The 112,738-nt window shown below is 37.0% G+C and overlaps 6 protein-coding genes across 14 annotated transcripts; 3 read left to right on the plus strand and 3 right to left on the minus strand.

Moving 5' to 3' along the window:
* Positions 1-10,797: 10,797 nt before the first annotated feature.
* si:ch211-106e7.2 (putative leucine-rich repeat-containing protein DDB_G0290503) lies at positions 10,798-26,540 on the plus strand. The gene is made up of 4 exons (XM_067436676.1): positions 10,798-10,919; positions 20,020-25,642; positions 25,755-25,814; positions 26,024-26,540. The coding sequence occupies exons 2-4, from the start codon at positions 20,068-20,070 to the stop codon at positions 26,176-26,178; spliced, it is 5,790 nt and encodes a 1,929-aa protein (XP_067292777.1). The 5' UTR covers positions 10,798-10,919; positions 20,020-20,067; the 3' UTR covers positions 26,179-26,540.
* A 2,854-nt stretch (positions 26,541-29,394) lies between these two features.
* Positions 29,395-34,770, plus strand: amn1 (antagonist of mitotic exit network 1 homolog (S. cerevisiae)). Of its 2 annotated transcripts, none has more exons than XM_067436525.1 (7): positions 29,395-29,610; positions 29,733-29,862; positions 29,955-30,084; positions 32,554-32,771; positions 34,080-34,136; positions 34,233-34,359; positions 34,444-34,770. In XM_067436525.1, exons 1-7 carry the CDS (start codon positions 29,582-29,584, stop codon positions 34,515-34,517), a joined length of 765 nt encoding a protein of 254 aa, XP_067292626.1. In that variant the 5' UTR covers positions 29,395-29,581; the 3' UTR covers positions 34,518-34,770. The 2 variants fall into 2 exon arrangements, with proteins under 2 accessions (XP_067292626.1, XP_067292627.1); XM_067436526.1 differs by having other exon boundaries at positions 29,398-29,610; positions 34,233-34,344.
* Positions 34,771-35,049: 279 nt separating this feature from the next.
* Positions 35,050-36,462, minus strand: etfbkmt (electron transfer flavoprotein subunit beta lysine methyltransferase). 2 transcript variants are annotated; one of them, XM_067436528.1, is made up of 4 exons: positions 36,242-36,462; positions 36,053-36,157; positions 35,774-35,904; positions 35,050-35,463 (listed from the first exon to the last, which is right to left on the minus strand). In XM_067436528.1, the coding sequence occupies exons 1-4, from the start codon at positions 36,427-36,429 to the stop codon at positions 35,114-35,116; spliced, it is 774 nt and encodes a 257-aa protein (XP_067292629.1). In that variant the 5' UTR covers positions 36,430-36,462; the 3' UTR covers positions 35,050-35,113. The 2 variants fall into 2 exon arrangements, with proteins under 2 accessions (XP_067292629.1, XP_067292628.1); XM_067436527.1 differs by having other exon boundaries at positions 36,053-36,462.
* Positions 36,463-39,663: 3,201 nt separating this feature from the next.
* LOC137064910 (paramyosin) lies at positions 39,664-54,694 on the plus strand. Of its 4 annotated transcripts, none has more exons than XM_067436463.1 (23): positions 39,664-40,027; positions 40,119-40,183; positions 41,029-41,308; positions 41,459-41,556; positions 43,036-43,159; positions 43,283-43,408; positions 44,880-45,005; positions 45,098-45,202; positions 45,397-45,585; positions 45,847-46,073; positions 46,188-46,455; positions 46,544-46,642; positions 46,789-46,920; positions 47,006-47,079; positions 48,063-48,147; positions 48,248-48,329; positions 51,125-51,207; positions 51,285-51,386; positions 51,493-51,533; positions 52,155-52,221; positions 52,309-52,500; positions 53,033-53,093; positions 53,260-54,694. In XM_067436463.1, exons 1-23 carry the CDS (start codon positions 39,860-39,862, stop codon positions 53,355-53,357), a joined length of 2,892 nt encoding a protein of 963 aa, XP_067292564.1. In that variant the 5' UTR covers positions 39,664-39,859; the 3' UTR covers positions 53,358-54,694. The 4 variants fall into 4 exon arrangements, with proteins under 4 accessions (XP_067292564.1, XP_067292566.1, XP_067292565.1 ...); XM_067436465.1 differs by having other exon boundaries at positions 52,342-52,500; XM_067436464.1 differs by having other exon boundaries at positions 41,462-41,556.
* A 5,766-nt stretch (positions 54,695-60,460) lies between these two features.
* arid3b (AT-rich interactive domain 3B) lies at positions 60,461-105,886 on the minus strand. Of its 4 annotated transcripts, none has more exons than XM_067436926.1 (9): positions 105,610-105,886; positions 103,787-104,461; positions 92,121-92,195; positions 88,195-88,267; positions 71,363-71,546; positions 70,863-71,113; positions 66,568-66,870; positions 66,403-66,492; positions 60,461-62,411 (listed from the first exon to the last, which is right to left on the minus strand). In XM_067436926.1, exons 1-9 carry the CDS (start codon positions 105,643-105,645, stop codon positions 62,251-62,253), a joined length of 1,848 nt encoding a protein of 615 aa, XP_067293027.1. In that variant the 5' UTR covers positions 105,646-105,886; the 3' UTR covers positions 60,461-62,250. The 4 variants fall into 4 exon arrangements, with proteins under 4 accessions (XP_067293027.1, XP_067293028.1, XP_067293029.1 ...); XM_067436927.1 differs by lacking the exon at positions 105,610-105,886 and adding an exon at positions 105,001-105,059; XM_067436928.1 differs by lacking the exon at positions 105,610-105,886 and adding an exon at positions 104,926-104,965.
* A 2,172-nt stretch (positions 105,887-108,058) lies between these two features.
* cox5aa (cytochrome c oxidase subunit 5Aa) lies at positions 108,059-111,133 on the minus strand. Its single transcript, XM_067436931.1, has 5 exons — positions 110,945-111,133; positions 109,898-110,014; positions 109,264-109,385; positions 108,312-108,440; positions 108,059-108,216 (listed from the first exon to the last, which is right to left on the minus strand). The coding sequence occupies exons 1-4, from the start codon at positions 111,015-111,017 to the stop codon at positions 108,327-108,329; spliced, it is 426 nt and encodes a 141-aa protein (XP_067293032.1). The 5' UTR covers positions 111,018-111,133; the 3' UTR covers positions 108,059-108,216; positions 108,312-108,326.
* Positions 111,134-112,738: the final 1,605 nt, after the last annotated feature.

Here is a 112,738-nt window from a genome sequence, read left to right on the forward strand (position 1 = left end):
GGCCCTGACGTACTACACATCGGTTGTAATAAACAAGATGTGCTAAAAATTCTGGCCGTTTTTTTTTAATGGGATTGTACCACATCCACATAACCTGTTCCTGTTTTAGGTTATAGGTAAGAAGAGAGACATTTAGCTATAGTGAAATCATCTCTTCTGATCTATTGTAAAAGTTTGTAAAGTAGATTTTTCTCTGCCAGTAGATGACAGTTTTACATTTTGTTTCTTTGTACAGTTTTTTAGACGAAGACTACTCTTTGAGCATAGTCAAAAAGGCACAATACAGCATTAAAAAAGGTTTTAAACTATGTTATTTTAGGGGGTCTGTCTGCATAATGCGTCAACATGAAAAGCGAGTCTCGATGTTCTTTAAAACATTAAGTTTACCATCCAGAGAACAGGGGTTAGAAGCTGTGACATGATTAATCTCACTGAGTGTGTTAAAGCGGCTGGAGTTTTATGGCTATTGAAAGCACCACATTCTTGTTAGTCACATCAAAGCTACAGCCCCTACCTACTGAATTTAGTATTTAAAGAAGTTAGGAAACAGTCTGCAACTCTAGCGTTACAATGGCTACTGAAACATCTGTGGTGGGTGTAACACCGACAAGAAGTTCTGTTGAAACGGAAGAAAACCTTCCTTACGCACTACAGAAAAAACAGAGGATCCATTTGACCAAGCGTCTTCATGAAGATGAAGATTTTGTCAAACCGGAATTTCTGCTAGGTGATGTTTATATTGGCAGATTTGTTTTTGACACTCAATGTATTGACAAAAGAATTTATAAACCAAAGACTGGAACAACTTTTAAACATTTGAAGTAACAGATAGCAATATTTTATCTTGTAAAAAAAAGCCAAAATCATGGATTCTTATCTACAAATGCTTAAAGACAGTGTGTCACAAATAAAGACCTAATGTTCCAATCAGTTCATATGTATTGAAAATATATATAAATAAAAGAAGACTGAAACAATCGATAAGCGTTTTTAAGGATTTCTGAAATATATCATCTTGCAGTGCTTGAAATCATTTAAGATGATTATTGTATTATTGTTTGTAGACTATATATGCTATAACATACAAATGTTTTTAGCATTTGATATGAAAATTTAATATTTAACAAAATGGTTTGGGGAAGAAACTTTTGATCATAAGTTGGTGTGTTGCTAAAAGTTTAGAAAACAAACAAAAAACAAAACAAAACCCACTTCAAGTGTTGGGAAATACTTGTTAGGTTTGCAAAATAATAAATTACATTGTAATTAGTTTTTTATGACTTCCTAGCGACAATCCATCACAACAGGGGGGTGAGTGCGTCCCCCAATCTGTCGTCCTGATAAACTCTACACACAGAGCTCAGTTATTGCGTTGCAAACTGGGGTTTCCTAACTCTACTAACATACCAGTACTGGATTTGACATCCGCTTCAACGCAAAGACTGCTGTATAACATCTCATTGATCAAAAAGTTGAAGGACTTTGGAAGGCATTGTACGGTTGTCACGAGGACCGTCAAAGCCAGCTTCAACATTCTTGTTTGTCTGAGCGTGACCTCTCTTCTTCGACGCACACTTTGGGGGATTGACCCAAACTTCAGAGCGTAAAACGCTCAAGGCCTTAAAATTGTGGACAAAAGGAGCTATTATATTCCAGGAGCTATTATATTCTTTCTGAACTGGATGAACGTTTTTACCGAAGAAGACATCTTCAATGCTACAGATTTCTGGAATGACTACGCAAAAGCTGATGGAGAGCGACTGCTCGCTGACTTCTGACGATGCTGTGCACAAGCAGCCTCAGGTTACGTTACGTTTCAAAAGGGACAAATTGTGCCATATATTAGGCGAGATCTGAAGCGGAATAGATAGTAACAGCAACTAGCTGTCAGGAATACACGCCCACACACCCAACCCCATGGGCCATGGGTGAGAGAGGCAGCTTCAGGAAATAGGATGCCTGCATGGTAGGAAACTTTATTTATTTTTAAAAGATGCGGAATGTTAGATGCAGATTCTCTAAATATTATGATATAACTAAATAATATCTTTAAATGATTTTTGTGAACCGTTTCATACATTGTATTGCATTATAAGTAGTGTGTTTTTCTTCAAAACATTTAACTGGGTGCTATTTCTTCCAACTATTTCATAAACATTCAACTTTTGTGGGGTAGATTTTCATTTATATTATTTGAAAAGAACAGAAGGCTTGTGTGAGATACACTTCACAGTTTTTTCACAGTACAGCATGATAATATGGAATGAGCAGGAGGAGGGTCCTGATAACACCCACTTCAAAACTTTCTGTCATAAACATGAAGTATTATTATTCCACCGTCTTCAAAGGATAAAACATTATATATTCTTATTATTAACGACTTCAAAACATCATATACCCACTTCAAAGGATAAAACCATCTGGCATAAATATATCATACCCACTTCAAAGGATAAAACCATCTGTCAAACATTATATTATACCAGTAATCCCCCATGACCCCGGAAGTTCAAAAGGTCACGTCATAAATCATACCGGAAACCCCTCCATGACCGCAACCCTGGAAATTCAAAAGGTCAAAGCCATAAATCTTTTTGACATAATGTGCATCCTATTTACTACTCACGGAGACGAAGGAGAACAGGAAACATGGATTTTAATCATAAACTCAGGGAAACAAAGCTACATGCGACGAGTACCGACAATCACTGAGGGCAAACTGAGGGATTAAATACACTGGATAACTGAGGTCCAGGTGAATGACAAGGCACAGGTGATTGACATGACTAATTAACTAAACAGTGGAGAAACACAAGCTAAACTAACACAGACAGGACTGGCTTACATGTAACACTTATGACTTTTTTATATAGTCATGGCCAGTATTATTGGCACCCATGGTAAATATGATCAAAGATTGCTGTCAAAATAAATCTACATTGTATATCCTTTTGATTTATAATTCAAAAAATTCACAAGAATCTAACCTTTCATTGAAGAAAAAGAATGGAAAGTCAGAGGAAAATCGCATTATGAAATAAATGTTTTTCTCCAAAACATGTTGGCCATAGTTACTGGCACCCCTAGAATATTTTATAAATAACATATCTCTGAAGTTCATTTCCATTCATTTTATTTTTATTTTTCGCACTATGTCGTGGCAAATTCTAAGTTCTAACTTGTCTCTAACTCTTTAAAGAAAAATCTATCAGAGTCAAAGTTCCAGGTCTCAGAAGAATTAACTTTATTGTTGGGATAACAACAAAATGAGATGCAGCTGTTCATCTGACCATCTCTTCCTTCACATTCATTCACACTTTTATACAGTTCTAGCTCAAGGTTTCATGGGAGGAGCATTACTCCCCACACTTTTTGTTACAGTTGCTCTATTCATAAACTTATCTAGTCTTCTTTGTAATGGTGGCCGACTGCCACTAGTTTCTCTTTCTCATCCATTAGGCACCATTCTTTTTACAGTCATCTCATGGTTTTTCCACAATTATATATAAACAATGTATCATATTTGTCTGTGGGCCTTCCCCGCCTTCTCAGTACATGACAGTTTCCCAGCGCTTCTCACCCATTTTCCCTTACAACTAATGTAACATCTCCTGTTTCTCACGCTTTGATGTTTTTTACAAGCGGCAGACCATGGTTTCTTGGTGCCCAGCTGGGGCCAGCTTATACTGCAGCTAAGGCCTAGTGAGGCCTACTAAGGCCTAATGAATTTCCTCTACAACACCAGCTTGACTAAGAACATAAAATTGTCCAGCTATGACGTCTTGTTCCACAGGAGTATAAATATAAGGAATCACAAAGGCTAAATTCCCTTAATCATTCATCTCAATGAGTAAAGCCAAAGATTATAGTTCTGATGTGCAGCAAAAGATTGTTGAGCTTCACAAAATACAAAATGGCTGTAAGAAAACAGCGAAAGCATTGAAAATTCTCATTTCCACCATTAGGGCAATGATTAAGAATCTTCAATCAACTAAAGTTGTTATGAATCTGCCTAGACTAGAAGAGGTTGTCTGTCTTTATTGTCTTAATGCACGGAGGAGAGTTCAAGTGGCCAAAGACTCTCCAAGGATCACAGATGGAGAATCACTGAGATTAGCTGAGTCTTGGGCTCAGAAACCTCAAAAATCAAACAACCCCTATAATCACTACATTTTGTTTGGGAGATGAAAGGTGGATTATAAAATCCACTACCGCTTCATTATACTGTATATATCCTAATTAAATTCATAATCAAAACCTTAATCATTTTATTCTCCTATATTATTATTAATATTATAATGATTTTAATGATTCTTTCCAATTATGATTTTGCCTAATCAAAAGAACCACTGATTGTTTTTTGTTTTCTAAAGTGTGTATTTGGTCTCTGAGTGGTGACTAAAGGGGGTCGCACACCGGACGCGGAGCTCGGCGGCGCTCGGCGGCGCGCCACGTCTTTAAAATTCGAACACATTGTTTTCAATGAGTGTACGCACACCGGTGGCGGCATTCGGCGCCTGTCCGCGGCGACTCAGGAAGTTGTTCTAAATCCTGCCGCGCCACAGAGCGCCATTTCAAGGCTTTATATTAAAAGTATATTATCGTTAAGGTATACTGATTTCAACCTTTGCTACAAGACACATTTGTTTTACATTCTGAGTTCAACAGCTTGAATAAAGTCTAAACATATTTTGGGGAAATGTATAATAAACGTAGCCTTTTAAAATGTGCGCGTCTGGTGTGCGATACCTGAGACGCTGCGTGGCGCGCCGCCGAGCGCCGCCGAGCTCCGCGTCCGGTGTGCGACCCCCTTAAGGGTCTGGCCTAGAGATATGGGATGTCGCTAAACACTTGATAGCAAGAAGTTGTCGAGTGTTTGGATTTAGGAGATATTACACCCCTAACATGCCAGGAGTGCAGAAACATTGTTTGCTCACTTATATGCATTTGTCTTTCATTTTTATTTTATATTTTATTTATTTTATATTTCCTTTTACTGAAACACTAAAGAATCAAGATGATATTGGCTGTAATACTGTCTCTACTTCTCATTGAGAGAAAGCCATGCTATCAGTGCTATCAGTATGTTTTGGGGAACATTCTAGTTAGAGCTGGAGCTTAACCAGCTCCAACCTTGGAGAAACTTTGTATGTGCGCAATATTCTGTGTTACAGATCAGTGCTGAGAATGGGAATCCTAAGAGATGGGGATAAAACAGGAATAAAAAGTACCCCATGCCCACGGTTAAAAATACCACTGGATCTTTAATGTTGTGGGCCAATTCTTTGCTTGATGTCCTGGACATCTTGTTCAGATACATGGAATCATGGATTCTAGCAAAAAACAAAAGAAAAAAAATTAAAACCTGATGGATTCTGCTATAAATCTTATAATGGGCCATGGTTGGATTTTCCATCAGGACAAGGATCCAAAGCAAACATCAAAAGCACATTATGAAGCTTCTGCCATGGTGTCCCAGTTCCCTGACCTGAACCCAAGAAAATTAGTGCTGTGAACTGAAGAGAAGAAGTACCAACATGGATCTGGGAATCTGAAGAATCTGGAGAGATTCTGTATGGAGGAATGGTCTCTGATTTCATGTCAGGTGTTTTACAAACGCATCAGGCATTATAAAAGATACAATCTTGTTTGTAGAGCTGTTATCTTGTAAAAAGAGGGATGCAAAAATTATTTAAAAAGGGTGACAATAATAATGGCCAACATGTTTTGGAGAAAAACATTAATTATTTTACTTTAACCAAAGGTTAGATTTTTGCATTTTTTTGAGCAGGGAAAGCAGAAAAAAAAAAAAACTTAGGGTAAACAGAACATAACCAACATAATAAAATATCAAAATATTTTTGACATTAATGATACAAATATCATTAATGTTCATATTAAATGTACAAAATATTTCAGGAATTTAGTCCAATTCAAGTGGAATTAGAATACCAAATCCTGACTGACGAGATGAGGAGCTGGGGGTGGAGGAGGGTAAATGAGCTGTGGAGAAATGCGATAGCTGCTTATAGTACTGAGGAGCGTTATGTGTATGTGCTGTGATAGACGTTTTATATCGCCTAGGCCGCCGCGCTGTCTGTAAGACAACTCTCCTTCCCTCAATCAGGGGGTTGAGCCTCAGATCAACTGTCTGGGGATGATCAGTCAATTGTCCCAGCCACAAAGGTCATCAGCTTAGCAATCCCATCCTCATCACCATTTGTCGTGGAAATGATTTATTTTCAAAGTAATTAGGATTCAGAGAAGTTTTGAAAGGTTTAACAATTGTTTATTTCTTGCAAGAAAGGCGTTCTTCACTCTGAGCTTTCAGAGAGAGAAGGCAAACTTCTCTCTGTGTCTGAAAGTTTTATACCCCCAACCCACCCCACCCCGGCACACACACAAGCTGCTGCCCTCAACTTTCTCTTTATTCCCTTATGCAGCTTGCAAATGGAGGATTCAGAAAATTCACGTATCATAAACACTTTAACATAGCATGACATATTGCTTAATATTAATACACTCTGTATCTGCCTGTTGTCGGGCAGAAGTTTCCTCTTTTACAGTTTCTCTGAACTAGACTCTATTCTTGTTATCTAGTTTCGGCGAAATCAAGTAGAACTTAATATTTTCTGAAACTCATTTTAATAATGTGTCAAACCAAGCAGAACTTAATGTTCTCTAAAGCTTTACTTAATAAGACATTGGTTAGGCTACTGACAATTAATGTTAAGGCATGCATTAACATTTCCATAACAATAAGCTATATACACACATATGTGTATGTGCTGTGATAGACGTCGTATTCCTATAGGTAGACATGATCAACTGACAGCTGATGCCTGCTTGGCTGACGTGACCAGCCAGAAATGACGCTATATGCTTGATTTATTTTTACAGCTATCTTTGATTTACCAAGGGTGCCAATAATTTTGGCCATGACTGTACTTGTCAAATTTAAATGATAACATTTAACTGAAAAATCAATTATAAACAGTTTCATTCGTCATCATACACAAGAAAATACTGGTGTAACTTAAGTCATCAGCATAGATCACAGAGTGACCTAAGCACAGGTGCCAAACTTTAGCATGGTAAAACTCCTCTAAATGTCCAACTTAACTGAACATTAAACACTAACATTAACTAACAACATATTTCCTTTTACAGAAAAACACATAAAAATAACACTTTAATCTTTGGAGTGACAACCAGATGGCTAGCAGAACGGAAGTGCAGGTAAGTGATCTTGAATATTGCGGGAGGTCGATGAAGATAACTGAGTGAAAGTCTTTTTTTTGCAGGTGAAGCAGGCTGGAGACAGAACGAGACTCTGGAGGGTCACACAAGACAAGGAGACACGATGGAGACCAAGAGGAACACAGGAGAGAGGTAGGTATGGCAAGTCCTTGAGCATAAGGTTAAGACCTATGTGCTAATGAGACCGGACAGTGACTGAATGAGTGAGAGTCCCAATTCGTCCCAATTCGCATACTTTCCATACTAAAAAGTACTCGAAAATAGAATTAGTATGTCCCAAATCATAGTATGTTGAAAAGAGTATTCCAAACATACCCGGATGGTTTACTATTTCCGGTCAGAATTCGAAGTACAGATCGGCGCACACTCTTAAAGCCTGATATTGCCCACAACCCATTGCGAGTTGGACGAGGATTCGATTAGAACTACAAACATAGATTAAACGTGTTAAAAACTACAAACATGGTGGATGTGAGAGTCCGTTGGTTAAGTAGAGAAGTTTAGATAAAGGGGTATGAGTGACCAACTATCAATATTTACCCACATTATATTTCACCTGCAGTAGCATTGTGAACTTTTGTAATGACACGTTTGGCCATTAACTTTTAAATGCATCACTATGTTTAAACTGCAAACACATGAGGAGAGTCTCTGCATTAAAGACACACATGGCAGATCAACGAGCGGCTACATTTCTCTTCCATACGGTAGGAGATTAATCTGAATGTGGAGGATTTGAACTGTGACGAATCTGACAATGATTGACAGGGCAGTTAAACGGTGACGGGATGAATGTAACTAAGCAACTGAGTCCGTTAAAGATGGCGAAGTAGTATGTCCCGAAGCTTGCATACTTTTCTGCTACACACTCTAAAGTATATACTTTTTCTTTACAAAAAGAGTACATACTTTTAGGATGTAGTATAAGTAGGCGAATTTGTGCTCTGGGTGATTGCTGTGCTGTTGAGACGTTCATGATCAGTACTCTGATGAAGGAGCGCGCTGTGATTGGATGACGTGGGAGCCTGGCATGTCTGTGACAGCCTCAGGGTTCATTTTGATCTTTGACATTATATATGAACCCACCAGGGTCGTTTTTGACCTCTCATATCCGGACACATTTGTGGAGCACTTGTTGTCATCGATCTCTTCTCATTCCCCCTCATGGCATTTTATAGTCTCCCTGTTCAAGTCATGCAAGAAAAAGGTTTTGGATGATTGTAATGATGAAAAACGATGTCAAAATAATTAAAGGAATAAACATGTTTATATTAACAGAAGGGACCTTAAGTGACACCGTAACATAAGGGATATTGTGGACCAGAATATGCACACACACACACACACGTTGGGATTCCATGTTTTATGCAGAGCAATGGTGCCACGGCATGGTACAAGGCAACCGTGCCTATGTGAGTACGAAGCTTTCAATATGTTAAACATAAACTAGCACTGAGACCCAGAATGTCGTAGATAATAGAACCTAAAAGAACATTTAATATTGATGGGTTACCTAACAGTGACTGTTTCAGTCCCCCATACAGTCTGTCCTCAGTGTTACCGCATTACAAAGGCACAGTCTGAAGAACATCACACCTCCACGGGGACTCCCTACCGCTTCACAGCCAGAATGTCTGATGTGCCGGTTCACACTTTTACACTTTAGATTGTGTCCGATCTCAGGCAAGTAGACGGGATTCTAGTAGTATAATACTAGAATAGTGCAAAACAATATACCGGTATAAAAATAGTAACCAAACTAGTAATTTACTGAAAATGTACTTCAAAGTGTACTTTAATAAACTAAAAAATATGCTACAAGTATTTAACTAGTAAACTATAAGTATACCTGTAAGTTAATTTGTAGGCCTAGTTGTAGTACAACTGAAAAACAGATGTAAACAGTGTACTCAAAGTTTACTGTTTAAAATAATACTTTTATGCACTAAAATGTGGGCCAATTTGGTCCCAAGTTGTATTGAAAAAGTACACTTAAAAGTGTAAATTGATATTAGTATACTTACTAAATAAAAATATACTAGAATTTTACTTAAATATAAAATGAACTTATTCTCAGAAGAGCATATTTCTGTAGTTTGAAAACTTCCTACCAAATCCAGGTGAATTAGAAAGATGCCATGTTAGTTTTTTTTTTTTTTTTTTTTTTTTTTGTGGTATTTATTTGTAACACTATTTTGTAAAACTGTACAATATTTTCATGACATGGTTGGTTTCATAATGTTTTGGGTGCAACAGAAAGAATCCAGATTTTTCAATCTGGTCTGAACCTGAATATGTATGTTTTCTCTTATTAAGCTTTTTGCTTTATTTTGACCTTTTGATTTTATTGTTTCATATGTCACGAGGAGAGCAAAACAGGAGAGGTCATGAATTATATTTTAAGTTACAAAACATAATTGACAGGAGGCCATTGAAAGAGAATTGAGAAAAACGATAGACTGATTACTGATAAACTGTGCATGCTCATTTGATTGCGTTTTTGATCAAATAAAATATGCATAAATTATAATAAATAGTTGCATTGCTATTTTAGTTGCTGATGTAATTTAATTAATATTATTTTGGAAGCAATATTAAAATTGTATTATATGTATAAACAATACGAGTTTGATCATTTTAATATTCATTATTAATGATAGATATTGAAATTAATGTTAGCATATCAAATTATTTTATTGATTGAATCTTGATAGTGATATGTAGCATGTTTCATTCATTCATGCATGCATGTATTTTTATGTGTTTATTCATTCATTTGGTAATTTATTTATTCATTTGTGTATGTATGTAATTTATTAAATCTTTTATTTATTTATTTATTTATTTATGTATTCCTTCATGTGTGTTAATTCATTCATTCATTCAATCACTCATTCATTCATGTGGCTATGCATGTATTTTTATTAATTAATTAAATTATATTAAATTATATCATAATTAATGTATGTATGTATGAATGTATGTATGCAATTTTTTTTATTCATTCATTCATTCATTCATTCATTCATTCATTCATTCATTCATTCATTCATGTATTTTTATTTATTTATTGGATTAACCGCTTACTCATTAATTCATTCATTCATTCATTCATTCATTCATTCATTCATTCATTCATTCATGTATTTTTATTTATTTATTGGATTAACCGCTTACTCTGAGTAGCCTATACTACCTGGTTTAGTTGCTAAACATTTGCTGAATTCTGAATTAGCATACTATAATAATAATTAATCATAATAATAATAATAATAATAGCTACTCTTTCTATTTTCCCATATCTTTCTATTTCAAAAAATGTATGTATGTTGCCAGATCCTCTATTTCGACCAAATACTGAATACTTTGGATCAGCAGTTGCGAAAACTGCATAGAATATATAAAATCCACAAAATAAATGTGATTTGATTTTACAAAAATGAAAGGAAAGAAAAAAGAACCACAGTCCCTAATCGACAGATCCAAATGGTAGCACCCCACTGCACCCTGGAATGGACTCGGCAACACTTGTGGTCCCGCCCTTCGTGCACATCAGTCCTGAAAAGATTGACTGGAGGAAGTATCACGTTATTCAGAGAAAGCAGCTGAATGAAATACATTCATCGCAGACTGAGGAGCGTGTTTCACAAGAATCTCAAGTGAGTATTTGAATGCTTCATTGCAGTGAACGGTTAGTTTTGCTATTGTTTGCAATTTGGCAAGTCTGAAAAAGAGCTCTTTGAACCCCGTTTTTTTTTGGTTTTGTTTTTTTTGTAAACGGCGGGCCATAAATTCCCAAATCTGTTTTCACTCTGAAACAAGCCTGCATTTAAAAGCTTTTTATTTTTTACGTTTTCGATTAGAAAAGATGTTCTTTCATGAAACGGTTTGAGTGAATTTAAACGCGATTTCCTGTGCGGTTTTCTCGTCTTTCTTGAATTCTGTTTTTCTGCATATAAGGCCAGTACAAGTGATGGTAACAAAAGTCATTTATGACACTCATCTAACTTTCAAGTCAACGTGATGTAGTAGGCCTTAATTTAAATGCATAATGTTATATGTAAGGGTTTGCATGCTGTAGCATAGAAATTGTGTAGAAATGGATTTATATTGTCTGTCTTACGACAACTGAGATAAAACCTTTCAGTAACGTTACTTGAAGGGATATTCATCCAAAAATGAAAATTGTCATCATTTACTCACCCGTATAATGTTCTAAACCTGTATGAATTTCTTTCTTCTGCTGAACACAAAAGGAAGATATTTGGAAGAATATTGTAACCAAACCCAGTCCTTGACTTGTGTTTTTGTTTGTTTTTAAACCCATTACGGTAGTCGACAGCGGCCGATAACTTTCGTTACAATATTCTTCCAAATATCTTTCTTCGTGTTCAGCGGAACAAAGACATTAATACATGGTTGGAACTTCTTGAGGATGAGTAAATGAAGAAGGTAACTTCATTTTTGGGTGAACTATCCTTATAAAGTTAAATTCCCTGAGAAGCGGTTACGGGTAGTTATTTTTAAGCTTGTTTAAAGGTGTTGTGTGTAAGTTTTTCACTTTATTAAAGCATAAACATACTATAATATGTTTACAGATATTTAGGAAACATGTTAAATTTACATACTTGTTTCTCAGGAAAAACAAAAGATTTGTTATTGTACAAAGTTCATCAGGCCACCTGCTTCTTCAAGTCCCCACCACCAGGCTTCGTACCATGGGAGATCTGGCTTTCTGCTCGGCTGCACCGCGGCTTTGGAACCCCAGTGAGCTGAGAGCTGTACAGAGCCTGGACCAGTTTAAAGCAGAACTGAAGACTTTTCTATTTAGAAAGGCTTTTATGTGTTGATTGTTTGTATTATTCAATATTTTAACTTTTTAATCATTGTTTATTTTTCCATTGTTGCACTTCGAGATTCTTCGGTGCGTCATAAATAATATCTATTATTATTTATTATTACTTTGAATTCTGCGTTCTGCTGTCAGCTTTTGTTTTAGTCAATGCGAAACCAGACGTTGCCCGTTTACCCAATATTGCAGCAGCTATGGAAGCCAGCAAACAAAATGGGTCAGATATTATTAATAAAAAGAATAATAGATTTGATTTATAACGCGCACTTCATTCTAAAGAATCTCATAGAAAGTGCTACATGAGAAAATTACTAAAACAAGTAAACTACAGAAAGTGTGTGTGTGTGTATATATATATATATACTTTCTTCAGTTCTGCTTTAAACTGGTCCAGGCTCTGTACAGCTCTCAGCTCACTTTGGTTCCAAAGCCGAGGTGCGGCCAAGCAGAAAGCTCGATCTCCCGTGGTACGAAGCCTGGTGATGGGGACTTGAAGAAGCAGGCGGCCTGATGATTTGAGGGTCCAGGTGGAGGATTTCAGAGTGATGAGTTCCTGAAGATATGGTGGTGCATGTCCGGTGATGTATTTATGTGTGAGCATGAGGATTTTGTAATCGATCTGGGATGAAAAGGGGAGCCAGTACAGTGAGTGACGGATGGGAGTTAAGTGATCATATTTACGGACTCTCATAAGGACTCTGGCAGCGCTGTTCTGGAGCGTTGCAGATTCTACCCAACCTAAAAAGCCTCTGCATCCATTAGGGGAGTAACGATATTCAAACCAAAATCTTTAGTTATAGGCGTGTATGCAGCATGCTCACACCGTATATAAAGTGCAAGAGAAATTACGAATGCGCTACATTATGATGTATTGGTACTTCAGTTTCATTTCATGACTCACAAATTGACAACACATAACTGGTTAGGGATGATGTTCACTCTGATCATCAGGAGCTGTTTTCATCTTTCATTAACAGTTCATGATGTATTGTGTATTCGCCATGGTAACAATTGTTTCCATAATCCCAAAATGCCACTTTTTTATTTTTTATTAGTGTGGTGTACTTTATAGTATTAATAAAAATGGCTATTTAATAGATTTAACTCTCAGGCCTATTTATTCATCAGTATTGGTCATATTCATACAATTTGTGTTTGTCAAGCAGGCTAAAGTGGGACACTTACTTGCTTGTCATCAATCCTTTTTTTTCCTTCTTTTTTTATTACATTATGGTAAAATGAGTTGGATTTCTGACTTGTCTAGTGCAGACATTTCATTTTAATTTACTCAGGTATGCTAACTGCTCTATTGAAAAAGGGAAGCCAGTGTATAAAGTTAAATTCTTACAGTTAAGTTAAGGATGAGTCTAGTGTTCTTATTGCTGGAGCCCTGCAATGAACCATGACTCCACAGCAAACAGAACTGAACTAAACCGTGGCTCCAAAACCATGACATGAACCATCTAAAAATCTGCATAAATGAGAGCATATTAAAATGTGAATAAATCAACTTTAGTGTGGCTTTCATTGACAATTTTGCCTCAATTTGGCAACCCGCGTGATGGCGTCTGAGGAGGAGGGGGTGGTGGTGGTGGATGGAACGACTCCAATATTTTAATGTGGTGTTCCATGTATTTCAAATGTGGACTTTCACAAAATTAAAGCTAAAGTTATTTTGATTAACTATTATGCGGGCATGTGCACTGTACGGATGTTGTCTTTTTTTCTTTTTTTTTGTGGGGGAAAAATCCTGTTCGACACAAATGTTCATTAAATTGGGGGGGGGGGGGGGGGGGGATTGTAGTTCTTTCTTTTGCTAGTTCAAATAAAATGTACTGTTTTATGACTACAAATGAGGCCAACATCATGCATCTTATTTTACAGCCATCTCTTTCTGATTGCAACCCACCACAGACACACAAAACTGATTTTATTCTTCAGGTAATAAGGCAAATCATTACATTTTTTCACCCGCCATCTCGCATAACCGCAAAGGACCGGGTGAAGCGATACCATAAGGTGGATGAATGACCCAATAAAAAGTATGATAGCACTAATAAAGAATTCATAAAAGCGACGTAAACCACAAAATCAATTCGGCACTGACACACAGACTGATGTCAGATACTGAATGTGTTCTATTTTGCCCTTGAACGATCAAATACACACATAATTATGCTTATGTCCATATTTGTTATGTCTTGAGTGAACATGATAGGGAGATGTGTTAAAAGTGAAAGCAATCTAATATAGCCTATACCTGCTTGTGTCTTTCATGTTAACCAAATAACAACGGGAAAAACAGTACTTAAACTTCCGTGTTGTATTTATTTGTCCTATTCTGCCCTACAAATGCGAAAGACCTTTACTCGCTAGTGGAACTGTAAAAAATTACTTTAAAGATTTTTAGTTGTCCAGCCAAATTAATATAGGTAGGACACTGGAAATCTGGCAATTATGTTTTTGTAATGAAAATTATCTACATAAAAAATCTTGAGTTCACACTTGACCTTTTGACCCCTATTTTGAAGATGCTGTACTTTGCCTTTGTATTGTCTGAAAAATGTCACACCAAGGCAAATGGCAGTAACTTCGACATTGATCACATCGATATTTGGTTGCTGATCACCATTTTACAAAATCATTATAGTAACGCCTGTATAAAATCTAGTGACCATGGCATTTATTTTGGATGACATACAATTGCTTTTTCATATGGAGCACTTTGGCAGCCTATTCTTTGGATAGCTGGCTAGACTATTTGTGCTATATATTGCTAGCTAGCAAAACAAAGTAGATTGTGAGCTATCTAATTTCTTAGTCTAAATTCATCTTTTGTGTTTCACAAATTATTTTTTTTACTTTGACCACCTCAACCATCCTTAAACGCTATTATTAAAAACAACCACTGTTCTACCTACACTTTTATTCAGGTGTGTGTGTGTGTGTCAGAAGTGCTTCAGTGACAGCTGTATTACACAGGCTACACTGTAATTTAAACACAGTGAACTTTAATGGACAGTAAAAGAGGCAGAAAACCGTATCTCCAGGCCTTTTGGCTTTGTTAAGCACTATTGTCATTTGTTTATAACTTCATATTTTATTACTTTTATATTAAGTTATATTAAGAACTTCTATTAAGTAATTGCTTCTTGCTGTGGATTTATTGTAAGACTTTGGTCATATTTCCCACTCTAAGCAGGAAAATAATCATGTGTTTTATAACCTTTATTTTTTTGTTTTTATTGCGTGATCTAGGAAAATGGAATTCATAGTTGTCTTAAAATCTTACATTTGACTTGATGAAACCCTGGTTTTGTTACATCTGTCTTTTTTTTAAATATTAGTTTAAAGTTAATAGTGTACATATTTGGTTCAAATCGATTCCTTATTTTAGCTATTGAAACTTGCGTTGGTTGGTCTGATCAATTTGTGTAAAACAAATTTTCGTTATGTAAAGTGGCAGACCTAGTGCACGGATAATTTTATAAACCCTGCAATATTCCTTGAATAAGAATTGTCAGTTTTGATTTCATGGTTGCATTAAACATAATGTTTTTCATGAAAACTTGTTATTCTGGTTGAAATTCTTCCCATCCTGATAGCAAGCAATAATAGAAGTGGTCAAAATATTAAAATATGTACATCTTCTGTGGAAGTCTTAGGACCATAAAGTGTTTGTTTAATTATTGCATTTGATTTAAATACAATATTATAAATAAAATCTGATAATATTTTGTAATATTAGGATCCTACCTGCCTGTCAACGCATGCATTTCCATACCTCCGTGCACCGTTGGTACAAACATCACGTCATCTGTGTGTTCCATGAGACTTTGCAGAGTTGTAGTCGCCACCGAGCACTGCAAACAAACAGTAGACCCCTTTTACAGCTCCCCTGAACCTAACAACGAGCTTATGGTAACACAAGTTACCCAAGACAATGTCTACATTAATTCTGGATACATTTGAAAATTGTTTTCGTTGTGAGCGCTCTCCGTCAACGCTAGCGTTTTCCAAAAGTTTCTCATCCACACTGAAATGTCAGGAAACACAAAACTAACTTAACTGTGCGTGAGTCAAAGCTCACTGAGATGATACAAACAGAACATGCATAAAAGTTCTCATGCTATTCTTCTGGCAGGATCATTTTATTTACAAAAATCTCTCAACATTTACTAATGTTTTGCCGCAGGACAGCAATTCCGAGTACCTTTTGTTATCTTTGCAGGACTGCACGGATTTTTATAAGTGATGACTGCAATTTCACTTTCTCTGAAAGCTTGATTTATCTCTCTGTGTGTGTAAATGGTTGTGGTTTTGAAAATCGTTGGAACTTGTCTTCTAGGATTTGTCATGCTTTGTTTTGCCTTTTGGTGTGAATACACATTGTTGCTTGAGTCACCTTTTGGACTAGATGGTGTCAAGTCAGTGGAGGTATTGAGGGGGGAGGGGTATAGGCCACTTATGAGGGGGGAGGGGTATAGGCCACTTATCGGGGGAATGGTGTGAACCGGCAAGGGCAGAGACAACAGAAATCATTTTAGTCTTACTAAGCCTGACCTGCCAACAGGCTATCTTGAATAGTGAAATAACATTACTTTTTTTGATGTGCATTGTTCACTCTCTTGACACGTGCGACTGCTTAAATTTGCTTGAGGTCTCATGACATTGAGTGAGAAGTCATGTGGGAAAGAATGGGATTCTTTCTGAAGTTGCTTGCAGTTGCCATCTCCACTGATAGTACATTGGCAGTCGGGCCACCATTACAAAGAGAATAAGATGGACTATTAATGAAGTGAGTGACTGTGGTGAAAGTATTTGGGTAGTATTCTCTCAGCAGAGAGAGTTGTTGATTTGTTCCTCCTTTACAGTCATGCAGTGTGAAACCCTCTGTTGCTGATCCATGTGTGAACACGACAAGTTTAAAAATCCTGCAGTCTGAACTCGACCTTTGTCGAATCCGGCTGTCAGATATTCTTTAGTGTGCATTTGTAGCCTAACTGAACATGCTCTGTGCGTGACGATCGGTCCGTGTGAATTGCTGGCGACACACGATCAACAAACTTTAAACCCTTGATCTCTCAATCTATCTGCACTATAAATCATATCGTCTCGTGGAAAGCCGTCCCTTGGTTTATTATCAAAGAAGCATCTATACAACTGTCATTTGCATAAGTGCACTTGATTTATATTGATCTTCATATTAAAACAGCTGATGTTCCACTGAGGTTGGCACAGGGTGTCTGCTGAAGTGAGACATGGTGCACTCTGTGACCTGAGATTTTATCTGAGCACTTTTAGGCGTTATCTGAGTTTTACACTACAGGCTATAAAACATCTCAATGAGAGAACTTTTCAAGAAATACTCTTAAGTACTCTTTAGATATATCAATCTAAAATAAATCTGTTTAATTTAGAGATTTCATTAATTTTCATATTTATGTTAATCTTCAGCCACCCTGCTCTTTAAGATCTTGGCATTAGCCAATCTCAACAAAACATATTGTTTTGTGACTAGTTTAATGACTATTTTGACATCTGATCTGGGAAGATTGCCCACCCTACTTTGAAGTTGAATTTCAGATTTCCTAATATGAAAGGCTTCTAGAGCAGAGGTTTTCAAACCTGTCCTGGAGGCACCCCTAGCCCTGTACATTTTGTCCCGTCTCCTTTATCGGACACACCCAGTTTAGTTCTTGCAGTCTCTACTAACGAGCTGATGAGTTGAATTAAGTTTGATGAATGAGGGAGACACAAAATGTGCAGATCTGGGGTGCCTCCAGGACCGTTTTAAAGACCACTGTAGTAGACCATTAAATCTTAATGTAGGCTAACCCCTTATTGTCAGGATTCATCTTTTTTGTTCTTATTTTGCCCTTTTGTGACGTTCATGTTTACTTGATTGTCATAGTTTCTCAGTTTGCCCTTGTTATTCTCCATGGCCGTTTCTCAATATGCGTTCTTGTCTCTACTTGTGTTCTCATAAACTTGTGAATAGTACTATGGTTATTGTGTCACGAAATGTAGTTTTAAGGACTTTTTCAGGCAAGAATGTACTTGTTTAAAGCTCAAATCTGTGGTTTATTTAGAAAAAGCGCCTATTTGAAATTTATATCTGCCGTTTTCAGAGTTGTGAGATCCAGTCACCGGGCGCTTTTTTTAAATGTATTTTTAATTTATTTTTTGGTCAACAAGCAAAATTCCAGTTGCAATCATTTTACACAAGATAGCATAAGTCATGTACATACATACAATTTGGTATATGCATTGCACACATAACCGTAAAAATATATATTAAAAAAACAAAAAATAAAATAAAATAAAAAACTGCGAGAGCAGCATTTCCTCAGCTAGTCCTTCTCTGATGTTTCTGTAGTACTTAAGCAGGATATAATTTGTCTTGTATATCTAATGGGTGATCTTTGGTCTCATGAATCTTTCATTTGTACCCTGGTTTATTGTTTTGGCTGAGGGCAGAGTGAATTTTAATTTGTTTCTTTGATCGTTTAAAACTGACATTTTACAAAGAGACTGGGTTGTTTTGTCATATTTCATTTTATTAAAGTGAATATAATCATATGCACACTTATTGCGTGAACAACATATTAATGTTTAATATTTATTTTAAATGTTAACTAAAAGAGGGTGATTTTATTTAGTTTTGTTATAAATATATGCAGTAAAGACCTTCAAAGTATGCACTGCCTGAACTACATTTGTGTAGCTATTAATATAAGAATCTTTTTTTATTTAAAATGTAATTTTTGGTGCTTTATATCACATTTGCTTTAACTGTAGCCTTAAATATACATGCAGAGATAACCGGAGTAGACGGAGCGATCTGGGAAACGCATCAGAAGTTTGCGTACTTGGTTTTGAGAAACGGCTCATGGTTTCTGATAGTAAATTGATTTGTTTCAGGCGTCTGTCTGATTTTGTGTTGAATGATAACGGAGTACCGCTGTATTTTTGATCCATGCTGCTTCATGTTCTTTTCTCCTATGACTGAAATGACATTTGCGTCTGACTGAAAAAGAAATTAAGGTTTTTGAGGATTATTTTTTTTTTTTTTCAACAATAAAACTGCTTGCATCTATATTTTGTCATTAGACTAAATAAAATGACTCGCATCTAAATCAGATTTAGATTTTGGTCTAACCGCTTACCCCTAATGACAGATAATGGTAAACAAGTGCAATGTATTTATTTTTTAATTTTTTTAAAAAATTGTTTGCGCCAGGCAAATTTAATTAACCATTGGAATTTGATAAATGAATCAAGCAAAAGTTACTGCATCAATGTTGCAATATTTCTATCTCATCTTAAAGGAACTGTATGTAAGAAATGTATTTTAATTAATCATAAAATGGCCCTGATTTGTCACTAGACATTTAAGAAATCATGTTAATTTCAAATACTATCACTGACAACAGTAGTCCGGCCAGGATATTGTCATTTAAAAGTTGTTGTTGCAGCCCTCAACTGATGTTGATGTTGACATGTTGATCCACCTATCTACCAATCACAGAGTCAGTAGTGTTTTGGCATCCGGATTGCCAGATCTGCTCTAGTTACCACAGCTGCAGCTACAAACGTTCCTGGCAAACTCTAGGAGAGGGAGAGGGGAAAGTGACTGCAGTACCAGTTTTGGCCACAATCTTAAATACACTTCCTTTAAGTTCATCTATAATTTTGAGCTCCTAACATCCATTACTTGTTGGTTCTTTTCTTCTGGTTTTTAGATTTTTGCTGTGGTATTGGTATCAAGATATTTGTCATGCATCAAAATAATATTGGTATCGTGACAACAAGTTGAATGTTGGATATTTAGACTAAGTTCCAGTGAATTCAATTTTGCCAATTTAAAAGTATTTTGTATCCTAATATTTTGCTTTTTTTTTCAGGGATGTGAATATTCCAACTCTTCTGGAGATAAGTGAACTTTCATTAGCATGCAAACTAATTCGCAACAATCAGGACAACTGCAAAATTTGCATGGAAAAGGGACTACATCTGGAGATGGGACATCTAATACTCTGGACCAAAACTTTTATCAGCTATGTTTACCATCTCAAGCCGCAAGTCCCTCGTATTCAGGACAGGGTGCCACTGGAAATTACTTGACACAGATTACCTGCACAATCCAACCGGCAATCACTGACCAGATTTTGACTAGCAGCAATCAAGCTACCAAAAACACAATGCTTGCACAAGAAAATCCTCTTACTTCAAAATATACGTTGCCGACAGGAAAACAGAACTCACAAATGATTATGTGGAACATACCCCCTAATAATCAGATATTCTTACCCATTAACAACATAAATTTACAGGGTGGCCCCAACAATAATGGGCCGAACATGCCACGTGCCTTTAATTCAAATAACAGTTTTTACATGCAGCAGCAAAATACTTCTCTGGCAGCTGGGGCAAATAATTCACGACAGAGTAAAGCAAAAACTATGGACACTAAAAGTCTTAATGAATCTAGAAGAAGTCTGAACACTATCGATTTGCATAGCAGACAGCAACATGCAAATTCTCCAACAATTTTACCAAAAAAATTGCAAAGAACAAGCTTACCATCTGATCTGAATTATTACCCCCCAACAGAAAATGCACCTCATGGTCACAGTTGTTTGTTTGGTGGCTACAATTACCAGTCATTAATTCCTGGAAAATCAATCCATGCGAATGTCCAAACACCTTCTACATGTGTACAGAACATTGCTGCACAGAGAGCTGTTGCCGTTGTCACGCCTTTATCTCCGATAGGCACATCATCTGTTAATGTTTTATTAGATAAATCTGCCCATATGAAAGTGAATGAAAGGACTGTGCAAGAGATTGTATTGCATCAACAAAACATTCCACATGGTCTGGAGGCTGAAGCTAATCTGAAGAACCATAAGGGAGAAACGAATGTCCCAACAAGCATGCATCAACGGCCAAAATCAGTAGAGCCAAGGCTGAATGAAGGACTTTGCAATGTTGGAGCCAAAAGTCCCGTTTGCATTACTGACTCAACTGGCCAAAGTCGCAGCACAAGTTTGCCTAAAAGTGTGGTTGCAGAGCAAAAAAAGTCTGTGCCAACTCAAATGCAAAATAAACCAAGTGAAAAGATAAAAAATAACTGCACAATCACAGACAAGAAAACTGTTGAAACTGAAACCATTCCTGTTATCGAATGGCCATTAGAGCGATTGCACACCTTAATGGCTATGGTTCAGCAAATAGAGAATGTGCATCAGAAGAATGTCCAAAAAACTGATGCTGGGAGGGACATCTTAAAGCTTTATTGGAATGGAGATTTTCAAAAGTTTTATAATGCTGTACAAACTGGTATATATCAAAACATAATGGAAGAAGTCTATGTTTACGGTCCGATGAGAGAGCCTGTGATACTGAGGCAAATTAAAAGTGATGCGCGTAACAAAGTCATCAAGGATTTTCACGTTTTAAAACACAATGAAGAGCCACCGAAAATGACATACAAGTCTTCTTGGTTGAATCTTAATGAAAACGTTGACGACATTGACAAGGAGTGCGGTTATTCTTGGTTCTATTATTCCTTTGAAAATGCCCCGGACCATGAAGCACAAATCTCAAAATGTAAAACGCAAAGCAATTCGCAAGAAGCCACTGAAAAGCCATCAACTAAATGGTTACCGAAGGAGGTTGAGAACAAGGCAGCAGCAGAAGAACCAACATCCGACAATAAGAGTCTTCATAAAAACTTGCCTGTTTTGTTTAAGGGGCAATCTCCACCTGTGACTGACGCTGACTGCTCACCAAAGCGTGATTGTGTGGTTACAGTACAAACTAACAATCAACCAAATATTACAAATTCTTTAGAGGACATGATTACTGTTGTGAAGGATTTGGATAAAAGAGATGTCCAGAGCAGAATGTCCAGTTCCGATGACCAATTTTGTAATAATGTCAGACCCAAACATGTTTTGTCGCCTAAATCAACCAGCCAAAGTGACTGTACAAACTCACCAAAGCCCAATGTGGTAGCTGAGCAATGGGGGAATGCTTTATCTCAAATACAAATTGGATCCAGCGTGAAAATGCCTAACAAGGACTGTGCAAGCCTTGATAAGAGAGGTCTCGCATCTCACATTCCAAAAACGAATCAACAACTTACTTTGTGCATGAATGAAGTGGAGACTGACAAGGTGGATGCTTCAGCCTCTGAGATGAATGTCCTTCCTCATGAAATGGCTGAGACTAGTGAGATGATGGAACATAACGTCATTGCTGCATCGTCAGACAAGCATGAGCCATCTTTGATAAACACAGCCCAAGTACTTGACAAAATATCAATGGAAGAACGAGCAAACCGGGAGAGATTGGAGAAGGACAAAAAGTCAGCGTCTACAATTCTAAGTAAACAATCTTTAGCTGAAAATAATGGTTCAACAGAAATGACTAACAAAGTACAAGCTGTAACTGATAACTGCTCTCTAAAGCTTAATGTGGTTGAAAAACAAAGAAGTTTCCAGCCAAATATTATAAATCCACTAAATGGAATGACGAATCTGGTAAGGACATTGAAAGAACGCGACTATTTATTAAAAAACCATCCAAACTTTGAGAAACGCAATCGTCTGAAAAGAAAGCGTCAACACTCATCCGAAACATTAAGACTGAACAATAGTTATTGTAATGGTGTGGGAGCCAAAAGTCCTGCGTTGACAAATGAATCATCCAGCCAAAGTGACTGCACAAGTCCCTTGATGCTTAGTCCTGTGGTTGGAAAACAACCAGAGTTTGTGTCGGTAACTCAAGTGCAAAATAAATCCATTGACTGTGATAACGGTGCAAGATATGAACTTGATCCAAAACCTAGTCAAGAACTTTCTGTACAAATGAATGAAGAGGAGATTGTCGAATTGGACACTTCAACTTCTATTAGGATTAATGTTCTCCCTCCCGAAGTGGCTAAACAATGCTTTGCTGGTCAGTTGATGGACAATGAAGACATGACTGCAACACGAGAGCTAATATTCAGGGCCTCTTTGTTGCAAACCAGCCAAGAACATGACATGTTATTAACAAAGGTACAGATGGAGAGGTTGGAAGAGGCTGATGGTAACCCCTCGCTAAAGGGCTATTTGGTTGAAGAACAAACCGAATGCCAATCAAATGCAGTTAAGTCACTAAAGGCCATGGCAGATCTGGTGAGGGGAGTAGGAGAAAAACGGCAAATTGGAAAATGTTACACTTTGAAAAACAAGCATCAACCCTCAACTGCAACATCAAGGCTGGATGACCGTTCTTGTAGTGGAGCCACACATTTGTCATTGACTAGATCAGCCAGTCAAATTGACTGTGTAGGTCCACCAATACTTCATCCTGTGATCACTGAACCATATCAAATGCAATTCAATGAAGAAATGCCTGAAATCGACTGTGTACTCCCAGATGCGAGTGTGAGATGTGAGACTGATTCAAAACCTAGTCAAGAACTTCCTGTGCAAATGAATGAAGAGGAGGTTGTCGAGATGGACACTTCTATTAGGATTAATGTTCTCTCGCATGAAGTGGCTAAACAATGCTTTGCTGGTCAGTTGATGGAAGATCAAGACATTGCTGCACAACCAGAGATGGTGCATAAGACCTCTTTGTTATACACACCTCAAGATACTATATCAAAAAAAGAACCGATAGACATGTGGAGGTTGGAAGAAGCCAATAGTAACTGCTCATCAAATGGAAATTTGGTTGCAGAACAAACCAATTGCCAATCAATTCTAGTACAAGAACTGAAATCCATGACGAATCCTCTGAGGCCAGTGGGAGAACAACACCTAACTGAAAAATGTGAGAATCCTGCAAATGCAAATTCAAGGCTGGATGACAGTTTTTGTAATAAAGCCAAATGTTTGGTGTTGAAAACTGAATCAACCTGCCAGATTGACCTTACCAGTCCAAATAAACTTCTTGTAATTGCAGAACCTTCTCAAAAGCAAAATGAATTCAATGAAGATATGCCTGACATTGACTGTATTGTCACAGATGATAGTATGAGATATGAGACTGATCCAAAACTTGGTCAAGAACTTGATTTAAACACAAATGAAGAGGAGACTGACAAGACGGATGCGTTAGACTCTATTAAGATCAATGTTCTCCCTCACGACATGGCTGAGCTATGGTTTTCCGGTGAGATGGAAGTTAAGGACTTGCAGGAAGACATTGATGTTCATATTACCACTGAGGATCAGGTTAAAGTTCAAGTCCTGGAGCTTGTGTCTGAAAAAGAATTACACCTAGAAGATGTAAAGCTAAAAGAGGGGAAATATCAAAGTTCTGGTGATGAAAAGTTGGAGTCTTTCTGTTGTCTTGCTAAATGGTTTCAAACTTTAGACTATGGAAATAGCTCGTCCTGTATGTGCCAGAAAAAAGCAGACCAGATTAAAACTGAGGTCCACGGCACAAGTTTAGAGTTGCAAACTGAAAAAGAGGAACCTAATGAATTGGTGGAACTGGAAAATTCTTCTCTTGAAGGAACGGAGGATTCTGAAATCACGGAGGATTCTGAAACTGAAGACGAAGCCCACTTGCCAAAAGATCCTATTGAGGACAAGACACATATTCTGAAAGACATTTTAAGTTCTGAAGAGGTGTGTGAGATGGAGACTGAAATTTCAGAGCATACAAGAGATGACTCACCAAGTTCTGAAGAGGTTTCTAAGATGGAGACTGAAACTTCAGAGCATACAAGAGCTGACTCACCAAGTTCTGAAGAGGTTTCTAAGATGGAGACTGAAATTTCAGAGAAGACAAGAGATGACTCGCCTTCAAAATGTGCAACAAATGTGACCATGATGAACAAGATTGAGCAAGACACATCTACACCTGATTTGAAGAGGAAGACCAATACGATATGTCTTGCACTGTATGGGTCATCTTCTGGAAGGAAAGAACTGAAGCTAACTAAAAGATCTAAATGGAAAGAATTTTGCGAAGAACCCCCAGAAACTCTTCAATTAACTGTGCTCTCTCATCAGAAGATTAAAGGGAAGAGTATGTCAAAGAATCGCAAAGGAGTGGAATCCCAGGATGATGTTGTGGATAAGAGAGCGAGAATACGAAGAGCACCCTTCAATGATCTGACTCTGCATGGAACCTTGCCCTCACATTCCATTCCTGAACTCAGCAAAAATGCACTTTCATCTACCTCAATCAAAAAACTGCTTAGTACAAGTGCTAATGCGAAGAGCACCTATTTGGGTGAGGGAAACAAGCAAAAGAGACGGCAAAAAAGACAGCACAAATATTCAACGCGACAAATGTCTATGAATAAATATGTCATCAGAGGGAGGACCGCACCATCCAAATTATTACATTCACCTGAGAAAGTAACAAAAAGTAAATATGAGTTGGGGAACCCTGCTTTGATGCCATTAGAAGAGGGTCTTGCATTAGAATTCAAAGTATTGCCAGAGTCTTTTAACTTTGAAGATGGAGCTGAACTCAATTGTGCACAAGCCGACATGTCACAGAGTGCACCAAATGGTAACTGAAAATGTTTTTTGTAACTGCTGAAAATGTATACTTTTTTTTTTCTTTCTTAGCGCAAGTTCACCAAATGTACACATTTTTTCAATACTTGTTCCCTTTCCTTAAGGGACGTCAGGCCCCGAAGACAAACTTAAACAGAGGGAAACTAATCATTCACCAACACAAGGTATTGGACACAGGATTCATGTTGTTAATATAAAATGTAATACATAGCCTCTAACGAAGTTAAAGCTCATTCCCTTTGAATAATGGTAGAAGCCTATACAATAATCACAGGCTAGTGTAAAGTCTAAGTTCTAAAGCCTAATCAGGGTATATTGTGAGAACTGAATCCTGTATCTGCCTATCATGTGACGTTCATTTAAATGGCTGCAGGTGTTTGGAGTTTCAGCCCCTTGAAGAAAAAACACGCTCAGCCCATCCAGGTCACAGATGTCTCCGGTTCATGTAGCCTCTTTCAAGAGTTTAAGAAGAGATATCATAAAAAGAAGGACATCACATCAAAACAGAATTCCAGTCAAAAAGTGTGATTTCATATTAAAATTTAAGTAAATGGCCTTTTTTTGTCATGTGTTTACTTCCTGTTAATATGATTACTCTAACAGGTGCAAATTGCACTGATTCATTTTACTGTGTACTTGAACCCAATGTTTTTGTATTATAATATGAATGCACCACTTGCACACTGGACTTACAGTTCAACGGCTGCTAGTAATCACGTTCTCAAGTATTTGTGTACAAGTCTGAGTTTTATACTTTGACTACATGTTCAGGAAACATGTTTATCATGAAGGGACATTTCATTTTATATATTGTTGTGCTTTTTTTTGTATTCCACTGGTTTGTAAAAATTTATTTTTATAAAATTTTATAAAACTTGTATTGCTTTTTAATAAACCATTTTTTTAAAAACCTTTTGCAGTTGATCCTGGATTTTAAAGTCTTTCAAACCATGATTCACTCGTACATGTAAAAACTTTAATAGTAACTTTATTTCTGAGAATTCAGAAGTAAAACAAGAAATGCCTTCATCAATAGCTACATTTCCAAACACAATATCTCTTAATAATAATCTCTTAAACCATAAAATAAAAAGATTCAAAAACAGCTTTTATTAACAATTATAAAAGTGGTCAATTGAAAATGGTCAAAAAAGTAGTTTTTCTATAAAATTTATTTTCTATTTAAATGCACACTTTTTGAAATTGACAGATTTATATACCTAGGACTAGGAAAAAAAGTTCCCTATGGCCAACCCATGCTCACTCGCCTCACATGGAAGAGCTAAATCTGCTCTCTTCCTATTTCCCTTTCCATAAAATATTTCTGTATTTATTTTCTGATTGTAAATTTTGTTACTTATACATAAACAACTATATTACAACAAACACTTTAAATAACTACAATCATATTGTTGATGCTATCTATAAAAAATGGGATGCTATCTATAAAAAATGCTACAGCGTTGCCATATGGAAAATTTATATTTTCTTAATTTACAGTAAAACTACATTAGACAAAGTTGATTTGTGAATAAAAACATTTCATTTACATATTAAAGATGCTGCATCCCCCTTGAAAAAAGATGTTTAGAAATCAGTGTGAGGGACATTCAAATGTCATTTGACTTAAAAAAAAAAAAAAAAACACGGCACTTCATTGGCTACCTTAAGGCCTGCCCTTTGAATTCCCATAGTGGAATTTAAAGGGATAGTTCACTTTGAAATTAAATTTTGATATGTTTTAGCTTACCTCATGGGCATCTGAGATGTAGGAGTATTTGTTTCCCCAGTAGTTTCAATTTTGATCATTTTAGGTCAAACCGTTCTTGTCTGTGCCTCACATAATGCAGGTCTATGGTCACCACCTCAAAGAGCATACACAGAGAAGTCCAAATTAAACAATCCCCCATCGTAAGTACACACTGATGGCCTAAGACACGAAACCAGCAGTTTGTGTGAGAAAACGAACATTATTTATATCATTTTTACCTCTTGTACACCAGTACGTCCGACTGATCCGAGGGCGCGTGTGCGTGTTTCCTGTTGTGACATTAATTTAATGTATGTTTTCCTAAATCACAAGGAAATGAGTAGAAATTAATTGTTGGCATATGGCAATGCTGTACCATAAAGGGTTAAATGTTCCTAGAATACAAGTTCAGGGGGTTCATAGGCAAAGCAGAATTGAAAATGGGAAATAAATATGTATATCGTATTTTTAATGTGGAATGTATCATCTACGTTAATACAAATAATAATAAAAATGGAATAAAAACGTATAAAATTGTGAGAGGGAAAAAGTGAGTGGATAAAATAAGAAATGCCTTCTGCAATTTTCAGACAGTTTTTAATTTATATAAATATAAATGAAAAACTGTCTGGAAATGTATCTATTGCAGAAGGCATTTCTTCAAGAAATGCCTTTCTGATATATATTATTTAATATTGTCAAGAGACAAACAATAGGGCTTGGGCGTCATGACGTCATTACTTGACGTGGCGGCCATGTTGATGGCATCCTTTACTACTACTCGGACTACCGCGCACTGTTTATAGACGTACTCCCTCTCAGTCGTGTGTCTTAATTTGATTATTTTGGCGTTATTTCAACTATGGTAAACCGTTGCTGCATTTTGGGGTGTAACAGCGCAACACATAATCACCATGGGAAATGGATTAACTTTCCACCGCTTTCATGCTTGGAGGCGCAACCACGGACAAGAAGTAATAACAGTACGTTGTGCAAAAAGCAAGAATTGTCACACAATCAGATGTTTTTTTTTAGTGTTTATTTGCAAGTAGTGCAACCTGAGAACACAGAAATGTGGAATGCTTCAAGGTAAAAGGTTACAAATAAAAAATGAACACAGAAAACGGAGTGCAAGTTGTTGCACCTTATATAACGGAGTGCACTTTATATAACAATAATAAATACACTTTTTTTAAAAATAAATTATTTCAATACTATATAAGCAAATAAATAGGTATCTATAAAATAACAACAAAAGATACAGAAATGGAGGAAGTGCAAATTATAAATATAGTAAACAATAACATTGCAATAACAAATAAAAACGGAGGCAGAGCAATTTCTTATATAATAATAATAATAATAATAATATATACGTTTCGGTTAGACTTTATTTCGATTGTCCACTTTAAACATTCTACGTTTTCAACAGCATGTCAACTAACACTAATTAGAGTATTAACTGTACTGTTAGTAGACAGGTTATGGTTATATGTGTTGGGGTTCGGGTTAGTAGAATAAGTTGAATTGGAGTTGCAAAGTTACTTATAGTCAGTAGAATGTCTGTTGGGGACCAACAAAATAAAGTTTTCGTCGTCGTCGGTGCTCCGCTCTTTCTTTGGAAATGCATGTGGATCCAAAACTTTAATAGTTCCGATTTTGTCTCTATAGCGGTCCCTGCCTTCCCTATTTAACGTATCCCGGTAAATTCCACATCCCTTTCAGGATTTTAACATGTTTTTTCTTTCTCCCAACTCTGCTTCTCCTCATTCGACTTGCTGTATGTTTACATTCGCGAGGCCATCAACATGGCCGCGACGTCCCAGAATGCAACGCGGTGCCCAAGCCCTATAACGGTCGAGGGAAATTAAATTTATTTCTTCCGTTTTTGAATTCTTTCTTTTGTATTAACGGTAATACATTCCATACATTAAAAAACGGAAGAAATATATTTAACTTCCCTCGACCGTGATTGTTTGTCTCTTGTGAATGACGTAATACTAATCGCGTCCCGCCCACGCTGATGCTCGCGAATGAGAGGAAACCAAAACAATGTGGCTACGGTCTATGGGCGACAACCGCGACAACATTCCTTATAGACAGACGATGCATTGACTAATTAAGAAAAAAATGAACGTATTTTCCACGTGATATATAAACACCGCTGAAAGCGACCAAATCATGGCAACCGTAGATTCTCTTATGAGCTTGTGAGTAACGTAAAACACGCAGCTTAGAGATATGTAAAGCTGTAAACCTATTGACTTCTGTTCATGTTATTGCATGAGTTTCAGGCCTGTGCTGTGAGTAATGCATGCTTCCCCGTCCACAGGTGTGCTTTTAGAGTTGCTCAGCGATCTGAGAAGTACGATGAGATCAGGATGTTGCCTGCAGCCATTAAAGACAGATTATTGCGGATAATGATGTCTTCTGGCACGGTCACAGACTCCAACATCAGCCAGGTAAGGTGTCCTCTCTGTCAAGTGCATTGTGATGATAATACGCAGTGTGCAATATGCAGTGTCTTCGCTTGGGTGTGTGGTTTGTGTTTCAGCTCGTGCATGCTGGTACTCACACACTGGATCTGCAGAACAGCAGGGTGACAGACTCTGCCCTTAAACAAATCAACTGTCTGCAGTTGAGGACAATACTGTTAAGAGGCTGTGCAGAAATCACATCTGAGGGTATTCTTTTCACAAAATACTGGGGTTTGTGGGGGTTATCAAAATACTTCAGACCTAAACTTGGAAAACTCAACATGTTGCTGCTTTGGCAAATAAAGGAAATAAGTTTCCGTTTAAAGTACTACAATGACTAAAATGAAAACTGAAAAATAAATTAAAGCTATGTAGAAATATTTTTTTAAAATTCACCTTGAAAAAATACTACAATGAAATCGAACATATAACAATAAAATATTAAAAATACTAATGCTAGAATAGTATATAAATAGTACTAAACTGAAATTAACTTTGATGCATTAATTGCTTATTGATTCATATTTAGAAATGTATTAATTGGTATACAGGGCAAATAATGACAGGATCCCTAACTTCCCATGGTTAAAATTAAAATATTAAAGAATTCATTCTTAATATATTATTAAAATTAGTAGAATTACTTTAAGCAAGTGTGAAATGTATTGTAGTTTTTTTTCCCCCTCAACTTTCTTTAGGAGTTGGAGCTTTATAAAATAATTAAAAAAACATTATTTGCACTTTGAGATTCTTCTGAATGAAAAGTGCGTTATAAATAAAATGTATTATTATTATTATTAATTGTGATTGACTGGGAAAAGTATTGGAATTTTTGGGGGGTCTGATAAGATGCTCATAATTGGATATAGATCTATCTAGAGCGAAATAAATTGATATTCAGTATTTAAAATAAAATAAAAACTAAATAAAAAAAATATATCCACAAGAATATTAATAAAAAACACTGATCTATATAAATGACTCTATATAAATCAGTGATAAAAACACTAACATCTGTTTTTTTGTTGTTGAAAGTTATTAATACCTTTATTCTGAAATGTCAAACATGACCGTAAAGACTTTTGTATTGTTAAAATAAATTTATATTTCAAATAAATGCTGTTCTTTTAAAATTTGTTTATCACAGAATCCTGAAAAAATGATCATGTTTTCCACAAACTGATTATAATCATAAATGTTTCTTGAGCAACAAATCATCATCATCATCATCAGGGGCCCGTACTTCGTACCTCGGTTAAAACATCCGAGATGATTTGACAGATCCCAGATCTTTTAATCCTGATAACTGATTTCTGGCTAATTTGGTTCTTCAAACGAATTTGCGGATTGGATTAAAATATCTGGATTAAGTTATCTGAGATCTGCTCGTGCCTGTGTTCCCTGAAGAGGCCAGATGCATCGATACTCGAAAACACGATCAGCAATGCAGCGATTGGCTGACATCAAGACAACGTAATGACATCATACAATTAAAAAAAGCCACCTGGCAAAAAACTTGTCAAAGAAGAAAAAAAGAATTTCTGGACCATTATAAGGAAACAGACAAACGACCAAACCAAAATAAAAGTTAGATAAATTAAATATGCACTGTTTTGATGAACATGATTCCCAATTATTTATATTCATGATTTTATAATATTTGTACACACTTTACATTTTTATTTTAATGTTGTAATTTCATTTTTTATTCAATTTGAAGCTGATTTGGTATGTGACAATATTAATTAAAGTTTTTTAACAGTCAAGATCAAATGATCTGTATCTCTTGAGCTGCATCAAGCCACTCCCATATTATCCGTCATCGCTCACATTAATGCACGACAAAGATTATCTGCACAATGTGTGTAAACCTCCAATACATCTATAAAGTAATCATTCCATCACAATTCACAAATAAATCTCTCAATCAAGTGACTGTGTCTATAGTAATATACGCAAATTTTACACAACATTAAAATATTATTTTCAAATAAACTTTTATATTTATTATTATTTTAAATTATTATTGCCCCTGGTTCAGTAATGAACTCTTGTAATAAAGTAGCAGTGGATGGGACAGGTTTTAAGTATCACCTCAAGATGCAATCTAATCCTGTTTACATGAAATAAGCTGCTCCAGAGCAGGTTTAAGCTAACAGACCTGTTGCTATGACAGCAAGTCCATGATGAGCTTCGAAGAACCAAACAACCCGAGATCAAGCCCAATCGTCAACAATCAAATCCAGCTAACTGAGTTAGCGACGTACGAAGAACAGGCCCCAGGATCATGTGACACTGAAGACTGGAGAAATTATGCTGAAAATGCAGCTTTGTGTCACAGGAATAAATTACATTTTCAAATATATATTAAGACAGAAAACAGTAACATTTCATGATATTGCATTTTTCTTACTGTATTTTTGGTCAAATAAATGCAGTTTGGTGAGAATAAAAGTTCAAAACATAAATGAACTCAAATGACTTGTATATGTTGAAATGAAAAGGAGACTTATTACAAATAATACAGAAAGCAACTATCAGTGATGTTTTATTATTGATTTTTCATTATCTAGAATGCAGCAGCCAAACTATGAATTTTATAAATATCTGATTGCACTGTCAGTCAAAAGAAATTGTTCAAGACATCAACCGTTGCCATATTTGTCTTTCCCACAGGTCTAGAGGTGTTGGCGTCCCGCTGCCCCTGTCTTCAGGTAGTCGATCTCACAGGCTGTACGGCTGTGACAGATTCAGGGATTCAAGCTCTGGCTCTACACTGCAAATCTTTGGAGGTGATTTCCCTCCGTGGCTGCACTGCTGTCAGTGATAAAGCCCTGCTGGAGCTGGGGACACACTGCAGGAGGCTGCACAGCATTTACTTTTCTGGGACAGAGGTAATTTACACTGTTGTTGGGCATATATATATATATATATATATATATATATATATATATATATATATATATATATATATATACACACACTGATGAGCCAAAACATTTAGACCACCTGCCTATAAAAAAAAAACAGGACCAACCTGCTGAAGAGGAGACTCTACAAGACCCCTGATAGTGTCCTGTGGTATCTGGCACCAAGATCCAGCAGGATGCGAAGTGGAGCCACTGTGGATCGAACTTTTTGGTCCAGCTGGAATGGTCTCAGTTGGATTGGATTGCAATCTGAGCCTCGTGCCGCCACCGGATTATCATTTCACAGTGCATCCTGCCATCACTTCCCCAGGTAAATGGTGCATACATACATGAAGGTCCATGTGATGTAAAAGATAACGGGACTCATCGGACCACGCAACCTTCTTCCACTGCTCCAAAGTCCAGTTCCGATGCTCACATGCCCATTGTAGCCACTTTCGACAGTAGACATGGGTCACTCTGGTTGGTCTGTGGCTACTCAGCCCCATACACAGAAGAGTGTGACGCACTGTGTGTTGCGACACATTCCTTTCACAACCGTCATTCATATTTTGGTATATAAATGATGCTGAGGTTAGAGCTGCCAGGCAGGAGGTCAAGAGGAAGACCAAAGAGGAGGTTTATGGATGTAGTGCAGGAGGACATGAAGGTAGTTGGTCTGAGAGAAGAGGATACAGAGGATAGGACTGGATGGAGGCAGATGATTCGCTGTGGCGACCCCTGAAGGGAAAAGCCGAAAGAAGAAGAAGATTCAAATTTTGTGTTAGTTGTGCCACAGTAGACCTTCTGTTGGCCCGGACCAGACGGGATGGCCTGTTTTCCTCGTGCATCGATGAGCCTAAGGCGCCCAATATCCTGTAGACGGCTTGTCCCTCCTCTGACCACTTGGTAAATTCTCTTGCTGTCAACCCACAAGCCTTCCTGTTTCAGAGATACTCAGACCCAGTCAACTTGCCATAACATTTTTTTCCTTGTCAAAGTCGCTCAGATTTTTATTCCTGCCCATTTCTCCTGCATCCAACACATTGATTAATAGAACTGCTTATTTGCTTAAAATCTAATCTACCCATACCTTAATATGTGGCCTTGTTAGGAGATCGAGATCTTGTCAACGATATTCACTTAACCTTTGACTGATCATAATATTTTGGCACATCTGTGTAAGTATATAGCATATACCAAAATCAAAATGCTACTCTGACATTTTGCTTTTACACACTGATGTTTGTTCTCACCACACACTTACTATTTGAAAATTCAAACTATTTAAAGGTAACTGATCAAGGGGTCATTGGACTTGCGACAGGAGTTTGTTCACGTAACCTAAAGGTATTGCATACTTACTTTTTTTTTTTTTTTTTTAATTAAGACCATTTTAATTTTGTATTATCTTTTTTTTTTAATGAATATTTTTTTTTGTTACAGGAATTACAGATGGTACGATGTCGCAATTTGACTGATCTGGCTGTTACTGCTGTTCTTGCAAACTGTGCCAACATCAGAATTTTCAATTTCCATGGATGTCCCCTGATGACAGGTAGTCAGTCACATGGTACCTGACATAAAACACAACATGTATATTGTTGTCCATATATGAAATTTCAGCGGATTCATACCTGCTGTGTGTCTGTTTTAGATGAGTCAAGGGAGGCGCTACAAAACCTGATTGGCCCTGACAAGATCCAGCAAGTTTCTTGGACGGTGTACTGATGTGATTACTCTACAGCACATAAACTGTGTCATAACATGTAATGCACTTAAGGAACTCAAGGAACTCTATCCTTTTCATATTTACTAAACTGTCAGGTGTTTGAGGTATAAAAAAATAAAAGATAATCAATCTTTTTTTTTTTTTTTTACAGCGTTTGCATTGTAAATGTTCACTTACTGTATTTAACATTAATTATATAATTGTGTAAGAATAGTTTGTTTACCAATTGTAAAATAAATAGTAAACCAACAATTTGACTAATTTACTATCACTAGAAAGAAATTGAATTCATTATGCTGATGTATTTGTGAGGATTATTTAATTATAATGTGCTTGGATAATTGAGAGTAGTTTACTGCTTTTTTCTGCAAAGTGGTTTAGAGAAAAGCGTTTATTTCATAATGTAATTTAACCCCCCCCCCCCCCCCCCCAACTTTTTATTTTTTTAAATAAAAGATAAAAATGATAAACAATGCATTTATTTTAACAGCCATCTTTGATCGTGTGTGTGTGTGATACAACACATATTGCTCACCCTTTGGAATAATGTTTTATTTATAGTTCACATACACATGAATGCATTAGCTGTTATAGATTATGTTTGTAGTTTGTAGCACCACACTGTGCTATATGTTAGTCCATAATTTTCCTCTTTGACTGAGTCTGGTAGCTCAAAGTAAGCCAGCTGATGTAGTAATTTTCTAATGTCATGGCTTTCAAATTGAGCCCGTCCTGGGTCACCAATGAGCACTTGTGTTCCATGTGTGCTTATACACGTCTGGAGCCACTTATGCAGATGATCAGCCAGGCCTTCATCGTAGAACATGTCTCCTAGAAGAATGAGATCCCAGGCCTCAGGCTTTGAACCGATCATGTTGTCTGTCACACAAGGTAACGGGTCCACGTTGTTCAGTTGACAGTTCATTTTTGTGGCAATGGCAGCAACTGCAATAACAAAATAAATGTATTTATATTTAATTTTATAGAACTTGACATGAGACAAAAAATAAAAGGATCCCTTTAGAGCCTCATGAATGTATTGAGGTCATAATTATTATTTTAAATGACCTTATAATATTTGACCTTATTACTTTTTTTTTTAGATATCCATTTGTGCATGTATGTGTGTGTGTGTATATATAAAATACATATATAAACACACAAACACATGCATGCAGTCGAGTTAAAATTTCCACAAAATCACAATGTGAATGTTTCTTCTTTTTTAGGTATGCGGTGCAGAAACAAATCTCACTTGGGTCAATGTCATTGGCCACCACATGGGAAGCTCCGCTGAGTTTAGCGGCAATGGCTGATGCTCCGCAACCACAGCCGAGATCCAGCACCTTTCTGCCTCCTGACACCTCAGGGTTATTTAAGAGATACCTGACAAAACAGTTCATAACAGCATCATTAATAAAAACGACACAGGAATGCATTTAGGGCCGAACATATCTTACAGTAACAACATATCATACTCTAGATTTCATTATTAGGCCTACTAATTAAACTAAACTAATTAACTTAACGTTACCTGGACAACGCCTGTCCACCGGGCCAATATATTGCCCAGTACGGATCAGGGAAAGGCCACAATTCAGGTTTCTCCGTCCAAAACCGGCAGATGGGTGTGAACAGTCTTAAAGAAATCTCTGGGGTTAAATTTTGGCTGCTTACTATTTCTGTGTTGTCTATAATGAAGTTCTTTATATCATCCTCTGACCTTACGTTGCTCACGTATCGACGCATTAAACAACATCCTCTTTGAAATGCATTTGAAGTGCCCTGACCGCGGAACCACGGGATTATTCCTCTGTACATGTCGTTATTGCTGAAGGCTGAAACTCGAAATGCCTTCAGCAATTCATGTTTCAGCAAAACATCCTCGTAATGTTTACATTTCTTCCACATGTCTTTGACGCATGCGCAGACGGACTTGGGAAGTGAGACGCATGGTGGAGACGTCGCTGAGCTGATCCTGATCTGAACCTTTTTTCTTGAAAATAATATATATATATATATATATATATATATATATATATATATATATATATATATATATATATATATATATATAACACTAATGAACATAACAATAATTAACACTAACATTGGAATAAATCCGCGTTATCAACGAATAAGAGAACCGAGAGTATTCAAGAACCGGCCCATTCATAAACAGAGACATTTAATTAATTCCAAACTAATGGAATGGATGAATTACTTACTCATTTAGACCGCCCTCTACTGACAGTTTCAGTTTTTTTATTTAGAGGATCATTTAATTAAATAAAATTATTTCAATGATTCATGTTAATAAAAAATTGTGTAGTTCACCCAAAATGGAAAAGTCCGTCATCAACCTCATGACTGTTGAAGCCTAAAAAATTGTGTAATAAATTCTATATTCTATGGCACGTTGCCATGTAATAAGCGGGATGATGTACATCTTTCTAGCTGGTTGTACCAGCAACAAAAAAGTCACAAGATTTATTTTGCATAAAAATGTACATTATCCCTTATTTTTATTGTATACTTACTGTTCTCTCTGTATCAGCACTCTTGGCAGCCAGAAGGAAAGGGGCTCTTTGGGCACGGCGAGATGGCCATCCGCATCACGTTTGGCTCCAGAAGGAGCTCCACGATCACACTCTTCTGCTGAGGACTTTGAGCTCAGAGCTGCCCTGGAGGAAAGCGGCTTGAGGAGGGCAGAGCTCGTCCAGAGGCTCCGAGAGGCCAAAGGTCACTTGGACACTCAGACAGACCTTTTGAAAACCAAAGGGTCTCAGCTGCAACAAAAGCAGAGCATCTCAAGCATTCTGGAGATGAAGCACAAGGTATGGGTCTTGCTTGCTCACCATCTGAAGCAATCTACTGGACTTTTAGTTTGATATGGGCTTGAGTGGCTGGGGCACTTGAGGTTTCATTTTGATCTCTGCTCTTGTCTTCAAGGAATACTCATCCTTGTTGATTTTCCTCCCTTGTAGCAGCTGTCTGAAGCAGTGAGTGCTCTTGAAAAAGACAAAGAAGCTGCAGAACTCTAACCACAATAACACTAATGAACATAACACTAATTAATTACGTTTTTGCCCAACTTTTTGCTACATGGTTACCACCATTTTTCATAACCCTAAATTATAGATTATTAAATGTTATGAAATAAATACATAGCTTGAATTAAAATGAAATAGATTATAACTTTTTTTTTCTTTTCAGAGAGATAGGTAGGCTATACATAACTCAATCCAAAAAGCTTTATGAATATGTATAGTAGGCCTACCATGTTGGTATATATCAAATTAATACATAAATAGGCCTACATTATGTCGATATATAAATTAGGCAAATCTGACGATTTGAACGCATTAATTTAATTAATTAGTTATGGGTGGGGACAATTATTCATTTTGGTATAAATCCGCATTTTAAACGAATCGGGGGACCAGTGATATAATGGCCCATTCATAAACAGAGATGTTTTATTAAAAGGATAGTTCACCTAAAAATGACAATTCGCCCATGATTTACTCACCCTCAAGTCATCCTAGGTGTATATGACATTCTTTTTTCAGACGAATACAATCAGTTATATTAAAAAAGTCCTGGCAAATCTAAGCTTTATAATGGCAGGGATTGTTGCTCTGTTTTAGTCCATAAAGGTGCATCTGTCTGTCATACAACTGCTCCACACAGCTCTGTGGGGTTAATAAAGGCCTTCTGAAGCAAATTGTTGCATTTGTATAAGAAAAATATCCATATTTAAAACTTTTTATAATTAAAGTTCCAGCCGATCACCATCCGTGGAAAAGTGTTGAAAAGTGCTTTCTCAGAGTTCAAGATGCGTACATGCGACGTCTGACGAGCGTACCTGTTCGCGTAAGCCTAACTCCAGAGACACTCTTAACACATTTTCCATAAACTGAATACGGGAGACAATCGGCCGAAGTGTTACTTTATAACGTTTTAAATATGGATATTTGTCTTACACAAACGCATCAATTCACAGCTAAAAGCCTTTATTAACCACACAGAGCAGTGTGAAGTTATTTGACAGACGGATGCATTTTTGGACTTCAACAGAGCAACAATACCTGCCATTATAAAGCTTGGATTAGCCAGGACTTTTTAAATATAACTCAACTTTTATTTGTCTGAAAAAAGAATGTCATAGGTGAGGGTGAGGAAATCATGGGCTAATTTTCATTTTGGGGTGAACTATCCCTTTAACTCTGAACCAATGGAATGACTTACACATTTAGACATTTACCGCCCCCTACTGACAGTTTTAGTTTCTTATTAAGAGTTTCATTTAATTTTAATAAATTGTTCATGTTAATAAAAAAGAAAATTAAAATCAAAGGTGTAGTTCACCTAAAAAGGAAAATTCTGTTATCAACCTCATAACAGTTGAAGGCTAACAGTTTGTGTAATAAATTCTTTGTTGAATCAAAGAAAACTATTTGTTTCTAAAGCTATTTTTTGTAGTATGTTTGACGTTTGTCATGTAACACAATTATGACTTTAAATGATATTTTAAGGGCAATTTCTCTGCCAAATTTGATGTGTAATTAATTTGTGATTAATTAATCGCCACAGTGTGATTAATCATATTTACTACATTTAAATGTAGTCGCTTGACAGCCCTAATATAAACAGATTATTTTGAATATGTAAATCTTCAAAATAAATATGTAATATGTAAATGTATCTCTTAAATAGATATGCCATTGGTGTTATTGTGATTGGATGCAGTGTTTTGACAGGTACATGCTAAATGTTCATCATTGTAATCATACCTTCCAGAAATAGTCTCATGAGCTCACAAATAGATTATTCACTGAAGAGGTGGGTTGGACACACACTCTCTGTGTCCTGTATATGACAGTCTCCATAGATACCAGCTGACAAGCTTTCTTTCAACAGCACAGCACTGAGTGTATATAGGAAAAACAAGGAGGAAAAACAACCCTAACCAAGGATACAAAAGGTATGTTATGTTGTCTTGGTGATTATTTACTTGCAAAATAATAATTGACATCATTAGTGGCACAGTCATCTGAATTATTAGTAGGCTAATATGAATGTTTACTGTTAATAACATGTAAATGATGAGATTAAACACTACATAACCCATTCTGCAACAGATGCTGCTTGACTGTCAAGTAACCAAGTTTGAATAAAGATTATAGCAACAAATAAACATAAGACATTGTTTCCATGTTGTTATGCCACACTGACTTGCTCCGTTCAAACTCTCTGGTTCGTGTGAAATTGTTTCGTATAAGGGCAGGACAATCTGCAGTTGAGTACACAGTATCTCAGCTCACTTTCTAGAGAACTCATGAACATGGCCAAGTGGAGAGGAGAAAGACCTTCAGATTTCTGGACTGACCGGGAATGGGACGCTGACCTGGGCCGTAGATCTCTCCGGCACACTCTTAGGTCTCTAAGTCCCCTCGCTCTCTCGGATCTTGACTTTTGGGATAGTAGGTCTGTTTTTAAAGCTCGGGTATGTATAAACTGAAGCTGTGGGGATGAAAACAAATATTTTTTCATATTCTTCTTTTACATAATTTTAACAAATATTACCCTTCCTTCAGAATTCTCCAGCATGGAGTTGTATGGGCTTACCTGGATCAGCTCTCCGCTCAAAAATCAGCACCGGGTTAGTGATTCAAAATCACCATGAGATCAAAATGAACAGTTCTTATTTTTTGTTTTATTGCATTTATTATAAATAATTTATCAGCGCACATCATTTTTCATTTATTCATAATCTTTAAACAAAATAACTTCTCTCTCTTGCAGCTTCATCTCTTTTCTGACCGCGCGTTTACTGGCGTGAGGGCAGGAAACCTCTCACTCATATGAGATCAACCAATAGCAAACCACAACCATCTAATCAATTTCCGCCTACATTATTTATTTTTCGAGAAGCTGTTATACATCTTAAGAAAAGTCTATTGCAACTTCCGTTTAATGACGATTTCAGCTCTAATAAATGCTAAATCTTGAGCTGTATGTGTACCTATTACATGGCTTTCTGATATTCTTGATTCTGATTGGTCAGTTGCGACATTCCAAGGTCAGTTATTAGTCTGATTGGTTGAGCTCAGTGAGTGACAGGTTGTCCCGCCCTCACGCCAGTAAACGCATCATTGGAGAAGAAAAGAGATGTCGCTGCAAGAGAGGGGAATTTATTTTGATTACAAATTATGAAGGCATGTGAATATATATATAAAAAAAAGTGAAGCTGCTTGCTAGGAATGCTTTTTCTTTTTGGAAGCTGTGCCTTTAATTTACTACTAATAAAATATTCAAACTCAAATCAATATAATAATATAATATCTAATTATTTACTTATGCGGCAAGTTGCCATGTAATAAGCGGGATGATGTACATCTTTCTAGCTGGTTGTACCAGCAACAAAAAAGTCACAAGATTTATTTTGTGTAAAAATGTACATTATCCCTTTTTTTTATTGTATACTTACTGTTCTCTCTGTATCAGCACTCTTGGCAGCCAGAAGGAAAGGGGCTCTTTGGGCACGGCGAGATGGCCATCCGCATCACGTTTGGCTCCAGAAGGAGCTCCACGATCACACTCTTCTGCTGAGGACTTTGAGCTCAGAGCTGCCCTGGAGGAAAGCGGCTTGAGGAGGGCAGAGCTCGTCCAGAGGCTCCGAGAGGCCAAAGGTCACTTGGACACTCAGACAGACCTTTTGAAAACCAAAGGGTCTCAGCTGCAACAAAAGCAGAGCATCTCAAGCATTCTGGAGATGAAGCACAAGGTATGGGTCTTGCTTGCTCACCATCTGAAGCAATCTACTGGACTTTTAGTTTGATATGGGCTTGAGTGGCTGGGGCACTTTAGGTTTCATTTTGATCTCTGCTCTTGTCTTCAAGGAATACTCATCCTTGTTGATTTTCCTCCCTTTTAGCAGCTGTCTGAAGCAGTGAGTGCTCTTGAAAAAGACAAAGAAGCTGCAGAACTCAGTCGTTTTGAGGAGAGTCGCCGCAGAGGGGAATTACACGACAAGTGAGTTATACAGTGTTGGTTTTATGAATGAAATGTAACAAACACTAAACTAAAATTGAACACGCATTAATACTTAGCACTACCAAGTATTTCATTTCTGCGCAAAAGTATTTAAAAGTTTGGGGTTGGTAAGATTTTTTTTACACCAAAGCTGCATTTATTTGATAAAAATGCAGTAAAATCTGTAATTGTGTTATATTATATAAAATAAAATATTACATTTTACAATAACTGTTTTCTTATATTTTGAAATGTAATTTATTCCTGTGATGCAAAGATGAATTTCTTTCAGTGTCACATGATCCGTCAGAAATCATTTATATTGGCTGGTTTGATGCTCAAGGAACATTTCTTCTTAATATCAATCTTGAAAACAGTTGTGTTGCATAATATTGTAAAAAAACATTTTACTTTTAGGGTACTACTAGGCTAGGGTACTACACGATAACAGCATTTATTTTTAAATAGAAATCTTTTGTAACATTATAAATGTCTTTATTGTCACTTTTTAATATTTCTTGGGTGAATAAAATTTCTTTCAAAAAACAAGGGTCCAAAAGTCTAAAATTGCATTTCGGGATTTTCTCCCCTTAAACCTGGAAATTAACACTTTTTTAAGCTGTGGAAGAAGTTAAAACAAACAATGGAAAATATATATGGAGAATTCTGCCATATTTCCAGGTCACAAATTTGTGACATTAATTGATCATGTGGCTTTGTACAGCCGGTCAGGATAAAACCAATACTAATACATTCAGAAATTCACGCTAATTTGTAATCATTTTTTCACTCATTGCTATAAAGATAGAACAAATTGCAATAGAAATTTGTATTAAAGGTACAATATGTAACATTTGGCGCTCTACCAGTTTAAAAAAACTGCATTCATTTTGCAGAAGAACATTGTTTTGGTTGTGCTTCGGCTCTGTGTGACTGCAGATGAATATGAGTACCCCCCCACAACTCATAAAACATTCACTACTAAGCTTAGAAGATATAACCAGTTTAGATGGAAATGATCTCAAGCTGACTGGCTGAAGACATTACTGCTGCCATCTCTGATATGTTAATGTTGATTCTTGTTTTATTACAGGCTCTTTTGCATTCAGTTTTATTTTTCCTCCTCTGTTTTACTTTTGTTTAAACCATGTGATTCCCATGTGAGAGTTTTGAGATTTAGTGTGCTCCATATCAACCTTTCTCGCTCGTTATGACAACTAGCCTATGTCATTCCCGCAGCAACTTTTCTCTATTTACAGACACGACGAGTGATGTATGTGCACAATTTCCTGCAAAAACATGACAGGTCTAACATGTAAACAATTTTTAAACATTCATCAAGGATTGATGAAGTATTGACACATTTAAATGTTGTTAATTTTGAGCAAAGAAAGTTACACAGTGTATCTTTTAAATTTGACAAATGTAGAGCACGCTGCATATTTCATTGATATGTTGATTTACTCTCTGTAAACTTAGAGTTCTGCAGCTTGAGTTGGACATTTTGAAGATGAGATCAAACCTGGAGAGAAGGACTCCACCCACATCACCAGATGCACTCAACAGAACTCTGCCTGCTACAAAAGACGAAACCCTCAGAGAGGTAGAACTCATTATATGCATCAAAAAACCCTAACACTTTACAGAATCTCAAGTACATGAGAAAAGTTCATCTGTAATAGTTTGAATCAACTACGAAGGTTGTGTTTGCTGCCGCTTCCTTCAGGAACACAGGCAGGTTGTAAAGGAGATAAAGAAGCTCAGAGAAGCTCTCAGAAAGGCAGAGGAAAGAACAGACGACCTGGAATATGAGAAGGACAGTGCACTGAGACAGCTCCACTCCTCTGAAGAGGTTAAATATTCTTCAGTCCAAGTATTAAAATGATAACTCTGCATCATTTACTCACCTTCATGTTGTTCCAAACCTGTATGACCTTCTTTCTTGGAAAAGAAGAAGAAAAAGTTTTTGTCTGTACAACGAAAGTCAATGGGGTCTGAAACAAAGCTATTATTATTAAGAAACTATTTCTGTCATGACAACTCTATGAGTGGAATAGATATTATGGGACTTGCTACTGCCGATACATACACGACACACTACTATGAGCAAGTAAGACATGCTGCTGCTGCTGCTGCTTTACAATAGCATACATGAATTAGCCGTAGCAGATCTATACAGGTGAAGCTGGGCGAAGGTGGAGGGTTTCTGAAAGCACATTGCAAACTGCTGTAGCAAATGCTGACCAGTATTTGAGGGTTGTGCAGCGAGCTCATTGGCTATTGATATAGCAGGAACCAATCAGCTGTGCTCTTTAGAGAATGATGTGAATGCAAGCAGATTGAGTTAAGGACCAATCAGCCTGTGTCATCTAGAGTTTCATAACAAAACTTACAGTTTTTTGCCGCTAGACGTTGCTTATTCAAAACAAAAGCTCTGCAAAATCAAGGTGTCATATACGCTTTTATGATGCCGCAGGCGACCACTTCCGCTTCCTCCGGTCATGTGTATGTGTGGTAATGCAACATGCATGTGTTTTATCATATTAGATACATTATTTGAGTGTGTTGAAAGTTATGTTATAATGCTACTTTATGCGTACACTCAGCGGCTACTATGAGATGTATTAGGCATGGTAAAAATGGCATATTGGTAAATCAAGAAAATGTGATTTAAACAATAAGAATTAATGTGTTGAGCTATATAACAATTATTAGATGCTCACCTGTCTTATAAAACATATTGTCTTTTAAAGCTTCTTTGGTGTTTCCATGATTTCTACTAAATCAAAATCAAAAAAGATATCAAAAAGGGGAAAAGCAGGTATAATGTCATTGATAGGCAACACACTGTCCGTGTCCTGGTTAAAATTGCTTATTTCTCTGGATTTAAACATTCCTGGAAACATTTGCAACAATGTAAGTACACAAGTCAACAAAATATATAACACTGTTCCCGTGGTTTTTGGATATTTTAATCCAAAAATCTTACACATTGTGCCTTTAAAGCTGAAATAAAATATAATATAAGATTAAAACTTGAGAAATGAGAAATGCTGAAATAAAATTTAATTAAAGCAGTAAAATTACTAACTGGAAATAAATTAACTAAAATGGAACTTAACTAAATCTGAAATAAAATAAAAAAATATTTTGTGTTTAACAAAAAAATAAAACGTTATAAAAGTTTGGAACAACATGAAAGTAAGTAGATGATGACAGAATTTTCATTTTTTGTGAACTGTTCCTTTAAAATTTGGTCATTAAAGTTGATTAAAGTTAAAGTACTAAGATTGCATCTAAAAAGTATGTAAATGTTCACCCAGGGTAAGCAAGAGGCAATAAAGCAAGCAGAAGATTTGGAACAAAGACTGAGCATCTCTGTCCAGACCCAGGCAGAGCTAGAGGACCAGCTGAACGCGTCCCGCAGCCGCCTGGGGCAAATGGAGCTGGTACAAGCAAAAAAGCTGTGCTACACTTTCTACTTTTTCATTATGACATGACACCCAGTACTGCCAAAATAACTATGATCTGTCTTCCTCAGGAAAAAGACCTGTGTTCCAAAAAGACACAGAGACTAGAAGACAATCTGAATGACTTCAAGGTCAAACTATCTGGCGCTTTAATGGACAAAGACCATCTTGTCCAGGTCTGATATTACATTTCATATTAATTTACACTGGGCAAATCATTTTTTTATCACACACAACATTTATCATATGCATTTAGCATTGATTCCCCCAGTTGTTCTGGATCGTAACCCCCCAGTTGAGAACCACTGAGTTAAATGAGTTGGTTAAATGGTATAAAGGATGACTCTTCTGTGTATGATTGTCTGTAAAGGAGAAAGCAGAGCTTCATCAGAGGATTCAGACTCTGGATCTGCAGTTGCAGAGGGAACAGAGGAGCAAACAGGGCATCAATGAGCAAGTGTGTGAGCTCCATTCAGAGATATCTCAAGCTAAGAGCCACGCCAACAAACAGAAGATAGAAACCATGCTGATGAAGGAGGAGTTGCTTTCCATTAAAGAGGTCAGAGGTCACTCTTTTTCCAAACTTTGACATCAAAGAATCATTTTTTTTATCATCACAGTTTACAAAAAAATTTTTTTTTCGGAAGCACAACTGTTTTTAGCGTAATTAATAATAAGAAATGTTTCTTGAATGGCATATCAGCATATTATAATTATTTAATAACCACTTGGATAGGCATTCATTAAAATACTTTTGGATTTAAGCTAGTATGTTATGAATTGTTTTGAACAAACTTTGCTGAATGCTTTGGTTTTTCAGTTAAACAAAAAGCTGTCGTCTGATCTGACCAAGGCTACAGAGAGGCTACAGATGACCCTTAACCAGCTACACGAGCTGGAAGCACAGAACCTAATCCAAACCAATCAGATTGCAGCACTGGAGACTGAGCGCTTGCAGCTGATTGGAGAGAAGAAGGAATTGAGAAAATCGTTTGATGAGGGACTTCACGAGAAGATTAGAGAACTGACAGAGAGATACCAACATGGGTGTGATAGCACTGCCCATTATTTCACTTGTCTATTATCAAAGTGTTATTTGGAAATTAATATTAATATTGATACTTTTTTGTGTGTCTCTAATCATTGATTTAATAAATCAAGGAAACTGCAGGGCAATCTGGAGGAAGAAAATCAGAATCTGAAATTAAAATGTCAAGACCTAGAAAAAAAAGTCCACCTCTTGGAGGTGGAGTATAAGCAAAAAGAGGAGGAGCATCAGTGTATGAGGGCGAAGCTTGAGCAGGAGAAGGAGGAGTTAAGAAAATTGGCCAATCACTGGAACGAAAGATGGCTGGATGTGGCGATGACGTTATGCTCGGCACAGGCAGAACTTGATGAACTCAAAAGTCAACACCATGAGAATAACAAAGTAACTTTTGTTTTGTTTTTTCATTTTTTGATTGATTTGAGGAGTTGGCAAGTGCATAGTGTGTTACTAAATCTATGTTGTCTTGCAGCGAGAAGCTGATGTTTTGGAAGTGCCACTAGATGACAGCACGCAACAGATAGAGCCTGAGAAGGACAGGACCCATATGCAGAGACTCATGGGTAGCTCTGTATGTACTTTGTTCTTCTTCTTTCCACCTGTCCTGATCTCATAGCCAAAATTTTCCTTCAAATGATCTTTAAAGGTTTTAAATATATAATCTCTATTTAAAGACCTATTCAATGTAGGATTTTTTTCACGCCATGTCTTTCCAAGGTGTCTCTTGAAGACATGGATGGAGAGTTAGTACAGGTGAAGGCAGAGCTGCTGAGGGTGAAGGACATGCTGAAGATCAGAGACACTGAGCTGGAGGAAAAGCTGCAGGAGCTGCAGTCTGCTCACGCTCAGGTGGGGCCTGCAAACCTGATGGAAATCTGTGTAATCTGGGTTAGTCTGATATGAGGACGGAGATATGATTGTTCATACTGTGCAGGTGTCACAACAGAGCGGTGAAGTCCAGAGGCTGGAGCAGCTACTGGCAGAGAGAGGTCAAGAAATTAAAGAGAAGTATGTATTTTACTAATAATTCATTCCCGTACAGATAAAATAAACACACAAATACACCAATCAGACATAACATTTAAGACCACTGACAGGTGAAGTGAATAACGCTGATTATCTTATGGCACCTGTTAGTGGGTGGGTAATATTAGGCAGCAAGTGAACATTTTGTTCTCAAAGTTGATATGTTAGAAGCAGGAAAAATGGAAGAAGGTGGCCTGGTCTGATGAAACATGTTTTCTTTTACATCACATGGGTGGCCAGGTGCGTGTGTTGCACCTGGGGAACACATGGCACCAGGATGCACTATGGGAAGAAGACAAGCCGATGTAGGCAGTGTGATGCTTTTGGGCAATGTTCTGCTGGGAAACCTTGGGTCCTGCCATCCATCTGGATGTTTTGACACGTACCACCTACCGAAGCATTGTTGCAGATCATGTACACCCCTTAATGGAAACGATATTCCCTGGTGGCTGTGGCCTCTTTCAGCAGGATAATCCTCCCTGCCACAAAGCAAAAATACTTGAAGGACTTAAAGGATCTGCTGCTAACATCATGGTGCCAGATACTGCACACCTTCAGGGGTCTAGTGGAGTCCATGCATCGGTCAGAGCTGTTTTGGCAGCAAAAGGGGACCAACACAATATTAGAGCATTAGGTCATAATGTTATGCCTGATGGGTGTATATGGTATAATAAAAAGATCTATATAATATATAATCAGTTTTTAAACTGATATCTGTATATTACATCCATACAGCCAATGTTTACTAGCAAAAAATTGATGATTAGGGCATATGAAAATAAATAATGCATGTGACTGTTTAAGGATTCAGACAAGTTTGTCAGAACAAAGGACACTATTCATTTCCAGTTGGGGGTTTAACAGTCATGTAAAGTGACCATGCAGTGCTACTAAAAACAAGTAAAACTGGAAGCAGTTGTTCCTTTAATGTTACATGTCATCAGCTCTTTTTCATGCAACCACAGGGATCAAGATCTGAAGAACCTGGAGATACAGTGGATAACAGGGAAAGCGGAGACTCAGATCAAGATATCCGCCCTGGAGCCGGAGGTACAACGACAACCATGACTTAAAAAATGTCTCACAGCAGAACAGATGAATCTAATGAGGTTTCAGTATGCCACATCATTGTGCCTCTTACCTCGAGCAGATCTTTGGACATAAAGAGCTGCAGTCGAGAGAGGAAGTGGTCAGTAATGGCTGTCCTGAGTCACTGAAGGCCCTGCTGGAAGGTATCTCTACACGCTTAGTTGTAAAGACTGAACATTTGTCGCAATTACTTGAACACAAAAGCTCCTAGTTATACAAGCTCAATTTCACAGGTTATGTTTTGAAATGTGTTCAGAAACCCAACTCAACTAGCAGTAGGCATAGCATTTATATGGGAAGGGACTCTGTTGCACTTACCATTAGCACATCAGCTATAAAGGCAGTGCAACAGTTTAAAAAGTGTTTATGATCTGAATACTAACTCTTAGGGCTCTGTTTTAACAATCTGAGTGCATGGTAAGAAAGCACAGGAGCAGGTGCACATAAAAGGATAGTTCACCCAAAATATGAAAATTTGATGTTTATCATCCAAGTTTTTTGTCTTTGTTTCTTCAGTAGAACACAAATAAAGATTTTTAACTCAACCGTTGCCCTATAATGCATGTCAATGGGGTGTATTTAAAAAACGTAAAAAACGCAGACATACAAATCCATGAAAAACCATGTGGCTCGTGGCCATACTTTGATGTCTTAAGACACAAAGCAATTGGTTTGTGTGAGAAACCCAATAGTATTTGATATTTTTTACCTCATATCAGACGAATCTCATCTAGTATTCCCATCGTCATTATTTCCGTTGCAGAAAGTGGCGCGACCATAGGTATATTTACATAGATGCCTCATTTGACCGATCTGCGGAGGCACTAATGAAGCTATATATATATATATATATATATATATATATATATATATATATATATATATATATATATATATATATATATATATATACACTCACCTAAAGGATTATTAGGAACACCATACTAATACTGTGTTTGACCCCTTTCGCCTTCAGAACTGCCTTAATTCTCCGTGGCATTGATTCAACAAGGGGCTAAAAGCATTCTTTAGAAATGTTGGCCCATATTGATAGGATAAGATCTTGCAGTTGATGGAGATTTGTGGGATGCAGATCCAGGGCACGAAGCTCCCGTTCCACCACATCCCAAAGATGCTCTATTGGGTTGAGATCTGGTTACTGTGGGGGCCATTTTAGTACAGTGAACTCATTGTCATGTTAAAGAAATCAATTTGAAATGATTCGAGGTTTGTGACATGGTGCATTATCCTGCTGGATGTAGCCATCAGAGGATGGGTACATGGTGGTCATAAAGGGATGGACATGGTCAGAAACAATGCTCAGGTAGGCCGTGTTTTTTTTTTACCATGGCCCAATTGGCACTAAGGGGCCTAAAGTGTGTCAAGAAAACATCCCCCACACCATTACACCACCACCACCAGCCTGCACAGTGGTAACAAGTCATGATTGATCCATGTTATCTTTCTGTTTACGCCAAATTCTGACTCTACCATCTGAATGTCTCAACAGAAATCGAGACTCATCAAACCAGGCAACATATTTCCAGTCTTCAACTATCCAATTTTTGTGAGCTCGTACAAATTGTATCCTATTTTTCCTATTTGTAGTGGAGACGAGTGGTACCCGGTGGGGTCTTCTGCTGTTGTAGCCCATCCGCCTCAAGGTTCGGCATGTTGTGGCTTTACAAATGCTTTGCTGCATACCGTGGTTGTGACGAGTGGTTATTTCAGTCAAAGTTGCTCTTCTATCAGCTTAAATCAGTCGGTCCATTCTCCTCTGACCTCAAGCATCAACAAGGCATTTTTGCCCACAGGACTGCCACATACTGGATCTTTTTCCCCTTTCACACCATTCTTTGTAAACCCTAGAAATGGTTGTGCGTCAAAAATCCCATTAACAGAGCAGATTGTGAAACTGAATTACTCAGAGCGGCCCGTCTGGCACCAACAACCATGTTCACGCTCAAAATTGCTTAAATCACCTTTCTTTCCCACTCTGACATTCAGTTTGGTGTTCAGGAGATTGTCTTGAACAGGACCACACCCCTAAATGCACTGAAGCAACTGCCATGTGATTGGTTGATTAGATGATTGCATTAATGAGAAATTGAACAGGTGTTCCTAATAATCCTTTAGGTGAGTATATAGGCACCAGGTTTTTGACCTTCTTCGACAGAAGGAATGGCACTTGGGAGTACTAGATGAGATTCGTCTGATATGAGGTTAAAAAAAAACATAAATACTGTTGGGTTTCTCGCAGAAACTGATTGTTTTATGTCTTAAGACATCAATGTGTCGCCACGAGCCACAAGGTTTAAAATGGATTTGTATGTCTGTGTGTTTTTTACTCTCATAGTGGCTCTAGAAAACACCCCATTGACATGCATTATACGAGCAACGGTTGAGTTAAAAATCTTCATTTGTGTTCTACTGAAAAAACAAACACACTTACACCTTGGATGCCCTGGGGGTAAGTAGATAAACATTTTCCTTTTTGGGTGAACTATCCCTTTAAAGCGTGTCTGAATCCACTTTTGCTAGTTTAACCCTTTCTTTTACTGTCTATGGTTTAACCATGCACAAAAAAAAAAAAAAAAAAAAAAAAAAAATGGTCGCCACACGAAGCGCATAGTCTAAAAGTCTCTTAATGAGTAATGGGTATTTTTTGGGTGTAACGTGCAATAAACCAATCAGTCTCATACCCCATTCCCTTTAAAAAACCCTAGTTTAAAAGCTTTGTACCACTCTGTAGGGAAGAAAAGACTATCACAACTTCCATTTACTGCCGTTTTTAAAATCACAGCCATTTGTAGGTGATGCTATCGCCCCCTTGTGTACTGGAGGCCTGTTCCCACCAAAACAACTCAAGAATGTACATTTTGTATAACAGGAATGATTTTGCTTTATTGTTGTTGTTGTTTGTTTTTTGTGGCCACAGAAAGTAAGAGGCGAGCTAAAAGGCTTGAGCAGGAGAGAGACCAAGCCTTACTAAATTATACAGATCTTGAGCTCCCCCATCAGGTAATGACAGGCGTTTATTTACACGTGTGTTTTTTCATTGATACATAGCTTCTTTAAAGCCAATTTTCTTTCCATAGGGTAAAGCAGAGAAAGAATCTCCACTAGAGAACAAAAAACAGAAACCTGCTGGTTCAGATATTGTAGATCCTAACGAACAGAGGAAGCTAGTCACTGAGCAGGTGCTACAGAGTGTGCATAGCAACTAGTACTGCTAAACACATTGTCACACTACTTACTATTATAACTTCCTGTCTCTGCTTATTTACTTCTCTTTCTGTGCTACAGTTGAAAAGTCTGTTCAGAGAGAGAGAGCGACATGGAGAAAGGTCAGTAGTGAACAATGAACACACTTGTCAGTTGTCAGTCAGTTTGATTCATTATCCCCCCCCCCCCCCCCCCCCCCCCCCAAGGCAGGTTTATTTCCACTCCTTCCTATATAAAAATGAGACAGTGGGGAAATTCCAGACTCAGAGGCCTCAGCGGTCTCCCCTCCCCCTTCTCCTGTTCCCAACTGAAAATCTGCAGAAAAATGAGAAAGTGAGCCGCTTAAATGAACGGACAGACACGCTAAATGGGAGACACACTAAACAAGATCAGTCAAGGTGTGTCCGCTTTTATCAATCATTCCTTACATCGAGCAAATCCTTTGAAGTTTTTGAAATGAAATATAAATAAAACGGCCTGAGGTTTTTAGGAGTTTGTTTTGTCTTTTGTTTGTTATTCAAACCCTTTAGTTCTAAATTGACAGCACATTAAAGCTTTAACTCAATATATCTGCATGAATCCTGGCTCGGAAAAAAGGAGCGGGGGTTGGAACGCTGGAATTTTCCCAGTGTCATAATTCACGTTTGACAGGAGGGGACATTAAAACCCACCTTGAGAGGAGGCCATAAATCAACTTTTTATTGACAGAAAATGTTTACATATATGTGATATGTACTACTAAGGTCCCCAGTGTTCCAAAGAAGACATGACTTGGTTGATAGTGGTGACCAAAATGCTACAAGTATTCAGGTAAGCACATCGTTTTCAAGTGTTCTTGGTCGTAGATCATGATGCTTTTTAATGCTGAAATTAATAACAGCTGTGTGACATATTTAGAACTGGAATGCTGTTGACATATTAAACCATCAGGGAAGAAAAATACAGAAACTGGAGCAAGAACTCCAGCAGGGGGCAGAAAGGGGGTCTTCATCCCAGATTGCGGTCTCTCTGGGGGGATCAAAGAGGTCTGAGAGAGGGCAGGGGCAGAAACAGCCAACCAACCAGAAGCACCACAGCAAGACGGCCCAGGTATGCTATTATAAGATTATGATTGAGAATCTATTTTAAAAATCTGAATTGCCAATCATATTTCAATAACATACTTAAAGAAATTATAGGTTTCTTCTAATTCTAGTATAGTTAGTATAGTTCTAGTATAGACTAATTCATAATCATCTGACTATCTGTGATATCTTGGAGAGGGAAGTTTTACAAACTGAACAACTCCATGCACGAACACATCAGGCCATAGACTGTCCTGATCTAACATTTTGTCTTAATCAAAGAGCATGCTGGGACGGAGGGTCACATAATCAGCTTTTAGGGTTGCAAGAGGGCGTCTGCAGAGGATGTGGTCAGAAGCGGGGATAAAACGCAAAGGAAAGCCTGTACAGAATGAGATTTCTAATGCTGTATAGTTGTTTTATCCTTGCGATACTTAGAAAGAACTACAATTGGATAAACAGCCGTCGTGTGATATTATTAAAATCAGTGGAAATACATGGTGAATTACAACAACAATTTTTTTAAAAAAATGTCCTACACTTACTTTCCCCGGCAGATGCCAGCAGTGAGAGATAAAAAGGAAAATCTAAAAGAGGGAAATGAAAATCTCCCTGAAGGTGAAATATCAAAACAAGTCCAATCATATATAAAAAAGGGGCCAATTTTGGACATTTGTTTGGGGTCTTACATTTATGTTTCTTGAATGTTACAATCAAATATTATCCATGTATCAAATCATTTAATGTGGTGTAATTGTATTCCTTTTTTGTCTTGCTGGTCTAGCTAAAGTAATATCTCCTCAACCAAACATTCCCCTGGGCTGCAAGGATGGAACATTCCTTGCAAGGCAGGTTGAGATTTGTGACTCAGATAAAGAATGAACCATTTGAAGAGAAGAAAGGGGAGCCAACTGCTGCAGTGATAATACTCCATTGCAAAGATTCACATTGCACTGACAACTTTGCTAAATGCACCTTCAATTTCATACAGTACAGTTTAAGTGGTCATGAACTGAGAAATCAAATTTTACTTTTACTTTTAACATATAAGAGGTCATCATACTATAAGAATATCCTATACGTTTCAGAACCGAAAACTTCCTTGTAAATCCAAAAACAGCTTTTATTGTAACCAAGCCCTGAGAACGACTCATCGTGGAATGTGCTTTTAGATAGGTGAAAGACCGCCTCTGCAGAAGAAAATCCATACTTACTTAATCATTGCAACTTTGGCCCCGCCAACTAGCATGTAAACAGGATTACTGGAATAAGAATAACATAACTTTCCAAAGGAATAAGAATAACATAACTTTCCAAAGGAATAAGAATAACATAACTTTCCAAAAGATCCTAACACTAGGAATGTGGTTATTTGTTTTCAAAAATGTGAACGTTTCAGTTGAGCATTATTTGTATCCGATACATTTCACTGAGACAATAGTGTCCACAGTCAGTGTTTCGCAATTTCAGCGCAGGCTTTGCAAACAGACTTTAATGCCACAAACATGTAAGTAACCGTGTTAATTCTAATGCCTGATCTGTGACCAGTGATTTCTGAAATGTAATGATTCATGTACGGTCAGATGTTCTTTGTCTATGTGTCAGTAAATCAAACCAGTGACTAAACCGTCCACTTCACATTGTTTCTCTAAGTAGGATAAAAAAATCCTTTATTTAAATTGCGATTAAAGCGCAAGTTTATCAGGGACTGAGTTCTTGACTCGCGGCAAAACTTCTGTTAAAATTAATGAATCTCTTATTTACATTGCATTTGCACTATGATAAAAGCATTAGTTTGCGTGCAGAAATCGAGCTGCAATGACAACATTACAATGCTTATCTCTGCAGCATTTCATGTGATTAGTTAACTTTGAGAGCTGTAATAGTATAACCATGCTAAAAGTTTTCGAGAGAGTTCCACATGTAATACCTATTTCATATGCAAAGATGTCAGCCAATCATAGCAGTGGGAGTTTCCACTGGAGTCTCACAGCAGATACAAAGCGTTCAAATCAGGCTAAAATCAGGGTAGGTAGGAATTTTTATATTTATTTCTAAATTATGACCATTTTTATGTAAAAAATTATACTAACATTATAGGTGCACCCCAAAAAAACACCAAACTGAGGTAAATTTAACATTTGACACAAAACACCAACATGATGTCAGATGAAACTTGTTTATCAACTATATTTTTTATTTTTTGCATTATTTTTATATGCCAGTTTCATCTTAATACCAGCTGCAGGGTTTTTTTCTAAAGAGAATGTTCAGATATTTGATTCCACTGTTACATACATTTGTACTGAATCGATACAACAGTAACATAATAAAACAAATATTTAGTTCTAATATGATTGAAAGAAATTCATTTCTAAAACAACACAAATGTTTTCTAACATAGGGTACAGAATGCCAGCATCATAAAGGTTATATCTGTCCTTGGTTGGGTCAGACTTGAGGTGTCAGATTTTCATTTTGCACTTATGGTTGAATATAACAATGTTGCGTAGAATCTAGCATCCACAATCTGTCCCTCTTCACTGGACTCTGAACCAATAAGAACATGCCCGACACAAAGTAGGTGTATCTCTGGCAAAAGACAAAGGTGAAATATTAAATTAAATTGATTGAATCTTTGTAAATTCATTACAAAGAACCAATCACCTGACCATCATGGCGGAGACAGATCAGCACATGTAGTCTATTAAAAACTTTTACATGATCCACATTAAAATTATTTATAGAGGCATTTTCATCATTCTCTACACTTCAATATCAAAACCATTGTTAATATGTAGTCATAGAACATGTGCCATGAGATTTTATTTGCATCATCAATATGGATAAATACTTTACAAGTAAATGACCTCATGGCCGTGAACTGCCATTGCTGAGGTTTGATCTGAAATAAAAGGGATCGGACTGTCGTCTGAAGGATTGAAGAGGGAGGGGGGATTAAACTACAATGTCATTAAAATAGGCTGATCTCCTCTGGTTCTTGGATCCTGTAAGACAAGCGTTTAATCCCGAACATTAAAAGCAAACATTTAGGCTTTAGTCTATGATGGATAAATCCTCTAGCTTTTACATAAGTCATGTAAGCCGGACCTGCGGTATGCATATCATGACAAACGTATTCATTTATCCGCTAGGAGGAACTATTTTGCATTGTATTTGGACAATATGGCACCTCTTGACATTTTAAGCTTTTTGTAATAGTTTTGTTAATGCAGAATCTAAAACAGGAAGAGGGAAGTTGTGGGTTCTATGAGGAGATTAAGTATGAAATAATACATTTGCTATATGAATTCCTTCCGCATTCTTTACTTTCTATTAAAAAAAACAATGGAAATCAGCTCTGTCCATCACAAAGTATTGACATGTATGCCACTTCAGATGTGCTCACCTTACATTATTTTGGCCCCACCCAAACACAAATATGAAACTGCCTTGTCGCAAATGGCAACCTCATCTCTCTCACACCAAGTCCACGCATAGGTGATGTAATTCTTCTAAGACTGCCAGGTAGAAGTCTGCTGTGAAGTCTGCACCGGTATGGTCCTGGCAAATGGGCACATTGATGATATTATAGCACACTTATGAGTAATACAATTGATTTGTCCCTATATGGAATGGAAAATATCTAAGTCTAGGCAGGGAAAACCAACCCAACTCCTGGAAAGCTACCTTTCTACAGACTTCCGTTCTAACACGGAACCCTGTTGTTATCAAGTAATCCTGAACATCGTGTTTTGGCTGTGTTTGATTGGGTTTAGAGCTAAATTCTGCAGGATGGAAGCCCTCCAGGAGTGGGGTATGCTCCCCCTGTTGAAGGGTATTCTTTTTATCATTTTAAGGAGTCTTAAACTCTAGTCTTGAAGGGTTAGTGGGTGCTTCTCAATGCTCAAATTGATGCCTCCTTGTTTCCTTGCTCATACGTCCTCCAGCCCGTGACACGGAAACTGCTCAAACTCAGCCATTTTGAAGGACATCTCAATTGTCTAATTACACCACAAGGAGGTGAAGAATGATTAAGGAAGCTTCTTGAGGAGTCATGAGCGAGAATATACAAACGTATCCTTCCCTCTTAGCCTAAGGGATTGGAGCTAAGATGCCAGGGAAAAAAATGAGGATGTACAAATAAGAAATTAGAAGTACCCAGCGTCTTGCTGATTTTAGTACCAATCCCAATTTAACCCACATGTCTGTAATTTGCAAGTACAGCTAATTTTGATTAGATTTTTTTCAGGTTTATTTGGTTAGGGTTAGAGGTAAACACATCAGGACACTGGCCCTCCAGGGTTGGAGATGAAGAGCCCTGTTTTATAGTTCAAAATGGTGCACAAGCACCCAGTGCCCCTTTTAAGAGGTCCACTGGTATAAAATTCAGAGTGGTCATTAATCAACTCCAGTCCTGGGAGCCTACCCATTCTGATGTTCTAGATGTCTAACTAATTAAACCACCTGATTCAGCTCATCAGCTTCTTAGTGTCTTGAACAGGGAGACATCTAAAACATTCTAGGTGGGTTCCAAATATAGAAACAATGATCTAAATGATCTATAAACTTGTATAGCCTAACTAATATTGGGCTGAGGGTACCATCTGGGAGAGAATGGGAACACTGTATTGTAGGTTCACCTGGAGTTTGGTTGGTAATGCTTTCAGAATCAGGATTTTCAGCTGATGGACCAGAGTCTGGTACTGCAACAAAATGAAGAGCTGACCTCCTTCGAATCACGGGATGTAATTTTCTGAGACATCAGTGTCCATATCCAGTTAAAATTGAGCATGTTGAAAAAAATATGAGTCCTTTGAAAGAGAACATGAGGCGTAGATGTTTAAGATGTCTGAGTTGATGTTTAAGACTGTCTGGAGTTGTAGCAGGAGCTATGAAGTGACCTTCTTGGTCTTGTCCACAACTTGCCTTAGTTCTCTAATGCAGGTGACTGGCCTGTCTGGAGTCCAGTCCAGACTACTGCAGCAAACTTCCAGCTCCTCAAATTGGGATGCCTTTGGACTATCCAGAGTGAAGATGGCCACTCTGAGTATGCAGCTCTTAAGCCCTTCTAAAGATCCAACATTGACCACCAGGTTCTGTTTAAGGATTCCAGAGCTGAGGTTGTAATTTTGGGCAGATATAGCCAGAGGTCCGGGGCAAAGTGGGGGAAGCCTGACCTGGACAGTAACATCTTCTAGATGATGGACTACACCAGTTATACCAACTAAGGATATAGTGAGTGTATTCTGTGTTGAAGAGAATGTCAGGGTGAAGTGCAAAAAGGGATCTGTGGACTTGCTGCAAGAATTTGAGCCATAGTTAGGAAATAAAGGTTCTTCCTGTAGTAGGCCTTGAGTTTGAAGAGGAGAAAGGGTGCAAGGTGATTGTAGGTTAGGAATAGTGAGCCCTCTGTGTTCACTGAATGAGTATCTATCTCCGGCCACAGTGCAGTGGCGTTCCAGAACATTCCGGGTCTTCGCAAGAAGACTAAGTCTTGGTAAAGAGGGAAGAGAGGAGCGGCCTCTGAGCATGGGCTTGTATGGAGAAGAGGAGACAGCTGGCGAACTGAGTCGTCTCATTTGGAAGCATGACGTCTGCTTGTTAACCTCAGAGACAGCAGCGAACTCTTCATCTGATGGTGTAGAGCTCTCAAAAGCAGATGGGTAGTCTAGAACCTCTCCTTCCAGCTGTTCGTATGGTAATTTGGAAAATGTGGTTCCAGCTGAAGGGGTGGGACTTAATGCCACAGTCACATGATCCACCGAATCAGGGAGTGGGGGGGTCCTCACAGCCTTTTTGTCTTTAGCTGGTTTGTGTCTGGTCTTTAACCAACAAATTACGCAGCCCAGAATAAGGGAAAAACACAGGACCACCAAACCCACACTCAGCAGAATCTGCAGGTGGACTGAAGAGACAGAGGCTGGTTAGAACAGCATTTTAATCCGAAACTATCATTCCAAATAACAGAACAACTGTTAAGTCGTAATCCACAAACAAAGGAAACAATTTAATCCGCATAAAGTCAGTAACAGAATGGTATAAACTAGACGTGAACTGCGGTACTTCTAAATAATGATCGGTTTCTCAGACCGAATGGACAACTACTTGTTAACAACTTTCCTAACAAACACACCCAAGTATAATGTAGTTTGCTTGGAGGTTAGTTCTACCATACCTTCATGTTGCTTTGTGAAAAGCACCTGCATCAGAAGCCAGAAAAACAAGAGAACGATGATTCCCTCGATCATTCCCTTACAGCCGAAAAGTAGAACCGACTTCCACACAGGTTGCCTAGAGTGCTCCTCGTCCTCAGTAGGCATGATGGCCACAGGTTCTCGCCTCATCCTCACCTTCTGAAGTAACTGTATGCATCTCTAGGGTTGAACATCTAAGAGTGCACTGTTTTCTTCCAAATGTTCTACAAGACGCTCATGTCTTTTATAGCTAGAAGTCAGGACTGATTTTGTCGAGTCTTTGTTTTGTCAAGATTCTCCCAATCAATTTGTTTCCCAATTTCAAGCAACAAGATCAGGTGTATAATACCATCGTGTAATACCACTCATCAAGAAATGTTCTATATGAATAAATCCCAAAATGTCATTCAGTCTGAACAAAATCCCATTGTTTCAGCTCGTGGTCTTTCCTCTCCTACATCTGTCTTTTAGTTATATCCAGGGCAGTAATCCTCTCCACTGACTCCCCTGGTGAGACACTAAGATGAGTTTAGAGGGGTGGTCCAGCTCAGGACAGGGGCGGGACACACCAGAGATGGGATTGACACTACATTGGTGATGGGTCAAGGACAACCATGCCATGTGTCCAATATGTGCCTATTAAAAAGGGCATCAGCAGGACAATCCCATCCTGCCACCCCCACAAAACATCTGTCACATCCACTGTGAGTTCTGCACATAATCAAAATGTTGTCTGTTAATGTCAATTGCTGTTTTAAGCATATACTGAAGTAAATATGCATGTTTCATTGCACTCATCAATCTCATCAGACATTATTGAGGATTATGAAAGCAGATCTATGAAATTATTAGTTGTGGACACAACTGTCTGATTTTAAAAGCAAAATACTGATGTACTGCCTCTTGGCGTCTTGTGACATGAACTGCATCTTTTTTTTTAAACTGCACAGCCACCAATTGAACCTTAGACCTCAGTTTTCTATACATACATATACATTAATCAGAGTGTGGCTTATTTTGTTTACGTTTTAAGTGTTTTTTTATGATAAAAATGCAATACCCCACCCATTTGTATCACTATGGTATTTGGTACGGGGGCCCAGCAAGATGTTTTGTACCAAGGGCCCAAAATTTGGTGCTACGCCGCTGGTTGTTAACAAATAACTAATATGATTTTTTGCTTGACTACGTTATCAAACAGCGAATAATGTGTTGCTTATATTACACAAACCATGTTAATGTTCACCATCTCAGTCTACCTTCTAAAAATCATACAGTTCATCATAACTTTGTAAGACACATAATTCACCTGCTATATGTATCCGGTTTTTCATATCAATAAAAAAGTATACCGGTGTGTAACCTGGCTTCTCGCGACTCCCCAGCTTCAGAGTAGTCATAGTTAATGATATGCTAAAGCCCGCCCACACATTAATGTTATTGGTTAAAGGTAGTCTGTGACGTCAGAAACACAGGTGATTGCAAACAGCATTTGAGACGATCTTTTTTCAATGCAGTTTTAAAGAGAAAATACTCACTTATGAATTTTCACATGGTTTGTCTTAAAGCATATTAAAACACTATAGACATAGCATAAACATTAAAACTTGACATTTTAACAATTTATTAGCATTTCTTTCAAAAATAATGGGGGTAAATGCAATGTTTACATTTAAATGAGCAAATAAACCACAATAAAATAAAACCAATGCGACAATGTGTATGATATAACTTTTTTTAAAATTCATTCATACATCACAAAATAAAGACAAAAGAACCACCACAAAATTCTTGCATCAGATCAGACTTTAATTCCATTGTGTAAAGTTAGTTGCATGTGTCTATACAGTGAGGTCATCAAAGAGGATAACAAACACATGGTCTTTGGTTTTCAGCTATGCAGTTATCTGAAGAATATAGAAATTAAAACAGAAGAAACTAAAAGTGTCTGTATCCCAGCAGGTCCCAGGGTCAAGCAAATGCAGGATTATAAACAGCTCAAATGTAAAGCTAATTGTTGATGAGGCTAAATCCGCACGGACACGTGAACATGACCAGCCTCGATTGCTGCTGGAAGTATATTGGAAGTACTGGAAGACAGTTTACGCAATAAAAATCAATACTCGGATATGAGATCTAACTCTTCAAACAATAATCTCATCTTGCACTCCTGTATTGACGCTCTGCCTTTCACCATTTTTACGTTGCTGAGGTATTTCTCTAATTCATTACCTGAGATTTTTTTGCATTAAAATCAGCAGTACTTCTGAGGTAATTCAGTGATGTACTGCAGGCAGTTGAACTACATCCGAGGTAAATCCTGACTGAGGTAGCTATTTCGGTCCCACACAGACCGAGATATATCTAGTGTCATTCGTTTCAGGAGTGAGACTGCATCTAGGTTGTAAAGTTAAAATTTGTGAAGAAAAAAAAATAAATTCCTGAGAGACTCGCTTTCCAATATGGAAAGATACGTGAGGTCTGAAGTTCAACAATTAAAAATACAAAAAATAAAATAAAACAAAACATCCAATCTTCTTGAGATTTGAATGTTATCCTGCTTTTCTGTGACCTGGTTTGTTTTTAAGAACTCGTATGCGCACCAGAGCAGAAGAATAGTACATTAATCAGGGCCCTTATTTATGAGCCTGTACATGATCGTCCAACGCACAGAAATGATTGACATGCGCGACACTAACCGTGCGTGTCGACATTATTTCTTTTCAACCATACATTGTCTTGTGTCTGAGGTAGAGAAAAATCTTTCAACCAAACTGTTGCCTGTAAATATGTCTAAATAATAACAGCCAAAACCTGTCAGCCGTGTAAAATGCAATCAAACTCAAAACTCTTTTTCAAATCATATTAATATTTCTGTATCTAGAAGCTAAAAAAAAAACAACGGAAATAGAAAACAATAAAATCAAGTAAATACAGTTTTTAAAAAGGAAAAATATGTGACCCCTTTTCTTACCGAAACAACTTTGCAACACTTGATGGGGATTGTAGCCTGTTTTAAAATCCATCAAATTAGACAAAAAACAACACAGCAGTATCATAATTGATCCTGAGTCTTTTAAATTCACTGCAGATGAGGTAAATTCAGCAAGCTTTAAATAAGAGTATTAATAGACAGCGAAAAAAAGAAAAAGTGTCAACCACAACCTCACAGATTTGACTTTGGCAGAAGTAGATTTGATCGTGCCATGATTGCTTTGCAGATCTTTGTGAGTGAATGACTATGGGTGTGGAAAGGCATGATTACGCGATCACCGAAGTGTGTATGCTGAGGTATTCTGTTGAATCTCTAAAAACCTTCTCAGTCCTGAGAAAACATCTTGTAAAAAAGAGCAGGTGGGGTCCGTGATGAGCTTTAACAGCTGATGAGTTTGTAAAAGTGTATGTGTGTGTGGTCCTCCCTTCACTGGAAGGAAAACACAGCTGCCAGCTTGTGCAGGAGGCAGACTGTGATTCGCTAAACCGCCTCTAGAGGGCAGAGCGGCTCATGCCGCTCCAACGGAAAGACTGTAGTTTAGGGTGGGCTGACGGGCTGTTTGGTAACAGGGAGCTGGTGATGGTTAGGGTGACCCGCCTGTGGCCGGATCCACAGAGTCAGGACCCTTTGAGGAGGAAGAGGAGGAGGAAGACGGGATGCCGGGACTGAGGGTGGAGGTGTGGCCGGGGAACATGGCTGTGACAGCGGTGGGAGCAGCTCCGGACTTCTGAGCATATAAGGATCCTGTACAGAGTATTAAATGCTGAATTTAGAATTTACTTTATTATTTTACATTACTGTTCAAAAGTTGGCAGTCAATAAGATTAATTTTTGAAAGAAATGTATACTTTTAATGTAAAAAAATATTTCTATTTCAAATAAATGCTGTTCTTTTGAATTGTCTATTCAAAGAATCCTGGAAAAAAAATGCATCACGGCTTCCAGAAATGTATGAATAAAGCACATCTGTTTGTAACAATGATAATAAGAAATGTTTCTTGAGCATCAAATCAGCATATTAGAATGATTTCTGAAGGATTACGTGACACTGAAGATTGGAGTAATGATGCTGAAAATTCAGCTTTGCCATCACAGGAATAAACTACATTTCAAAATATATTGAAGTATTTTAAATTGTGAAGAGCATACGCAGAGAAGTCCAAATTAAACAATCCGATGGCCTAAGACACGAAACCAGCAGTTTGTGTGAGAAAACGAACAGTATTTATATTGTTTATACCTCTTGTTTTGAATTTGGACTTCTCTGTGTATGCTCTTTGAGGTGGTGACCATTAGACCTGCATTCATTATGTGAGGCACAGACCAGAACAGTTTGACCTAAAATTATCAAAATTGAAACTACTGGGGAAACAAATACTCCTACATCTCGGATGCCCACGAGGTAAGCTAAAACATATCAAAATTTAATTTCAAAGTGAACTATCCCTTTAATCTATTCTCAAAGTTGGGTTGGGCTGGGTCTATACCAGCGTTTCCCAAAGGGGGTGCTGTGTAAAAGGTGCCGGCACGCACTTGCACCGCAGTTCATCTAACATCTGATGACGCATCTTTTAAGGTGCCCTAGAATGAAAAATTGTATTAACCTTGCCATAGTGAAAAAATAAGAGTTCAGTACAGGAACATCACATAAAGTGAGTCTCAAACCCCATTGCCTCCTAGTTCTTATGTAAATCTTGTGAATCAAAAACACCACGGAAAAATAAATGATGGAACATTTGCATGTCCAAACATGTTCATTGTCAGATGGAGGACTTTTCTACCCTTCCCACAACAGTCATGGTTGATGTTTATAATCCGATACAATAACAATTTAATTCAAAATTGTTTTTGTTTGGCCCATTTCAAGCAAGCTTCACTCAGCGTCTTAAACTGAAGAAAGTGGCAATTACAACTGTATTCCTGCAAGCAGTAAGTAGAGATTTATCCACTTATTGACTGTTTAAACAATTTCTGATTAAATTGAAAGTTTCTCAGAGAGACCGCATTGTCTAGATAACGCAAGATGCTAGTACAGTAACAATAGGAAACTCCAAGTACCATACAAAACTAAATAGTGTGTCAAATGACAGGGTAATATTATTTTGTATTACAAAATACAACTGTAGATACTTTGCTGACAGATCGTTCCCTCGTTCCTTCTAACAAACGTCACCTTTTCCACCATATAAGTTAAAACAACGGTCATTTGACAAGGCTATTCATTTTGTAAAAATATAAGTTATATATTTATATTTTTGAGAACTGAAGTAGGCCTATGATGTTTTTGCATGCTTGTATTTCAGAGTACATCACAGTCACTGCGTAACCTACATTGTGACTAACGTTACATAATAAACATGCAATATTGTTGACGAAAAAAAGACGAGTTTAAAATGTAGTTTAAAAAATAAAAACTTGGTTTCCAATCACTGGTTTTGTCAGAGGGAAAAAAGCTAGTTTGTGCTTGTGCTTGCCAGATTTCAGTAATTTAAATTCCCCAATCAGAGCTTTCCGTGAAAAGAACATGTATACTATCCGATGTTTTACCTAAACACGTACAATCTGGCAAACAAATGCATGCAAGCAATCTCTCTCGCGCGGATGATCTGAAAACACCAATAAACAAGTAAGCTGCATTTTATCAATCTCCATTTGAGATGTTCTGCTTAAAGTGTCATTCAGTCGGTCAGTGTTCTGTCAGGACGGTCAGGACTCACGAGCTGCTTCGCTGAACAACTGAACAGCTGTGCTGTGAGCTGCTGAAATAAGCCAATCTGAGCAGAGCTCAATATTAATTTTCATGACCCTTCCAAATAAGGCAAAACAGAGCGTTACATCCTAGAGACAATTTATAGGGTTGTAAATGGACCTGTAAAACTATATCTGGACAATTTTTGCCCTTAAATAAGCCACATACCCTCTATGTAGATATCAGAGAACAATTTAACATATTGTTTCAACTCATTCTAGGGCACCTTTAACATGGGCTATAAATTGAACATAATGCTTTATGTATGTTTCTGTCAATGGATAAACGTGCAGGCTTCTCAGTGATACACTACAACAACAGCGAAAATAAACGAAAAATGTGGGCAAAACGGTCTCTTTTTAGAAACTGTTCAGTGCATGCGAGTGCTGCCGTATGTTCGAATATGAGCAGTCATTTCGTCGTCATCCCCCACGTGTAGAGCCAGAAGATGCGAATGAGAACTCACGCGCTGTGAGAAGATCTGTCACTGTGCACTCAACCAATTGCACGCAACCGCTTCGCAGTGCGCAAATATTGAGTTCTCTTTTTTGAAGTCTTGCACTTGAACGGACTTTATACAGTCGAGAAAGACGACGCATATCCCTGCATTAGGTCTTAAAGGGGCAGTAGCCTTTACTCTGTTTAATGTCAAACAAAAGATAAGGAAATCACTCACTGCTCTTGATTGAATAGCTTGTGTAAGTTTAATAAGGATTAATCTTTAATTTAAACAGTGAAATATGCACTTATTTTACATTTGATTACTTTATTCAATTTCTCTACCTAAAAACTAATGTTAGACCTACCTGAAAATAATTTTTTATTTTATTAGTATCTTTGCTCAATAGTATTTATTTGTGCTGCTGCTTGTATTTAAGTTATTTGTTCCTATTTTCCTTATTTTTATTTGACAGGGGTCCTTTTTTCCCTGAACATAGTAAATACGAAACCGTGAACCTAAATCCGTGATACAAACCGAACCGTGAGCAATCTCTATCTATCTATCTATCTATCTATCTATCTATCTATCTATCTATCTATCTATCTATCTATCTATCTATCTATCTATCTATCTATCTATCTATCTATCTATCTATCTATCTATCTATCTATCTATACACACACATATACAAATATACACATACAATGAGGAAAATAAGTATTTGAACACGTAGTATTTATACGTAGTAACACAAGTATTTTGCAAGTTCTCCCACTTAGAAATCATGGAGGGGTCTGAAATTGTCATCGTAGGTGCATGTCCACTGTGAGACACATAATATAAAATAAAAAAATCCAGAAATCACAATATAATTTTTTAACTATTTATTTGTATGATACAGCTGCAAATAAGTATTTGAATATCTGTCTATCAGCTAGAATTCTGACCCTCAAAGACCTTTTAGAACTATATACACACGCACGCACATTTTACATATTATATATATTTTTTTTTAAATATATTTTTAAATAAATTAAAAGACTTTAAATTTATGCATTTAGCAGTCTTTTTAATCCAACTAACTTTAATTTCACTGAAACTCCAAACGTTACGATTTTCAATTATTTTACTGGATTACTTTATTATATAGTCTTATTTGAAGTTAGTTCTATGTAGAATAGTTTTATGCTCTAGAATACTCTTAGGCTTATTGGAACTTTGTGGATCCTTATGGAAATATTCATAGAAATATCCAAGGCAAAGTGTTTTTTAATAATAATAGGAATAAATAAATAAATAAAATAATAGGAACAAATAATAGCAATAAATGTATTAAACAGTCAAAATGTACAAGCGTTTAAAAGATCGCATTTGTAACCCAAGGGTGATAGTATACAATCAGAATTAGGATTTTTTTTTTACTGATCTGGCACAGAGCCTATTTGTCTGGCCCAATTGGTGGAAAGGGGCTCTTTGAGTAACCTGAGGTTAAGTGCCTTACACGCTATTGGACAATCCCACACGTGCACAAAAACAATACACACCTGAGTAAATAACACCGTTGACCTCCACAGACACAGTAATGCTAGCGGAGCCATTAGAAGAAATGCTGAGAGACAGGTCCTGTTTGTCCTCTGAAAACAAATGTAAAGCGTGTCACTGACGTTTGTATCTTAAGTACTTTGGATGAAAACGCTCATTGTACTCACCGCGGATGTTGGTGTTGTTCATCCGCATGTTGGCGGGGTTCACCTGTGACGCCATGGCCAGCAGGTTCTGTTGGAAAGCCTGCTGCAGTAGCCTCTGCTGTTCCTCTGCCAGACGTGCCATCTTCCTCTCGGGCCCCTCCACCGCGGCGGCCCCGGCGTTCAACACTCCGCCGCCCATGCCGGTCTCCAGCCTCTCCCTCAGCTGCTCTAGAGTGGCGGCACGTGCCAGCTGCTGCTGATGCCCGAGAGCCAGAGCCAGGGGCAGTCGACCAGGCAACATGGAGGCTGGGCCGTCCTCTGGGACTGAAAAGAGGTGACAAACATATTGACCTCAATCGGTCACTATATCACATCCATAATGTTAATCATGATGGTATAATCCCTTGCATGTTTACACAGACATGAAATGCATTATAGTTCTATATTGAGATTGTTTTTTTCATCTGGTTATTTAATGAGGTTGTTCAACAATTTTAGTGTTGGTCAGTCTATAATTGCAAAACATTTTGGGATTATATAATACTTTCCCTCAAAAGGCATGTGAATTACACTTGTACCTTTAGTCTTTTTGTCCAATTTTCAATTGATTGATAGATAGACAGACAGACAGACAAAACCATATTCCATTGATCAACAACCTAAAGCTCATTGTTGGCCCGTCTTTAAACGTTTTGTAAGTTATTGTTAAAAATGTATTGGAGAAATTAATTGGATTTTACTTCCGGAACATGATTTTAGCACTCTATTGAGCCACACCTGATTTGCTAAAATACTACTTGCTAGGTCAGCTAAATGTGTATTTCACTATTGGCTAACAATATCCAATTCTGACCTCAGCATAAAAACAGTCACAACTCAAACATTAGTCACTTGGTAAGTTTTGGGGAACTTTTCATCAGCCAACAGGAAGTTCTGAAGAAGGACATTTTGACATGAATATAGCACCCTAAATTACACATCAAGGCAAGCGATTCATTTACTGTGGCCCCTGTGGTTTGTCTCCGTCAGTGGACCCACACAGGAAAACACAGCCCCTTAAATGGCTGATCATTTCCCCAATCAGGCCAGGAAATTTGCTCCATTTCCTACATACACTTCCTGCTTGGTTTTGCTTCCACTACATATCAAGGTGGCATTATGTAAAGTTGTGGAGTTTTTTTCCCCCATGTGTTTTACATATTCTGAACAAACGAAAGCCGACATGCCAAAAGATCTTTTTTTCTTTCCCCTAGCAAATAATTAGAATATTCTAAATAAATATTAAGATGTACATAAACAAAAACGAACATAACCATAAACATCATGGCACTGTGCGTGTGCACAACATTTTCAAATATATAATATATGATCTGACAAATGATTGTAGTCAGATTTAAGCATTTACAAACTTAATATTTTCCTATGGACCCTTTTCACATTCCCAACTTCTCAGAAACAAAAGTCATCATAGCTGGGTAAATTACCACAAATGTTTATTTTTGCTTTAGTATTTGCTCCAACAGCACAAAAAAAAAGTTTCTATGACTTTACAAAAGAGGAAAAATAACGAGATTACGTTGGTCAGAAGACAGAAAGATGTTAAAATTGCCATAATTCCCTTAGCCACTGTATTAGAAACACAGTTTTCTGTAATTTAATCTCAAGGTAACACAACTTAAAAATAAAATGCACATTACATTAATAATAATTATTATAATAATAACTGGAAATGCATAGTCACAGTTTGTGATGGCACCTTAAAGGAAATTTGACAGTTTTTCTATTAAAACGTTCAATAAATAAATAGTTTGTGAGTTATCATCTTTGCTTGTTTGAGCCTAAAAAACAAATGGATATTTAAAATACAAGAATCCTATGGTATATGCTATATCCTCTGCTCTGTCGATGACACCAGAACTTTTTATTATTTTTATTTCTTTTTAATTTTTTAATTGTATTTATTAATTTAAAAAAAAGACATGAATAGATAAAAACAATGGGATTTTTTTTTCATTCAACAATTTGCAAGTTTTTTTAAAAAGTATAAAAAACTATGTATGAAGATGCTTCTTAAATGTAATGAAAGATACAATTTTACTTTACTGTGTTTACATGGCCATAAATGCTATTCCCATTCTTTGCAATGCATCTATACACTGCATCTAATTTGCATAATAATGTGTTTTGGAACAATTTGTTATATTAAAAGATGTGCAATATTTTCATAATATTTTCTCTAAAAATGTCTCATATTTCATAAGAATATCCAGACTTAACTGTGTATGTTGTCAGAAAAATTTGCTATATGTCCTCAGGAGGCAAAACCTCTACTATGGGTCTCAAGAGGATATTTCGGTCTCGTGCAGTGTGACATTTATATTTAAATGCCACTTCCAAAACTTTGCAGCATGCAATTGGCCGTCAGTCCTCTTAGCAACAGTAGATTTATTCAATGAACGTTATAGACTGACTGTAGCCTCGAAAGTGAGCCAAGATCGATACGATCGCTTAAATGCCGCTGCTTTGTCAGTTCATCACGATCTCACAAAGTTCTTTTATAAAAACGTCAACAATAAATCTCTAACTTACAGCGTGTCTTGACTTTGTTAATGAGAGGCTTCACGAGCCTGCGTTAACTCAGCACTAAATAAAAACTCTGCCGTTTTGAGCAGTGAGATTCTGACTTAAACACCTCGGGTCGCGTTCAAGAGCTACATTACTCACTCCTGCAAAAACATGCTGATGAACAAATAGATGCATCTGAGGGTCTCCAGAGCTTGGACACAAACGTGCAAATCTGCTAAATATGTTTCGCCAATATTCGACTTATAATAAAATGAGGCAAATGCACAAGTGAACTTGACTGTGCTGGTCAGAATGCATTGTGGACTCAATCTTCCATGAACGACAGCGTGCTGAAACACAGCTAAACCTAGAGAATTCACAACGTTTTACTAAATAAATGTTCTCACTACAGTATTATATATATGATAGTCCCAGTAGTTATTAATGATGTGCATTTTTGTTTAAAATGCACGTGCTGAAGCTAAAGACCGGTACAATTGAGTGTTTTACTGCATCATTAATTGACTCAACCAAACGCATCCTATATGAGATTAAGCAGATATACACAGAATAAACATAATGTATTACAACTTAAAATGGCACAAAAGGCTGCGAATGCACAAGCGAACTTGACTGTGCTTATCATCTCCCTCAACAAACACGCAAAAACACAACATTCGTTTCCAGTCGTGTTCTCATTCTTAATTTATGTACCGTATTTTCCGGACTATAAGTCGCTCCGGAGTATAAGTCGCATCAGTCAAAAAATGCGTCATGACGCGGAAAAAAACATATATAAGTCGCACTGGACTATAAGTCGCATTAGGGCAGAGCTGGAGCCGCGCGCATGCGAGCACGCGAGCACCCGCGCGCGCATGCGACCACCTGCTCGCGTGCACTCGCTCGTGCCCGCTTCACTGCATAACCCGAGCAGAAGAAAGAAAGTTTGAAGTGAGTGAGAAACTTGTAAGGGACTGGCGAAAAGCAGAGGTTACTTTAATTGTGATGAAGAAGAAAAAGAAATCTACTTGCGGACTGTAAGCAAGATGGCCAGAGCTGAAGGAACGAGTCCACAGAGGCTTGAACTCTCTGCCGGGAGAGGCGCAGCCGCGCGAGACGAACGCTGTGAGACTCGTTCTCCGCTGCATGTTTTACTACATGCTGTTTGTATTTTGCAGAATAAGATTTTCTTTATGGGAGCATTTTGTTTGTGTTCAGTCTTTCTAAGTTGTTGTGTATAAGTAAATATTAGGCTACAGGAGCAGCATAGAGCGCATTCTCGCGGCTATATGTTTATTCTTGTCAGTCAGTATGAATTAAATTTGATATATAAGTCGCACCTGACTATAAGTCGCAGGACCAGCCAAACTATGAAAAAAAGTGCGACTTATAGTCCGGAAAATACGGTAGCTTATATTAGCGCAGCACATGTTGCACAGAATAATACATTTCCTATTGGCTTGAGTATATCGGTCAAATTTTCTTATCGGACCAATAACATCAAAAATTATAATTTACCGGCCGATAACAATATGTTGCCGATATATCGTGCATCCCTATCTTGGGTGCATGTAAATGTACCTAGTGACATTTAAAACAAATGTGGAACTCCTTCTCACCACTTGTGCGGGCAAATACAACAAATGTTTTTGTTGATGTGCAATGATTTACTTGGACTAAACAGATAATCCAAGGAAATTAAGAAATTTTAATTTGGCAGGAATGATTATCTCAATAAGAATACTGCACACCTGTGGCTTTCTTCAGGGAGGGACTGGGGGTGGCCTGAAGTCCGTTGTGTCCTGTGGCGGGCAGGTGCATTTTGGGAGGAGAGAGGAGGTGAGGGGCTGAGGCACTGGGAGAAGGGGAAAAGCGATACAGGCTGGTGCTGTATCCTGGGCGACGGCCCTCCCTGCGGTTGCTGTCGATGGCCGCCTGCAGCTCTCCAGGGGAACTCAGACCCTTCTTCTCACATTCGTATGGATACAGGTACTTCATATACCTAGCACAGAAGATCAAAAACTGTCAGCATACATGGCTTTAGAGATGTTTGAGATGTCTGGACCTCTATGGAAGCCAAATATTGGCAAATATTTCAGAAACAAAAAAAAAAAAGCTTTTTGATTTGCACTACTTGGGAAAAAATGCATTGCATTAGCCACATTCTGTTAATATATAATGTAAGCAGCTTTCATATACTTCTGTGTTGGTCTACTTTTCAGGGATGTTCGTCAATGTCAGGGAATCTTACTGTGTGCGGAGAGTGAAGGCGGCGCTGGTGATGGAGGTGGGCAGGTTCAGGCCTTTGGTGATCTCCCTCCAGATCTTTTTGTTTATCACCTCCACCAGACCTCCCTTCTCAGTCACCAGTTTATACAGCATGTACAGATCCAAAACCTGCTTGGCCATGATGGGAATTCGATTCACAGGTGTACCTGGAGGAGACACAACAGACAGGAGAATGTGTTTAAATATTCTGCATGATGGATCACATCAAACCAGCTGAGTTGCTTGAGTGTCTTAATGATTAGTTTAGTCTCAACTTCATTTCAACTTTAAAATTATTACACATTTTGTGTGTGTGGGACTGATCAAGAAAGCGGCTGCTGGAAATGATGGGCTTTATTCAGACTGTAATGATGGGATGACAGTGAGACAATAACTAAAATGATGTGCTCATCAAGACAATGACTAACAGAGATTGGCCTCTAATTAGAAATGTTTGGTTGAACTTAAAGAAATAATATTTTGCTATTGTATATTAGAAGGCAGTTCTAATATATGAAGATCCCAATGTAGTAACAACCTTTTTTCTTCTTCTTTTTTTTTTTTACTATTTAAGGAATACAATCACAAATTGTCTTGTTTTAATTTGAAAAGTTAACCTCTTTGTTTGCCCAAAAATAAGAAAAATTAATTGTTAAAGGGATAGTTCACCCAAAAAGGAAAATTCTCTCATTAATGACTCACCCTAATTTCGTTGGACACCCATAAGACCTCCATTCATCTTCTGAACATATAAGATATTTGTGTTGAAATCTGATTGAAAACTATTCTCGTCGCTTCATAAAATTCTTGTAGAGCCACTGTAGTCAGATGGGCTTTGTAACGCCATCTTTAGTGTCTTTTATGGGTCTTGAGAGAGGAAATGACATTGGTGTCAATAAAGGCCTGTCTGAGCCATTGGATTTCAACAAAAATATCTTCATTTGTGTTCCGAAGATGAAGGTCTTACGGGTGTCGAACGACATTAGGGTGAGTAATTAATGACAGAATTTTCATTTTTGGGTGTAACCCTTTAATTTCATCTGATTACATTTTTTAAAGCTTAAATTTTTAGTTTATGACTTACTTTGATTACCACAGTTTTTTAAATAATATATTTGCATTTAATTATATCCAGACCAATTAAAACACATTTTCATATAACATTTCATATGGTCATATAATTGTAACAATTGTAATAAATTATTAAATTGTTCAGGTTTAAAATTAATGAATTTCAGGATTTGTATTAATTATACTTTTTTTTATTACTACTAAAATGTAAAATAAATAAATAAATAAATAAAAGTAAGAAGAAAAAAAAAGTGTTCATTTTTGGGTGAACTATCCCTTTATTAAGACTATAACAAATGGAAGTGCTGGGTTGATTACTAAAGTACCTAAGAGAAGTGATGGGCTGGTCACAGTAAATGCGAAATGATGGGCTCATTACGGGAAGTCAGGGGCATTATTTAGACCATATGGATGGGTTGATAACGGTACTGGCAGTGGAAGTGATATCAACACAGAGACTATGACAGATATAGGCTTATAATGGGCAGCTATGGGCTGATCAACAGTAACCATGCTAAATGATAAGCTGATGATAGAAAGTGATGGGTTTATAGGGCTGAAATATAGAGATCTAAATAGAAGCCAATCTGTAGCATTAAAAGCTCATGAGTATCTGTGCTGCCCACCCCTTCCAGAAAAACAAGGACAGAAGTGATTGAGTTTTTAATCTGTGAGCAATGAGCCGGTGTGGGTAGGTCAGTGCAATGAAGCTCATTTGGAGGGATTGCGTCAACTAAAACCACACACACACACAGACACACAAGCGCTCTGTTAGCGCAGTTACCAAAGTGTGTACGGAACAGGAGGGGAGGGGCTTTGAGCCCCCATAATGCCATGCTCAAATCCTCCCCCCACATACCACGTTGGGCCTATTCTGGAATAAAACCAATTAATGCATGTGTGTGTGCTTTGTGTGAAGCGGGGGGGGGGGGGGGGGGGGGAATAGTCCTGGTGACTTGAGGTCAGGATTAAGCCCTAATTTAGCCACTCCATTCTCATTAACAAAGATTCACATGCACATAGATGGGTACCTGTGCACAAAACAAATATCAACCAATAACACAAATTCTGTGGCTAACAAACGTGTAGTCATTCTGAAATGTGTCATGTCATTCTGTCTTTAAACCAATCATCTAACCAAGGCCTGACAAGGGCTAGTATGTAATTTAAAAATATACAAAAACAACCACAACAATAACAGGAATTATAATACAGTAATGTATATGCAATATTAACTAATAAATATTAATATATATATATATATATATATATATATATATATATATATATATATATATATATATATATATATATATATATATATATATATATATATATATATATATATATATACATACACACACACTATTATAGACTCTTATAAACATATCCTCCTGGGACCCAGAAAAAAAAAGTTTTTCGAATTTTGTATTTTTTCATGTCATTAGATTGTTTAGAGCATAAGAAACAAATGGACACATTATATATTTTTGGAAAATGATATTGTATTGTATATATGTTATGATGTGTCCTCTGTAGTTGACACCAGGAATCAGTTGGTAAAAAAATTTAATGAAATGAAATTGCATGTATAGGCAAAAACAATGGGATTTAGTTTCTTTTTTTAAAAAAGTAACTTTTTTTAGAGATGATTCTGAGCTGTTATAAAACTGAATGCTTTGATATACCATCTTACTTTATGCAATATGTGGGTAAAATGGCCATACTTGGATTTTCCCATTCAATACAATGTATCGGTATATTGCATCTAATTAGCATATTATTGTGTTCTTGGTGCAACATGTAATGAAAAAAAGAAGTGCAATAAGGGGAGTAATAATTGGCAACATTTTCATAATAATATGTAATATTTTATAGGAATATTGTTATGTAATTTATTTCCCTATTTACTGTTTGTCTCTCCAAAATGCCTGATAAACATGATTTATGTCCTGGTGTCCTCTACAGTGGACATTTATGAAAATCAATGCCCTGTTTTGTAACAAAAAGTCTTATTTTGATTAGAAACCCCATAGCATTTTCCTGAGATGTTGATTTATAACAAACAATTAGAAAATTAATCAGATTTAAATTATAATTACAAAATATTATCATATTTCCATAAGAGTGCTAAACATTAATGTCAGCCATTTTTAAAGACCAAGAAGTTGTTGTTGTCCTGGTGAAACCTCCAAACATTTGGTATCTCCGCAAAGCCCTGAATGTGCTCTATAAAGGACATCCTGACTCAAACTGTGACGTGTGTGATGTCACAGAAACTCAGGACAAAAGTCTATTACTGGGTCCCAGGAATATTTCAATAATTACAAATAAATATATACACACTAACAATTAGGAAGTATAAATGCTAGTTCCAAACACACACCTAGTTCTAATGGCTGTTTCTAATATGTGGTTCTTCTTGAATTATCGTGTTCAATGTTCCATCCTGAAACTCCTCACAGCAAACAGTCATAAAGCGTTCCTTTACCCAGTGTAATTTAGAAGCCCAGGCCTCCAAGACAAGGCCCAGGACCCCCTGGAGAGTCCGGAGCAAGGGCTTCCTTTGAAAGGCAGTTATTTAATGCTGGGAATGACATTACTCATTCATCAAACAATCGCAGCTCAGATTCGAGCAAAAGGTTAGCGCTAGGTCACCGAGCTGGAGATGCAGGTAGAGGTCCACAGGAAACCGCGTGGAGCAGTGGCGTCTAGAGAGCGACCTTGTGACACGCTCCATAACTGCAAAACCAATTTAGCTCAAACTCAAGAATGGAAAAGTCATTGGAAGCCTTTTCCTGCTGAAGAGGCTTCATTATTGATTGATGTAAGCTGTGCTAGGGCTTAATGCTGAAGTACTGCACTCCTAATTGATATCATGCTGTCTCCCTTCATACGTCTCAAGAAATGGGCAATGCAGGGTATGCAAATGGACAAACACAAATCTATGAAGAGAGCAAATTCAACTTAACATACACTGACATGTTCAGTGTGGACAAAAACATATGAAGACTAAAGCAGGACAGTTCCACACTCCATTCCAGAAAAGTACAGACACATTACCAGCAATGTTGCTTTAGTCACCTTTCGAGGTCTTTAGCAGATTAAACGGATACTCTTAGTTTTGAGCAATTCTCGTTTGGACAATTCTGTATGCAGAAAGGAAGTGGAACCAATTTATAACTATTTTTTGTTTTATCTTTATTTTTTGTTTTTAATTCCATCCCCTCCCCCATTTGTTTGCTAGAGAAAAAAAAAAAAATAGGTCAGTAAATCTGACCACTGCCCTAAATATAGGAGGAAACAGCTGCCCACATTAAGAAAGCTCCGTTCTGCGATGAACCAATAAGACGCACCGAGACGCCGGGCTGGTTAAGGAAATTCCACGCTCTGACCTAAACAATGATTGCCATTCTTACTGTAAGGCTGCTGCAGAGAGGAAGTGAGGGGGCATACAGGAAGTGCATGGTCTCACATCCGACGAAAGATCCTAGATGTTGTGTGGCTAGATCTTTTGTTTTGATAACCCAAAAAACTCACGGCAGATCACATTTCCTATCAGTCAAGTCAAACCCTTTCAAAAGAAAAAAACATATGCCTGATGAAGGTCATGAGAACGAAACATTGCTAATAAAAAGTTTTTGATTTTTGCAAGTATTTATAGTGTGTGGAATTTCCCTTTGTTTGTTTATTGAGATTTTTGGATCTGGGTATCCTTTGTCCTACGCACCTATTCATCCGCTACAGGTGTGCGATGGTAATTGTAAAAGAAAAAAACAAGAAATTATATTTTGCATTTCGACATTAAAAAGTGCCTTCAAGGGCCATTCAGATGGTAAATGAGAAAATATAGTGCTTGCTTTTCTATAAAAGCAAATACTAGAATACTTTTTCATATACCGCTTACTTTGTTTAACGGTTTAATTAATAGCATATTAGACAGAACTGTTGAACAGAGATGTAAACTATTGAAGATGAAGAATGGATGCGCTGCGTGTTCAGGTGCTGACAAAATAAAAGTCCTACTTCCGACATTGGCCGATGCCGATATTTATTTTTATCGAATGATTGCAATGCAAAAAATTTATTAAAAATAAAACTGTGCTTAATTGTGAAGAAATGCATTTTATTATTATTTTTTTAGTATAGCGACATTTTGTACTTGTCAGAGGTTTTTTTGCATCCATAAATTTCATTATTGCAAAAATAATAATCCATTTAAAATAAATATTAAAATTAAAACACTATGATTGAAATTGACCAATACTAATAAGTGATAAATGACTGGTATTCAAATTCTATATAATATTGTACTCAAAATAAACAAAACAAAAATGAAATGCTAACAAATGTTAAATTAGAATTTAAATTGATACATTTGCTAATTGATGTAATGCAAAAAAAATGATACAATAAATAAATAAAAATATGCTTAACTAAATTGGAATTTATATATATACACACACACACACATTTTCAGACCCCTGCATGATTTCTAAGTGGGGGAACATGCAAAATAGCAGGGTGTTCAAATACTTATTTTCCTCACTGTGTGTGTGTGTGTGTGTGTGTGTGTGTGTGTGTGTATATATACACAATTTTATTTTAAAATTTTTTTACATGAAATTCCACAACATCCTTGGAAAAAAAAACAAAAAAACATGGAGGATGAGAGTCTTTTTTTTTCATTTTCTTTGGCAATAAGCACTTTCTATTCTTGTATAAAACATTCATGTTTCCTCTGACACCCATGATCCACTCCGAGCATTAAATATATAAAATGAAAAGTGTGTTATAAATAAAATGTATATATGTATGTATGTGTATATGTATATATATATATATATATATATATATATATATATATATATGTATATGCATGTGTATATGTATATGTGTATGTATATATATATGTATATGTATATGTATATGTATATATATATATATATATATATATATATATATATATATATATATATATATATATATATATATATATATATATATATATATATATATATATATATATATATATATATATATATAATATATAAATAAATATATATATTAGGGGTGTAACTGTTCACAAAATTCACGGTTCGGTTCGATACGATACACTGGTGTCACGGTTCGGTATGTTTTAGATACAGCAAAAAGAAAATTGGCAGATAAATTACCTTTTTTTATTATTATTTTATTAAAACTAACAAAGTATGATTTTTTTTATTTTTTACATTGAACAATGATGGAGCTATACTTTACCCATCTTCTATGTAGTTACATTAGCGTGTGCGTTGCAGGAGCCCCACACCCTGTAGTGCTTTCACATATACTGCGTTTGCAGTCCGCAACTGATCCGCTGTTGCATACCACAAACACAGCATTGATTCATTATTTTTTATTTAAAATTCAAAAGTTTTTACTGAACATGGCTCGTCAGAATTCCAATTCTCTTTGTTTACTCTTTAATAGAAGTCAGGTTACGTAGCCTACTACATTTAAACAACATTTTATTAAATTCATTTATTCATATTTATTTACTTTAGATTTAGCTCACACAAGTGGCAAAACATTTAAACATAGGTTATAGCCTTAAATCACAAACATTTTAAATTAGAAACTTACAATAGTCTATTCAAAAACAGCCGACTCTCGTCTTATCTTTCGTTTTTACACCCTTTTAAAAGAAATCCTGCAGGTCAAAAAGAACTTTGCTTTTCACCTCCAAGAAAGTACGAGTGCTCTCCATTATGGCATTTTTTTTTTAAACCTAAATGCCAGGTAAGGTGTCGTTTTGTTGCTTTACTTGAGAGAAAAAAAGCCATGTGTTGACTTTGAAACAAGAGTATATTTTAAATGATATGCATCTGTGGTGAAATTACTTGATTTTCGCTTCAGTACATGTTTATTTTAATGCGAACAATGTTCTATTACTTTAATGAAAAAAATAGACTTGGTACGAAAATGATCTGTGCACTGCTGCAGACGCAACGCTCCTGGAACAGACTGACGGACAGCACCCGCGTGCAGTGTGAAAGCTGTCATCCGTTAACATGGGTACTGAAAAAAATACGCACCGCACACGCACTGCAGACGGAGTATGTGTGAAACGGGCGTTAGGTCTCATATCCGCGGCTATAAATGGACCACTCGCCGCGGTGATGTCTTTTGCCATTTGAAAAAGTTGGAAATGTCTGTCTAAATGCTGCGGGGATAGTTTGTGGCTGTTTCTCCTTTTTATCGTCTTGATGTCGGCGTGAATGAGTTGATTGACATGACATGAATTATTCCCGCTGCTGTACCATCAGCAAATGCGACATACCGTTGTTTTTTAATCCATCACTCTTGCCAACACCATCATAGCTTACAAAGAATCCAAAGTTCACCCAAACACCAGACCTGTTAGTTATCTTCTTTTTCTGGTTTGTTAAACGCAATAGCCATTTTGCCACGAGCATTCAGCGCGTAGCCTACTGAGTAAGCGAGCACCCGACTGAGCAGCCTAAAACATATTTTTCTTTCATTTCGGCGGTGTCAGGGGCATTGCCTGTTATGTTGTTTTGGTTATTGGGCTACCTTGTTGAACATATTATATTTCACACACTTTTTTATTTTCCAAATCTAATTTATTAGTCCAAGAACCGTTCGGTACATAATGCGTACCACGTACCGAACCGAAAGCCTCGTACCGAACGGTTCAATACGAATACGCGTATCGTTACACCCCTAATATATTATTTATATATATATATATATATATATATATATATATATATATATATATATATATATATATATATATATATATATATATATATATATATATATATATATATATATATATATATATATATATATATATATATATATATATATATATATATATATATATATTATATATATACATACATATATAAATATATACATATATATATATACACATATATAAATACACACATACACATATTTATATATACACACACACACACACACACACACACACGATAGTGTTGCACGATATACCGGTACTAGCAAAGTATTGCGATACCCTGGTATTACAAACGGTACGATATGGATTTTTATTAGTACCGGTACTTTAAGGAGGACAGTGCTAATATGAGCTGCATTCTTAATTTGCGTGGATGTGTGACAGCAGGTGTGTCAGGACATGTGTGCAGAGCTCCGCTTCCACCGTTCACTAAACATTGGAAGTAGAAGAGTAAAATATATAAGCGCAGCGCATGACAAAGAAAGCAACAGATATATGCGTGCATGAGAAGGAAAAAGCGCGGCTTGACTCTGACCTGAAGCACGCGCACACGCCTTTCAAACAAAATGTGATCACCAGTTCTTTTGCAGATTATTATTTGGGTTTGAATGGTCAAAAATTTAAAAATGCACAGTCTGGCGAGTATTCAAGTAAACACAGTCGGATATGTCTTTAGTGAACGTGTACAGCTGAGGTAATGAGATCTGTGCAGGTCTTAATACAGACCTAATATTCTGTGTGATTAATGTTAATCAAACACCAATGAAAAATAGAAAACCACCACATGCTTGGCTAAATAACTCAAATATATTTATTAAGAATCAGTGTATTGTTAGATTATAAAGTGAAGACTAAGTAAGCAGTTTTATATTTGATTATTTAATCTTTCTCGACTTGCTACTGTTAAATAGACCTAATGTATCTGGGGGGAAAAAAACACTGTTTTTGTCATTGTTCGTAATTTGCATTTTTTGATTATATAAAACAAAAATACAATTAAAAATCTATATTATAATTATAAAATTACATTTAAAAAATATTAAATTACTCGTGTCATAAAATTTTGGTCATCCCAACCTGTTGAGAAGTGAAAGGTTAGAGGATGATAACATGATTGATAATGTGATCTCTGAAAGGATCTTCACACTGGCATGTAGTTATTATAGCAATAAGAGGAGGGAATGGTCAAAAACCAGGGCAGGAACATGCTGGACAAGTGAATTTTTAGTAAAAAAAAAAATAAAACAAAAAAAGCTACTTGCCTTACTCTCAGAGGAAACTACTATTATCGTTATTGGACAAGTTTTAATTTTCATATCATAGATGAGCATGTCAAGACATTACACACGGAAGACATATTGCTGATATAAAAGCATGTAAAAAAATTATTCTTGGCATTTTATCCTCTATCAGAAGACGTTTTTTATTACATATACACAAACATACATAGACATATACCCACATGGGTCGTAATTCAGCTGGATTTGACAATGCACAAGAACGAATCGCAAAGAATTTGCCATCGTGTTTGATTTATCACATTTGATTAAGACTTCAACATGTTTACTGGTTTAGAAGGGCCACGTCCCTATACCACTGAGCCATAAAAACAAACAAACTGAGGGCTCAGAGCAAGGCTGTTTCCCTGGGGGACAGTGAACATTGACGCAAAGAGAAAGGGATAAGGAAAGAGTTTTTTTGGGGATCTTCCTGACTTTACAAGATAAATCTGTAGTCGGTGGTCATAAAAGGACAGAGGCGCTCGGGTGGGAAAGAAGCAGCCCACTTCAAACCCAGGATGTCATAAACATGCTTGAGGAGAGTAACAAGCCTCAGGAGTGACAAGACAAACGCTCCAAACAGGACATGCCACACTTATTATGAAGTCACACAATAGAGGCTGTGCACACATATAACCTCCTCCCTGCTGACTATAGGAAACCGAGCAGCTCTTCTATTGCAGCTGTTCGGTATGTCAACGATAAATTAAAATGGGCGACACATGCTCTTAGTCATAATTCAGTCCTTGAGAAGCTACAAACATTAAAACGGCAACAAAATGAGCCAGTTAAATAATTCAGCAGAGGATACCGTGATGACTTTGGAAGTGTGCTCTACATTAGATGCTTTTATGACAACCTCTAGAATACTTGATTCGGATAGGTCAATTGCAAAAGCCTCAAATAAATATATTTTAAAATAATGTATCATTTTTCTTGCCCATTTTTATACATTTAGCACAGTAAAATTTGGTACTTGTCAGAGTTTCGCATCCATAAATTTCATAGCAAAAAATAAAAAATAAAATAGTTAAACTGATTAATTTCATGTTAAAAATTATAACTGATATAAATACCCGACATTAAAATTCTTTACTATATTGTACAAATAAACAAAAATAAATAAATGCTCCCAAAAGCTATTTTGAGATTTACTAAAGTTTAAATTTAAATAATGTTATTAAATTATTCATGTGTTTAAAATTGAACTTTAGTTAAGTGTTTGAATTTCCAAAAGGGTAATTTAAATCTAACAATAAGGATGAGAACGTACTGTTAAATATTCAATAATGTCTGATTTACATAATATGTACAAATACCAATACATTTAAATAAATAAATAACTGCCTGCATATAATCTGATATACATTTTGTGGGCTGATTCCGATACAGATATTAGGGAGCAAAAAAATCTTATAGCCTATATATTATATAAATTGGCCGATGTGTATATTATAGTACAGTACTAGCCAAAATTTTAGACCATAGACTGTAAAAAAATATGGACATAGTGTCCGTGACGTCACCCATAGGATTCCGATAAGCCGTTCTGAAGCTTAAAGTAGGGGCGAGTTGGGCGTTGCCATCTTGCGAGCGAGTCATCACGTGTCCCTCCCGGATGACAGAAAATGGGCAAAAAGGCGTGATGTGGGCGGAGCTTAAGTGACGCAATGACTATAGACGGCGGATAAATGGCTATCCACCTGTCACTCAAAGTAACCACACACTTAATTATGCAGAACTTTAAGGCTTTATATAATGTAAACGAATGACTTATAAAAAATAAAATAAAAATCACCCCCCTCATAGTTCAGTCATGAAGGTCAAAATTAGCCGTATAGGCCAAAACCACAATTTGTACCAGGCTGTAAACATGTTTTTTTTTGCTGTAAAGTTGGGAATTTTAACACAGGGCTCAATGAGATTCTGCTCCCTTCTGGAGCCTGTCCCTAGTGGCCAGTCAATGAATTGCAGTTTACATTACTTCCGTATTGGCTTCAAGAGAGATCGCGGGAGGTTGCCACTTGGTTTAGCCACACTTTCTCATCGGTGTCCAAACATACATAGCACATAAATAAGAGAGAAAAACATACTGAAAACGTTTCCTTTCATGTTTCCATGTAGGTCTAAACTATATTTTCAGGTAGGCTAAAGAAATAATCAAACATCACTTCATAATCTTTACTGTATAAATATAGATAAACAATTATTCAAGTTATTCAGTCAAGAGCAGAGAATGATTTGTTTTCTGTCTTTTGCCATCTCTTCTTTTATGCCATTGACAAGATTTTTTCATGTTTTCACTGTTATACGCGATTACACATTTCCTGAACGAGTGTAGGATCTCTTGATCAAAACACAGGTCAAGAAGAAATGCACAATCTGGTATAAGATGCATAATAAAATAACGCGATCATCAACATTCAAATTGCATGTTTAATTTCACTTTAGACATAATGGACTATGTTTACGATGACACTTGACAAGAACGGCATTTTGTGTGAATATTCGCATGCTGTCAGGCGCGTGGAGATGCTTGGGGATGCCTTTATATCGGTATTGGCATATAGATCCTTTTACTGTTTGTATACAATAATGACGAAGCTACGTATGCGCGCGCATTTTGGCAACAAACTGTGGTGAGAATCAGCAGCATGTCAAGCTACGTGAGCGGATTAAGCAACACAAACCGAGAAAGTTATTTTAAAAAGTTGACTTTATCAAATGGTATTCGGCTACCAGATCCGTGTAACTATAATGGAGTGGATAGAAGACGTAAGCAGATGGCCAGATATAACTTAGTGGTCGGATATAACTTAGAGGTATTTAGTTGAGAAACCGAGCGTGTACACTCGAGACAAGCATATAAATCACCGGATGCTTATGAATACGTTGTCTGTGGGCATGTCCAGAATGTCCAAGTGCAGTAAATGTTTTACAAATGAATTTTTTTTATGCCAGCATTTTTATGTCCTCGTTCCAATCAATGCATTTAATCACCTGCAGCCACAGGTACCGCCGGTTCTTCTGAAACGGCCGTGATCCTGTCGGAATCCTATAAAACTTAAGCCCATTGGATGGAATAGCGATTAGTGCAACCGAAAACGCAACAGCCAGACATTTTGATGCTGGGAAACCGTTTTGATAAACTTTCGGAGTTGCTCACACGTTAGAACCACTAGGGAACAACACCACTTCCGTTGCCAAAATGCGCGCAACTCTTTGATCACGTGGGCTGTAAAAGGGTCTATATGCCAATGTCGATATATCTGCGACAGGATCATATCGGCTGATAAAATCGGTAGATCGATAAATCAGTCAGGCGCTAATCTGACAGTACCAATATTTCGCGGATCCTTAAATGACATTAGTCTTCACTTGCAAATAGTTCTGTCTTTAAGTTCTGATTCGATGAGTCACATTTTTTTTTAAAAAGCACAAAAATATGCACAGACACATTTAAACATTTTGTTAGGGTAATAAAAAATTATTGTCTTATCACGAACATATTGAACTATTTTTTGAATATTAGCAATTTATTTATTTGGCAGTTGCCTAAATAATTCACAATAAGGTTGTATTGTAACAGTTTTTCCTCGATTTTATCAATTCCCTTAATGTTTTTTAGAAAGATTCAACAAATCAACTCTAGCTTATTTTCCCCATTTTGAAACTATATTGGCACACAACTTCTCTAGCTGATTTTCAGCATTCCTATAACTTATTGCGCCCACTCTTTCTCTACTCATCTTGTCATCATTTCCTCTCATCCATGCAATCCCCTCCCCATCCCGCTGTTATTCAGCAGTTACGGCATTGTCTTAGCTTTTCTACTGTCTGTCATTCTTCTAATATCAAAGGTGGGGCCCTGAGTTTTAGGGTCTCATTAATCTTTAGGAGAGGGACAGGGGCCCCTTAATCCACCTCACCCACCCTCTATCTGATCCCCTCAGGCCTCAAGCACTAGACGCCCCCCTGACAGCCCCCAATCAACACACACACACACACACACACACACACACACAAAACATCCCCTCACAAAACTCCCCTGCAGCCACTGCTCCTGTCCTCCTCCCATCTTATCAAGTTTCAAGGGCTCTGATGTGGACAATACACAGGGCAGAGGCCGACTTTTATAGGTGTGTGTGTAAAGTTAGAAAGATCAAAGCATAAAAATATATATATATACTGCGGGTGTGACATGTTAAGAAATATTCCAGGTTTAATGCAAGTAATGCTCAGTCAGCAACAGTTGTGGATTGTCAATAAAGTTAAAGTAAAAAAAGGCACTTACAATGGAAGTGATTGTGGTCAATGTTTCGAGGATATAAAAGGAGAAATTTTATAAAAACACTTACATTAAAGGAATCATTCACCCAAAACTTTAAATTCTGTCATCATTTATTTGCCCTTAAGTTGTTCCAAACCCATATGCATTTTATTCTTCTGCTGAACACAAATGATATTTTGAAGAATGTTGGTAACCAGCAGTTTAGGCATTACTTTGTCATGGCAGAATGTTACACAGAAAAGGTTAGAAAGCCACTTTTTCCACACTAAATTAATGATAATGCACATATTATTTGTGTCTTATGGCTGTACGAATGAGTATTTTAACATTTACAAATTGGCTCCATTCACTTGATACATTTTAAGCGTCTAAATGTAACTCAAGATCTTTGCTATTAAATACATTTTTATTAAAAAAGTTTAAATCAATTTTGATGATCAAAATGCTGTTAAATGAGCTTAAGTGGCATTGAACCTGGAATATTCCTTTAAACTTACCAAAAAAGGCCACCAACAAACCTATTTCCGACATCAAATACACCACTGTCTAAAGCTACAGTCGCCAATTGAGACTCTACACAGTATCCTGTTTTCAGTGCTGTAAAAAAAAAAAAAAAAACTATCGATCTATATTGGCTGATATTTGGCAACATTTTCAGCATTGGTCGATATTTTTTTCTGTTTGGCAGTTAAGGGTCAGCCTTTTATTTTGACAGTATTAAGACCTTTTATTTTGACACAACTTATCTCCCTTCCCCATCCATTTACTGTCATATAACATACGTCTAATAATTTATTACACCTAACTATTAAAAAAGAAAAGAAACAAAGATACTGTTTCTACCGTTGCGAAGTTTATTTTAACGATTTATCAATTTAAAATAATTTTTTTCAAACCAGTTAATTTTCCCGATACAAAATGTATTGCAGCAAATTCAATTACATGACATGGTGGTATATATATTTGGCCACCTACTCTCTAAGATATTGCCATTGTGGCATCATCCATCAAAAAGTTCTTATTGGTCGACCACTAGGATAAACTGAAGTAGAATGAGAGAGTCAGTTAGCTAGTCATTAGCCCCGTTTCCATTACCCTTCAAAATGAGCAAATTGAAATTGCGAATTGAAAATACGCCCAATGGAAACAATTTCGCAAAAAAGTTTTTACGCTCTCATGAGGTGGTTTTTCAGGCAATTCGAAAAAGGACATTTTCACAAAACTGCAATGGAAAAGTTCTCCCCGCATTTACAGGTGCGGTGATGCATTGATGCAACATAGGGCCTATATAGCCTATTATATTTTCCACTCAATTGTGACGTAATAGCTTAACAAAATATGATGTAGTTAAAAGGACATATATTTTCTCTTAATAAGGACAGTGGCGTAACTTTAACCTAGTATTAACGGACCCCGGTGCAACCACAAATAATATATAGGCCTACTGTAATTAAGACATATATTCAAGAAATGTATTAAAACAGAAAGAGCTATAGCTTCAGCCTTACTCAAAGGCCGAGGAAACAGGCCAGCTACGCACGTCATTCCAGACGATCTTGGTTTGTTTCTTATTTAATATACAGGCAATTAAATGATGAAATATCGATTAAAATAAAAATACAATTTATACAAAACTAAAAAAAAATTTTAAGAAAGACTTTCTAAAAAACAAAATTCGAAGTGGTCAAAATCATGACTCGCCATTTCAAACATTTTGCAAATCTTATATCTTACTCATGCTGCTCACTTTTCATAATCAACATATAAATTAAAATAATAATATCACAAGCTAATGTTTAGGCCCATTTAGATTCATAGTTAGGCTGTTTTCTTTAACCCACTGCCGATAAAAGCCCTGACGTTCTCTCATTTTTTCCTTCTTCCTTTAAAACAGCGGAAACAACTCGCAATACTCTGTCATTTTTAGCTATACAGATAAGTTCAAGACATAATTATAAACTATAAACTGTCTACTTTTATTTGTGGACTCAGGGAACTAATTATTTTGCATGCGCTCACTCCAAACGCTGTCTTCATTTAAAAAAAAAAAAATTTGTTTATTGAATGTCATTTTTTTCTTTTCCAAAGCATTTCTAAATTCAGTTAATATGTCCAACAAACGAAATGTCTAGCCAAAATAACGAAAGTAGTAAAAAACTAAAAAAACATTTGAGTTACCATGCAAATTCAAACATTTCGCTCTTCTCTATAAGCGTTAACTTAGCGCTTGTAATAGTCGATCATTCTTTACAGATGACAGTTTGTTTGGAGAGAAGACGAGATAGAATTCTTTATTAAACTCATAAAAGACAATAGAATTACAGGAATACTGGATTCTAAACACAGAAATGCCACATTATCATGAAGACCTTGAAGCAGAGCTCACACACACACACACACACACACACACACACCTCCGTGCCGCTTAAGTAACAAGGGGCTTTCCTTGCCATTAACGCTTGTACATTGGACACGTCTCCTTCCAATAAAAATAAGGGCTAGTGGGGTGGATGGGATATACAAACCAAGTGCCATCATTTTGGAATGACATATCGCGAGAGGAAAATAATATGTTTTAGTCGCATAACTGCAGCTATGGAAACGCTGTCATTTCGCAATCGCTTTTTATCGACATTTAAGAAACATCGCAAAAGTTTTTCGCAAATCTGTAATGGAAATGCAGCTAGTGAGAACATGCCACAAGACAACCGAATAAACGTCTGGTTGCTTTTCAGAGCTTTTGAGTGAAAACAGGACACAGCCAGTACAAAACCAGCTACACGGCTGATCTGAATGTCAAGGTTAAAATAGAGATTTGCATTTTGAGATGCAAAACGATTGACAAGATAACTACCATAGGCATGCTGAAACGCTTTCAGGATGGAAACCTTGAATAACACACAACCGTCACCCACAGAAGTCATTTTCACACACTCCATCAGTCAAAAAAACATCATTAATCATGGCTGCAAGGACCTCCATGACGGACATTTGGCAAGATCACACTTTTCCCATCCCCCACCTATTATGAAGTCTCAGCTGACAAGCCCACTTATGCACACTAGTAGGTGGCACGGGGGTTTGATGGTAGACCAACACAAACAGATCTCCATCTGGTTGAGTTTAAACCTGTGGTATGGGGTTAATAGCCCCGTCAAGCTGTGTCGCGGAGAGCTTAGTCTTAGTCGGATGACGCCGTCAGGCCCATCTTTTTGTCACAGTATGCTAATCTGAGACCGGGGACATATGATTCCACTTAACTGAGGGGGCCGTCTCCATGCTAGGTGTCCAATGAAAATCACACATCACCAAAGATTGAAGATAAAGTGGATTTAAATTTGTCTCGAGAAGATGTAATTCTCTAAAATTAATGTTTGAAATAGGATTAAAAGAGCCTTTCCTACCTCGTTTCTGCATGTACGCAAAGAGGTCGTCGAGGAACTCCTTCCGTTTTGGGTCGTTGTCCAGTTCATAAAGCTGAAGGAAAAATTGTCAATTAATTAGTTCATTATTATGAAATTTTTTTGTAATCGTCTTTACATCCACCTTTTTTGTAGGCATAAAGCTTTTGTTATTACTGTTGGACAAGTAAAGGATTACTTGTAAAATAAAATACAACAAATATTTAATCAATACAAAGGGTGTCAAATTTTGTTAATGTATGCAATTAATGGTCTGTCTGAATATTGATTCTGATTGGGTGGAAGGTGTGCATTGAAACGGTTTAAATTCATTAATTTCAAATAAATGTAATCTTACCTCTACTTCATCTCAGTGTCTGATTTAAAGCAGGCGGAATGCTGAATCTAACAAGTTGTAACTGATGAAAATAACCACCTTCCGGTCAAATATTGTCCAGTAAAAATCAGTCCCCAATATATTTAAAGGCCCTGATATATTTCAAGCGAAATCGAACAATGAACTGGTGTTTGAGGTCATTTCAAACTAAATTAGTTCAAAATTAAGTTTGTTTTGAGTTAATTTTATGAGTTTGAAATAATTCGCCGAAACTAACTTTCTGGAAAAGTTTACTCTGGCTGGTAAGCACTTTCGAACTTCCCTTGGTCTGAGGCAATTACGAAATAGGAAGGTGTGGCTCTTTGACAATCATGGAAATCTTCTCAAATAATTTTTTTTTCTGTTCAGTCCCTCGAGGTCAGATGTCAGCAAGAAAAGAAAAAAACTTACATACTGGAGAGCCATTTTATTGCAAAAAATTCTAATTGTGTCTACACTGATACTGTTTTTATGTCAAAAACTGTAAATCTGCTTGCTTTTAAACAATCTATTGTATAAAGTGTATAAAGACCATTTTATAGGCAGGATAATCCACGGATAGATGTTTATTAAATGATTTGAATTCACTCCGGAGGTAGTGCTTCACGTTGGTTGGTTCTTTGCCTCCACATTGTGTGTTAAAATAATCTATTGCACAGCTAGCTGTGTATTATCACTTTCATATATTAATGTAAATTTGCTAAAAAATCATAACACTTTACATTATAATTGTTTCATTTTGTTATGCATGATTTTTACTGAACGGAAATATATATATATTTTTTTTTTATAAATTCTGAAAAAGTTTAGTGCACCTCATATACATACACTACTGTTCAAAAGTTTGGGGTCAGTATGATTTAAAAAAATAATAATAGTACAAATAATATCTATTTTATATCTCAAGGATGCTCTAAAACTATTTATTACATGGCTCTGTGAAATACTTGATTCTAATTGGTGCATTCCAGCGGTATGTTATTCCCAGATAACAACCGCCAAAATTGAATAACACTCCGCTCATCCGGGTACTACGAGTTATTGTGACTGGTACTACTTATATGCTTAACGTGTTACTCCGCCGGCGCTGTCGTCGACTGTCTGGTGCTGTCGTGTGACAAACACTTAACCTCCACGGGTTACAATGGAAGAAGACTTCAAGGTGTTTTACTCATGATTTACTCACCCTCAAGTCATCCTATGTTTATATAAAATTCTTCTTTCAAAATTAATAAAGGCATTTCGTCCGATCGCATTCCGTATTCAACTTATGGGAAAACTTATGTTGAAAGTGCCTCTGCAGTTCAAAAGGCAGTACATATCTTGAATTACGAAAAGGCACTTTCAACTCTTTCCACGGAAGGTGATCGGCCAGAGCTTTAAGCTTTAAATATAGACATTTTTCTTACATAAACGCAGCAATTCGCTTCAGAAGTCCCCAGAGACATGTGGAGCATGTTTGACAGACAGATGCATTTTTATGGACCTCAAAAACAGAGCTACAACTACTGCCAAAGCTTGGATTAGCCAGGATTTTTTTAATATAACTCAGATTTTATTAATCTAAAAGAAGAATGTCATATACACCTAGGATGACCTGAGGAGGAGTGAATCTTGGGCTAATTTTAATTTATGGGTGAACTATGCCTTTCAGCATTAATTTAACATATATGGTAAAAAAAAAAACTTAAAAGCTTTTTAGCAAAAGATAAAGGCTTGGGGGGGGGGGGGGGGGGTGCTGTTTCATGCATACTGAGCTTTATACACTGTTAAAGACTTGGATTCCCATCCTAAACATAGACAAAGTTTCAAAAACTAAGTTGGACGTTTGATGGAGTATTTCTGTGTCAAAAATACTCCTTCCGGTTTCTCACAAGTTTCGGAGAGTTTCGAGTATGAGTCCGCTTGACGTCGACAGAGTGGAATGTCCTTGTATGGGCGGTACGGGCTCTTCTCCCGCAAAGGTGCGCGCGCGTGACTAGAGCAAATGCACGCCCATAAACATTGCACTCAAGGTGCAGATTCACTTGTCCGTGCAACATTTCTGTCGCGCCGCACTCCACTTTATTCCTATGGGTGACGTCAAGCGATTTCAACGTGTCCGCATATCATTCCGGGAAGGCAGCGCTGCATTTGCACCGATATGAACACAGAAATGACGAGAAGCGTCACAACATCACGCTTAAATCGTGTCGCAAAAGTGGATCACCACGGTCACTGCTGTCACAGGACTTCACAAAATCAACAATGTTACCAAAGAAGTGTGTTTTTGACGGAGCGGTCCCAGCGATAAACGTTCGGTCCTGCTTTGGAAGCAGGCGGTGAGTAAAACTGCTTCAAATGTCTATGCTGTTGGCTATCGTCGCGTAAGTAAACATCAGTACGTTTACTGATGTTTACTTACGCGACGATAGCCAACAGCATAGACATTTGAAGCAGTTTTACACGATCGTGTAACATTACAGTTAATTTATCAGTGGAGCATGCGATCTATGGTGTGTGTTTAAATACATTTGTTTAACTGACCACTATAGGTGTCAGTTTGTTTATTGTAAAACCACCCAAACATAAACCTAGGGGATGTTCACACAAAGCGTGCTTCTTCATTCAAATGCACTAAAGGTTACTCCAATGTTGTTCTCTGTATAACGTTACACTAGTCTGAAGTGCAAAACCGTTTTGCTTGCTACTGCTAAGGTTTAGTCGCATACAATAGTCCATAAACCGAATCATGTCCTCATAAACTGCGAGTAAACACACACAAATGTTGACAGGCCACTAAATACAGTACATACCACAGAGACGGACGTCCTACTGCTGCTGTTTCTCCTGTTCAATTTATTTCAGTCTCCGGATCTGATTCTGGATCACATATGTATTAGTTGAATCTGATTGACAGCCATGGTTTATTAGAGTAACAATTTCTTCTCCACGCTTGGACGTCACCGCTTTGTGCGCGCTCGTCATTCTTTAGCTCCGCCCACACGATACGCCTCCAGCCGCTCGTTTTTTTCGGAAAGACTCGGTACAGCCTATATTTCTTTTATAAGTATAATAAAACTAAAGACTTTTCGGAGATATAAAGGATGTAATACTACACTATAGGTACTCAAGATTGACTGAAACTGAGTGTTTCACCCCCCCTTTAAAGCAGTTTGGAACATTTTTCTTCACAGAAGCTCTGCATAAGAGCTAAAAAAATATATTAACTCAAGACAATATTTTGTGTCTAATTTACTTGAGACAAGTAAATGTTAGGCGTGTAATAGTTTGCTTTGCGTCGTTCGTTCGCAGATCGTTTTCTGGGCCTGGTGTCTATAAATGCTTTGACTAACAAGGACGTTTTCAGCTCTGAAACTTACAGGATATTCTTATATTACCATGCCCTTTTATTTATCAAAAGGTTAAAATAATTTCTCAATTCATCACCCCTTTAATAAAAAGTAGTTGTTTTACACTCCGCTGTAAGCTTTAATAACCCTGCAAAATTGTGTTTGTGTGTCACTGGCAAAATGTGTTATGACTAGCCGTGGCTAACAGAAGTAATGTTTACCTTAGCAAAGTCTCTGGAGGCCTCTCCTCGGCTTCTCCCACCATCGCCTTCATCATTCCAACTTGAGTTTCCATTCTATGAGAAAAGAGAGAAACAATTAACAAAAAAAAAAAAAAGTGATGGGAGGGGATGACATTGGGGGCCACTGTTTGAAAGGACAAGCAAGAAAGTGAATTATTAGGTGTCAGGAGTCAAGATGCACAAACATGCTCCTCTCTTCATGTCAGGAAGGCTTTCTTTAGTGCTAACCTTTGAACTCCAAGGGTTTTCCTCAAGCTAACATGAAGGGGTACGGAGCTGATGTCTGGGCGACAGTGGAAGGAAGCTACAGGGAAAGTACAAATTCTGGCTGATAAATTCCCTTTTATGACAAAAATAAATAAAATAAATGGCCAATATTAATTTTATACAATTTAGTCTCAAATAATAAATAAAATGTATATTTAATAAAATACAACCAAAAGTGAATTTAATTTTGAGATGTGTTTAAGATTACATTTTACACCATATATTAAATAGTTGGTGTTTATAAATGATTACCTTGTCCATCATCTAAAGGCCCATTCTGTTCACATCAGGAAGGATACTTATGTTAGTGTGTCCACAATATGGTTTTGTTAATTGTAAGCGTGCAGTTGACGCTTGCCCCTTTAAATGCTTGAGCTCTTAAAAACATTAGCAGCCAATGAGAATTCTTCCTGCTTTAATCATTCATCAGCTGGAAAAAAAAAAAACATTCTAAAAATTGATTCCAACATTAATGTGTCTGTGCCGTTATTAGGGGTGTAACGATTCTTATGTCACGATTTGATATATATATCATGATACGATATGCATCCCAATATTTTAAGCCAATGTAAAGAAGAGGGTTTTTTAAACTTTTTTATTATTATTAAAATAATATTATACTATTTGTGTATTATTATTAGGACCCACAAATATTCCCTCATTCTATCATTATACATTATTAAACCATTTAACCATTTAAAATGCTTTGAACAATAATACTACTAAAACTAAATGTGATCTGGTGATTTAAATGATGTTTGCGTTTACACTAAGGAGTGGCTCTTTAAATGTTGCGCTTTGACTTTGAGGGGTGTCATTTGGGCAGCGCGTGCACTTCAGATGATCAATGCAATCAGTCACAGTTCTAATCGCAAGAAAGCTCATCAAAAGGACCACTGAAACTGTAAATGCTCAGCTGATCCAAGAATATTAATTCTGCATTTAATCATGGACGATCAAATGATTACGTGAAGTGTTTACTACAGTATGTGCGTTGATGTAAATCTGTTCATTAAGCCATTGTTCGTGTCTCTTCAGAAGACTTGGATTTGGATTAGACACTCAAGAGTTATTTTTACAATACCTTTGATATTTTTTTGGATCTTTTAAGTTTGAGAGGAATAATGTACTTTTAATAGAGGGACAGAAATCCTGTAGGATTCATAAAGTATATCTTCATTTGTGTTAGGAAGTTAAACGAAAAACAACTGGATGGTGAGTACATGATGACATTAAATGACAGTTTACATTTGTACATTTGTGTTTGGGTGAATTATACATTATAAATACGCCTACTACAGCAAGTTGAGCCTTGGATAAAACAACTATAAATCGCAAATCATATAGTTTCTATCAACGATACATATATATCGTGATATATCGTTTAACGATATCTCGTTACACCTAGCCGTTATTATAGCTGTGGACTGCTATTCTTTTATATCTAGAACTATTTTTAATTATACGAACTATTAAAAATAACTATTGTATTTTTTTCTACTATGCAAATCAATGGCTACAGTCAACTATTTGATTACCAACATTCTTCAAATATCTACTTTTGTGTTCAACAGAAGAAAGAAACTCATACAGGTTTGGAACAACTCGTATAAATAATAATTAAATATCTAAAACTTATACTACAAAAACCCCCTGCAATAATCATCTAAAAACATCTTGCATGGACTGAACAGATTTTTTTTTTAAAAGGTGGGGGGAGGAGATTGGGGTTGCAAGAAAGGAAATCATGTTTACAAAATATAAAAATGTTACCAATAAAATTAATAAAACAATCTAACATACATCTAACATGGACTGATAAAGATCAATTTAAAATCCGCAATATCGTCCAATAACCGATGTTACCGATACATTGACAAATCTAGCATTCACATTGATGCACTTTTTTTTGCTCATATGCTTTTGCAGGCAATTAGTTTTAGCGCCACATCACCGCTGTTACCCAGGAGCCATGACCACAAAACAGTTATAAAATCTAATAGTCCCTCTGTGCACATGCCCTGTGCTTGATTACAAGTTATCCACTGTGGCTCCAGTATTCATTTACACAAAGTCTGAAAGGAAAAGGCAGAGTGGCAATAAAGCAGTTTACAGGACTCATCCACCACCCCACTCTTTAATATGCTAAGTGAATCACAGCTGGGAAAGAGAGCGGTCTACAGCCTGGCCCTCTTCACGTTTACAGCAAACACACACCAGCTGGGCCCAAGAGCGGGAACCCGGTAGGGAATCAACTGAGGTGGGCATCCATGCTGTGTGCTATTGTGATGGGTCAAGTGAATGAGTGTACTGTATAACCTTGAGGGAATCTGAAAACAACCACTTGTATCGTGAATTACATTAGAAAAGTCTTATGAGAAATCTCAAGCGTCACAGACCCCTTTCCATTTTATATATAAAAAACTGGAGTAATAGCTAATATTTACATTCTATACAGTTCTGTCAAACAAACAAAAACAAAATCAGTAGAGCAGCTACTATATAACTTTGAGGGGGTCGGAAAACAACAAGCCCTTGTATATTGAATTCTTATATAAATGGTTTACGAGATGCATTCAGACGCCAATGAATTTTGACCAGTGCACATGCAAAGCCAAACGACGCTGACACGAGATCCGAATGCAAAACATTATCCTACGTCGAAGACATTTACGAACGGTGCAAGCTGTTATCAGGCTTACAGGTCAGGCTTTGGCCTTACTAATCATATTAAGGGAGAACTGATTGGCTAGCGTCCAAATTAGCTGAGAAGAGAGGAAGCAGATGACCATCTGGGTCACCCGAAGGAAATGACAGCCCCTTCCCCCATATTAATTCAGCAGAAACCACTACACTAGCTGACCATGGCAAATAATTACTTGGGTAGGACTAGGAGCAGCAAACACATGGTGTTGTCCAGTGTGAATGTGGCAAATAATTACTTGGGCTGAAGGGACGAACAAAATTCAACTGGCTCTGGCTCATGAAAAACATTTGATTTTAGCACACACACAAAAATGTGGGTGGAAACCACAGCATGAGTCTTCTAGATAAGTGATATCCTAACAGAGGGGCTCAAATGAAGATCTTCTAATGTGAATACAATCTACCATTGAGAAACCAGTGTGGTGAGAGACATTAAGTCAACAGGCAGTAATGCTATAGCAGAATGGGCTTCCCAAAGTGCTATCAACACCTAGATGGGATTGTTCAACTGAGATGAAACAGGAACCTCCCCTATCAAGCAGACCTCTCTGGTGTTAATGCAAATATACCAGTATGCTGATAGGAATGGGTGGTAATTGCATTTTGATAAGTTAGAGATCACACTGTGAGGGACAGTTTTGTTTTCAGCATTCTCCATGAGTCAACATTAAGTTGAGGCACTTTTCTTTCTTAAATCATTCTTTTACAATAGGGTTTCAGATAAATGCAGTATAGCAGAATCCCTACAGTGTAAACAGGTTAGTTGATTATAATTTCCTTTTGATGACCTACATTTAAACTGGATGCATGTGATGGGAAAGTCGCTGAGTGAAGCCACTGCAACATGAAGCCATACACAACTGATCTGTGGAAACTGAACCGAAAAAAGAAAAAGAAAGTTCTCAAAATAACAGACAAAATATAAAAACAATTAAAATAAAATGAGACAGATGCACTCAAGTACCGCAAATAAAAATAAAAAAACCTTACAAAATTAATTAAATTAATGAACCAAAAAAGTTATAAATAACAATTACTTTTTTGTCATCACTAGGCAATAAAATATAATATGATGTTCAAGTATGCTCAAATTTATTTGCATACATATATACACACATAGGGCGATAAATACTACATACCAAATATCAACTGCTTGATTGCTTGCATCATTTACAAAATATAAACTATATTAACGCCAAGATTGAATCTGAAAATGCGACTAAGGCATGAAGATATTAAGATATTATAAAAATGTAAAATTTTCTGTAAATACATTTTCTGTAAGAAAGTTCCCGATCCCTCAAAAAAAAGAGAAATAAACTTTGCAGTGATCACTAAATAAAATACATAGAAACTTTCTCTCACTGAACTCATGTCAAAGAGCCACAGAGCCATTTGATAATCAACAATGCTGCAGGGCGACAGCATAGAGCAGCACCATGGGGGATGGCCTGGATCTTTAATCCAAATCAAATAATTGCTTCTCCACTGCCAAAAGTCACAGTATCACTTATTCGGTTCCTTGCTGTGCCAGGAGCAATAGAGGCGGGGGAGGCGCGGGGGGAGGGAGTAGATTGGGCACTTCTATCCCTGGGAATTTGTAATGGATCCATTAAGAGCAATTCATGGCTGTATGCCGCACTACGCTAAGTGATATTTTAAGGTGTGCGGCTGTCTATTATCCCATTCACACAGTAAGATGACGTGAGAAATATTATGGGAAAAAGTCTGTGAAATGTACAGTCTGTGCAAATGTAAAGTATGCAAGGGCATTAAAAGCCAAAATTTTACTACAAAAGTTTACTACAAAAGGAGGCGGGGTATAAGCAGCTTTATTAGGCCTTATTGCTGATATGGTCCTTTGAACAATACAAATGGCACATAGTTGACAAGAGCCGAAAGAGAGACAAAAGGCCCAAAGCCAGGGCCTGTAACTGCTTGTCTAAATCCTCGAACATCCTGCAAAGGCCCGAGGCAGAGTTCACATCCATTATCTTTGTCCTGACTGGGTGCTACATGAGAAAAGAGATTGTCTTTCAAACAAATGGACACAGGTGTTAACATCTCAGTCCACCATGGTCCAATCCCAGTATTGGGCCCTTCGGAAATTTGTAAAGGAAAGAACTGAAAAAGGACCTATTCCAGAAGCTTACCCATCCTCAACACCTCTTGTACAATTATTATTTTTTTGTTAAAAAACATCAATAATCCCTCAAGACTGACATTTGGGGCTTTCCAGGATTCAGGAACATGATATTTGCATTTACCGTTTAGAATACAATAATGTGAACCTCTGCAAAACTTACAACATGATCCCATAACTATACTTCCCCAAAGAATTTATTTTAAAAAAAAAAGTTGAGAAAGGCGAGCTAAAAACTAAAAAGATAAAAGAAATAAACTTGTAAATAACTAGAGACAGATAAAGATAAAAAACAAACACAAAATGTGCCAAATCAACAATAAAAAAGGTAAATTAAATAAGATTTTAAGTAGAAGAAATAAACAGAAAATTGTCCATATAAGGTCTTATTTTGCTACCAAAAATAGCTATCGTGATATACACAAAACACACTTTTAACCCATATAAACAGTTTTTGACATAGAAACAAAAACCTTATGTTTAAGCCCGCTGGCTAAACATTTAAAACAAAAACATCTGTGCCAAAAACTTTTTACGAAGGTATGCGTTTCTTTAGCACTTCCTAGGTGTGCTTGAAATTCCACATTCTAGTGACACTGATAAATAGATACTGTGTGATGATAAAGCCCTAAGCTGCTTTTGGTAGAACGAAAGCGGCGAAAACCTCTGGCGAGTTGGGACACGTTTTGAAGGGGGGTTGGGGACAAACATTCTATACTTGTAAAGAGGGAAAGGAAATGGACGGACAAATAAGAAAACACCCCCTCCCCTCACCATATACCTTTCTGGTTGATTACCATTCACCCCTCCATTACCCGCTTCTGTTACATTTGGTGAAATGGACTAGAAACGGTCACAAATCATAGGACGGCTGTGACAAAGACACTCCCTCTATTCTCCCTTTATGCACAGGCCCTAATGGGAACTCTCACCATTTGAAGAAAAGAAACTCTAATTCCACTTGGAATGTTTCCTCTGGGTGGGGCTGGACAAACTAGACGCAGACACCAGCCCCTCACTACACACATTCTTGCCTCTGGCCTTTAAAGATTTTTACTATCAAATGCCTCCTATTCAAGGGTTAAAGTTACCAACACCCTACCAGATAGTTCACACTGGAACGGGAAGGGTGAAACGGCACCAAAACACAGCTATAAAACATCCATTTGACAGCTTGAAACTCAAATAAATCGCTTTATCACAGAATCGGGCTGATATTCTTGAGGGCTAATTGAATCGCTGCTTATCCATCGCACAGATGGGCTGCACTTCGAGTTGACGGCAGCGATCACATCATCATTGGACCCAGGAGGGCCGTCCAACTGAAACTTCTCCATTGAGATGGACCACAGAGCGCCGTCAAAGCTACCAGAGAAAGATCTACCAGGCAGGCCTCGGGAGCGCATTAACGCCCGCAACGGTTCAGAGAAATAAGCTACGCCGTGCCAATAATGTACACCAGATGTAGTGCTAACATTTGGAGGGAACATACAAGTGTGAGGCCATCAGGTCATTGATAATTTATATGGAAAATCATTCCACTGCGACAGCAAACCCTGATATAATAAGAATTGATTGCAACCGGCTGGATTGTATCGCTGGCATGGGGGTGAAATGTTGTCAAGGTGACGCTGACAGTTAAATAATGCAGCAGAGTTCGACAAACAAGATTGTCCCCCGAACCCAAGGACAAATTTCCTGTTGTTCATTTAGAAACACGCTTTTGGGGGAAGGGCGAACGCCAAGAGTGTGCAATTGTCTTTTTGTTTATCTGTACACATCACTTTTACCATAGCAACTGCAAGGAATACAATATATCCCAGTCCATGTTAGGTAGCAAAAATCAATTGGAAGCTTCAAAGTAAGACTTGGAGTGAATATTTTGGCCCCTAAAATAATAAACAGGTACTTGGTTAAAAGATTTTGCTAATTGCTGCCATATATTTCTCCTGACAAACGCAGAATCAAAGTAGCGGGGGTGTTTCTATTGACCCGATGCCTTTGATACGGTCATCATACTCACCAAATGGGAGGCCGTAACTCAAGGCACATGCGCGCTCCGACGTCAACTGAGCCTGATTAAAACTCCATTAATCACCCAAGATTACCACGCAGAGCTCCCTAAAAGGGGCATTGTGTCAGCTACCGCTAAAAACGCTAGGTTTAAAGGGCGCCGAGCTATCTGGACTAGCCTCAGCCATGTGTTCAATGAAGTTTAATGGCAGCCATTTGACCCCCTTCCCTGACTTGGAGATGATTTATTGAATTAAACGCTAGTAAACCTGAAAAACAAATCAGCAAAAACAAAGCACAGGAAGTAGAAATTACGATAGTAACATCCATGAGGCCAGTCCTTCCTCTATGAGATATTAAACAAAGCTGGTGTGAAATGCCGTTATTTACAAACTCCCAATTAATACCCCTGTTTGCTAAGAGTCTAAGTAAATGTTACCGCTGACTTCGCACCCAACTACTGCACTTTTATTAAAAGGTGTTTACTGATTGACTAAGGCTTATCCATTTAAGTGTGAAAAGCTTTAAAAAGACAATCCCCACCCTCATTTAAAAATGCCATTTGTGGCATCTGTTCTCTTTTGTGTAGTCAGTGCCATCAAACCAGTCTCTTCACATCCCCCCCACCATGCAATCTGATACTGTTACCACAGAGAGCATCATTAAATACTAAAGGACAGAAATAAAGACGGGTGGGACCAAAAAAAAAAAAAAAAAAAAAAGGGGGCGGGGGTGGGATTGAATCCCTAAAGCTCTACAACAGTTCTTATTAAATTAGTGTTTTGCACTTCTATTTGTGTGCATTAAGAATACTAATATCTGAGTTATCAAAAAAACAACTTTTGGATTAAAAAAAGAATTTATACTTAATTATATATATATATATATATATATATATATATATATATATATATATATATATATATATATATATATATATATATATATATATATATATATATATATATATAGGATCAATAATATTGTAGGAAAGAAGTTGAAGAAAGAAGTTGGACACATGAAAAGAAGTTGCAGAAAGAAGCGATATCACATAATCATATGCATGTAAAATAACACCAGTACCAACATTAAAGGGTTAGTTCACACAAAAATGAAATTTATGTCATTAATGACTCACCCTAATGTTGTTCCACACCCGTAAAACCTCCGTTCATCTTCGAAAGACAGTTTAAGATATTTTTTTTTACATTTTAGTCAGAGAGCGCAAGTGTACTGTCCATATGTGTCCATGTCCAGAAAGGGAATAAAAACATCAAAGTAGTCCATGTGACATCAGTTAGTTTATTAGAATCTCTTGAAGCATTGAAAATAAATTTTGGTCCAAAAATAACAAAAACTACGACTTTATTCAGCATTGTCTCTTCTGCATTTGTTTTCAAACCTCAAATAAAGATTCAAACAGTCATGAATCAGCGGATTGATTCCTGATTCGGATCACCAATGTCACGTGATTTCAGCAGTCTGACACGCGATCCGAATCATGAATCAATCCGCTGATTCATGACTGTTTGAATCTTTATTTGAGGTTTGAAAACAAACATGGAAGAGAAGACAATGCTGAATAAAGTCATAGTTTTTGTTATTTTTGGACCAAAATGTATTTTCGATGCTTCAAGAGATTCTAATAAACTAACTGATGCCACATATGGACTACTTTGATAATGTTTTTATTACCTTTCTAGACATTTTTCTTTGACAAAAACGTAGTTTATTCAGCTTTTTGTTCAAAATTTTGCATTATATATACATATATATATATATATATATATATATATATATATATATATATATATATATATATATATATATATATATATATATATATATAAAAAACTAGAATAAACCGGTTATTTGTGTTTAAAAGCAAAGGGTCTGTTCTTTCTTATGATATATTGCATGTTCAGTTATCCATACAACTAAATATTCCAGGGGCCATGACATTTATGTGAAAATGATCAAAACTAATGGCGCTGGCTCGCAAAAAAAAAAAAAGGCTTTAAAAATGCACTAAACATGAAGTGACTATAGAGCTCATTTCATAAAACCTTTCCCTCTTTACTAATGAGGTATAAGTCCAACCATCAGCCTTTTCAGAGCACTGAATCTCCTATTGTTTCCTATACACGTGGACAAGCCTATATTTGAAAAGCAGTATACAAGCCCTCAGACCACTACCCTCTATAAATACATATATAATGACATGGGTGTGATGAAAACATCACAGACCTGCCTGTCAACACACAACCATAGTTTTACTAACTTGTGCTGTTGTTACTGATCTTCCGCAAATAAAACCGCTTTTGAATGTCAGTAACCGTCAATAAAACCATGTTGGATGTTTTGTGTAAAAACACACAGTCATAAGATTAAAGACAGCAACACTTACAGAATTAAAATAGATGGCGCTTTGGAGGGGTTCGATATATATGCATAAATGTTGTGTTATTCAACGTAGCATAATAAAGTAGGATTAATGGGCTTTGATTGAAAGCATACAAATATCAAGGGCTCAAGAAGCCATAAGAGTGAGCGTATGAAATTAGAGCGATCCATTTTTCCCTGATTGATCGATCACTCAAGCGCAGCTGAGCAAACAAAGAGCTCAGACCTGAGGCCACTAAAATGGATGACAGCACTACAGGGAAATGTCTCACTCAACATAAAACCCACCAAGACAGCATTTTGAAAGATGGCTTCATCCTATCATGATTGACGCAAGTGCTTTTAAAGCACGAAATTACACTTAAGAAAACTCACAAACATGAAAATGCCAACTCATGTAGTTTCAAACCTGCATGACTTTCTTTCTTCAGTGGAAAACAAATTATATTTAAAAAAATGTCCAATGTCCAACTTTGGACCCCACTGACTTGCATTGTACAGAAAAAAATACATTTCTCAAATGTGTTCATGGGTTTAGAACAACATGAGGGCGAGTAAACGGTGGCTAAATTTTTTTATTTCGGATGAATAATCCCTTTAAATGCACTTATTTAAGAGTCCCACGTGCAATTGTCCAGTTAAGAAGATTTAAATTGTGCAAAATCTACACGTGTAAAACTGTCAGGGCGGCGCTCCGACAGCATGCGCCTGTAACATTCTCCCTCTTGTATTGCAACTTGACAGCGTGCCTCTCTGGTCACAGGCCAAGACAGCATTACTGCCAAGAGCTTGTTCTCAAGAAACACCAGCGGTAGGGGGAATGACAGAGGAAAGTGAGACGGCAAGAAGAGAGAGAGAATGAAAGCGCTCTCCTGTTGGGCCGCCTGCCAGAACGCCACACTTCAGGGATATCCAGGGACAAAAGCCTTATGTCAGGACAGAATTCCCTAAAGACTCAGGATGAACAAACGGAGAAATTAACTGACAGAGTCGAAGGGCCATGTCTGAGGGTACAGCTTGGCTCACAGCAGGACGCTATTGACGATAAGGGAAGAGGAAGACAATAGCTTCAGAAAGAAGTAGAACGCAACAAGAGGAGAGAAAAAAAACAGGCACAAATGCTTTTTCTACAATTTTGGGAGCATGCGTCCTCCTTGTGCGTTTCAGAAAACTGGAAGCGGAATTTGATCTAATTCTCATTACCATAATGCATTTGACTTTTTACATTATTTCAATTTATAAGTAAAAATAACAAATACTACCAGTTGTTTATAAATTATTTAATAACATATTCATAGCAAAATTCTTATTATCACAAGGCAGAAAAATATTTATGCATTTTTATTGATTGAGGCATCTCAATGAATGAAAATGCACACTTTTTTTTTGCCTTGTGATAATAAGAATTTTTTAGTTAATTTATATAGGTACATTTACATTTATGCATTTAGCAGACGCTTTTATCCAAAGTGACTTACAACTCAGGAGAACAGGAAGCGATCCGTCAAGAAGAGGCAACGAAGCACAGAAAGTGCCCCAAATACAAAGATTTGTATACCGTTCAGAGTAGCAAAAACCAGAAAAGGGAAGAAGAAAGGAGAAATAGTAATAGGTACTCTTAATGGTTGTAAAAATAGAAACATTTTTCTTAAAACAAACAAACAAAAAAACGAATTTTCTTCTGACATTTCCTTTTACAATCTACCCTCAAGTGTTGTACGAGTTATGATCCTATATTCTTTAACTAAACCCTTCCCTCTAAATAATGAAATACAAGTCCAACCAAATTCTATTGTACACTTTGCGGAGTACACGTATCGTTTTTGTGATAAAAAAAAAACTATCAAATGTCCTATTCAGAGCCGAAAACATTTCAGTAAGCAAAGATGACTCGATTTTAGTGGTTTCACAGTTTTTGAACATGTAAAGACTCTTTACAATTCATCTTATGATCGGACACTCCTTAAATCATGCAGTGCTGAATGAAAATATGCTGTATTGCTGCTTTTAGGTCAATAGAGATGAAGTGAAAGAAAGCACAATGCTCACAAATGCCTAACATAAAGAACAACCTCAGAGATTAATGACAAGAGATAGAAATATAGATGCAAACCTGTTTGAAGGAGTCATCGAGGCTCCAATCGCCCAGACCGTTTGGCGTGTTGAATGATTGTTGTTCGGAGAGCGAGTCTTCGGGTTCATCTTTCACCTTAGTGGTTGGTGATAGGGCACGTTTTTTAGCAGCGGAGGGTGAGGCGCCATAGACGGGGTACGGATACGGAGGGACTCCAACAACAGCTTGCTGAAGCGCAAGGCTTTGCTTCCTGAGGAACTCCAAGCCTTCACTTTCCTCTTCTTCACTGCCGTCTTCATCCATCATCTCGTCGTCGTCATCTTCGTCTCCCTCGGACCCTCTTCCCCTGTCCATCTCGTCAGCGGTGTCCTCTTCGTGTACTAGATCAGAGCTGGTTTTCATGGGCCCCCTGGCAGCTGGAGGCCCCTGACCACCTTTCAGCGCTCTGTCTCTGGAGTTTTTGCTGTAAAAATCAGGGGTTAATGGGGCACCCTGGGCCCTAGCAGAGGCCATGATGGCTTGCTGTGCAGCCAGCTGCTGGGCGTACAGAATATGGGCTTCCCTGAATTGTCTCTCCTTGCGCTCCATCTCCAGTTTAGCTTGTTGCTGTCTCTGGAGCTGCTCCATAACCGCCTCCAGTTTGACACCAGCCGAACTTCCGAAAGCCGCCTGGGAAAATGCACTAGCCAGACTACTGTCCTGAGACAAGCTGGGCTGGATTGTGGACAGAAGAAAATGAGTAAATTCCTTAATTCTGTATACAAATTCAGTCAATTTATTTTAATTTGTTTATAATTTTAACATTAAGACAACATACTCTACTAAAACAGCAGCTCAATATAATGTATTTAAAAAAATGTTTTAACGAAAAGTAAACAACTGAATAACGTAACAACAATTACTGTGTAAACAAAGCCCACGTTAACAATTTTAAGGAAAAATGCATGCACATTAAGATATATAAACGAAGTGGCTATGTAATAAAGAAGTTCTTCGATTCGAATTCCATACAAATAGGACACGAAAACGCGTAAACAAATAAGCACAAACGACAACACGAAAGAATTCAAATTCTTTGAATTTAAATAGTAAACAAATGCGTGTAAGCAAATCTTCACAACGAACGTGGCCCGGTTAGCGCTCGAATCAACGTTCACACTAACTTGAATTAGTGTTACCAGTATTTATATGTTACAAAAGGATTAAAGGCACATTCCGCAGCTCGCTTATAGCCCAGTAGTAGGCCAACCTACCTTTGACCCCCCCAATAGAGGCGACCAGTCTGGATTGTAGAACGACCGGATGTCCGGCCAAAACGGCCTCTCGCTTTACAGTTAGTTAAATAATTAATATTTAGCCAAATCCAGTCGAGTTATGCTTTTACTTTACAGCTGATTAAAGTATGGTTTGATGAGTGCGCGGAGTCACAGAAGAAATTTAGATCATCAGTGTCGAATCATGGCTGCCAAAAAGTATGGCGCTCTTCCAAAAACAATTAAGCTATTAAAAGAGAGTACGAACACACGACGCAACAAAGTATCGCGTTCTAAAGGAAACATACGGGAAAATTTTTGACTTTTAGAATTCGGCAGCACGCGAACTAGAACTTTGAAAACAAATAAACAGCACAAGTAGTATCATCAAAAAAAAATCTTAAAATCATGACGTGTACAAAGTGGATTTTCGCTACATTTATTAGCTTGATCACTCACACGAGGGTAAACAGAATAAATGTTGATTCATTGAAAATCTTGAATGTAAACATGATGCAGTATTTTATACGTTCGATGTCCGCTGATGAAATATTACAGTAGCTTATCAATACATTCAACAGGGCTCTGTGCCAACAGGACGGAACTCACCACTTGCGCTTTGCTGCTACTGGAATTGTCCACCATCACTCTTTTCCTAGATAAACCACCGTGCGTGTTTTGCTCAGCGCACCGAGTACTTTTGCATCCACCCGGACGTTTAATATCCCTTTGATAAAACGGTAATAAACCTCTTGGTGTTTGCAGAGGGAGAGCAAAAAAAAAAAAAAATACTCGACACTGGGGCCAGCCAAAGGGGAAACGCCTGACCTCACCTCCCGAACTGCGCGATCAGGGACTCCCACAGTCCCCTCGACTTTTCCTCCTCCAGCCCGGAGCCAATCCCCCCCGCACATTAACGCACATTTAAATCCCGCCCCACTGGCTCGTGCAACAAGTTACTACGTTCTTACGTTTCCCCTTTGCAAGCAACTAAGTAAAATATTTATAGCACAAAAACCGATAGGACTTAACATACACTTACGTGGCTATTTCATGGATCTATTATTAGGTTGTCATTTTTTATTTTAGACTCGAAAGTCTGACCCCAGCATAGCTAGCCTACATATGCACATGATATTTATAGAAGACCACAAAATTAACAATTCTCCGATGGAAAAAGTAAGTTTTTACCCAAGTGCCTTTTTTATGCTACACCACAACTTTCGAGTGTAATTTTGACTTTAATGTATGGTTTAAGTTCAAGGCATACCTGCTACGCCCTCTACTGATTCAAAAATGCTATAACGTTTACCTAGCCTACTCATGGTGGTGTCAAGCAGAAAAACAAAAACGGTTTACTATCCAGGCAAGCCATTTGGACTTTATTCATTTCTGGGAAATGAATTATTGATAACAACAATTACATTTTCACTAGTTAAAATGCTAATTCTTGATATCGGGAAATGTACATTCTTGATAATTAGAAGGTATTATATTTCCACTAGTAAAAATGTAAATTATTGATATCCACAATGACGTCATCATTTACAGAAATACAAATTCTTAATATCAAGAATTAATTTTTAACTAGTAAAACTGTAATTATTGATATCTGTAATTGTATTTCTACTCATTCACATTCAATTGTTGATATCAAAAAATTGATTCTTACTGGTTGAAATCCAATTTCACACATCCAAAAAAACTATTCTTACCAGTTAAAATCATTTTTGATATCAATAATAATTACATGGTTACCGGTGCAAATGTCTGTTCTTGAGCTCAACAATTGAATTGCTGTTAAAAAAAGGTATGATCAATAAGATCATGACAACATATGTGTTTACATTGCTTTAACTCATCAAAATGAGTTAAGCAATTTTTCAATCATATTTTCTCTCTTAAGTTAAACAAGATACAACTCATTTAAGTGGGTTTATTTAAGATGAAATTACTTAAACATCCACGTTGATTGTACTGAAATTTAAAGCAGCAACTTCTCATTTTTGATGTCAATAATTTGATTGTCAGTAGTGACAATGCTAATTTCTCATATTAATGTGTTTTCTACTAGTAAGAAAGCCATTTTAAACTACTTAAATAACTATTATTATTGATATATATATATATATATATATATATATATATATATATATATATATATATATATAATTGATATCAGAAATACATTTTCAGATATCAGAAACAAAAAATTTAACATGTTGAAATACATTTACATATATCAAGAAGTAACATTCCAACTGTGACAATTGAGTTCTTGATATCAGGAGTTTATATTTTTTCAGAAACCATGTCATTATTGATATCTTACACTGAATTTTGCTAATAAGAATTTAATTTCTGATATGTGAAATTGGAATTTCAACTAGTAACAAATACATTTGATATCTACAATTGAATTTGAATGGCAGCCTATGTTGACATTTAACTAGTGAAAATACAGATATCAAGAATGATAGTTTTAACTAATTGAGATATAATGCAGGATATCAAGTAAAAATCCAATTTCTGATATCAAGAAATATTTTTATTACTGAAATGTTTATATTAAATTCATATTATGGGAGTGAATTTCCAAACTGTTAGTAATCCACCCTATTTTAATGTAAGAGATGGCGCTTTAATATTTTTACCTTGGACGTGCAAGGCTTTTGCTATCGCCCGCTTCCAGTTATTTTAAGTATGAATTGTTTGTTATGCTGGTAGTTAAAATAAATAAATATATATATATATATATATATATATATATATATATATATATAAAGTATTATCATACGCTATTCATAAATACACTGGTTTGTAGCACAAATTGTTTTACAGTTTACTGTGCTTTGTTATTTTCTAGTTATTTACCTATAGCAGCTAACCTCGCACATTCACAGGAAATAATTATTTTCCAAAATTCAGTATGTTCGCAAAACATTTAACAAAGAATTGTGGATAGTTTTTAATCATTTTAAGAAACAAACAGGGAAAAAACCCTACAGTTAACACTACAAGCAAAGTCTAAAGCATCAGATAAAAGCACAAGACTGAATAAAGATATATCTCCCTTTATTAGGTCCATCAATATTTTACAAGCAAAAGAACATAATAAAGGCCAATTAAATATAACACAAACACCATGACACGAGGCAAAGACTTCAAGTACAGTGGTCTACTCAGTCCAGACAAGAGCAGCAGTCCTCTGGAAGACTGTAGGGAAAAAGGGAAGACAGAATATTCAATTAAATATAGAAAGCCCTAGAACTTTCTTAGAGAAACAATACATCCTGCGCTCTAAAACTCACCACAGTTGCAGACATCTATACTTTGTCAATGCCAAGTTCCTCAGGTGTAGGGATACCAAGCTCACTGAGGGTAGGCTGCAGCTCTTGGAGAAGATAGGGGTAGATCTCTTTGTGTGGGCCAGCTTTGTCCTGTGTAAAACAAATGAGTAGGAGTAAAAAAAAAAAAAAATTATATATATATATAATCATGTTAAATGCAGCTTCAAGTGAACAATGTCACTGTGGTGTATTGTGCAGTTGTTCAGAGCAAGGCTGTAACCATGTCTTAGTCATTGGACATGGGGGGGGGGGGGGGGGGGGTTATAGGGGTCTTATTGATTTTTTTTTTTTTTTTTTTTTTAAGAAATTAAATTATTGAAGGATTAAAAGGGATTTAAGGAAATAGAGAAAAATAAATAAGAACTGAAAGTTCCAGTTCTTTTGTAGTTATGAAGTAAACTACATAAATATGCAGTCACTCTTATTTTTGCCTAATATGTAAAAATGCAAAACGTTTCTAATCATGGAAAATCCAGTTATGACTTAATTTCATATTTTCAATTCAAATGGTGACATTTTATAAAATGCTTATACATAAAATGCTATAAAATGTCGTTTGCGTCACTTGATATTACTGTTGGTTGCTGAACGCTTTTATCGTAAAACTACTTTCATCTTACACCGCACCCTTTACTGCTATAAATAGTGTTGCGTTGGAATCCGCACTAACAGTAAGCCCGGCCTTCTTTGATTTGATTGGCCATCTCACTCATTCTGACAGTGACGAGCACTGTTATGCAGACCAACCTAAAATTTTTACTTTTGTCATCCCAGCCACATACAGAACGGTGTCTAATGGAGTACAGCGTCAAGAATATAAAATATTGGGGGGGACAATTTGGCCATTGCTAATTATTCGGGGGGACTTAATGTCTATGGTCGTTAGGGCCCTGATTCAGAGAGATTTAATGACCTTGACTGCTTCAAGAATGCGGATGGCACTGGCTAAATCGTCTAGCCTCCGACATGCTCTCAGGGCTGCATCCAGGATCTTTGGCTCAGGTACCAAGTCGTAACCGATCAAAGTGTTCATTCCTGAAGCAAAACAAAAAAGGACACACATTTACTCCACAGATGCTAGATGGGCGTCATTCTGTTGACACTGTCTTCTTTGCAAACACGTTTCCTTGTTCCAAAGATTTTATTGGTTTAAGCTACCAACGGATCAAACTAAACCAGACTTACAGGCTAGTAAACTTTAAAAAACAAACAAAAAATACAGGCTGTAACAAAATAGGTTCATTTGTAATGTTTACATATGGAAACCTACTTGTATAATGGAGTATTATAATTAGAGGGTGAGATTTCAGAAAATGCTAAAAGTCTAATATTTTTTAATTGCAACAAAAATATTTCAGGGATATAACGTTCCACAGAATTCACTTTCTGAAATATGACAATCCTAAATAGCAGCATTCAAATCAAAGATGGTTTTAAATTGAAGGTATAGCCATTAAAATACATTTATGCGAGTAAATTTACGAGCTCAGCAGTCGAATGCACAGCTGCAGATTCAAAAACAGGGTCAAAGTGCCACCGTCACCCACCTTTCCTCAGCTCCCAAGCATCGATGTCTGGCTTGTTGAAGTAAGTGACCCAGCGGGCATCAAACTCTTCATCCGTCTCCTGTTTGCCATGGGAATAAGAACGAGCAGCTATCGAAGCTGTGGAAGTAAAAGACCAGAGACCATCATAAGAGACTTGATTCAGCCTAAACAAGTAAGAGAATGACATTCAGACGATAAGAACATTGCTGTCGTGGCCAAAGTACTTCCAGGAAGTATTGTAGGTGTAAAAGGGTCATAACTCTTATAATTTTGTCTATGCAATGATTGCAAAATACTTATAATAGTGCAGTGAGATTTTTTGCTTGTTCCAGCTGGAACTGGTCCAGTTTAAGTTTGACCTATGTTACCTTGACCAATGGGGTAGTATGATTCCTAACTGTTTGCTAAAGAAGGTCAGACAATAAATCCAACTGACATCCTAAAAATGAGATGGTATGATTATGATGTGGTCTATATTCTGATCATACTATAATTGCAGCTATTATTATCTGAGATGTATCGCAGCTAATGGAAAGTGCAGTTTGCACTGAGGCAAGGTGAATTTAAGCGTATTCTTCATCTTTGGATGCACCCATGTTCTCGCACGTAGCCACTGAATACGTGATTAAACTGCTATAAAGCAAAATTATAAACCACACAGTCCGTTTGGTAGGTTTAATATGCAGAGTAATCTTTCAACCCCTCAGAATAATGTTTCAATCTGGGATGCTTTCGGTTTGAGTGTCGCGTTTCCTCCGCGCGCTGGGCCGAAGCCTCACTCTAGTGGGTCATTGCAAGGACATTGTGAGAAAAAAAACACATATATGACTTGATAAAAGACAGGGAAAACGCGATTATAACATTGAAACGCGTTACTAAAAGCCCTACATGAGCGCGTGATAATAACCTCTAAAAGGTAACCTTTCAAGCAAGCTTCGGTTAGCTTAAGTGCTAAGCTACGTTCAAGGTGTTTCCGTTAACTCTTCCTCTTATTGTCGTTTTTTCTATAAACGATTTAACAAATAATATGGCAAAATCTGCATTTACCTGTATATTGTGGCCGTGACCTTGTTAAACTCCGAGCACCGGAGACTGAGAGTCGAAGGGCGGCTCTGAACATAGTGCGGATCACCGGGTTCAAGCGCTGCTCAGACTTGAAGAACGATACGGGCTCGCGCTGTGGAGGCTATTTCAGATAGCCGATCTCTGCTAACCTGTCTATGCTGCTAACACGCGACTGTCTTGTGACTGCGCATGCGTACTTTTTTTTTTTTTTTGTCAATAAAGCAGTGTATGGTATTGACCTATGGTATGGACTCTGGCTGAAACCGAAATCTCCTCCTATACCCTCAAATATGGCATTATTTTAGGGTACAGCATTTGTAGTGGTGTCCAAATTAGTGATAGTGGACGTTATTGAGTGCACTCATTCAATCCCAAATGCACCGCAAAAACGAGTGTACAGACTATGAAAACTCAGCAGCTGAATAAAACTCATTCACTCCAAGTTAAAGTGGACTAACGTAGGGAATAGCCTAGTGCTTGAGGGTATAAGGTCGATTTCGATCAGCCTCTGTTCATGGTAATGTGTGTGGGTTTGCTAAAAAGGATTATTAAAAATCATGAAGGACAGATACATTTATGGTATTCAAATCACTACGCCTCTCCATGAGTTGCATCCAGTGTGAGCACAGTAATAGGCATACATGTAAACTTCTATGCATTGCATTATGAAAGTCATGTTTGATTCAATATATTTATATTATTTTGCTATTTAATATTGCGTTGATATAGCTAATAATAATGGACAAAACACCATACTCTGTATTTATTGCATTCATAGGCCTACAGTAGGCTACAAGCATTAATTATTTTAATAATATCATATGTCGTCATTAGCACACATATTTTATTTATAAAAATGTATATACACATAATATTTTTAATATTATGGTAGGCCTATTATTATCAACGAATTGTCAAAACAGTTAAGTTTAATTACATTTATGGATTTTACAATTGTAGCATGATTATAATGTTAGGCCTACTGAAAAGTTAGTGTAGCCTAATATGAAAATGGAAAAAAGTGTATTTTCTGTCTTTAAGTTATAGCTTAAATCCAAAAAATATTTCTATCCCTATGTGAATTTCATAGCTACAATACAGCAACGAGCTAGCAACGAGCATCTGTTTCCAAAAAAAGTTATTCTCATCAGCAGGGGGCAGTATTACATTTCATAATGTAAAACCCAGGGCTAGTTAAGAAAACTAAAACCCTTTATTACTTACTACACAACCACTCCCTTAAGTTGTTCCAAACCTGTTTGATTTTTTTGAAGAATATGGGAAACCAAACAGTTGCTGGACCTCATTGACTTCCATATAGTATGAAAAAAATACTATGGAAGTCAATGGGGAACATCAACTATTAGTTACATGTCAACTAACTCTCAGAGTAGTAGATGAGAGGTAGGGTTAGGGCTAGTAGAATAAGAGATTTGGGTTAGTTGAATTAGTTAACATTACTTGCTGTTGGGGGCGCACACAGCAAAAAAAATCCAGTGTTAAATTAACTCCTCAGAGTTTATTTGACTCCACACTCAAGAGTGTTAAAAGTAACTCCGAAGAAGTGTTGAAGTTAATGAGATAATTAAGAGATTATTTAAGTGATGATTGACCATTAGTGATGACACCTGATGATAACAAGCCTGATGTGACTAAAGGAAAGAGTCACAATTTTTATGTCACCATTATGGTGATCAGTGTTAGTTGGGCTCTTGACCCTTGACTCTTGAACATTAGTTATTTTTCTTTCTGGCTGCTTTAACTGGGTTAGCCTGA

The sequence above is a fragment of the Pseudorasbora parva genome, chromosome 25 (assembly GCF_024679245.1).
Source record: "Pseudorasbora parva isolate DD20220531a chromosome 25, ASM2467924v1, whole genome shotgun sequence".
Classification (NCBI taxonomy): Eukaryota; Metazoa; Chordata; class Actinopteri; order Cypriniformes; family Gobionidae; genus Pseudorasbora; species Pseudorasbora parva.

Excerpts from the sequence above, each read along its gene's own strand:
- si:ch211-106e7.2 (XM_067436676.1), top strand. The coding sequence starts at position 20,068 with ATGCAAACTAATTCGCAACAATCAGGACAACTGCAAAATTTGCATGGA. Across the intron at positions 25,643-25,754 it reads GTCACAGAGTGCACCAAATG|GGACGTCAGGCCCCGAAGAC; the intron begins GTAACTGAAAAT and ends CCTTTCCTTAAG. Across the intron at positions 25,815-26,023 it reads TAATCATTCACCAACACAAG|GTGTTTGGAGTTTCAGCCCC; the intron begins GTATTGGACACA and ends AAATGGCTGCAG.
- amn1 (XM_067436525.1), top strand. The coding sequence starts at position 29,582 with ATGGCAACCGTAGATTCTCTTATGAGCTT. Across the intron at positions 29,863-29,954 it reads CAGACTCCAACATCAGCCAG|CTCGTGCATGCTGGTACTCA; the intron begins GTAAGGTGTCCT and ends TTTGTGTTTCAG. Across the intron at positions 30,085-32,553 it reads TGCAGAAATCACATCTGAGG|GTCTAGAGGTGTTGGCGTCC; the intron begins GTATTCTTTTCA and ends TCTTTCCCACAG.
- etfbkmt (XM_067436527.1), bottom strand. The coding sequence starts at position 36,429 with ATGTGGAAGAAATGTAAACATTACGAGGATGTTTTGCTGAAACATGAA. Across the intron at positions 35,905-36,052 it reads GGTGGACAGGCGTTGTCCAG|GTATCTCTTAAATAACCCTG; the intron begins GTAACGTTAAGT and ends CTGTTTTGTCAG. Across the intron at positions 35,464-35,773 it reads GGCCAATGACATTGACCCAA|TTGCTGCCATTGCCACAAAA; the intron begins GTGAGATTTGTT and ends TTGTTATTGCAG.
- LOC137064910 (XM_067436463.1), top strand. The coding sequence starts at position 39,860 with ATGAACATGGCCAAGTGGAGAGGAGAAAGACCTTCAGATTTCTGGACT. Across the intron at positions 46,074-46,187 it reads ACAGAGAGATACCAACATGG|GAAACTGCAGGGCAATCTGG; the intron begins GTGTGATAGCAC and ends TAATAAATCAAG. Across the intron at positions 48,330-51,124 it reads ACTGAAGGCCCTGCTGGAAG|AAAGTAAGAGGCGAGCTAAA; the intron begins GTATCTCTACAC and ends TTGTGGCCACAG.
- arid3b (XM_067436926.1), bottom strand. The coding sequence starts at position 105,645 with ATGGTGGACAATTCCAGTAGCAGCAAAGCGCAAGTG. Across the intron at positions 71,547-88,194 it reads TGCGTACATGCAGAAACGAG|GTACACCTGTGAATCGAATT; the intron begins GTAGGAAAGGCT and ends TGTCTCCTCCAG. Across the intron at positions 71,114-71,362 it reads GCCTTCACTCTCCGCACACA|GTATATGAAGTACCTGTATC; the intron begins GTAAGATTCCCT and ends CTTCTGTGCTAG.
- cox5aa (XM_067436931.1), bottom strand. The coding sequence starts at position 111,017 with ATGTTCAGAGCCGCCCTTCGACTCTCAGTCTCCGGTGCTCGGAGTTTA. Across the intron at positions 110,015-110,944 it reads GTCACGGCCACAATATACAG|CTTCGATAGCTGCTCGTTCT; the intron begins GTAAATGCAGAT and ends TTACTTCCACAG. Across the intron at positions 108,441-109,263 it reads GCATTCTTGAAGCAGTCAAG|GACAAAGCTGGCCCACACAA; the intron begins GTCATTAAATCT and ends TGTTTTACACAG.